General features: G+C 38.8%; 1 protein-coding gene across 1 annotated transcript; it reads left to right on the forward strand.

The window, feature by feature from the left end:
- The first annotated feature begins 4,660 nt into the window (after window positions 1-4,660).
- UBE2U (ubiquitin conjugating enzyme E2 U) lies at window positions 4,661-82,521 on the forward strand. Its single transcript, XM_064279956.1, has 11 exons — window positions 4,661-4,799; window positions 6,874-6,955; window positions 8,118-8,210; window positions 16,702-16,796; window positions 25,621-25,741; window positions 30,175-30,223; window positions 30,333-30,339; window positions 37,565-37,697; window positions 46,302-46,383; window positions 69,305-69,399; window positions 82,337-82,521. Exons 1-11 carry the CDS (start codon window positions 4,734-4,736, stop codon window positions 82,519-82,521), a joined length of 1,008 nt encoding a protein of 335 aa, XP_064136026.1. The 5' UTR covers window positions 4,661-4,733.
- Window positions 82,522-144,179: the final 61,658 nt, after the last annotated feature.

Genomic DNA, 144,179 nt, shown 5'->3' on the forward strand with positions numbered 1-144,179 from the left:
TCATAGTTGCGCTTAAAAAAAAAAAAAAAATTTTTTTTTTTTTTTTTTAATGCAGTATCTCTCAACACTGGTGTTCTCAGGTGGGAAATGAAATGAAAGGAGTTTGGATTCTTCAAGGACACTTCAGTTCACGTGAAGTAGCCAAGCTGGCACTGCATTCCTTCATCATAGACATCCCTGGGATCTTGTCCTAACATAATGCTGAGGATTACATTGTAGAATTTTATTTATGGGGGGTTGGGCACCAGCCTGTCACAGAAAACAAATTGGGTTCAATTGGTTTCCTTTAAGTCAGGGCTTCAAACTAGTTCATTTTGGTTCATTCAAATGAACTGGTTTGAAGCCCTTCTTTAAGCATTAAGCTCCAAGAACAAGTAAACAGCTCCTACACAAAGGTATTTACCCAAACCCAGCCTGAAAAGGTCCCTGATGCCCAAGTCAGGATGACCAGTAGTCCTGGTTTGTGAGGAACTCTCTCATTTCTAGCACTGAATGAAGTGCTGTGTTCCAGGAAACCCCTCAGTCCCAGCCAAGCTGGGGCCGTCGGTCACTGTAGCCCAAGTAAAGATGTTGTAGTAAAAGTCAGCATCTATTGATTCTGAATTACTCTCTGTTAGGTGAACACAAATATAAACATAACTAGTGATTAAGTGGCCCCCAAAGCTAAGATACTCTACAGGGAGAGACCTATTTACTTTGTAATTAATATAATTCTTAAATTTGGGGCAAGCCTAAAACTTCAATTTTTAAGGGGAACCAAGCATTTCTTTGTGCTGAGCCTTTTGTAAGCTAAACTAAAAATGTTTAAATGAGAAATTTCAGGAATTCAAGTCAGCGAACTGTGCTGCCCACCTCTTTCTTCCTGTTTGATCTTTGAAGATTAGCATTGAGTATTTTTCATGACATTTATATTGAGGAAGGAATATAAGATTATTAAAAGCAGAGAAACTCAATATTGGGAATGCACATCAAAAGGTCTTCAAGACAAAGAAGGGATCATATGATTTGAAACCAGAGTTACTAGAAGCATGTGTGCTGCACTTCGTTTTCTAGTTAACAGCATAACACACGTCAAAATATGATTTAAAACACTTCTCACAGCTGAGCTGACATTTGGCGATCCTCAGCCTTCTTTTGCTCTTGAGGACGGGGGTTCAAATCCAAAAGAGGTTAACACTTTGTACTGGTACATATTCCTGGTGGATGAGGAAAACAGTCTTTTAGCTTAAGTAAAATGAAAACATCTGTTCAAGTCCTGAGGGAAAGGATTATTTTTTAGAAGAGGGGGAGGGGATGCCTGGTTGTTAAAGCTGCAGAAGCCTCAGTAATGTTTCCGATGTTCAATAATTGCACCGTCAGTTGCCATACTCACCTAGGATGATGAAAATTTGTCCATGAGCATTGGTTCGGTCTCCATTTTTCAGAATGCCATACCCACACATATCCCATTGCCCTGTCTAAAACCATATATTACTGTCTATTAACTGGTTCCTAAGTTCTTTTCACCCTAAACCAAGGTAAACCGAGCTCAGTCAAGTGAAAGACTTTTTGCCACATAACTTATCTCCATCAGTAGTTGCGTGCTCTGTATAAGAAGTTGTATTATCTACAGCTGTGTAACAAAATACCACAAAGTGAACATCTTACAACAATATCCACTTATTAGCCCAGGGCTCTATAGATCAGATTTGGCTGTGTTTTCTGCACAGAGTCTTACAAGGTGTTGGCTGGGCTACATTCTGATCTGGATGGAGCTCCAGGTCCTCTTCCAATCTCTTGTGGTTGTAGCAGGATTCAGTTCCTTATAGCTGTAGAACAAGGCCCCCATTCTCTTGTTGGCTTTTGGCCAGCAGCCACTCTCAGCTTATAGAGGCTCTCCACCTTCCTTGACAAATGGCCCCTTCTCTGTGCCTCAGTTTCCCTCAGTTTCAAAGCTAACAAAAATGAATCTCCCACTTATACTTCAAATCACTGACTTCGGGAAAAGGCCAATCCCTTTTAAGACTGACTGGATTAGACCAGGCCCATCCAGGATAATCTCTTTCTTAAAGTCAGCTGTGCCTTACAACATAACCTAATCACAGAAGGAAAATCCATCAAATTCAAAATCCTAAGACCTATGCAGGGGGTGGGGATCTTGAAGGCCATCTTAGAATTCTGCCTACCATAAGAAGTACAGCACAACATTTTTGTTTTCAAACCTCTATGCCTATTTTTAAAACCTGTTGCCTTCCAGTGGCTTCCAACTCATAGCAACCCTATAGGACAGAGTAGAACCGCACCACAGGTTTTCCAAAGAGTAGCTGGTGGATTAGAACTGCCAACCTTTTGGTTAGCAGCCCATCTCTTAACCACTGTGCCATCAGGGCTCCTGGATGACCCTTGACAAGATGGATTGACACAGTGGCTGCAAAGTGGACTCAAGCATAACAATGATTGTGAGGATGACACAGGACTGGGCAGTGTTTTGTTCTGTTGTACATAGGGTTGCTATGAGTTGGAACGGACTCAACAGCACCTAACAAGAACAAAAGTTGGTTAGGCAGGTAAGGAAGAAGAGGAAGAAAATCCAGTAGAGAACATGGCTTGGGTCTAGGCAAGATGGTACATACAGGAAAAAGATAAGCAGTTCAATACTGCTGGTACCTGAAGTGTGAAGCAGAGTGGGGATCAATAAACAAAGGGATAGAAAGGAACAATATTATGGAAGATTTTGCATTGCCATGTTAAGAAGCGTGGATTCAACTCTGTTGTTGTTGTGTGCTGTCTAGTCAATTCTGACTCACAGTGTCCCTGTAGGACAGAGTAGAACTCCCCATAGGGTTTCCTAAGCTGTAAATCCTTAAGGGAGTAGATTGCCCAGGTCTTTCTCCCATGGAGCCACTGGGTGGCTTTGAACCACCAACCTTTCAGTTAGCAGCTGAGCATTTAACCGTTGTGCCACCAGGGATCCTTAGTCAACTCTGGAGTGGGTGGTTTTTTTTTTTTTTTAAGCTTCCTACATCACAGTAAATGCTATGGCCCCTCTTCTCAAAAAAAAAAAAAAAAAAAAGCCCGTACGCACATACATAGACATATGGGAGTGTATTTATACAGTTTGTGTTCCAGGCAAGAGATGACAAAGTTGTGAACTTGGGCATTGGCAATAAGGCTTGAGAAGACGCAATAAAAGTGGCATTCATGGTGAGTGAATGATGGTGAGTCATGAGTAAGAAAAGCAGTCAGAGCTAACTTTGAGTTTCCGGTTTGAGAAACGGTAAAATTCTGCCACAGAAGCCAGGTTGGAGGGAAAGGTAATCAGCCTGTTTTCTGACATCTTGAGTTCCAACTGTCTTAGGAAGAGCTGGGTGATAACCAGGCAATTGGTTATACTAAAGTCCTGATGAGAGGTCAGGGCTGATAATAGAGATTTTTTGGATCATGTACGAATCTAACAATTACATTTTCATTTCACTAAAGTACTACATAAGAAGCCCTGGTGGCGCAGCATTTAAGTGCTCCTCTGCTAAGCAAAATGTTGACTGTTCCAGTCCACCCAGCGTCTCTGCGGGAAAAGATTACCAGAAAAATGGAAAAGATTATAGCGTAGAAAACCCTATCGGGCAGCTCTACTCTGTCACATGGGGTCGCTATGAATCCACGGCACCTAACAACAACAACAGTCCAGTTTTAGGGAATTCCATAAGGAGTCGTGGAGTGAAAAGATGAGTGAAAACCTGCGGCAGGGGGCACAGGGGAGGAGGAAGGAATGCTGTAATTTCCAAGTAAAAGGAACCAGTCTGAGCAAAAGCTCTGGGACAAGAGATGGGAATCAGAGATTTTAAGCTGTTCACTCTTTTAGAGCACTATTCCAGGGTAACTGTAGGATTCAAGGACATCATGAAGTATGTGAACGTACTTTGCACTGTAATTCGCCATTTAAATGAAGATACTGTTATTAGTGAGCGAAGTCCTGCACCTGTTAGTCACTTAGTATCTGATAGTCCCTAATAGTCAAAGGAGAGGGACCTTGGGTGAAGGCGCAGCTTCTGTGACTCGTACACTGGGTCCTGGATCTCCAACCCTCTACACAAAAACACGCAAGTAGCGTAAAAACCTGGAGTCAAAATCGTAGGGCTGGGTGGGGGCGGTGTCTCCTTGACAACGGATCTCATTGGCCTTTCAAAATGAAACCGTTGGCGGATTGGCTGGAGACGTAGCCAGAGGCCTGCCCCCTGTCGCTGACTTGATGACAGGCTGACAAACTCCCGCCTCTTTCTCTCCGCTTTCCCACAGGGGCCTGTTGCTCGGCAACCGATTTGCTTCCTCCTGCTAAACAGAGACAAGCTTACACCTGTGAAGCGAAGACACTGTTCTCTGACCGCCTCACTCGTAACACTTTTCACGCCCACCTCTCTATTCACGCACCAACGCTCCACACACGAGGTTGTCCCAGTTGCTCATCCAAGTTTCCTGTGGCTGGCACTGCGGTGACAAGCCGGGGACGAGAAAGTGCCCAAGTTTTCCTTCTTGGCACTTTCCAAGTTCTCTCTTTAGAGAAGTTCTAAGAGTAAAGAAACTGTTAACGCCCAAACTTAGAAGCACCTTATCTTGGGAGACACGCCATTTGGGGGCTCTAGAAAGCAAGTAATTTAAGTCAATTAACTGTGGGAGGGTGACCCGTAACTTCAGACACCTGCCCCAAAGTAAACCTGAGTTTTGGGGACAAGTTCCAGACCCTGTACCGCTTTATCATGCACTGCAGAGCTTACCTCTTGCTTGAAAGAGACTTCCAGGAGTTGATGGAGAACAATTATAAGGTGAGTACTGAGGACATGGAGGGAAAGGGTAATAACTTCTGAAAAGCAGTTTTACTGGTTTTTAGCCCATAAGGCATAATTTAGTTAATCCAAATTTGCCACTACAGTATTGTTATTCAATGAATATATTTCACTATAATAATCGATTTCATAATAACAATAATTTCATATTATATTATACATATATAATTCTAGTATATAAATTATATTTAATAATGTTATTTCATCATAATAATAACAGTTACCAATATGGAGCACATTGCACTGGGTAATTTATGTGGACATATCCAAACCAAAACCCACTGCCGTTGAGTCATTCCAAGTCACAGCGACCCCGCAGGACAGCGTAGAGTTTATCCGTAGGGTTTCCAAGGCTATGAATCATTACAGAAGCAGACCGCACAATTTTCTCCCGCAGAGCAGCTGGAGGGTTTGAACCGTCGAACTTTCGATTAGCAGTCCTGCACTTTAACCACTGCGCCGCCAGGGCCCTGTGTGAAAATAAGCCTGGAATATCAGTGTTTGCCAGGTAGTAAGTGACTAGTGAAGCCCTGGTGGCTCAGTGGTTAAAGAGCTCAGACTGTTAACCAAAAGATCGCAGTTTGAATTCACTAGCCGGCTCCTTGGAAACCCTCCGGGGCAATTCTACTGTGTCCTGTAGGGTCGTTATGAGTCGGAATCTACTCGACGACACCGGGCTTGTTTTTTTGTTTGTTTCTTTGCTTAGTAGGTGCAGGATTTGCACTCACTAATTAAAAAAAAAAATACTATAAAATAAGTAGTGTTTTAACTACCAGAAACCTAAGCCTCAAAAAAGTTCAGTAAAGACTTGGCCCCAGGATTCTATTTCGGGGTTTTCTGGCTTTAAAACCCTTAATCTTGATTAACAGTACGAAAGGCAACACTGTATGCCTCTAATGCCACCGATGGCTTTACTGACATGTCTGCGTGCCGCAGGCTGATTTATCACGTGAAGTACGAAGGAAAAAAAAAAAAAGGAAAGGAAGGTGGAGGAGAGGGTGTGTTTAAGGGAAAGATTAGAAGAAAGCAGTACATAGGAGGGTATAGAGTGCTACCAACAGTTGTTTTTAGGTGTAGTTCAGTGGCATTGTTCTGTTTCCAACCTTCCCATAAAACATTGCCTTCACTGGAGACTTTGTTGTTATGTGCTCTCCAGTGTGTTCTGACTCATAGCGATCTTACAGTACGGAGTAGAACTGCCCCCACAGGGTTTCCAAGGAGTGGTTGGTGGATTCAAACTGCTGACGTTTTGGTTAACAGCCAAGCTCTTAACCACTGAGCCAACACTGGAGACATTAGGAACAGTTACAGAGTCCAACAACAAGCATCCCAGAGACATATGAACCTACCATTTGATATTGTTTCTGCTCAGTCTGAACTTTCTGATTCTCTGGTGAAAGAGAGTTCCATGAAGGCTGAAGTGATATGTAAATATAGATAATGTTGATAATAGAGATAAAAGGTTTATCCAGACTAGCACCCAGCACACTTAATAATTATGTGGTTGCTCAGAAATATTTTTTGATACTCCTCAGCATGATCATAATATTTCTATGAAATATTTTCTTGTCCCTCTCATTGGGACAATACATCAAATGTAGGAAAAATTTATTTTTATATATACGTGTAATTTCCATTTGTGTTTTTTTAAATGGGAATTTTCTTGCTTCATGCCTTCCATATAGCATTCATATAGCTTTAAAAAATGTTCAAAGAAACATGAGCTTTCCAACTCTTCTCTTCTAATTTGAATCTTAAAATGACTGTAAACTTACACAAACACTGTATAAGCCACATGCCCCAATCTTGACTTCTAATCCACTTGTGATTTCCATGTTTATAATTTATTTTTCATTTATTGATATATGAAAGCCACCTTAACTTCTGTGTAATAAGGAAATATATAATACCTCCCCAGATCAAAAATACATAAATCAATCAGGAAAAGAAAATTTAGAACTTTTGGAATTCAATGTAACCTAGTATCTGATTTTCAAAACATCAATAAATACATCATCTTTTTCTATCTGCTTTTTTTTTTTTTTAATTAAAGGGTATTATTGCCTTTCCTGTAAGTGAAGATATGATGCAATGGGAAGCCGAAATTGAAGGTCTACAATATTCAGTTTGGCATGGTTTGTGGTTTCAAAACAAATTTACTTTTTAGAAAGTCATTGTGCCACTATTAGCATATCTTCTTTATATGCATAATAAAGTTGCGTTGTTTTTATATGTATAAGATTGCATTATATAAATTATATAAATTCTCTGGAATTCTAACACATTATCTTTTCACTATATGCTTTTTTATTTTTTGTCATTCGTAAACATTGATGGAAATTTGGGGTTAGAATTTTCCTTTCTGCCAAATCTTAATATTACTACATTTTTAAGAAGTAGGCAAAATAAAACATATCAAATGAGACTAGCTTTTAATAATCTTCCATGAAATCAGAGAATAGCTATTAAAATTCCTATCAGTTTCAAAATCTTACTGTTCCCCCCAAAATTTCCATAAATCAAACTTTCAAATATACTGGGCCACTATAAACTTTTAATCTAAAATTGATTTCTTGAGTGAGGTAGGGTAGACAGACCATAAGCTGATAATTACAATACATGCTATTACAGAGTATGAACAGAATGTAATAGTGTATAGAGTCTGGAATGGCTTCTCAAAGAGGTTACATTTGAGTTGAGTCCTGGAGAATGAGTAAGATTTTGCCAGGTTCCAAAGGAGGGGAAGGAAATTCAGGCCAAGTAAAGACATATGACAGCATGGCAAAAGGCTTACAGACAAGACAGGTACAGCAGGTTTTGGACATGATAAGTTCAGTCAATATGAGATACACAATGGAAGGAGTATCAGAGGGACCGAGTATCAGAGGGTCTGAGGTAGTGGGTGGAAGGGACTGGTGGGAAATAGGTTGAAAATGTAGTAGGATTAGATTGTGAAGAGTCTCTTATATGGTGCAGAGTGGTCTATGCACCGTTTTTAAAAATCAACCAAACAGACTCATAGCTGCCCAAAGGACAGTGCAGAACTGCGTCACAGGGTTTCCTAGGAGCGGCTGGTGGGTTTGAACTGCTGACCTTTAGGTTAGCAGCCGTAGCTCTTAACCACTAGTCACCAGGGCTTCTAAAAGTCAATAAAGGTCTTTAAATAGGAAAGAGTGTGATTCAGTTTACTTAAAAATAAAACTCTAAGGACAGTGGGGAGGCTATGGGAAGAGGCTATATAGTGTTAATCAAGTATAACATGACACTTTAGTAAAAATGTTTATTTCTATATTATAGGATTATTTTTCCAACTGTCAATAAATTTTACATTGGAATACAATTTGGTCCCCCCAGATGTCAAATTTAGAACAATTCCTTTTCATCCAAATGGTAAGCATCCAATGAAAATCATTAGTGCCTGCATCCCTATTATTCTTGTTATTTATTAATGTTTACTAGCCGTGTTCCTTTTTAACAGCTTTGTTATGATTATAAAAGTAAGCATGATCGTTGTGGAAAATATGAGAAGTCAGAAGACATTAACAATCACCAAGTCTTTTCCTGCATTATTAAACATTCTTCAAAAGGTCATCTTTAATGACTGAATGATAAATGTAACCATTTCCCTATTTTTCAATATTTATGTTGGATCCAATCTTTCATTACTATAAAAATGATGCATTGGGCAAATCTTTTACAAAAAAGTTAATTTGCTACTTCAAGTTATGTACAAAGTGAATTCCTGATGGATCAAAACCCCCCAAATTTTAAATTCTTTTAAAAAAGAAGAAAATCCGATAGACTTTCTTATGAGCTTGTGAGGAGGGCCTAAGTACTATAAAACCCAGACACCATGAGAAAAGCATGACATGTAAAACTACATAAACTTTCTTTTTTTTATTGTAAAAATATAGATAACACATTTGCCAACTCAACATTTTTCACTTAAACAATCCAGAGAGATCGATTTCATCGATCCATGTACTATCATCACCAATATCCTTAGCCAAATTTTCCATCACCATAAATAAAAACTCAGCACTTCCTAAACAATAATTTCCCCCTATTATCCCTCCCTCCCACTCCTGGTAACCACTACTAAGCTCCGATCTCCATAAACTTGGTACATCATATTAGTGAGATCATACAATATGGGTCCTTGTGTGATTGACTTATTTTACTCAGTGTAATATTTTCAGGGTTCATCCATGTATCGGGGTTTCATTTCTTTTTATGGTAGAGTACTATTCCATTGTATGTATATACCACATTTTGTTAATCTGTTGATAGGTATTTGGGTTTCTACCTTTTTGCTATTGTGAATAGTGCTGCAATGAATACTGGGGTACATGTATCTGCTGGTGTCGCTGCTTTCAAATCTCTTGGGTATATACCTAATTGTGGAATTGCTGGGTCATATGGTAGCTTTATGTTTAGCTTCTTGAGGAACTGCCAAACTCTTTTCCACAATGGCTGTATCATTTGCATTCCCACCAGCAAGGGATGAGGATTCCAATTTCTCTATATCCTCACCAACATTTGTTCTTTTCTTTTCCTTTTTTTTAAAATCATAGCCATCCTAGTGGAAGTAAAGTGATATCATTGTAGTTTCGATTTGCATCTCCCTAGTGGCTAACAACATTGAACATCTTTTCATGTACTTGTTGGCCATTTGTATATCCTCTTTAGTGAAATGTCTGTTTAGATCTTTTGCCCATTTTTTAAATTGGGTGTTTGTCATTTCCTTGTTTAGTTGTATGAGCTCTTTTTATATTCTAGATATAAATGCTTATCAGATAGATAGTTCCCAAAATTTTATCCCAGTCTCTAGGTTGTCTCTTCACTTTGTAAAAAAAGTTCTTTGATGTACAGAAGTTTCAAATTTTGATGAGATCATATATATCTGTTTTGTCTTTTGTTGCTTGTGCTTTCAGTATCATATCTAAGAATCCATTGTTGAGACTAAGTCCCGAAGCATTACCCCCCAGCCAAAGGCATGGTAAACAAAAATAAAAGACATTGACTTTCACAAACTGAGGGAAAATATTTGCAATGCACAAAACAGAGCACCTATAACATATAAATAGCACTTGTGAATGAATAAGAAAAAGGACATAAGGTAATAGAAAAATGGATAAAAGCTATAAACAAACATTTGATAGAAGAAACATATATAAAAATAAGTGTAAAAAGATATTCAAGCTCACTACTAAGACAATAAATGCAAAGTAAAACAAAAAATGCTGTTACTCATCATTTATGTTTACAAAATGTTAAAGGATAATAACTACCATTTCAGTAGAGGTGGGCAGACATGGGTCCTCTGACATAATGAAGACCTTAGTATAACTTTCTTGGGAAGTTTCCAATCAGATTTAAAAGGAATATAGCCCTAAATCCCCGTAATACCATGTTCATAAAGCTGTTCTGTAGACTAACACAAGCGTGCAAGAATAGGATATATGTAAAGATATTTATTTCTAAGAGCAATGTTGGAAATAGAGAAAAATGGGAATAACCTCAGTGTTCATTAATGTAATAATTTATAAGTACAATATCCTAGAGCCATGTGTAATTGTTATAACCAGAATAAGGAAAATTTATGAGGGCTAGACTTTTGTTCATTGCTACATCTCTAGAATCTTTATTGCCTGGCAGTGCTCAAGTATTTTTTGAATAGATATGTATATATGGAAATATGTTCACAGCTTGCTGTTAAATGAAAAAAGCACTTGAATAGACCAAACCATGAATTACTTTGAAGAGTGGCATTAGTAGGCAGGAAAATATTCATATTTTGTTTTATGTAATTCTAATTTTTTCCCAAACACATTATTACTTTTGTCATTAAAGTACATTTTAAAAGGATAAAATGAAATTTATAATAAAAATTTTGTTTTCTATATGTGCCATTATTTGCATGAAATAGATATTTAGGAGTGGAATTACTGGATTGCACTGGGTTTTACTTATCCCCCAGTCCTCACCCTTCCCGTTTCTGTAAGAGTAGAGGGAACTTGCCCTGTTTACACAAAACCTGTTGCCTTTGACTCATAGCGACCCTATGAGTAGAACTCCCTCATAGGGTTTCCAAGGCTGTAATCTTTAGGGAAGCAGACTACCACATTTTCCTCTCACAGAGTGGCTGGTGGGTTGAACCACCAACCTTCTGGTTAGCAGCTGAGTGCTTAACCACTGTGCCACCAGGGCTCCTTTCCCCTCTTTGTTATTGTTGTTGTTAGGTACCGTCAAGTTGGTTCTGACTCATAGCTACCCTATGTACAACAGAAAGAAACACTGCTGGGTCCTGCACCATCCTCACAATTGTTACGATTGAGCCCATTGTTGCAGCCACTGTGTCAATCCATCTCCTTGAGAGTCTTCCTCTTTTTCAATGACCCTCTACTTTACTAAGTGTGATGTCCTTCTCCAGGGACTAATCCCTCCTGATAACATGTCCAAAGTATGTGAGATGTAGTCTCTCCACCCTGGTTTCTAATGAGCATTCTGGCTGCACTTCTTCGAAGACAGATCTTTAGGGAAGCAGACTACCACACTTTTCTCTCATATAGTGGCTGGTGGGTTGAACCCCCAACCTTTCCTGGGGTATCCCCTTGTTCTGTTTGAATGACTGCCTCTTGATCTATGTATAGGTTCCTCATGAACACAATTAACACATGTCCTGGGATTCCCATTCTTTGCAATGTTATCCATAATTTGTTATGATCCACACAGTCAAATGCCTTTGTTTAGTCAATAAACACAGGTAAACATCCTTCTGGTATTCTCTGCTTTTAGCCAGGATCCATCTGACATCAGCAATGGAAACCCTGGTTCTACGTCCTCTTCTGAATTCTGCTTGAATTTCTGGCAGTTCCCTGTTGATATACTGCTGCAGTGGCTTTTGAATGATCTTCAGCAAAATTTTGCTTGTATGTGATGTTAATGATATTGTTGGATAATTTTTGCATTCAGTTCGTTCACCTTTCTTGGGAATAAGCATCTCTTCCTGTCGGTTGGCCAGGTAGCTGTCTTCCAAATTTCTTAGCATAGATGAGTGAGCATTTCCAGTGCTGCAACTGTTTGTTGAAACATCTCAATTGTTACTCCACCAATTCCTGGAGCCTTGTTTTTCACCAGTGCCTTTGATGCAGCTCGGACTAGTCCTTCAGTACCATTGGTTTCTGATCATATGCTACCTCCTGAAATGGTTGAATCTCAACCAATTCTTTTTGGTATAGCGATGCTGTGTATTCTTTCCATCTTCTTCTGATGCTTGCTGCATCATTTAATATTTTCCTCATAGAATCCTTCACTATTGCAACTCGAGGCTTGAATTTTTTTCTTCAGCTCTTCTAGCTTAAGAAAGGCTGAGTGTGTTCTTCCCTTTTGGTTTTCTTTCTCTAGGGCTTTGCACATGTCTTTATAATATTTTACTTTGTCTTCTCTAGCTGCCCTTTGAAATCTTCTGTTCTGCTCTTTTACTTCATCATTTCCTTCTTTTGCTTCAGCTACTCGATGTTCAAGAACAAGTTTCAGAGTCTCTTCTCACATCCATTTTGGTCTTTTCTTTGCTTCCTGTCTTTTTAATGTAAGTTGCTATGAGTCGAAATCGACTTGATGGCAACATGTTTAGTCATGGGTAAGTCATAGTTTCCCTCTTTAGGAGGGAAAAATATGGAAAAACTTGTGATTGCTTTTATCTGCCTCACACACTCCTCCCTGAGAGGTGACTTATATGCTCAGGGAGATAGGGGAGGGAATTAAGCTCGGAATTCAGCACATTCTCAACACACTTTCTTTCCAAACCACCTGACCTTAAAATAGGTGGCTGAAGTCTCTGTTGCTTGGAAGGAAATTTAGGAATCAGGCCTTCAGCTTGGGAGTTAAGATCAAATCAGTTCAACTTTTGTGGCGCTCGATTGAAATGTGTTCTCCACATCAATTTTACATACCACAAAGCTGATGTTTTTACTTCCATCTTTCAACACTTTGGTCTATTAAATTATATATGAACTTGGGAGAGACAGAAAGGGTGTTATTTATTAGCCCTTAAACTCCAAAAGATAGTTATGTGTAGTTCTAAGTCTAAGGATACATAAAGCCAAATTGCCTTTTGGTGATGTTATTTACACCCCCGCCAGAATGTATAAATAAAGTACTCATTCTAATACTACAATTCTGGGCATTGAAACTTTGGGGAAATTTTTATCAATTAAAAAAAAAGCATGCTATTATTCTTACAAGCACTTCTTTGAGGGGAAGATACATGTGATATGATCACAGAGGAACCAAGCAATAGAAGCTGAAAAGCTGGAAAGAGACAAGGATCTTCCCCCACAGCTGACAGAGAGAACCTTCCTTCCCTATAGCCAGCACCCTGAATTCAGATTTGTAGTCTCCTGAACTGCAAGAAAATAAACTCCTATTTGTTAAAACTGGCCACTTGTAGTATTTCTGTTGTAGCAGCACTAGATAACTAAGACAGTCTAGTCCTTTGAGATTTCTTTAGCTCTCTTTAGCTTTAATGATCCTTCACCAAAATCAAATAGTCATTTTAGTTTTATTTTCCATATTTAATTCCCTTCCCCCCCCCCCCTTTTTTTCAAATACTGAATTAGTTCATTAACTCTGTTAGGGAATAGGCCAAGCTTCTTCATATTCTTTCGATCTAATATAATAGACCAGGGCTAGCACAGAAGTTCTGCCATCCTCAACATGTGGCTTCCATTTCTGGGTCTAAGGCATTTACTCTGTTTGTCACCATTTTCAGCCCTGTGATAAGGGGAAGAAAAAGAGTGAGACAGGCAAAACAGCTTCCTTAAGAAACCATGATCCAGAAGTTGTACACTTCACTTCTGCTTGTATTCCATTATTAAAACTTAGTTGTATGGCCACATCTAGCTAGAGGGGAGACTGGGAAAAACAGTCAGGGTAACCATGTGTTCAACCATGGAGGGCAAGAAGGAGGTGGTGTTTCTTATTACAGAGGAAGAAAGAGAGTAGATACTGGAAGATAATGAGTAGTTTGTGTAATGCTTTTTTGTACCATTTATTGATAATCATTTTTTTCACCACTGATTCATAATTTTGCTTTTAACATATAACAATTTTAATACATACAAGGATTTGTTTTTAAATTCTTTTATTGTATTTTTCTGTCTGTCTTATCTTGTGGCCCACCAATATTTATTATATTATTGTCATTTTACAATGTATCAATGAGTGAGAACAATACATATTCTGTTAAAAATAAAAGCAAGGAGATTTATTGAGGTTCAAGATAGGTCGAACCAGGGACACGTCTTATCTTATGAAATAAAACCAAATATTCCAAAATGGTGGCATCACAGAGGCATATTTATGGGGTAAAATACTACATTCTGATTGGAAGTTGCAAGATTAGATAAGTAGGAGGTGGGACAGTTCAAAGAGAGGACTTTACAGTGGTTGATTGGAGACACAAACATGGGCTCAATACAATGATTGGTTGCAAACATGAATGTGGGCTATTTGGATTGATTAGTTTAAATACATGGCTAAGGGAGGTTTTACAGGGTGGTCACAAGGTAATTATCTTAAAATATTTCCTGAGGGCTGCTGGGGGGTTTCCTGATAAGGGTATTGTGTCATTACCCTCAGGACCATTCTTTCCATAATTTCACCACAGAGAAAAAACATTTCCTTTGTTATATACTTAAGTTCATCTAAGAGTTTGATGGTTGCAGGGGAAATCCTTTCTTATATACTTAAGTCTGACTAAGGGTTTGAAGGTCGCAGGGGAAATAAGCAAAAGCTAAGATGGAGTAGAGGCTTAGTCCTTGGCAAGCCATTTTGATACGAGTTAAAAAAGCCAAAAAACCAAATCCAGTGCCTTAGAGTCGATTCCGACTCATAGCGATGAGTTAGGCGCCTCAATTTTGGAACTCTCACACAAATGCCATGTAATATAGTAAACCAAAGACCTCTCTTTTTTGCTTCTCTTTTTCAAAAATGTCATCTCAGTTCTTGCCTTTTTATTGCAAGGGTTTTCTATTGGAGTTTAAGTGTTTTTATTATTCATTTATAAAATTATTTATACATTAATAATATTGCTAATAATAGCTATCTTTTTTGAGGATTCACTATATGCTAGGCACATTCATATATTTTATTTTATTGATTCTTTACAGTGAACTATATGCTAGGTACTTATCATATCTCCATTTCACATATCATGAAACTGAGACCTGGAGAGGTAAAGTTAATTGTTGTTGATAGGTGCCATCGAGTTGGTTCTGATTCAGTGACCCTATGCACAACAGAACGAAATACTGCCCAGTCCTGCGCCATCCTTACAATTGTTGTTATGCTTGAGCTCATTGTTGCAGCCACTGTGTCAATCCACCTCATTGGGGGTCTCCCTTTTTTCTGTTGACCCTATACTTTGCCAAGCATGATGTCCTTCTCCCGGAACTGATCCCTCCTGACAACATGTCCAAAGTTTGTAAGATGTGGTATCGCCATCCTTGCTTCTGAGGAGCATTCTGGTTGCACTTCTTCCAAGACAGATTTGTTTGTTCTTTTGGCAGCCTATGGTATATTCAATATTCTTTGCCAACACCGCAATTCAAAGGTGTCAATTCTTCTTCCGTCTTTCTTATTCATTGTTCAGCTTTCACATGCATATGATGTGATTAAAAATACCATGGCTTGGGTCAGGTGCACCTTAGTCTTCACGATGACACCTTTGCTTTTCAACACTTTCAAGAGGTCCTTTGCAGCAGATTTACCCAATGCAATGCGTCATTTGATTTCTTGACTGCTGCTTCCATGGCTGTTGATTGTGGATCCAAGTAAAATGAAATCTTTGACAACTTCCATCTTTTCTCCATTTATCATGATGTTGCTTATTGGCCCAGTTGTGAGGATTTTTGTTTTCTTTATGTTGAGGTGCAATCCATACTGAAGGCTGTGGTCTTTGATCTTCATTAGTAAGTGTTTCAAGTCCTCTCCACTTTCAGCAACCAAGATTGTGTCATCTGCATCATGCAGGTTGTTAATGAGTCTTCCTCCAATCCTGATGCCCCATTATTCTTCATATAGTCCAGCTTCTTGGATTTTTTGCTCAGCATACAGATCGAATAGGTATGGTGAAAGGATGGCCTTGGTGACAGAAACAATGCCGGAGATTGAATGATAGAATTTTGCAAGACCAATGACTTCTTCAATGCAAATACCTCCTCTCACCAACATAAACAGCAACTATATACATCTGGTGAGGCCAGATGTGCCACACAGGAATCAAATTGACTACATCTGTGGAAAGCGACTATGGAAAAGCTCAATATCATCAGTCAGAAGAAGGCCAGGGGCTGACTATGGAACAGACCATCAATTGCTCATATGCAAGTTCAAGCTGAAACTGAAGAGAATCAGAGCAAGTCCAGAAGAGCCAAAATACAACCTTCAGTATATCCCACCTGAATTTAGAGACCATCTCAAGAATAGATTTGACTCATTGAACACTAGTGACTGAAGACCAGATGAGTTGTGGAATGACATCTAGGACATCATACATGAAGGAAGGAAGAGGTCATTGAAAAGACAGGAAGGAAAGAAAAAAAGACCAAGATAGGTGTCAAAGGAGAGTCTGAAACTTGCTCACGAATGTCAAGCAGCTAAAGCAAAAGGAAGAAGTTAATTGCTCACCATCAATTGGTGGGGGAGCTAGGGTTCAAATCTGTGTGTATTTGACACCAGTGTCCATGCTCTTATTTGTTGTAAATAATTTTTCTGGCTTGTCATTTGCTTTCTAATTTTGCATATGATTGCTTGATGTTCATAAGTTTTAAATCATACTGATATGTATCAATATTAATATTTTATTTTAATACAGTAGACAGATATACTGGTCGGCCCTGTATAGATTTTTTGGATGACCCTAATCAGTGGGATACAAGCTATAAATTGAGCAGCATCTTACTTACCCTCCAGGTAAGAACAGATTAATATAATGTTCTCATTAATACTTTTAGTTACTCCAATTACTCGAACTATAAGGAATACAATGCACAAACATATGTAAATGTTTAAATGATTAGAGAAAGCTTATTTAAATTAGTAACTTTCTACATCAAGGCTATGAAATAGAACTGGAATTTTAAGGACAATCATTTGAAAGTGAAATTTATAGTTAAGGTTCTTAACAACTGGAGAATACATATTTTATAAAAGAAGAAAATAATTGTCTAGATAGTTTTAATTCTAGAAATATAGTCCTGGGTTTTCTTTTGGCTCCTAACTCTACTGCTTAATACTGAAAAGTTCTTTTAGATCTTTCTTCAATCATGGACTATGTCTTCCTCAAAGAGGTGAAAAGTGACAACTCAAAATATTTGGCTTCATTCTTTATTTTCGACAGTATTAGCTTATAAATTTTCACATCAAACCCAGTGAGCAATTAAACCAACGACTTCTTCTCCTCTCAAGTAGATGACTGTTTCCAGAACGGCTCCTTTACTCACTGGGTCAGCCGCCCTCTGAGGTATGCCTCATTGTTGTTATTCCTGACCCTCAAAGAGCCTCCTTTCTCATCTGATACTAGAATAAATTATTTCAGTGGCACTCACTTTGGCAAATAACACCCAGCTCGGTGATATTCTATCCATTGACCTATTTATTGATAATATCCAAAGATAAAATATTAAATTTAATTACCTGGAATAGTTTGAGAATAAAGTATTCTGGCTTAATTGAATTTTATCAACCACCGAAAATGATACAAAATTCCATTTCTTATTTTTGAAAATAAACTAATACTAATTTTCTGGTTAGTCATCTGAGCATACTGAATAAAATTTAATCTTCTTTAAGGATTTAACATTTATTCATATATTGAGCAAATATATATTGAGCATCTACCTGTGACAGGTCTTGTTCAGGGAAGGAGGTATTTGAACAAAGACTTAAAGGACGTAAATGTGATATGTAGATGGGTCATACTCTTGTCTCTTCTACATAAACTAGGGTCTGCCACAAGAATAGTGTCTTAGATTGGGTTCTCTAAAGAAGCAAAACCAGCAAAGCATATATATATACACCAAATCCGTTGCTGTCGAGTCGATTCCAACTAAACTGCCCCATAGAGTTTCCAAGGAGCACCTGGTAGATTCGAACTGCAGATCTTTTGGTTAGCAGCCATAGCACTTAATCACTACACCACCAGGGTTTCCAAATATATGTATAGAGAGAGATTTATATCAAGGAAATGGCTCACATGGTTGTAGAGGCTGGAAAATCCCAAGTCCATGAGCGAGGCTGGAGGCTTCTCCTGACTCAAGTAGCTGCAGTTGTTGGCAAACCCAAGATCAGCAGGTCAGACAGCAGAGCTCTGGCTCATAGGCTGTGGAGACGGATGAATCCCAGGATTGGCAGGCAAGACGGCAGGTAAGATGCTAGCACAAGTTCCAAGAACCAGAGGTCAGAGGTACAGAAGTCAGCTTCAGGATCCAGAGCAAGCAAAAGCCCATAAGCCTTGCCAGAGAGTCTACCTATGTTGGAAGTGGGCCACACCCCAAGGAAACTCTTTTTCAACTCATTGGCTACTCACAGCAGATTCCATCATGGAGGTGATCACATTAGATCTTATCATGGAGGTGATTACGTCATTATACGACTGCCGCACTACATTATAACTGCCACTGAGAATCATGGCCCAGCCAAGTTGACACCCAACCTTAATGATTACGAATAGTAAAACTGAATTTTCCCAAAATGTAGTGAGTGAGGGCAAGCCAGTATGAGCTGGTGAAAATTTTGAATTGCAGAATAATTTTTAAAAAGGTATCTTTGGGTGTCTGAGATTAAATTGCTTTGCTTCACATCCTGGTTCTGCCACTTAGTATCTTTGGACCCGTGGATAAGTGTCTTCACTTTGCATGCCTCAACTTCTTCATCTATAAAATTGGGCTATTACTAGTAGCTACCTTATATGACTGTTCTGAGGATTGAATGAATTAATGCATGTAAAGTAAGTAGAATGAACTCAATAAAAGCTAGTTAATATTGGGTCATTATTGCTTTTAAATAGTAATGTAAAGTGAGAACAAAGTGTTGCCAAATAGATCCTGTAGGCCCAGTAGATGGCATAGTTGTTTTATTTTTCAAGTAAACTTATAAAACAAATATGCCTACATTATGGAAGATTTTTAAGATAACGGAAAAGAAAAGAAAAACCAGTAAACATAAAAAAAAAAACCCCTAGCCCTGCTGTTACTGACATTTCCTTCTGATCTTTTCTTTTGTGTTTCTGTATAAAATCCTCCAGTGATTTCCTCATTGTCTACAGGATTAAGTGCAAATTCCTCAGCATGACATATGATAACCTGCCTCTCCTCACACCTGGGCTTCAAACTCTGGGTAACACACCATGCAACCCATTCCTATTTATATCCTCATGGGTTTTTTTTTTTTTTTTTTTTTTGATCACACTGTTTGGTTTAGTTAAAGTCTAAAAGCGTTTGTAAATTCTAGACTCTAAAGTTACAAAGTGCTCAGTCCAGTGCCCTGTCTGACTAGTAACCCATTTTCTCCTTCCCTCCTCCTCAGTCTGTCTGGCAAGCAGCTGCTTACGTTGTAAGAGTCTGGTCAAATAAGCCCTCCTCCGGAACGTCTTTCCTGATTTCCTAAGTAGAATTGATGGCTTTTTGAGGGGTGGGCGGGGTTCAGGGTTCCCTTTGCCACCTATCCAATGGGACCCTAAGCAGTCTTCTACCAGAGCACTTTAATACTGTAATAAGGAGCCCTGGTGGTGCAACTGTTCAATGCTCAGCTGCTAACAGAAAGGTTGGCAGTTCAAACCCACCTATCGGCTCCACAAGAGAAAGATCTGGCAATCTACTACCATAAAGATTACAGCAAAAAAAAAATTCCTACGGGGCTGTTCTACTGTGTCATATAGGGTCACTATGAGTTGAAATCAACTTGAAAACACCTGACAACAGTACTGTAATGTATATATTGTTTTCTCATCAGTCTTCCCCCATTGGACTCCAAGCTCCCCAAGGTCAGGGAAGAGACCTAATTCATCTTGGTTTTTTGCTTTTTTTTTTTTTTTTAACTTTTTTCGTGCTTAGGTGAAAGTTTACAGAGCAGATTAGTTTTCCATTCAATAAATTTATATAGTAATTGTTTCATGACATTGATTGTAATACCAGCAAAGTGCCAGCACTCTCCCCGTTTCCACCCCAGGTTCCCAGTGTCCACTGGTCTGGTTTTCCTACCCCTTCCTGCTTTCTTGTCCTTGATTTTGGGCAGGTGTTGCCCATTTGGTCTCATATACTCGATTGTTCTAAGGAGCCTGTTCTTCTCTAGTGTTGTTTTATAGACCTGTCTAACATTTGGCTGAAACGTGAACTTCAGGAGTGGTTTCAGTTCTGAGTTAAAAGGGTGTTTAGGGGCCATAGTCTCAGGGGCTCCTCCAGTTTCTGTCAGACCAGTAGGTCTGGTCTTTTTTGTGAATTTGAATTTTGTTCTACATTTTTCTCCTGCTCTGCCCAGGACCCTCTATTGTGAGCCTGGTCAGAGCTGTCGGTGGTGGTAGCAGGGCACCATCTAGTTCTTCTGGCCTCAGGCTAGTGAGGCTGTGGTTCATGTGGGCCATCAGTCCTGTGAGCTAATTGCTTCCATGTGTTTTTGTTTTCTTTATTCACCTTTGCTCTGGACCAGATGAGACCAACAGTTATATTTTATACCATCTCTGACAAGCTTTTAAGATCACAGAAGCTACTCACCAAAGTAGGATGTAGAAACTTTTCTTTATGAACTGTGTTAGGCCAATTGACCTAGATGTCCCCCGAGACCATGTCTAGCCCTCAGCCCCAGCAACTCTGTCCCTTGAGGTGTTTGTTTGTATCTAGGAAGCTTCTATGACTGTGCCCCATGTGTGCTCTACTTTGTGTGTGTGTGTGTGTATATATATACATGAATATCCATACTGCACATACAAATATGTATGTAAAAATATCCACAGCTAAACCTATATATCTACATGAACACTCACTCCTACACTCCCTCCTACCCTTATTCAGTATACGTATCTACCTATGTATCTGCTTGTAAATTATTATTTGTTTTTACTGTTGTCATAGGGTTATATATATTTTAGTATTTACTGTGGTTGCCTTTTTTTTTTCATTCCTCTCAGTGTCTTCCTTTGCCTTGGTCAAGTTGTGCTCACTTCCCCTATATTGTGTATTGCCTTTCCCTTCACCAAAGTTTATACTTGTCTACTACCTAGTTAGTGATTTCCGCCCGCTCCCTGGTAACCATCGAAGATTGATTCTTTCTGTGGGTAAGCCTTTTCTTGACTTTTTATAACAGTGGTCTCCTACAATATTTGTCCTTTTGTGATTGCCTTATTTCACTCAGCATAATGTCCTGCAGATTCATCCATGTCGTAAGATGTTTTGCGGATTTGTGTTGCATAGTATTCCATTGTGTGTATATACAATAGTTTGTTTATCCATTCATCAGTTGATGGGCACTTGGGTTGTTTCCGTCTTTTTGCTATTGTGAATAATGCTGCAGTGAACATGGGTGTGCACATGGGTATTCATTTGACAGCTCTTATTTCTCTAGGATATATTTGTAGGAGTGGGATTGCTGGATCATATGGTATTTCTAGTTCTAGCTTTTTAAGGAAGTGCTATATCATTTTCCATAGTGGTGGTACCATTTGATATCCATACCAGCAGTGTATAAATTTTCCAATTCCCCACAACCTCACCAGCATTTATTGTTTTTATTTTTATTTTTTTTGATCAGGGCCATTCTTGCAGGGGTGAAATGGTATCTCATCATAGTTTTGATTTGCATCTCTCTAACAGCTAATGATTGTAAGCATATTTTCATCTGTTTTTTGGGCCACCTGAACGTCCTCTTTGGTGAAGTGTCTGTTCACATCCTTTGCCCATTTTATGATTGGATTGTTTGTCTTTTTGTTGTTGAAGTTTTCTATATATTTTAGAGATTAAACATTATCAGCTATGTCGTTGCCAAAGATTATTTCCGGCTCTATAGGTTCGCTTTTTACTCTCTCAGTCTTTTGATAAGCATAAGCGTTTAATTTTTAGGAGGTCTCAGTTATCTAGTTTATCTTCTGGAGTTTGTGTATTTTTAGTTATGCTTAATACTCTATTTACGACATCGATTAGGGCTCCTAGTGTTATCCTGTGTTTTCTTTCATCATCTTTAGAGTTTTAGGTTTTGGATTTAGGTCTTTGATCCATTTTGAGTTTCCATTTGTGTATGGTGTGAGGTATGGATCCTATTTAATCTTTCTGGAAATAGACGTCCAATTTTACCAGCACCAATTGTTGAAGAGACTTTCTCTTCCTCCATTTAATGGAGTTCAACCCTTTGTTGAAGATCAGGTGTCCATAGGAGGATGAATTTACTTCTGCGTTCTCAGATCTCTTCCATTGATTTATGTGTCTATGATTGTACCAGTGCCAGGCTGTTTGGACTACCATGGCTGTATAGTAGGTTCTGAGATCAGGGAGTGTGAGGCCTCCTACTTTGTTCTTCTTTTTTGATAATGCGTTACTTATCAGGGGTTCTTTCCTTTCTATATAAAATTGATGATTATTTTTTTCCATCTTGTTAAAGAATGTTGTTGGAATTTGGGTTGGGATTGCATTATATCTATTGATTACTTTGGGTAATATTGACATTTTCATAATGTTTAGTTTTCCTACCCATGAGTATGGTATGTTTTTCCACTTATGAAGTTTTCTTGGCTTCTTGCAGGAGTGTTTTATAGTTTTCTTTGTATAAGTGTTTTATGTTCCTAGTTAGAGTTATTCCTAAATATTTTATTTTTGGGGGGGAGCTATTGTAAATGGTATCCCTTTCCTGATTTCCTTTTCAGAGTTCTCTTTGTTAGTGTAGTGGAATCCAACTGATTTTTGTATGTTAATCTTGTACCCTGCTGCTTTGCTGAATCCTTTTATTAGTCCCAATAGCTTTCTTGTGGAATCGCTGGGATTTTCTGTGTATAGGATCATACCATCTGCAAATAGGGATAGTTTTACTTCTTCCTTACTGATTTAGATGCCCTTTATTTCCCTTTCTTGTCTTATTGCTCTAGCTAGGACTTCCAGTACAATTCTGAATTATAGCGGTGGTAAAGGGGATCCTTGTCTGGTTCCCATTCTCAAGGGGAATGTTTTCACTCTCTCTCCACTGAGAATAACGTTGGCTATTGGTTTTCGGCAGTGGGTGGGTGGGATTGGTTTTGTATATATGCCTTTACTTATGTTGAAGAATTTCCCTTCTATTCCTATTTTGGTGAGAGTTTTTTTAATCAGGAATGGGTGTTGAACTTTATCAAATGCCTTTTCTGCATCAATTGAGATGATCATGTGATTCTTTTCCTTTGTTTTATTTATGTGGTGGATTATATGGATTGATTTTCTAATACTGAACCATACCTGGGATTAATCCCACTTGGTCATGGTGTATTATTTTTTTGATATGTTGCTTCTAATTCATCTTTGACTTCCCAGTATCTACCCAGGGTAGTGCTGGCATTTAGTAGGTACTGCGATCCATAAGGTCACAAGGAGTCAAAACTGACTCATCAGTAGCTAACAATAAAAAATCAAATGAATAAATGAATGAACCTAAACTTTTACATTGTTGCAATTATGGTATGTATGTATATAGCCTGCTTCTTTTTCACTTTGTATTTTATCTCAAATAATTTTCATGTTGCTACAACCAATACATTAATGGAAATTTGATAGCCCTTTGAAGGTCAATGCTGTCTAATAGAACTTTCTGTATTGATAAAAGTATTTGATATCTGCATCGTCCAATACAATAGTCATTAGCTACATGTTGCTACTGATCACTTGAAATGTGGCTAGTGCAACTGATAACTGAGTTTTTAATTTTATTTAATTTTAAGTAATTTAAATCACCACATATGACTAGTGTCTACTGCAATGGACAGTGCAGGTATAGACCATAATTACTGACTATTCATTCCCTTTTGAAGAACAGTTGAGACACGTTTATAATTATTACATTATTATTCTACTGAGTGGTACTTGAAATGATGTTTTTAAATTTTTTAAAGTCAAATACATTAATCATCTCTACCTAAATTTTTTATAATTTAAATTTTTTGGAAAACGTTTACTTCCATATATGCAAAGGTAAATATCAACTCAACACTCATTCATAGAATGAACTCCAAATTCATGGGGTTTTATTTAATTGGATATTATAAAATTTACCTACTGGTGTAGTTGTTTACTGATGTTTCAAATTGTTATACTTATCCCTTAGAAAGGTTTTTATTTCATAGATAATTTAAAAGTTGGACTTATATATACCATTTTAGCAGGGTGTCTGACTTATATGCTTTATATTACCAGTTCTTAAAAATCATTAAGTACAATTAATGACTTTCGAGCACATTATATGAATAAGTCTTAGGCACAATGGTTAATGAGAAGATTATTGGATAAACTTTACCAGATGCGCTTCTCTGGGTAAGATTATCTCTCCACTTACTCTTAAAGATAAATTCCATGTACTTCCCACCCACTTTGAAAGGTATAGCACAATCCACACCAAATCCTTATTTACACAATTATAATATTCTTGGAAATATAGCCCAGTGTGTCTTCCAAACAGGAAAACAGAAGAAAACTCTGTTTCTTTTAAAATATTCATTGTCAAACATTTGCTTTTATTAATTTGTCATCATTTACATGACTCTTAAGCCACAATTGTTAACTTTGACCTGTATCTACATTTCAGTCTTTTGGTGGTTATTATTTTATTATGTCATTTACATGTTCAAAATACTGAATTATTGGATAGATAATCACAATTTAGATAGTATTAATTTTGAAGTGTCAGAGAAACAGGGTCACGTGTTAGCATAACTATTAAATTTTAGTTACTACTGGTCATCTACTTTTACAGCTGCAGATACTGTAGTAGGTAGAATTCTAAAGGTGTCCTCCCAAGATTCCTGTGCCTCACTTCACAGTTCTTCAAATCAAACACTAATCTAGGTATGTGCTGAAAAGACTTTGCAGAGGAATTAAGGTTACTAATCAAATGACCTTAAAATAGGGAGATTATCTGGATTATCCACCTGGACCCAAAGTCACTACATAATCACATCAGCCCTCAAAAGCAGAGAAGGAAGGTAGAAGAGTCAAACCAAGAAATAAAGTGGAAGATCCAGAAGGATATGGTGATGGGAAGTCAGAGGTTCCACACATGGGAAGGATTCATCATGCCACTGTTGGCTCTGGATGTAGGGAGACATATCCAAGGACTGGAGAGAGATGACTAAGAGCTAAGAATGTCTCCCAGTTGACAGCCAGCACAGAAGCGAGGACCTCAGTTTTACAGTTGCAAGAAAGTGAATTCAGCCAACACCAGAATGAGCTTGGAAGCCAATTCTTCCCAGAGCCTTCTGATAGGATCCCAGATAACCAACACCTTCATTTCAGTCTTGAAAAACCTGAAGCATATAAACCAGCCCAAGTATCCCAAGGTTCTCACCTACAGAAATGTGAGATAGTAAATTTGTGTTGTTTTAAGCTGCTAAATTTGTGGTAGTTTGTTACAACAGGGATAGAAAATTATTACTGATACCAAATTAATCATTTGACAATCTGGAGGAATATTAAAATGTGCCCAAGTCTCAGTACGTGCATTTATTTAACTACAATCTTTTTGCTTCGAGAAAAAGTTTATTTAAAAACTATATGTTGTATATGTTTTCCTATAGGTTATGCTTTCTAATCCGGTACTAGAAAATCCGGTGAACTTGGAAGCAGCCCGAATGCTGATGGCTGATGAATCTCTGTACCAAATAACAGTTCTAAAGCTTTTCAACCAGCCATTACAATGTAAGAAGTGCCTACTTGTTATTTGGCAATTATTAATTATACTCTTATAGCAAATAAGTGATCTAGCAAATAACTGTTTTATAAGGAAATGTGAATATTTTCTATATCCATTTTCAGCAATGAAATGGTACTAAGATTTCTCCTACTCTCTTTGTCAACACAGTCAGTGTGATCTTTTTTTTTTTTTTTAAAGATCATCAGAAACTTAAGCATAGTATCTTTAAATGGTGATCATAGGGATGGATGATGCCAATTGGAGCTAGTCTACCCATCACAAAGATACAACATCTAATTTTAACTCTTTGATCTATAATGGATATTTCTCAAGCTTCACTTGGAGTACCTCAGATCTTACTGATCTTAGCAAAATATTCAGCTTTTTTTTCTGGAGAGCTTCCGCCCCAGGTATTCCTTCTAAAGGTCCAGTAGAAATGGAGCCTGTCAATTTTTCTGCTCTGCTGAGCCCTTTGGTTTGCTCATTGTTCATCCTGCCTGTTTACTGCTAACTCCATTGCCCCATGCTCTTCCCATTTAGCAGAACAATGCTGTTGGCTCCTTCTATCTAGAGAGGTTTCCCACAGCTCAGAGCTGGGCCTCTAGTGGCACAGTTCTTTCATTTATATCCTGCCTTTTCCTTCCAGTAGTGCACAGTCCCCTTGCTTAGTACCTGGTATCATTACCTCCCCAGTCACCAGGCCTTGCTAATCAGACTCTGCCAAACTGGTGTCTCATGATGTTTTTCTCTCAGATATCCATTGTCTTTTTTTTCTAGTCCATTAGACAGGTCTGTACAATAGTGACCAAGTTTAAGTGCTCTTCCACAGGGCTTCTGGGTCTGATGAAAATCAAGGGGATGTTAACCAAGCATCCTTTTTGGTATCTCTGAACATGCTGTGGTTGTTGCAGAGTTCATCTAACATTCTGTGACAATTTTGAAGCTGGTTTGTACATAGAAGGAGTGGCACCACTTCACGCTGACCCTCTGTCTGACCTACCAAAATATTGTAGCATACCTGAAGTACTCACGATTCACTATGGTATCCCTTGCACCTATAAGAGTACTGGCACTCGGTAAATATTGGTGAAATTACTGACTGAATGAATGAATGATGCACATCACTCAACTTTTTATTGAGCGCGTAGCACTATTGTTACAAAGAATTAATCTATGTAATAAAGCCATGTCCATGAAAGTGAAAAAGACTTGCAACACTTACTGATGAAGATTAAAGACTACAGCCTTCAGTATGGATTACACCTCAACATAAAGAAAACAAAAATCCTCACAACTGGACCAATAAGCAACATCACAATAAACAGAGAAAACTTTGACCTTGTCAAGGATTTCATTTTACTTGGACCCATAATCAACGTCCATGGAAGTAATAGTCAAGAAATCAAAAGATGCATTGCATTGGACAAATTGGCTGCAAAAGACCTCTTGAAAGTGTTAAAAAGCAAAGATGTCACTTAGAGGACTAAGGTGCACCTGACCCAAGCCATGGTGTTTTCAATTGCCCTATTGGAATGTGAAAACTGGACAAAGAATAAGGAAGACCAAAGAACTGATGCCTTTGAGTTATGATGTTGGTGAAGAATACTGAATATACATACCATGGACTGCCAGAAGAACAAACAAATCTGCCTTGGAAGAAGTATAGTTAGAATGCTCCTTGGAAGCAAGGATGGTGAGACTTCATCTCACATACTTTGGACATGTTATCAGGAAGGACCCGTCCCTGGAGTAGTAAAGTTGAGGATCAGCAAAAAAGAAGAGGACCCTCAGCAAGATGGATTGACACAGTGGCTGCAAAAATGGGCTCAAGCATAACGACGATTGTGAGGATGGCGCGAGACCGGGCAGTGTTTCGTTCTGTTGTACTTAGGGTGGCTATCAGTCAGAACCAACTTGATGGCACCTAACAACAACATGTCCATTTTCAGCTGAACAGTAATTTTAAAGCTGGTTTTAAGGAATTTTTTACAGTAACTGATTCTGTGCAATAGATTTTGTTTTTGCCAACCTTGGAAGCCCATCCCTTACATCCCTGAGTGCTGCCCCCCAGGAGCAAGAACCACTTTCACCATATTTGGCTGTTTCTTCTGGAATTTACACTATATTCTAAGCTTATCTATACTAATATTTCTTGGGTGTTCAGTTTTAGAAATTATTTGTAGACTCCTTACAAAACGTAAAGATTTCGTTCTTATGCTGCCATTCCCACCTATTCTTCCTCTCTCTTATCCTCCTGATATAGTTACATCACAGTGCTTGGTTACTTTATTATGACTATACAAATATTCTTCACAGGTGAGCCATGTATGATTGTTTCTTGTACAAATGTCCTAATTTTTCATTTCCTTGTCTCTTATAGCTCTACCCCCAATCGTCTCCTAAACTTGCTGACAAAGCTATAAAATGACTCCCCCAGGGTGGTCAAACACATCCATCCCCCTCTCCCCCACCTCCCCTTTGGAGATTTCTTTCCTGTGGTGCTCCATCCTTCTCTTTTAGTTCTGAATTGGCAGTCGTCTAGACCTGCACCATGGGTATCCTGGGACTACCCTTTAGCCTGCATCCTGGGTTGGCACTCCTGTTTGATCCTTCATTTTCCTCTTTGTTCATTTGTTCCTTCATTTTATTGTAGCACATCTTTTAGGAGCTTCTTTAAGAAAGGGTGCATGGGAGCTAAATCTTCAATGACTTTGTGTGTCTAAAAATATATTTATTCTACTCTCATATGTTCATAGTTTGTTTAATATTGAATTTTAGTTTGGAAATAATTATCTTTCAGAATTTTAAAGATTCTTTCTTACCTTCTAGGTTCTAGTGTTGCTCTTGAGATGTGTGATTTCATTCAAATGTCCAGTTCTTCATGTGTGATTTATTTGTACTTTCTAGAAGCTTTTAGAATCTTCTGTTTCCAGAGATTTGAAATTTCATGATGATGTTTGTCTTTTGTTTTTGTTCTCCTCACTCATCGTGTAGGGCACTTTAATCCTTTAGTTCTAGGAAATTTTCTTATATGATTTTTTTTTTTCTTCCTCCTCCATTTTTCCTGTTCTCTCTTCTAGATCTCTTGTGATTTGGTTGTTGGACCTGATCCTCTAATTTTAAAAAATCTATTCTCTCCTATTATACAGCTCTTTGTCTTTTGTTCTATTTTCTGAGAGATTTCCAGAAAAATATGTTTCTATTTCGCATTTTTCCCCTTGCTTATTTGTTTGGTTGCTGTCTTTCATGATGTTGGCCTTGCTCAAATATTTGGCGACCTTTGGCTGTCCATTTATATGAGGGACCTATGATGAATGATACGTTAAATAGATTGGAAGTTCTGTAGACTGTTTTGCTTCATTATAGGGTTATTTAGCAAGGACCTGGCCATTTTCATTAATTAAGCCTAACTATTTCTCTTGAGGAAATCCTGGTGGCATAGTAGTTATGTGCTACGGCTGCTAACCAGAAGATCAGCAGTTCAAGTCCACCAGGCACTTCTTGGAAACTCTATGGGGCAGTTCTACTCTGTCCTAAAGGGTCCCTATGAGTCGGAATCAACTCGAGGGCAGTGGGTTTATTTCTTTTGAAGGAACCCTGTTGACACAGTGGTTAAGCACTTGTCTGCCAACTGAAATGTCGGTGGTTTGAACCCACCAGCCACTTAACGGGAGAAAGATGTGGCAGTCTGCTTCTGTAAAGATTACATACAGCCTTATAAACCCTATGGGGCAGTTCTACTCTGCCTAAACGGTTGCTGTGAGTCAGAATTGACTTGATGGCAAGGGGTTATTTATTTTTTTGAGATCAATTGTCCAATCTTGTGCCTGGCAAGAGGTAGCCACTAGCTGCTTATAATCTGGAACCTGAGTAGGGAGAAAGAACCAGGAATCTTACGTGTTCAATATGACTTATTTGATTTATCCCCCATTTCGGTCTCTTACCATACTCCTGGTCTGATTTGTGCCTAGTGTTCTCTAGTCCTAAACCTCTTTGGCTCAGTTTCTCTAGAGATTAAATATCCTCCCCTCTGCCTGGGTAGGGAAGGGGTGGTCACTGCATTGCAGAAGATGAGGCTGTAAGTCTGTGGGGGTCTGTGCCATACCCCTGCTTTCAAAGGTATTTGGTACCTCCAACATTAGAATATTTTCTGAAGTTCTGAAGTGCAAATCAACTCACTTCCTATTGACTTTACCTCATCATGCAATGAAGTTTCAAATTTCTATAACCTGCTAAGACAAGTACCATTTGACAACCATTTTCCATCCTGGAAAAAAAAAAAAGAATTAACATCTTTATTTTTTTGCTCTACTTGAGGTTTTACACCTCATTTTTATACTTTTATTACCATTTTGTTGAAGCTTTGGAAAGAGGGCACATAAAACCACATATTCAATTTTCCATGTTAACTAGAATCTCTTCGTATTTTCCTTTACAGTGGGAAATGGCAGCTCTGTGTCATCTGAAGAGCCACAGGAATTTGTCAAGTAAGTTTTTCTTTACACAATTCTACATAGATTTGTTTAGTAAAGGGTCATTATTCAAACTGCTGATATTTTCTATCTATAATTGAATTTTTTTTTTAACCTGTGAAAGGAAGAAGGTATGTTTTTCTTACAATAATTTTTTAAAGAGTTGTCTTTAGTAAAAATGTGGAAAATGATCAGTTCTTTCTAAACTATCAAATTAAAATTGAATGTAACTCTATTAACCTGCCCATTTTTATTTTTGAAATCGTAAAAAATGTGCTACCAACATAAGCACAAACTATTATCGATTACAAAAATCCAAGTAATTAAGGAGCACAAACGATTATACCCAAAACAAAACCAAATCCACTGCCATCCAGTCGATTCTGACTCATAGTGACCCTATAGGACAGAGTAGAACTGCCCAACAGAGTTTCCAAGGAGTGCATTGGTGGATTCAAACCGCCGACCTCTTGGTTAGCAGCCGTAACACTTAACCACTACGCCACCAGGGTTTCCCAAACGATGATAGATTACAAAAATCCAAGTAATTAAGGAGAAGATAAGATTATAGAGGAAAATAGTGAGAATTAGGGCTAAAGCTGTTGCACCATTTGGGAGACAACCTGACAATGTGACAATTCAGCCATGAACACCTGTGCAATGTACAGGCCCATACTCTTACATATGGTCCTGTACCGTTTTGTTTCTTAAGCATTTCACCAGCCAACAGGATACAGAAAACCATCAACTAACTAGCGTTGAAGTAATGCTTCAGCTCAGGTTTCCCTTTCTTCACAAAAGATGAATAAAATTAGGTAATGTAAGTGGCTTCTGTTTGTGAGTTAGTACAGTAGTTTGGCATGCGGTAGTGGGAATTGTTGTTAGAGGCCATCAAGTCTATTTAGACTCATAGTGATCCCAAGGACAGAGTAGAACTTCTGCACATGATTTTCTAGGCTATAATCCTCACAGGAGCAGACTGCTAGGTCTTTCTCTTGCAGAGCTACTTTGTTGCTGTCGTTGTGTGCCATCAACTTGATTCTGACTCATAGCAACCCTATAGGACAGAATAGAACTGCCCCATAGGGTTTCCAAGGAGCCACTGGTGGATTTGAACTGCCAATCTTTTGGTTGGCAGCCTGAGCTTTTAACCATTTCACTAGCAGGGCTCTGCGGAGCCACTAGGTGGGTTCAAATAGTCAACATTGCATTTAACAGTCGAGCACTTTACTGTTGCACATCAGAACTCCTTATAAAGCATCATATGCAATAAGATGTGAGGGGGTACAGTGGTAAGTAAGAAAGACACATTCTCTTGCGTTTAATGAGAAAGCGTAAGATAGAATATAAGCACAAAAGTTAGTAAATAAGGAAAATATCAAAAAGTATTATATAGAGAATTAACTATGGTAATGTTGGATAGCTGGCTGGCTACCTAGGTGATTAAAAAAGATTTCTCTGAAGAGGTGTTGTTTAAGCTGGGATATAAATTATAAGGAATCGTCCATGCAAGGTTTAGGAGAGGAGCATTCGAAACAGAGGGAATAACTAATGCGAAGACCCTGAATTGGATATAAGCATGGTGTGTTAGAGGACCAGAAAAAGACCTGGGTAGTCGGAACACAACAGAGGGAAAGCCAATCAGGGTGGATGATGAAGGAAGAGAAGTAGGAAGAGGCCACTTAGAACTTCATAAACCTGGGAAGGAATTTGTATATTATTATACTTGCAACGGGAATTGGAATATAATCCGATTTACATTTAATAAGCACTACTTTAGCTGCTGTGCAAGGAATATATTGTAAGGAATATAAAAGAAGGAGAATTAGTAAGATATTTCAGTAGATTAGGGGAGAGATGATGGTGGTTTGGACTAGGATTAGAGGCATAGATATGGAAAGGGATAAAAGTGGTTAAAGTAAATAAATTCAAAATATGGTTTGAAGAAGCCTTAAGTGATCAGATGTGGTATGTGAGAGAAAGTAGAATCAAGGATAATCACAAAATTTTAGTTTGAGCTGGCAAGCAGTGCTATTATTTATTGAGATGGAGGAGATTAGTAGAGACACAGGTTTTAGGGTATAAAGAAAGAGTTTTGTGTAGGTAAATGCTGAGTTTGAAATGCCTGATTTTGTTGTCATTGTTGTTAGGTGACATCGAGTTGGTTCCAACTCATAGCAACCCTGTGTACAACAGTACAAATCACTCCTTGCTCTGGCGCCATCTTCACAGCATTGTTATGCTTGAGCACATTGTTGCAGCTACTGTGTCAATCTATCTCATTGTGGGTCTTCCTCTTTTACACTGACCCTCCACTTTACCTACCATAATGTCCTCCTCCAGGGACTGATCCCTTCTGATAACACGTGATAACTGTGTAGATCATAACAAATTATGGATAACATTGCGAAGAATGGGAATTCCAGAGCACTTAATTGTGCTCATGAGGAACCTGTACATAGACAAAGAGGCAGTCCTTAGAAGAGAACAATGGGATATTGCGTGGTTTAAAGTCAGGAAAGGTATATATTAGGGTTGTATCCTTTCACCACACTTATTCAGCCTTTTATCACACTTATTCAGCCTTTTATCACACTTATTCAGCCTGTACACAGAGCAAATAATCTGAGAAGCTGGACTATATGAAGAACTGGTAGCAGGATTGAAGACAGACCCATTAACAACCTGCGATATGCAGACAACACAACCTTTCTTGCTGAAAGTGAAGAGGACTTGAAGCACTTACTAATGAAGATCAAAGACCACAGCCTTCAGTACGGGTTGCACCTCAACATAAAGAAAACAAAAATCCTCACAACTGGACCAATAAGCAACATTGTGGTAAATGGAAAAAAGATTGAAGTTGTGAAGGATTTCATTTTACTCAGATCCACAATCAATGTGCATGGAAGCAGCAGTCGAGAAATCAAATGTTGCATTGCATTGGGTAAATCTGCAGCAAAAGACCTTTTTAAGGTGTTGAATAGCAAAGATGTCACTTTAAAGACTAAGGTGTGCCTGACCCAAGCCATGGTGTTTTCAATGGCCTTGTGTGCATGCAAAAGCTGGACAGTGAATAAGGAAGACTGAAGAAGAATTGATGCCTTTTAGTTATGGTGTTGAAGAATATTGAATCTACCATGGACTGCGAGAAAAATGAACAATCTGTCTTGGAAGAAGTACAGCCAGAATATTCCTTAGAAGCTAGGGAGATGAGACTTTGCCTTATGTACTTTGGACATGTTATCAAGAGGGACCATTCCCTGGAGAAGGACATCATGCTTGGTAAAGTAGAGGGTCAGTGAAAAAGAGGAAGACCCTCTATGAAATGGATTGACACAGTGGCTACAACAGTGGGCTCAAGCATAACAATGATTGTGAGGCTGATGCAGGACCAGGCACCCTTAGCTCTTAACCACTACACCACTGGAGTTTCCAAAATGTATATAGAAATGTAAAAGATCTAGCATAATCATGGTAATATTGAAGAACAAAGTTAGAAAACTTACACTCCCAGATATTAAGACACACTAGACAACTACAGTAAGCTTCACTCTGATTAGATAATTTTAGGTCCCTAAACTAATCACCATGGTCAGACAGCCCTGAACTGATCAGGCCCCTGACTTAGAACTAGGTACGGGAACAATCTTATTCAGACCACATGGCTTCTACATAATAGGGGAAGAATGGAATTGCTACTGGGGAGGCAACCACAATTTCCATTTATAACAACCTTTTATAGAGAAGATAACATTTTTACTGGAACTGAATCTTGATGAGTAAGACTTTGACAGACACAGAAAAGAGTTTCTAGATAAAACTGGTTGTGCAGATACAGAAATTTAATACTACGTTATGATCAGGAATGGCAGGAAGTCCTGTGTAATGGAGCCTGTAGATGTGGGGATGAATAATGAAGAAAAGGCTGGAAATGGGCAGATGGTGAAGAGTCTTGGATCCTATTTGAAAGTGTTTAGACTTCATCCCATTGAATTAGATAGCCAAAAGAGGTTTTTAAAAAGAAGCTCGATAACCTGGAATAGGGAGAGACTGAGTATAGGAAAACAGAAAACTGTTAGCATTTGCAGGAGACAAATCATGAGGTACTAACCTAAGGCAATGGAGATCAGCTGACACTGACTAGGTGCTAAACTTCCTGTTTGATTTTTCATGCATTAGTCCACTGAAAGCTCACAACAACTGCATGAGAAAATCTTAATTTTATAGATGAGAAAACAAGCATGAAAAGTTAGATAACTTGTCCTGGCTCACACAGCTAATAAGTAGTGGTACTAGAGTGTGTTTTCACCCAGGCCCGCTGATTCCGGAGTCTGTACTCTTAGCCATGACGCTACACAACTAGATCATGGCGGAAAGGAAGATTCCATTCAGAGATTCAGGCTTTGCTTACGGCTGGATGTTGTTACTTCCATGAAATGACACTCCTCTGAATCTCTTTTACCCTTAGTGATTCTTTGTGTTTCTTTCACTGGCTCCTCTTCACTGTGAATTGGATTCTGCTCTTTCTTTTCTAAACACTCCTTTGGAGTTTTTTCCTAATGGTGGCATCTATCAGCTTTTATGTTGCTTTTACCCCAATCTCTTATTTTCAGTCTCAATTTTTTTTATCATACTCCTAAAGGCCTTTTCCACTTTCCTACCCTAATCATCACCTAAAAACCATGTCTGAAATCAAACTCATCTTCTATATCAGTTTCACCTGATACTTCCTATTAAGAGCAAAAATTCTTCCATGCTTTAGAATATTTGACCTTTGAACTTCTTAACATTTCATACCCTATCAAGCAATCCATTCTGTCAATTCTTTAGCATTGTCTCTTAGATTCATCTCCTCCCCTTTGTAACCTTTGCTCCCACCCTAGCATTTTTTTTTTAGCATTAGCTCTCAGTATCTCCTGGTCCCCCACACAGAATCTCCCTTATATTATCTACCTGTGTACTAATGCCAGAGTAAGCTCTTGTCCAGACACTGATTTCATAATTTCTTTGCTTTTATTCAAGAACTTCTGTTGGCTCTCAATGACCTAATGAATCAAGTCTACTGAATCAACTCTAACCTGTCCTCTGCCTAAATTTGATGGCCCTGCACTGCCTGATTTCACATGCTTTATCAAATTCCCTCTCCTCTAAATTTGGAACTCTCCATTCTGGTCAATTGTCATGTTGCTATCATCCCTTCCCCCAGTAGCCTCTACGTACATTCCCATCTAAGCTATTGCTAATACTGCTTCCCTGGCCTAGAATGCTCCTTCTTTTTTTTCAAGTCCCATATCCCAAGTGACTCTTTCTAATGGCTTCAAGACACAGTCACATCTCCATCCTTCAACTTCTTTTGTGCTTATTACCACTGCAAAAGAAATAACTGTAATTGTATTCTCCAAATGTCTGTGCTACATGTTGTGCACCTTATTATGTTAATATCTAAAGCAGTTCTATTTACTAGTCCAGTTATATATCTTATTTTCCCAACAGGATACTAAGCTCTGTTCAGTTTAAAATTATGTCTTCTACTTTTTTATATTCATAATGCCAATGATAATAGTCAATAAATTTCTATTATTGGTTGAAACTATAAACACATGTGCTTTTTTTTTATACTGTATGTATATATTCCTGTAGGCTTAGTAGTGTATTTGAATAATAGTAAAATGTAGTTACTATTCTTTCATTTTAAGGAGCTGTTTCCTTTGTAGAATTGAAAATACAAATATTCACAAATGTTTAAGACATTCAGCTTTGTATATCCAAACTATACTACAGTTATACCTTTTAGGGTAATATTTTTAATTATTCTGGGGGAAAAAAGAAAATCCCTGAAGGCTAACAGTTTGAAATTGAACAGGACACCCTTGGGAAGGGAGAGGGTCATGGGTCGTCCTCAAACAGACAAAAAACAATGGAGACGATTGTGCCTGAAGATGGTGTATTTTTTTTCACTAGACAGTGTGTTGACAGTTTCCTTCCTCTTGGGTCATTGTTGTCTGCTAAATGATCTGTGACAGCAAATTGATCACAAGCTTTTTCATGCAGGAGATATAATGCAGCCTTTCATTTTGTTACCTCCGTCACCAAATGCTGAAACATTTTGTTGGCAAATTAATGTTAGTTTAGTATATCATTTAGTAGTCTAAAGCACTGCGTGAAGCTCTGGAAGCAATAATAGTAATGATTAATTTATCTTCACCAAGTTTCAGATTTCTATTTAAGTGTGATTGCAAAAGTAATAAAAGGTTTGAAAAATATTAGTTTTAAAATTAGGTGTCAGTAGTTGTGGTTTAAATAAATGAATGCATTAACACATTTCCATATTGCCCCCATTAACTTGAAAATTGAGTCAAATATGTACTTTAAGTTCCTAGAATTTACCTATAAAAATTAAAGCTAATTTACTTGTTCTAAGTGAAAAGTTGCTTCTTTCTCCAAAGAGCTGGGAATTTAGATTGGAAAATAGACATTAGGCCTTTAACATTTTGATTCTAGACATCTATTTAAGCCAGTTAATTGATGATTTCACATGTCTGAAAAATACCCCAAAGTAATGTTTTGTTTATGGAGTGCTGAGAATCTCTAAAAAAAAATTGTAGGTACAGAGTTTCTGTTTCAGGTGATGAAAAGTTTAGAACTAGGTAGTGGTGATAGTTGCCCAATATTGTGAATATAAAAAATACTATTCAATTGTACACTTAAGAATAGTTAAAATGGAAAATTTTATTTTATATATATATATATACCCAGAATAATTTTTTTTTTTGTTTGTAGGAAAAAAAACTTGGAAAGACAGTTATTTGACTCCTTTTTAGTTCCTGTTTAATACCTTATAACAATCTTTACTATCCCATTAGGACATAGTAATATTTAGCACAAGGAAGGAAAAGTGTAGGCAGGAATATTAGAAAAGTATTGTTTTTCCCCACTTTGAAAGTGACCATATTCTGTGTAAAATTAAACCAATCTCAATTCTGATGCTTTTATTCTCTCCTTATGGTAAAAAGTAAATACAGGTGATTTTACTAAAATTTGGAATAAAAGTTTAAGAAAATTTTTTATTTTAGAATGAGAAAACTTAGACAATTCTTTTCCTAAAGATCTTTTTTATTAATGTGAGTCATGGAAGACAATTTAAACCTATATGTTTCATAATATACACATGGGTACACATGTACATTTACTATTGAAAAATGATTTGGACCGATGTTCTTTTATGTGATTTGATTTTCTAGTGTTGAAATGAATATGTCAGATATACTATAAAATTTGCAAATTGGTCTAACGTCTTATGACAAGATATTGCTCTCTGAACAGTCCACTCTGATAAGATAATTTTAAAAAGAGAATTTGCAAACTACTCATTGTCTGATTTTAATTTATATTTCCAGATCAGTTAAAGATGTTTCATTTAACGATTACTATGAGACATGGTCTGTGATAGCCACATCGAATACCACAGAATATTACAGAACTCCAGGTAAGGTGATCCAGCCTCATCCTACGTCCTTCTGGTATATACTTATCTCTTAATTATTCTCAGCTTGTCTTTCTTTCAAAGACTAATTGACACACATTTCCAGTGTGAGGGTGATAAACGTTTCTTTTGGCTCTGTACTTTTATTCATTCAACAAGTATTCATTTAGATCCTTTTTTGTATAGAATCCTGGACTGAAGTCTGATTAAAAGCCAAAAGGAAAGATAGGAATAAAAGATGAAGTTCTCAATCTTATGAAGTTAATTTTACTCCCTTCACCCTAGAAACAAGCCTTCACTGCAGGAGAAAACCTTTTTCATTCTAAGCCCAGTTATCCTCTAAGCTAGGGAAAGTAGATAGAAAGCAAGAAAGCATATGAGCCTAGCTAAAACAAACAAACAAAAGTAGATTCCGACTGATAGCAACCCTAAAGGACTGAGTAGAACTGCCCCATAGGGTTCCCAGGGAGTGCCTGGTGAATTTGAACTGCCAATCTTTTGGTTAGCAGCCATATATCTTTGCCACTATGCTGCCAGGATTTCCATGATCCTAGCTAGAGCGGCTCAATTTTATCTAAGAGGAGAAAAACATGTGTTATCATCATACCAACACCCATTGCTATCGAGTCATTCTAATTAATGCTGACCCCATGTGTTAGAGAGTAGAACTGCTCCTTAGGGTTTTCTTGGCTGTAATCTTTGTGGAAGCAGTTCTTCAGGGCTTTGTTCCACGGAGCTAGTGGGTAGGTTCGAGCACAAATCGCTTGTGCCACTCTGGGGAGACGTTTTACCATCAAACATTAGGAGCTAAAAAGACAAAATGAGACATCTGGATAATTTCCTGGTCCTATTTAATCAGATCTTCAGAGTACGATTTCATTATGTGGATTGAAGTGGGCTCCCCAGTCCACACGTGCCTACTGAAATGTGACTTTGCCTCAGCCATCTGCTAAAATGGTGCATTCTAAAGTTACCAGTGACTTCCTAATTCCCAGATTTTAGTCCCTATCTGACTTGAACTTTCATCAGTTACACCTTTCTTAACTTAGAAGACACCTTATGCCCATGGTTCCTCTCCTACTGTCCTGAGCGCTTCTTTGCCATTTTCCTTAGCAATTCCTTCTTCATTTCATCCTCTCTATGCACTATCTCTGGAGGACCTTATCCACGGCCATGGTTTTCATTATCCTACATTCCAGTGATCCTTTAAGCCACATCTCTAGCCAGACCTCTCTTCTGAATTGCACACGCATGTTTACAACTGTGCATTGGACGTCTCAGCAACACATGTTACAGACATCTCATACTTAAGATGCCCCAAAGTGAATTCATGATCTTCCCCCTGAAAACTGCCCTTGCTCCTTTATTACCTCTCTTGGTTAGTGGTAGATTACCATTCTTGGAGTGACTTGCCCAAGCCAGAATCATAGAAGTGACCCTACACTTCTTTATCTCCCTTATTAAATCTTGTCGAATTTATCTGCTGCATCTCCGTGAATGCTTCTCCCCCACGCCATTCCTGTGGCCATGGTCTTCATCTGAGGCTCCTTTGTATCTCATCACATCATTGGGACAGTCTCCTAGTTGGTTCCAAGAAAACAAAATATCAGACAAAAAATAGTATCTAGTTTTATTAAGGCACAAATCAAGGCAAAAAGTGGTAGGAACTTAACAAGTATGTACAGACGTATACAGGAGCCCTGGCAGCACAGTGGTTAAGAGCTCAGCTGCTAACTGAAAGGTCAGTGGTTTGAATCTATCAGTCCTTCCTCAGGAGAAAGATGTGGCAGCTTGCTTCCATAAAGATTACAGCCTTGAAAATCCTATGAGGCAGTTCTGTTGTTGTTAGATGCCGTCGAGTTGGTTCCAACTCTTAGCGACCCTATGCACAACAGAACGAAACACTTCCCTGTCCTGCGCCATCCTTACAATCGTTGGTATGCTTGAGCTCATTGTTGCAGCCACTGTGTCAATCCACCTCGTTGAGGGTCTTCCTCTTTTCTGCTGACCCTGTACTCTGCCAAGCATGATGTCCTTCTCCAGGGACTGATTCCTCCTGACAACATGTTCAAAGTACGTAAGACGTGGTCTCGCCATCCTTGCCTCTAAGGAGCATTCTGGCCGCACTTCTTCCAAGACAGATTTGTTCATTCTTTTGGCAGTCCATGGTATATTCAATATTCTTCACCAACACCACAATTCAAAGGCGTCAATTCTTCTTTGGCCTTCCTTATTCATTGTCCAGCTTTCATACCCGTATGATGTGATTGAAAATACCATGGCTTGGGTCAGGTGCACCTTAGTCCTCAGGGTGACATCTTTGCTCTTCAACACTTCCAAGAGGTCCTTTGAAGCAGATTTGCCCAATGCAATGTGTCATTTGATTTCTTGACTGCTGCTTCCATGGCTGTTGATTGTGGATCCAAGTAAAATGAAATCCTTGACAACTTCAATCTTTTCTCTGTTTATCATGATGTTTCTCATTGGTCCAGTTGTGAGCATTTTTGTTTTCTTTATCCATACGGAAGGCTGTGGTCTTTGATCTTCATTAGTAAGTGCTTCAAGTCCTCTTCACTTTCAGCAAGCAAGGTTGTGTCATCTGCATAACACAGGTTGTTAATGAGTCTTCCTCCAATCCTGATGCCCCGTTCTTCTTCATATAGTCCAGCTTCTCGGATTATTTGCTCAGCATACAGATTAAATAGGTATGGTGAGAGAATACAACCCTGACACACATCTTTTTTGACTTTAAACCAATCAGTATTCCCTTGTTCTGTCTGAACAACTGCCTCTTGATCTATGTAAAGGTTCCTCATGAGCACAATTAAGTGTTCTGGAATTCCCATTCTTCGCAGTGTTATCCATAGTTTGTTATGATCCACACAGTCGAATGCCTTTGCATAGTCAATAAAACACAGGTAAAAATCCTTCTGGTATGCTCTGCTTTCAACCAGGATCCATCTGACATCAGCAATGATATCCCTGGTTCCACATCCTCTTCTGAAACCTGCCTGAATTTCTGGCAGTTCCCTGTTGATATACTGCTGTAGCCATTTTTGAATGATCTTCAGCAGAATTTTGCTTGCGTGTGTTATTAATGATATTGTTCTATAATTTCCACATTCGGTTGGATCACCTTTCTTGGGAATAGGCATAAATATGGATCTCTTCCAGTCAGTTGGCCAGGAAACTGTCTTCCATATTTCTTGGCATAGACGAGTGAGCACCTCCAGCACTGCATCTGTTTGTTGAAACATCTCAATTGATATTCCATCTAATCCTGGAGCCTTGTTTTTCGCCAGTGCCTTCAGAGCAGCTTGGACTTCTTCCTTCAGTACCATTGGTTCCTGATCATATGCCACCTCTTGAAATGGTTGAATATCAATTACTTCTTTTTGGTATAATGACTCTGTGTATTCCTTCCATCTTCTTTTGATGCTTCCTGTGTCGTTTAATATTTTCCCATAGAATCCTTCACTATTGCAACTCGAGGTTTGAATTGTTTCTTCAGTTCTTTCAGCTTGAGAAACTCCGAGTGTGTTCTTCCCTTTTGGTTTTCCATCTCCAGCTCTTTGCACATGTCATTATAATACTTTACTTTGTCTTCTCGAGAGGCCCTTTGAAATCTTCTGTTCAGTTCTTTTACTTCATCAATTCTTCCTTTTGCTTTAGCTGCTCAACCCTCAAGAGCAAGTTTCAGAGTCTCCTCTGACATCCATCTTGGTCTTTTCTTTTTTTCCTGTCTTTTCAATGACCTCTTGCTTTCTTCATGGATGATGTCCTTGATGTCATTCCACAACTCATCTGGTCTGCGGTCACTAGTGTTCAATGCGTCAAATCTATTTTTGAAATTGGTCTCTAAATTCAGGCGGGATATACTCAAGGTCATATTTTGGCTCTCGTGGACTTACTCTGATTTTCTTCAGTTTCAGCTTGAACTGGCATATGAGCAATTGATGGTCTGTTCCACAGTTGGCCCCTGGCCTTGTTCTGACGGATGATATTGAGCTTTCCCATCATCTCTTTCCACAGATGTAGTCAATTTGATTTTTGTGTGTTCCATCTAGCGAGTCCATGTGTACAGTCACCGTTTATGTAGGTGAAAGAAGGTATTTGCAATGAAGAAGTCATTGGTCTTGCAAAATTCTATCATTCAATTTCCGGCATTGTTTCTATTGCCAAGGCCATATTTTCCAACTACTGATCCTTCTTCTTTGTTTCCAACTTTCTCATTCCAATCGCCAGTAATTATCAATGCATCTTAATTGCATGTTCGATCAATTTCAGACTGCAGCAGCTGATAAAAATCTTCCATTTCTTCATCTTTGGCCCTAGCAGTTGATGCGTAAATTTGAATAATAGTCGTATTAACTGGTGTTCCTTGTAGGCATATGGATATTATCCTATCACTGACAGCATCGTACTTCAGGATAGATCTTGAAACGTTCTTTTTGACGATGAATGCAACACCATTCCTCTTCGAGTTGTCATTCCCAGTATAGTAGACTATATGATTGTCTGATTCAAAATGGCCAATTGCAGTCCATTTCAGCTCACTAATGCCTAGGATATCGATGTTTATGGGTTCCATTTCATTTTTGACGCTTTCCAATTTTCATAGATTCATACTTTGTACATTCCAGGTTTCGATTATTGATGGATGTTTGCAGCTGTTTCTTCTCATGTTGACTCATGCCACATCAGCAAATGAAGGTCCCAAAAGCTTTAACCCCATCCACGTTATTAAGGTTGACTCTACTTTGAGGAGGCAGCTCTTCCCCAGTCATCTTTTGAGTGCCTTTCAACCTGGGGGGCTCACTTTCCAGCACTATATCAGACAATGTTCTGCTGCTATTCATAAGGTTTTCACTGGCTAATGCTTTTCAGAAGTAGACTGCTGGGTCCTTCTTCCTAGTCTTTCTTAGTCTGGAAGCTTAGCTGAAACCTGTGCTCCTTGGGTGACCCTGCTGGTATCTGAATACTGGTGGCATAGCTTCCAGCATCACAGCAACACACAAGCGCCCACAGTATGACAAACTGACAGACATGTAGGGGGAAGCAGTTCTACTCTGTCCTATATGGTAGCTTTGAGTTACAATCAACTGGATGGCAATGAATTTATATATATATAGAGAGAGAGAGACATAAAGCATATTTTTACTTGAGATCAATAACTTCTAAGAAATCACATGTTCTTAACCAAAAAAAAAAAACCCACTGCTGTCGAGTCAATTCCGACTCAGAGCGACCCTATAGGGCAGAGTAGAACTGCCCCATAGAGTTTCCAAGGAGCGCCTGCTGGATTCAAACTGCTGACCTTTTGGTTAGCAACCTTAGCACTTAACCACTATGGCACCAGGTTTTCCCACATGTTCTTACAAGGCGTTAATTGTTTATTTTGCAATCACCCATTGCCTTCTCCCTTACTCATACATTAGCGGTTAGGAAAAGTTGTTTAAGCTCTTTAACACCTCTATTGATATAAAAAAAAATTTTTTTTGATACCAGGATATATGAGTGTTTGCTTCATTCCAAAGATGTGTAACTGGGTGCTGCTGTGAATTCAGTACACATGTCTTGAGCACCTACTATGTAGAGCTCAAATGAGTTCCAAGAGGTGATGACCCTTAATGCACATGGTGCTGAAAGACATTAGCACACTCTAGGGAGAAACTCAGTGTCAAAATACTTCAACCAAAAAACAAACAGATAGTTATAGGATGGTACTTAAAAAATAACAATAATAAAAGCATATGCCAAAGCATAAAGCAAGTTGGGAAGGAATGTCTTACAGTAAAGAACAATTAAGTTCTTCCTCAGTTCCTTCCTCAAAAGAGTTCGACCCCAAAATATTTAATTTTGTGTTGTTTCTACATCGCTCACTAGCCTAGTTTATAGTTCATCCCTCCCTTTGAAGGCGGTAGCTGGTAATGGTTATCTCTAGCCCAGAAGGATTTCTGAGACTTTGATTCTAGCACTTGGTGCCAGATTTCACAATCACCCTGCCTCTTCTTCCCTGAGGGAATTGTTATAAGAATGTTTTAAGAGTTTTCTTCCAATAATAACCAGCACTTAATTTAAAAAAATTAAATGTAAACCTTACATGTGCTGTTGGCCATTTTGTCTTTGGATAGTTCAGCTGGATGAGATCCAGTGCTATCTTTTTTAACAACCTAATTTCCTGGCAATAATAAAGATGAAGCCTTTGGATTATAGAATGTTTCTTCAAAAACTCAGAAATAAGAGAAACCTCTAATAACTTCATTTTCTACAGTTATATTCTTATCACTGAAAATATTATTAAACTCTTGCACATATTTTAAAGAGCTCTATCTTTTATGAGTAGCTATATTTTGATTTTTGGTATGAACTCTTGTCCGTATCTTTGTGCCTACAAATCTATACATAGCCGTTGGTGCTATAATAATAGTAAGTTTATTCTGGTACAATGCAATTTACAGAATGTGCTCACATATACTTTTAAACCTTCCCAATCTATCATCCTTTTATTCATTTATTCAACCAACACTTATTAAGTACCTAATACATGTCATGAATGGAGCCCTGGCGGTGCAGTGGTTAAGAGTTTGGCTGCCAACCAAAAAAGGTCAGCTGTTTGAATCTACCAGTAGCTTCTTGGAAACCCTATGGAGCAATTCTACTCTGTCCTATAGGGTCACTAAGAGTCAGAATCAACTTGATGGCAACAGGTTTGGTTTTGGTTTGGTTTATATTCATAAATACTGGTGTATCAGCTTTATGAGCTAGATATTATTATTATTTTACAGATAAGAAAACCAAGACCAAGAAAAGTTAAGTAATTTATCCAGTTTCACACATGTGAGAGAGCATATCATGTACTGGTAAATTCTGGAGTCAGACTGACTGAGTTGAATCCTGGCTCTGCTATTTACTAGCTGTATGACCTTGGATTTATTTCTCAATCTCTCTTTATCTAGTGTCCTCATCTGTCAAATGAGGATAAGCACAGTACATACCTCACAAGGCTGAAGCATTTACAACAGTGCTTGGTACATAGCTTGTGTCCAACAAACGTGGCTACTATGAATTAGTAGTTCAGGTAGGCACTGGCTGGAGAACTTGAACTCTGATCCTCTGACTCCATATTTGTTGCTCTTAGCATCACACTACACTGCCTCCACAATATGAAATGAAATTATCTCTCTATAGCATGAGGTTCAAATTCAAACTCTGAAGTATATGCAGCATATTTTTAGTAATTATTAATTCATAATGGATGTAATCATAGGCAATCATCTGGGAAAATATACTGATGATCCATGATTCTCTGTCCATCACTATAGAATAAAAGGTTTGGCAGAGAACAAACCAATACATATGGTTGTGGGCAACAGCGCCTTAATGACAGAATATGATCCCCATAAGGAAATGTTTATGTTTGAGGAAAATAATTCCTTCAGACCAGTGTACTCTGTAATACTGAGGAGAGGCTTCCTGTTGTTTGTTTGCTGTCATCAAGACAGACCAAACAGCCTGAAGCATCATGGGGATGCTTGCTTTTACCGTAGGAGACTTTCATTCTTTGAGTCTTTAAGCCAGCAACGAGGGCAAGTGCCTCCAAAATGCCTTTGGAGGCAAAAGGCTGTACCATCTAATTCTAATGCAACGGTTCTCAATCTTGGCCGCTCCTTAGAACCACCTGAGGAGCTTGCAATAGTTCCAGCGTGAAGGGCACACCCCAGGCCAATTACATCAGAATATCTGGGGCTGGGACCAGGCAGCAGTAGTTTTTAAAGCTCCCCAGGTGATTACAATATGCAGCCAAGGTTTAGAACCACTGCTTTAGTGGGAAGAGCGTGATGTCAGAAATTACAAACTCCGTAGTCCGGTACTCGTTTTGCCATGTGCAGTTACGTAAATTTAGGCTAGTCACTTAACTCTTTGCGTTTCAATTTACATTCTGCCTTGCTTTAAGTCATTCTATGGTTAGGATGAGATAGTATATGAGAAAATAAAACATGATAAGGCAAGTTGGGACTATTACATTTCTTTGGATGCTACAGTCCCAGTAGTGGAAAAAAAAAATTTTTTTTTTCTTTTCAGATAAATCTATGCAGCGTTGGATAAAAAGTGTGTCAGGACAAAAACTGCGTGGAGGCAGTGCCCAGTAATTCTCAGAACAGGGGAAGAAGGACTATACTATGGAGGCAATAGAGGATACTTTTCTATTAGAGATTACAAAACTGACACAAAGTCAAGACATGTTTTTTATTGTTAGTTGTCTTAGGGTCAGCTCCAACTCATGGCAACCTCATGTATAACAGAAAAAAAAATAAAAAATAACACTGCTTAGTCCTGTGCCTTCTTCGTATGTTTGAGTCTGTTAATATATAAATAAATGTCATCATGAGAAAATTTCCAAGTCACAATCTACCTATTTTAAATAATATTCAGTATTACAAAGTTCTGATATCAGAAAGATGTTTGGGAAGTGAGCAGTGGTAATACGATTTGACCTACATAGTGTATGTTATTGCCACATATTAAGAAGTGAATTATTTTCAACTTTGAACTTTTATTAACAAATGTACGCATAGCTCATCTTTTTTAATACTCTGATTTCAGTGCTTCAAGATCCAGATTTCATAGGAAGGTATTATCAATGGAAGAAAACTGATCTAAAGCAGGCTAAAGAATGGAGATTAAAGTAAGTAACTTGAAGTGTCTAGAATCCTATTAACTTGAAGTGTCTATTATTCCATTTCTTCTAACTGAACTGTAAGAGAAAAGAAAATCCTTTGGAAATAGTATTTTATCCTCTTTTCTAAGCATAGGAACAAGAGTAAGAAACATTTCTCCCTTTCATATGAACCCAGGTGGGAAATATCTTTGCTACCTATTGGCTGCCAGGGATGGAGATATAGGACATGAGCCACCGTGAAAGAATTCCACAATACTCTTCTCATTAGTTCTCTTGCTCCTACCCTCATTATCCTTGTCAACATGTACCTTGAAAATAAAAAAACAAACAATTTGCATATCGCCAACTCATTTTTTATCCTTCTTATAGCTCCAAATAGTTTTTCCTCTTCCACACACTTCTCAGTAAGGAACCAAAAATATTAAACCTAATGAGGAAGTATTTAGTAAAATACAAAAGTCAATCATTACGATATCTTTCGAAATCACTGACTCTTAGACTAGATTAAAGAAGAAATCTTAATCTCCTCTTCCATCTCCTGACTACTGAAGGTGTCTTTTCTGCTTTGTCACGCTAGAGTGAAGATTCTCTCTCATTTCTGTGGTACTACTTTGAAGCAGTCATTTATTCTGGTGTGCTTTTTTGGAAGTATCGTATCTTTACACAAATAACGCGTGTCTTCTATGTTTGTTCGCCAACCATGCCCTCCTGCTGAGAGATATTTTCACAAGCACCACTATGAAGCACCACTATGCCATTTTTTTTACATGTTGCTGTAAAAAAAATTAGCATATCACTCTTTTGAAAATACTTCATGGGGGGTGGTGCACTTGGCAAATAAACATAGAAGGAATCCATTATTTGCAAAAAATACAGTAGTCAATGAATTGCTGTTGTTGTTAGTTGCCATCTAGCCAATTCCAGCTCATGGGAACCCCATGTATGCAGAATAGAGCTGCTCCATAGGATTTTCAAGGCTGTGATCTTTCAGAAGCAGGTCATTAGGCCCGTCTTCTGAGGCACCTCTGGGTGGGTTTGAACTGCCAACCTTTTGGCTAGTAGTCAAGCACTTGCCCATTTGCAGCACGCAAGGACTCCTAGTCAATGAAGGCACTACCTTAAATCTAGGGGAATTAAAGATCCTATTTTTATTTATCTGTTTTTTTTTTTTTTTTTTTTTTTTAGCTCTTCAACACTATTAGCAATGTGAACCCTTTACTAGGTAGAAATATAGATTAATAAAAAATAATGCACTGGATTTTGAATTTGGAATTCCTGAGTGGTACGAACAGTTAATGTACTTTGCTGATAACCAAAAGGTTAGAGGTTCGAGTCCACTCAAAAGTGCCTTAGAAAAAAACCCTGGTTATCTAAAAAAAAAAAATTTTTTTTTTTTTTTTTTAAATCTACTTCCTAAAAATCAGCCACTGAAAATCCTCTGGAGCACACACAGTCCTACTCCGACACATTTGGGGTCACCGTGAGTCAGAATCAACTCCACAGCAACTTTTTTTTCTTTTAATTTGTGTATAAAATCAAGATTCTTAAAATATACTTCCTACCTTTAAACAAACATCATAGTTCATATTGTTTTGTTCAACTGGACTCTCTTTTTTCAATTTATTTCTGCAACAACTTTCCTTCAAGCCAATGTAGGGAAACGCTTTTGCATCAGATACTTTTCTGCCTTCAGAATAAATTATAGGCAGTAGAAAAGTTTTTATTAAGCAGAATTTGAAGGAGTACAAGTATGGTTTTTTTGACGGCACGTTTCAGGTTTCTTTTATTAGAGTTGGAGAAACCTACTTTGAATCTAAGGTTAATTTTGCTTTGACATGACTTCCTTTTTTATTTCCTTTAAAAGAACTGCTTTGTTTTATGTGTGTGATCATTGATTCATTATGTATTGCCAGCATCCCACAGAAACCCAAAATTTAGAAAAAGTAGAACCATGTCATTTTCAACTTATCCATTTACTTCTACATACGGCTGAAATAATTGTGAACTGTTTGAGTGCTAGGACATTTTTCCAAATACATTATTTTGAAGTTATAGGTCAAATTATCATGTACATGGTGACCCTGTCAGAATAAAACTCTCACACCTTATGCCATCTGGTGGTTGATGAAAATATATTTAGATCAGATGATATTTGCTTCTTTTAAATTTTGGAGTTCTCAGTCAAAAAACAGTTTGTAGTAACCTAGGTAAATAGACTTTTAAAAAGATGTATTTATCTGCATTTTATTGGAGCACAAATATTTGAGTATGCAAATCAGCACAGGTATAATAAAAGGCTCGAGAATGGTGAAATTCAACTTCTTTTCATATCATTATTAGAAATCTTACATTCATCAGAATACTGAGGTATTATAAAGTGGGCAGTTCAGAAAGACTCAAGTAGAAAATGTTTGGGGATCTATACAAGTGAGTAACTGATCTGTATGTGCATAAGTCAATAACAAAAAGATGTATGGAAGGCTCTCCCCCAGGTGGAAACCCTGGCGGTATAGTGGTTAAGAGTTTGGCTGCTAACCAAAAGGTTGGCAGTTCAAATTCACCAGGCGCTCCTTGGAAACCCTGTGGGGCAGTTCTACTCTGTCCTATAGGGTCGCTATGGGTCAGAATCAACTCTATGTTTCTGTGCATGTAATATCATTGCACATCTTTCTGTTTTCGAATATTTGAAAATGCTTTCCATACACTGAAATTTCCTATTTATAAAACAAAAACAAAAAAACAGAAGAGGCAAATTGAGAACCTTTCTTCTGCTAGAAAAAGAGACCTACCTCTCCAGCTTCCTATTTCTTTTCCTACTGTTCTCCCCTCCCCTCATCTATCAATACCCAATTCTCAAGCAATGCTAATTTGTTTTTTCTCACCATTCTTTGGGGACATAAGATCTCTTCGCCATTTTGTGCCTTCTGCCTAAAATATCTTTCTCAGCAGGGTCTTTGCTGGTGGTCTAGAGTTAGGATTTGGCCTGAGTTAGAAGAAAGGATGTGGAGTGTTTAAACCCAAGGGTCCTGGAGCCAGGCTGCCTGGATTTGAATCCTGGCTCTGCCAGTTGCCAGCTCGGTGACCTTAGGCAAGTTATCTGACTTCTTTTTGCTTCAGTTCTTTATCTGTTAAATGGGAGTAAAAATTTTATCTACCTCCTAAGGAGACTGTAGTAAAACCTGGTGGCATAGCAGTTAACTATGACTGCTAACCAAAAGGTTGGCAGTTCAAATCCACGAGGCCCTCCTTGGAAACCCTATGGGGCAGTTCTACCCTGTCCTATAGGGTTGCTATGAGTCAGAATCGACTCGGCGGCAATGGGTTTGTTTTGGTTTTAACGAGATTGTAAGGACTAAGTAAATTAATATGTGTGAAGTGCTTCAAACAGTATCTGGCACAGAATAAGTACTCATAAAAAAAAAAAAAACTCATAAAGGTTAGATATTATTCACGCTTTCCCTACTGTGGCCCCAGTTTAACTCCCAGATGGAAAAGTCTTTTTTTGGAGGCAGCATGGGGAAAGAGCATGGGTTTTAAAGTCAGGCAGATCTTGGAGAAATTCCTACACGATCTGAGTTTGTTTCCTTATCCTTTAAATGGAGATAATATTATGTACATTGCAAAGTTGTTGTGAAGCTTGAATGAGATCATATATAAAATAATCGTACAGTGCTGACAAATGGAGGTTCAGTAAATATTAATTCCTGAGGAGTCAGGAGACAAAAGCCCATGCCCCCCGGCTTTTCAGAGAAAAATAGTCTCTGTAAAAAGATGTAAACAGTGTAAAATTTTCTCCGGTTAAGAAATAAACAACACCTATCATGCTCATGGAGCCCTGGTGGCACAGTGGTAATTGTTAGGCTGCTAACCAAAAGGTCGGCAGTTCAAATCCACCAGCCGCTCCGTGGAAACCCTTTGGGCCAATTCTCTGTCCTGTAGGGTCGCTGTGAGTTGGAATTGACTTTACGGCAACAGGTTTGGTTTGGTTATCACGCTCATAAGTTTGGCTGTTCGAAACTACCAATGGCTCCGAGAGAAAAAGATGCCTCAGTCTGCTTCTGTAGAGATTTAGAACCTTGGAATCCCTATGGGGTCGCTATGAGTCGTAATCGACTCAACAGCAGTGTTTTCTTTTATTTATTTATTTATTTAAAACCATGCTCACATTTATTTTAGTCCTGTTATGTCTATGATACTTTTCCCTTCTCCACTCTCCCTTCATCATCGCTGGCCAAGTGTTTCACAGGATGGCATGATCCAGCCCAAATGTTGGCTTTGTGAAACTGTCCCTGACACACAGGTATTCTGAGTTACTTCATCCTCTCCTTCCATAGCACTACGTTCAGATCTCTTTTCAGCATGCGTGGTGTGGAGGTCTATATTCATGGAGAGTTACCCCGGCAGGGACATGATCGTAACTTCATGTTCTCTGTGTTTAACATGATGCCTGGGAAACAGCAGGGACTCAGTAAATGTGTGTTGAATGATGCATACTTGTTTCCCCATTTAAGATAAATATTAAATGCGAAGGCAGTTAATTTTAGAAAAAAATAAAATTTAGGCACTCATTTCTATTAAGGTCCATTCTAATACCGGGATTATGATTCTATTTGGGGAGTTCTAAGGGTTTTAAGGGTATAGTCACAGATCAGTGATTGAAAACAGAGCATATAAATGATTGTCATACATATTTTATGCAAATGATGAAGAGTTTTACACATGTCTTCAGTTAGTATTAATAGAAACCCATTGTCATAAGCAACTCATAAATATTCATTAATTGATATTTCGTTTGGTTTTCATTTCTAAGGCCTTTTTTTCTTTCCTATGGCTGTCCCTGTCTTTTGGCCATTCACGCAAATGCTTTGTTTCTACCAAGACATGGGAAAGACTATGAATCTAGAATCTAATCAGTAGTTTGTGTTTATTTTCTCCAAAGAAAGAGTGAAAGATATATTAGAAAGCAGTGAAGCTGTTTTTTTTTTTTTAATGCTCTTGCTTGTGTACATATGAAACTATTTTTTATGTCATACTCTAAAGCTAATGATTATTTACATGGCAATGGAAAAATCTATGCCAGTAGTCAAACCTTTGGCAGCCAGCAAGTTATTTAAATAAAAGTTATGAATTCTGGAGTTTTGTATTCTATATAGCTTTAAAATGAAACAAACCAAGCCTGTTGCCATTGAGTCCAATGCAGAGTGCCTCTATAGGACAGAGTGGAAGCCTCGTGGATTCAAATTGCTGACCTTTTGGTTAGCAGCCATAGCACTTAACCACTATGGCACTAGGGTTTCCAAGGAATATTGCCGAGGGGAACAGGAACTAATGTGAGTAAGCACCTACTGTGTGCCAAAATTCCTCCTTCATTTCCTAATGTAATGCTCAATACCCCACAGAGTTAACAGTTGTGCCTCTAAGGGGTGAAAACCAACCTTAACATCCATCAGCATCCCTCAGGCCACAACAAATCAACTACATTTGAAGCTAAACCACTTTGCTTGCTATGCAGATATGGCTTCAAGATAAAGTCTGTAGCCTCTCTTTTCACCTGGATTGAAATCTTAAGACCTTCCTCTAATAGAATTCTGAAACAGTGGGTATAGACATTACCCCCATTTCACAAATGAGAGAAACCAAGAGAGATTAACCAACTTGCCAAATGTTATGCATAAATGCAAATTGTATTTAGAAATTAAAACTAAATTATTTCCCCTTTGCCTACTAATATGTACTTATTAAAAGCTTAAATTTTCAAGTAAATGTCAAAGTATTACCTACTAAATCATAAGTACAAATCGAGTCTGCCTTTCCTGGAAAAGTTCCTTTTTTTTTTGAGGGGGAGGGGACCAACCTGAAATTCTAATATTAAACTGTTAGTTCCGTTCTCCTTCTATATTAAAAAATTAGCATATATGCTCTGCTAACATTATCAATTACAAATATAATACTTTCTTATATTTATAAAACACACTCTGGGTTCAGTTGTTCTGTTTTAAATTTAAGGAGTTAGTATATATTATTTCTAAGTTCCTTTAGTGTCTAATTTTGTGATTATGATTACATGTTTTAACTCAAAACTATATAAGTAACTTTCTTGTACCATATGTTCCAACTCAGAGTGACCTTATGTACAACAGGATGAAAAACTGCCCTGTCCTGTACCATCCTCATAATCGTTGTTATGCTTGAGCTCATTGTTGCAGCCACTGTGTCACTCTATCTCATTGAGGGTCTTCCTCTTTTTCGCTGATGCTGTCTTTACTAAGCACGATGCCCTTCTGCAGGGACTAGTCCCTCCTGATAACGCGTCCATTATGTGAGACAAAGTCTTACACATAACTAGTTTTTTTTCCTTTTTTCAAGATATATGGAAAACATTCATGCTGAGTCTGTTAATTTAATGTATGTTTGCGCTATCCTTTCAGGGTTATTAAACACTGTTTTTATAAGCTTACATAATTATATGTTTAATGCAGTTTTCCTGGAGAAATTCTAGTCTTTTTATTCCCCAAAGTAAACCTTGAGTGCCATCTTGTGGTTAAAGGAGACTAAGCATTAGAATGGACATTGGAATTATCCTTTTTAAAATATAAAATCAAACACCAAACCCATTGCTGTCTGAGTTGATTCCAACTCATAGTAACCCTGTAGGACAGAGTAGAACTACCCATAGGAATTTGAACTGCCGAACTTTTGGTTAGCATCCAAGTTCTTAACCACTGTGCCACCAGGGCTCCTTTAAAATATATACTACATTATATATACCCATTGCTGCCGAGTCAATTCCAACTCATAGTGACCCTATAGGACAGAGTAGAACTGCCCCATAGAGTTTCCAAGGAGTGAGTGCCTGGTGGATTTGAACTGCTGACCTCTTGGTTAGCAGCCGTAGCTCTTAACTACTACGCCACCAGGGTTTCCACTTTAAAATACAGCCATGTGAAAAATAAACACAAAGGGAAACATCCTTTTTTAAAAATATCTGCCAAACAACTTAGTTTTAGAGAGAGGGAGCTCAGTACTTCAAGGAGTATTTAAATAGCTTTAACCCTTCTTACTTCAAGCTTATATCTGACATTGTGTAGCAATTTATAGTGCCGCCAAAATTATAGATGAATTTAATAATAAAAAAGCATTAGGGTTTTTGTTTTATTTTTAATTTAATGATGATGGTATTTTATAGTTATTTATTTTGCATTTCTTTAATTAGTGATGCTTAACATTTTTCCTTTTAAATTCATGTTGTCAGATAAAGGTAAATAATTGAATAAAAAAGGAAAAACAATATTTACATGCTTCTTTGAAGACAGGTTTATCAGTGGGGCAGAAAAGGTATAAATCAAGTCATTTTGCTTTCTAAAGTCATATTTGCCTTTAGAAAAATAAGATTATAGTTTTTTTGTTATTTTTAAATTCACACAAGGCTCATGCAGGGTTGGAAATAGTTTGTGTTCCAACTAGCTAGAGTGGCAAGACTTCATAATTCAAGGGACATTGGATAGAGACTTCAGAAAGGCCATATCTTAGGAGTGAGACTATTTATCCCTAAACTAAAGGGTGATCTGGGCCCACCATAACAAAGATTAAAAAACAAGCTTTGAAAACATCAAACTGATCCATAAGATACTAAATTGCATACCAAAATAAAGGGTAATCTTATTTAAGAAATACAACAAAATTGAGCATCCAACATGATAAAATTCAAGTGTTCACCATCTCATAAAAAATCATCAAACAACCAGGAACATATGATCCATGACTAGGAAAAAAAAAATCCATCAATAGAAACAGGCCCATACGTTACAGAAATGATGGAATTAGTAAATATGGGCCTTAATGCAATTATTATAGTGTGGCTAATTGCCTCCATGAACAGCTGCCACGAGACCAGAAGAACTGGATGGTGCCTGGCTACCATTACTGAACATTTTTATCAAAGACTCCATAGAAGAATCGTGATCAAAAGGGGGGAAATGAGAATAGAATTTCAAATTCTCACGGACTAGAGATTTTCTGGAGCCATGGAGGGTAGATGAACCCCTGAAACTATTGCTCTGAGATAATCTTTGAAACTTGAACTAAAAATATCCCCTGAAGTCTTCTTAAAACTGAACAGTAGTTTAGCTTAACTACTCAAAAACGGTCTGCCTTAAGCATTAGATAGCTCTTTTAAGAACTATCTATATGGGGTCAAATTGACAACAGCAACTTGGAAGATTGGATGAGAAACTTACAGGGCAGTAAGTGTATATTAATGAAGGATGAACAACTCAGAAAAGGAGAGTAAGAATAGTTGCCCAATTCAAAGAATGTAATCAATGTCGCTAAATTGTACATGAGAAATTATTGAATTGGTGTGTGTTTTGCTGTATGTATTCTCAACAACAATAAAATAAATAAAATCTAAAGAAAAAAGTTTTTGCTAGTTGCCATTGAGTTGGCTCTGACTCGTAGTGATCCTATGTACAATAGAATTAAATGCTGCCCAGTCCTGTGCCATCCTCACACTCGTTGTTATGCTTAGCCCATTGTTGCAGCTACTGTATCAATCCATCCCATTGAGGGTCTTCCTCTTTTTCACTGACCCTCTACTTTACCAAGTATGATGTCCTTCTGTAGGGACTGGTACCTCCTGTTAAAATGTCCAAAGTAAGTGAGACATAGTCTCACCATCCTTGCTTCTAAGGAGCATTCTGGCTGTACTTTCTCCAAGACAGGCTTGTTTGTTCTTTTGGCAGTGCATGGTATATTCCACATTTTTCGCTTACACCGTAATCGAAGGTGTTAATTCTTCTTCAGTCTTCCTTATTCATTGTCCAGCTTTTGCATGCATATGAGGCAAATGAAAATACCACGGCTTGGGTCAGGTGCACCTTTTTAATACTTTAAAGAGGTCTTTTGAAGCAGATATGCCCAATGCAATGAGTCATTTGAGTTCTTGACTGACTGCTGCTTCCATGGCAATTGATTGTGGATCTAAGAAAAATGAAATCCTTGACAACTTCAATCTTTTCTCTGTTTATCATGATGTTGCTTATTGGTTCAGCTATGAGGAATTTTGTTTTCTTTTTGTTGAGATGTAATCCACGCTGATCTTCATCAGTAAGTGCTTCAGGTCCAAAGACTTTTTTTTTAAATAAAAGCTATTTTTTATAAAGAAAAAAAAGCTATCGTAAAAACCATATATAGAATACAAAGAAAAACATAAATATGATGGAGGGAAAAATGGAAAGTATACAAAAGGCCAGTGGAACTTCTAGAGATAAAAATATATCCAAAAAAATTTAAATGTACACTGTATGGGGACAACAGAAAATTAGACACTGTAGAAGAAATGACACATGACCTGGAAATGTGGCAATACAAACGACTGAAAATTATGCACAGAGGAAAAAAAAAAGACTGAAAAGGGAAAAATATGAAAACTGCCTCAGTGAGCTGTGGGATAATATCAAGTGGTCTCGGATACAAGTAATTGGAGTTTCAGAAAAAAGTGACAGAAAAAACATTTGAAGAAATAATGATAGCTGAAAAATCTCAAATTTGATGAAAACTATAAACTCACAGATCAAGAAGCTCAATGAATGACAAGAAAAAGAAATATTAAAAACCACACTAAGGCATACCATTCAATTGAAGCAGCCCTGATGGTGCAGTGGTTAAAGCAATTGACTGCTAACTGAAAGGGCAGTGGGTCAAAACCAGCAGCAGTTGCACGGGAGAAAGACGTGGCAGTCTGCTTCTGTGAAGATTTGTAGCCTTGGAAACCTTATAGGGTCACTATGAGTTAGAATCAACTCAATAGCAGTAGGTTTCAAGGCATACCAGAATCAAATTGTTGGAACTCAGTGATAAAGAGGAAAAAAATCTTAAAAGTAGCAAAGGGAAAAAGCAAACAAACAAACAAAAAAGCATTGCATGTAAACGATAGAAGATAAAGAAAACCGATAATTTCATGTCAGAAAACATGCAAGCCAGAAGATAATGAAATATCTTAAAAGTGAGTAGAAGAAAAAAATTTGTCAACCTAGAATTCTACACCCAGTGAAATTACCTCTCCAAAATGCAGGTAAAATAAGGGCCTTTTTAACAAATGGTGCTGGCATAACTGAATGTCCATCTGTAAAAAAAATGAAACAGGACCCATACCTCACGCCATACACAAAAAAACTAACTCAGAATGGATCAAAGACCTAAATATAAAATCTAAAACGATAATGACCATGGAAAAAAAAAAAAGAAAGAGACAATGCTAGGGGCCCTAATACATGGCATAAATATAATATAAACTATAACTAACAATGAACAAACACCAGGAAATAAACCTGATAACTGGGAACTCCTAAAAATTAAACACTTATGCTCATCAAAAGATTTCACAAAACAGTAAAAAGAGAACCTATAGACTGGGAAAATTTTTTGGCTATGACATATCCAACAAAGGCCTAATCTCTGAAATCTACAAAATACTTCAGCACCTCAACAACAAAAAGACAAATAATCCAATTAAAAAATGGACAAAGGATATGAATAGACACTTCACCAAAGAAGACATTCAGGTGGCTAACAGACACATGAGGAAATGCTCATGATCATTAGCCATTAGAGAAAAGCAAATCAAAACTACAACGAGATATAATCTTACCCTGACAATACTGGTACTAATTAATAAATAAATAAATGTTGGAGAGGTTGTAGGGAGATTGGAACTCTAGGTGGGAATGTAAAATGGTACAACCTCCATGGAAAATGATATGGCGCCTACTTAAAAAAGCTAGAAATAGAAATACCATACAATCCAGCAATCCCACTCCTAGGAACATATCCTAGAGAAATAAGAGCCATCACACAAATAGACATATGCACACCCATGTTTGCAGCATTAGTCAAAATAGTGAAAAGATGGAAACAACCTAAATGCCCATCAACCAATAAATGGATAAACAAATTATGGTACATACACAAATGAAATACTACAAAACAATAAAGAACAACCATGAATCTGTGAAACATCTCACAACATGGATAAATCTGGAGGGCGTTATGCTGAGTGAAGTAAGTCAATCACAAAAAGAAAAATATTATATGAGACCACTATTATAAAAACTCAAGAAAAGGTTTACACACAGGGGGAAAAAAAAAACCTTTGATGGGTACAAGGGAGGAGAGGCATGGGGAGGGAAAATTACTAACTAGATAGTAGAGAAGTGTCAACTTTGGTGAAGGGAAAGACAACACACAATATAGGGGAAGTCAGCACAACTTGACTAAAACAAAGTCATAGAAGCTTCCTAGACACATCCAGATACCTTGAGGGTCTGAGTTACTGGAGCTGAGGGCTGAGGACCATGGTATCAGGAGACATCTAGGTCAACTGGCAAAGCATAGTTCATAAAGAAAATTTTCTACATCCTACTTTGGTGAGTAGTGTCTTGGGCCTTAAAACCTTGTGAATGGACATCTAAAGTGCATCTATTGGTCCCATCCTGTCGAGAGCAAAAAAGAATGAAGAAAACCAAAGACACAAGGAAAATATTAGTCCAAAAGACTAAATGGCCCCATGAACCACAGCCTCCATCAGCCTGAGTCCAGAAGAACTAGGTGGTGCCCAGCTTCTACCACCAACCACTCTGACCTGGATCACAACAGAGGGTCCTGGACAGAGTGGAAGGAAAATGTAGAATGAAATTCAAATTCACAACAAAAGACCAGATTTACTGGTCTGACAGAGTCAGGAGAAACCGTTCCCTGAGACTATGGCTCCCAGATACATTGCCAACTCAGAACTGAAGCCACTTCCAAAGCCCACTTTTCAGCCAAAGATTAGACAAGACTATAAAACAAACAGTAACACATGTGAGGAACGTGCTTCTTAGTTCAATCAAGTGTACAAAACCAAATGGGCCATTCCTGCCCAAATGCAAGAGGGCAGGAAGGGACAGGAAAACTGCATGAATAGACACACAGGGAACCCGAGGTGAAAAGGGGAGAATGCTGACACATTGCAGGGATTGCAACCAATGTCACAAAACAATTTGTGTATAAATTTTTATTGAGAAACTGATTTGCTCTGTAAACTTTCACCTAAATCACAATACAATTTTTTAAAACTGAACGTAAGATAAAGATTTTTTTCAGAACAACAAAAGCTGAGAGAATTTATCGCCTGCAGATCTGCACTACAGTAAATGTTGGAGGAAGCTTTTTGGCAGAAAGAACATTGTATTAATGGAAATTTGGATCTACACAAAAGTTATGGTTTACATGTGGGTAGATTTAAAAGACTTATTTTCTTATTTTTAATCTATTTAAAAATAAATGACAGAAAAAGAAAAAAAAAGATAGTTGACTGTTTAAAATAAAAATACATTGTGGGGTTTATAACATATGTAAAATTACAACGTATGACAACAGTAGCTCAAAAGATGGGACAGTGGAATGGAAATCTAGTGTTGTAAGGTTTTTACGTTATACAGGAAATTTTATAATATTATTTGAAGGTAGATTATTATAAGTTAATGATATTTGTTGTAAACCCCAGAACAACCACTTAAAAAAAAAAAAGTAGCGATAATAAACCAATAAAACCAAAACCCAGTGCCATCGAGTCGATTCCTACTCCTAGCGACCCTATAGACAAAGTAGAACTGCCCCATAGAGTTTCCAAGGAGTGCCTGGTGGATTCCAACTGCCGACCCTTTGATTAGCAGCTGTAGCACTTAACCGCTACGCCACCAGGGAATAGTAGTGACAAAATGAAATATTAAAAACAAATACAAAAGAAGGCAGGTAAAGAGGTAAAAAGGCACGAAGTACAGACAAGACAAAGAGAAAACAGAGATATGATAGATTTAAGCCTAACCATATGATAATTATATTAAATACAAATAATCTAAGCACTCCCTTTAAATGGCAGAGATTGTCAGATTATATTAAATTAAAAAGTAAGATCCAACTACATCCTGTCTCCAAGAAACCCACCTTAAATATACTATCACAGATAGGCTAAAAGGCAAAGATGGAAAAACTATACCATGAAAACACTAATCAAAAGTAAGATGGAATGGCTATATTAATGTCAGGCAACACAGACTACAGAAAAGGAATATTACCAAGGATAAAGAGGAACATTTATCTACAGTAAACGCATAAATTCATCAAGATGACATAAAAATTCTAAATATTTATGTAACTATTAACAGAACTTCAAAAATACATGAAAAAAGAAAAACAACTGGAAGAAGCAATAGACAAATCAAATAATATAATTTATTTTTTCAAGCCCCTACTGCACCAGTGATAGAACAGGTAGATCGAAAAAAATTAGTAAATATATAGAGGATTTGAACAACAGCATAACAGACTTGAGCTAATTGACATTTATAAAACACTCGAACCAAAACCAGAAAAACACTAATTCTTTTCTACTGCAAATGAAACATTCACCAAAATAGATAGTACACTGGGTCATAAAACAAGTCCCAATAAATTTTAAAAGACTGGCATCATACAAAATATGTTCTTTGAAAACAGATTTGAACTATAAGTCAATAATAAAAGGGTATATGGAAGCCTGTCCCCCATATAGTTGGAAATTAAACAAAACATTTCTAAGTTAACCAGTAAGTCAAAGAAGAAATCACAGGGAAAATTAGAAAATATCTTGAACTGAATGTAAAGAAAAAAAAAACCACAACATCGTGAGATGTGGGATATAGCAAAAGCATTGGATATGGGGAAATGTTTAATATTGAATGCCTGTATTAGAAAAGAAGAAAGGTCTCATATTAATGATCTGAGCTTCTATATAAGAAAAAGAACAAATTAAACCCAAAGTAAGCAGGAAGAAAGAGAAGAAAACATAAGAAATCAATGAAATCGAAAACATAAAAATAAAGAAAAATCAATGCTACCTAAAGCTATTTTTTTCAAATGAGCAATAAAACTGATAAACTTCCAGCAAGACTGATCATGAAAAAACAAAAAGACAGAAGACCCAAATTACCAAGAGGAGATATCACTACAGATCTCATAAATATTAAAAGGATTTAAAAGGAAAATATTGTGAACCATTTTGTACCAATAAATTTAACCACGTAGATGAAATAAACAAATTTCTTGGAAGACGCTATCTACCAAGGCTAATTTAAAAAGAAATGGATAACTTGAATAATTTTATATCTAATAAATAAATTAAATTTTATAGTTAAAACACTCCACACAAAGACAACTGTAAGCCTAAATGGCTTCAGTGATGAATTTTTCCAAACATTTAAGGAAAAAATAATACCAGTCGTTCACAAACTCTTTCAGAAAACAGAAGAGGTGGAAGCACTTCTCAGTTCATGTTTTGAAGTCATCATTACCTCAATAAAAAAACCAAAGATTGTTGTTGTTGTTATGTGCCGTCAAATCGGTTCTGACTCACAGCGACCCTATGCACAACACAACAAAACACTGCCTAGTCCTGCGCCATCCTTACAATCCTCGTTATGCTTGACCTTGTTGCAGCCGCTGTGTCAATCCACCTCATTGAGGGTCTTCCTCTTTTCCGCTGACCCTGTACTCTGCCAAGCATGATGTCCTTCTTCAGGGACTGATCTCTCCTGACAACATGTGCAAAGTATGTAAGACGCAGTCTCGGCATCCTTGCTTCTAAAGGTGCATTCTGGTTGTACTTCTTCCAAGACAGATTTGTTCGTTCTTTTGGCAGTCCATGGTATATTCAATAATTTTCACCAAGACCACAATTCAAAGGCGTCAATTCTTTTTTGGTCTTCCTTATTCACTGTCCAGCTTTCACATGCATATGATGAGATTGAAAATACCATGGCTTGGGTCAGGCGCACCTTAGTCTTCAAGGTGATGTCTTTTCTCTTCAACACTTTCAAGAGGTCCTTTGCAGCAGATTTACCCAATGCAATGCGTCTTTTGATTTCTTGACTAGCTGCTTCCATGGCTGTTGATTGTGGATCTGAGTAAAATGAAATCCTTGACAACTTCAATCTTTTCTCCATTTATCATGATGTTGCTCATTGGTCCAGTTGTGAGCATTTTTGTTTTCTTTATGTTGAAGCGCAATCCATACTGAAGGTTGTGGTCTTTGATCTTCATTAGTAAGTGCTTCAAGTCCTTTTCACTTTGAGCAAGCAAGATTGTGTCATCTGCATAACGCAGGTTGTTAATGAGTCTTCCTCCGATCCTGACGCCCCCTTCTTCTTCATATAGTCCAGCTTCTCGTATTATTTGCTCAGCATACAGACTGAATAGGTATGGTGAAAGAATCCAACCCTGACTCAAACCTTTCCTGACTTTAAACCAATCAGTATCTCCTTATTCTGTCCAAACAACTGCCTCTTGATCTATGTAAAGGTTGCTCATGAGCACAATTAAGTGTTCTGGAATTTCCGTTCTTCCCAATGTTATCCATAATTTGTTATGATCCATACAGTCGAATGCCTTTGCATAGTCAATAAAACACAGGTAAACATCCTTCTGGTATTCTCTGCTTTCAGCCAGGATCCATCTGACATCAGAAATGATATCCCTGGTTCCACATCCTCTTCTGAAACTGGCCTGAATTTCTGGCAGTTCCCTATCAATATAGTGCTGCATCTGTTTGTTGAAACATCTCAATTGATATTCCATCAATTCTTGGAGCCTTGTTTTTCGCCAGTGCCTTCAGAGCACCTTGGACTTCTTTCTTCAGTACCATTGGTTCCTGATCATATGCCACGTTTTGAAATGGTTGAACATTGACTAATTCTTTTTGGTATAATGGCTCTGTGTTCCTTCCATCTTCTTTTGATGCTTCCTGCATCGTTTAATATTTTCCCCATAGAATTCTTCACTATTGCAACCTCGAGACTTGAATTTTTTCTTCAGTTCTTTCAGCTTGAGAAATGCCAAGCGTGTTCTTCCCTTTTGGTTTTCTATCTCCAGTCCTTTGCACATGTCATTACAATACATTACTTTGTCTTCTCGAGAGGCCCTTTGAAATCTTCTGTTCAGTTCTTTTACTTCATCAATTCTTCCTTTTGCTTTATCTGCTTGACGTTCGAAAGCAAGTTTCAGAGTCTCCTCTGACATCCATCTTGGTCTTTTCTTTCTTTCCTTTTCAGTGACCTCTTGCTTTCTTCATGTATGATGTCCTTGATGTCACTGCACAACTCGTCTGGCCTTCGGTCACTAGTGTTCAATGCGTCAAATCTATTCTTCAGATGGTTTCTAAATTCAGGTGGGATATACTCAAGGTCATATTTTGGCTTTTGTGGACTTGCTCTGATTTTCTTCAGTTTCAGCTTGAAATTGTATATGAGCAATTGGTGGTCTGTTCCATAGTCAGCCCCTGGCCTTGTTCTGACTGATGATATTGAGCTTTTCCATCGTCTCTTTCCACAGATGTAGTCAATTTGATTTCTGTGTGTTCCATCTGGTGAGGTCCATGTGTATAAAAAAAAATAGTCACCATTTATGTTGGTGAAAGAAGGTATTTGCAATGAAGAAGTCGTTATGTCTTGCAAAATTCTATCATTCGATCTCCGGCATTGTTTCTATCACCAAGGCCATATTTTCCAACTACTAATCCTTCTTCTTTGTTTCCAACTTTCTCATTCCAATTGCCAGTAATTATCAATGCATCTTGATTGTATGTTTGATCAATTTCAGACTGCAGCAGCTGATAAAAATCTTCTATTTCTTTATCTTTGACCCTAGTGGTTGGTGTGTAAATTTGAATAATAGTCGTATTAACTGGTCTTCCTTGTAGGCGTATGGATATTATCCTATCACTGACGGCGTTGCACTTCAGGATAGATCTTGAAATGTTCTTTTTAACGATGAATGCAACACCATTCCTCTTCAAGTTGTCATTCCCAGTGTAGTAGAAAGTATGATTGTCCAATTCAAAATGGCCACTACCAGTCCATTTTGGCTCACTAATGCCTAGGATATCAATGTTTATGGGTTCCATTTCATTTTTGATGATTTCCAATTTTCCTAGATTCATAGTTCATACCTTCCAGGTTCTGATTATTAATGGATGTTTGTAGCTGTTTCTTCTCATGTTGAGTCGTGGCACATCAGCAACTGAAGGTCCTGAAAGCTTTCCTCCATCCACGTCATTAAGGTCGACTCTACTTTGAGGAAACAGGTCTTCCCCAGTCATCTTTTGAGTGCCTTCGAACCTGGGGGGCTCGTCTTCCAGCACTATATCAGACAATGTTCCGCTGCTATTCATAAGGTTTTCACTGGCTAATGCTTTTCAGAAGTAGACTGACGGGTCCTTCTTCCTAGTCTGTCTGAGTTTGGAAGCTTAGCTGAAACCTGTCCTCCATGGATGACCCCGCTGGTATCTGAATACCAGTGGCATATGTTCCAACATCACAGCAACACACAAGCCTCCACAGTTTGACAAACTGACAGACACATACAAGAAAACTACAGATCAATATCCCTCATAAACAGAGAGGTAAAAATCCTTCACAAAATTTTACCAAATTGAATCCCACTATAGATAGTGGGGTGTGTGTGTGTATGTATGTGTGTGTGATAGTTCATCATGACTGACTGGGTTTATACCAGGAATGTAACATTGGTTTAGCATCCAAAAAATCAAACAATGTAATTCACTGTATTAATAGAATAAGAAAGTAAAATCATATGATTATGTCAATAGGTCAAGAAAGAGCATATGAAAAAATTAACATCGATTCCTGATTTTAAAAAACCCTTAGTAAATTAGAAATAGGAACAAACTTCTTCAACTTGATAAAACACATTTGTGAAAAAAGCCACAACATCATATATAATGGTGAAAGACTGAATGTTTTCCTTCTAATACCAGGAAAAGACAAGGATGTCTGTTCCCACAACTGCCATGCAACATTTTATTGGAGATTCTAGCCAGTACAGTAAAACCAGATAGCAAAATTAAAAGAACATAGATTTAAAAGGAAGAAGCAAAATTATTTTGGCACAAATGACATGATAGTCTATATAGGTGTCTTGAAGAGTCCACACACACACACACACACACAAAAAAAAATAAGATTGTAAGATACAAAGTCAATATGAAAAAAATGTATTTCTGTATACCAACAACCAACAATTAGAAATTGAAATTATAAAAAATTCACAGTAACATAAAAAAACGGAATGCTGAGGTATAAATATAACAAAATATATGCAAAATCTGTACACCGAAAACTACAAGCCACTGAGATAAAGAAGACCTAAATAAATGAAAAGATATACATTTTTGAATACGATTTGAAGACTCAATATCGATAAAATGGCATTTTTCCCAGATCGAGCTATAGATCCAACACAGTCCTAATCAAAATTCCAACAAGCTATTTTAAAGAAATTGACAACTTAATACTCATATTTACATGGGAACGGGAAGGAATTAGAATAACCAAAACGATTTCAAAAAAAAAGAAAGTTGAAAGGCTTATACTATCTGACTTCAAGGCTTCCTATAAAGCTGAGTAATCATGACTGTGTATTGGCATAAGGATAGACATAAAGGTCAATGAAACAGAATAGAGAACTCAGAAAAAAACCTCCACATATGTGCTTAATTAACTTTTGACAATGGTAAGTCAGTGAGTAAATGATAGTTATTTCATCAAATGGTTCTGGAAATACAGGATAACAGTATGAAAAAAAAAAAAAGCATTACCTCCCACCATAGAAAAAATTTAGTTCAAAATGAATCGTATACTTATGCATAAGAGCTGGAATTATAAAACTTTCAGAAGAAAACATAGGAAGAAATCTTCACCATCATGGAGTAGAAAAAGATGTCCTAGGTAGGACCAGGAAAAAAAAAAAAAAACCACACATTCAAAAAATTGATACATTAAACTTTATCAAAAAAATAAAGCTTGTGCTCTTTGAAAGACAACATAAAGGAGTGTAAAGGCAAGCCAGAAACTGGGAGAATGTGTTTGAAACACATATATCTGACAAAGGACTTGTATTAGAATACAGCAAGAACTCTTACAACTAAATAATAGGGAAAATAACCTGATTAAACATGGGCAAAATGTTTGAAAGAATACTTCACAAAATAAAAAGCCAAAAACTCATTGCTATTGAGTCAATTCCGACTCATAGTGACCCTATGGGACACAGTAGAACTGCTTCATAGGGTTTCCAAGAAGTGGCTGGTGGATGCAAACTGCCTACCTTTTTGGTTAGCAGCCGAACTCTTAAGCGCTGTGCCACCAGGGCCCCAAATAAGATAGCTAAATAGCCACTAAGTATCAAAAAAGATGCTTAACATCATTACTTATCAATGAAATCCAGATTAAAACCACAATAAGATACTACTAGACACCCACTGCAACAGATAAAGTATAAAAGACCGACAATACCAAGTACTTGTTAAAATGTCGAACTAGAATTCTCATAAATTGCTTGTGGTAGTGTAAGATAGTTCACCTACTTTGGAAAACAGTTCTGCATTTTGTTATAAAACTAAATAAACACTATATGACCCAGAAATTCCACTCCTGTGTATTTATCCAAGCAAAATTATAACATGTCCATGCAAAATTGTTTGCTAATGTTCTTAGCAGCCTTAATCATAATGGCCCTAAACTAGAAACAACCCAAATAGTTATCAACAGTGAATGAGTAAACTAGTTGCTGTATATTCATGCAATGGAATACTACTCAGCAGTATAAAAGAGCCAAACATTTATACATATGAAAACATTATAATGCAAAATACAACATAGGTAATGCTCCAGGATTCTGTTAATTTGGAATTCTAGAATAGGCAAAACTAATTCTTAGTGGCAGAAAACAGTTCCTTGACTGAAAAGGAGCATAAGGGGACTTTTTGGAGTAATGAAAATGTTCTACATCTTGATTGAGTGGTGTTTACATAGGTATAAGGAGCTGTGGTGGCGCAAGGGTTAACATGCTTAGCTGCTAACCAAAAGGTTGGAGGTTCGAACCCACCAGCCACTCTGGGGGAGAAAGATGTGGCAGTCTGTTTCCGTAAAGATTTATAGCTTTGGAAACCCTATGGGGCAGTTTTACTCTGTCCTGTAGGGTCGCTATAAGTTGGAATCGACTCGACAGCAACAGGTTTGGTTTTTGTTTATAGTGGGTTGAATAGTGTATCCAACCAAATTCATGTCCATCCAGAACTCAGAATGTAACCTTATTTGGAAATGGAGTCTTTGCAGATGTAACTAGTTAAAACAAGATCATACTGGATTAGAATGGACCCTAATCCAATGACTGGCGTCCTTATAAAAAAGAGGGTAAGACACACAGGAAAGATCATGCGAGGACCAAAGCAGAGATGGCAGTGATGCAGCTAGGAGCCTAGAAACACCAAGGATTGCCAGGACCCACCAGAAGCAAGGAAGAATTCTTCCCTAAAGCCTTCAGAGGGAGCATGGCCCTGTTGACACCTTGATTTCAGAATTCGAGCCTCCAGAAGTGTGACAGAATAAATGTCTGTTGTCTTAACCCACCAAGTTTGTAAGAATTTATTACAGCAGCCCTTGGAAACTAACATTTCAGAGGGTGGCTCGAGAAGACAAAGTGAGGTATTATAATGAAATGTGTAAAAAAACTGGAGAGAGAAAACGAAAAGGGAAGAATACATACAGCATTTCTCAAGCTGAAAGAACTGAAGAAAAAACTCAAGCCTCAAATTGCAATATTGAAGGGTTCTACAGGGAAAATACTAAACGATGCAGGAAGCATCAAAAGAAGATGGAAGAAATACATAGAGTCACTGTACCAAAAAGAATCAGTCGACATTCAACCATTTCAGGGGGTAACATATGATCAAGAATGGGTGGCATTGAAGGAAGAGGTCCAAGGATGCACTGAAAGCATTGGCAAAAAACAAGGTTCCAGGAATTGATGGAATACCAACTGAGATGTTGCAACAAATGGTTGCAGTACTTGAAGTGCTGACTTATCTATGCCAAGAAATTTGGAAAACAGCTAACTGACCAACTGACTGGAAGAGATCCATATTTGTACCCATTCCAAAAAAAGATGATCCAACAAAATGCAGAAATTATCGAACAATATCATTAATATCATACACAAGTAAAATTGTTTAGAAGATCGTTCAAAAGCAGTTGCAGCAGTTCATTGAGAGGGCACTGTCAGAAATTCAAGCCAGATTCAGAAGAGACTGGAACAAGGGGTATCGTTGCTGTTGTCAGATGGATCCTGGCTGAAAGCAGAGAATACCAGAAGGATGTTTACCTGTGTTTTATTGACTATGCAAAGGCATTCGACTGTGTGGATCATAACAAATTATGGATAATATTGGGAAGAATGGGAATTCCAGAACACTTAATTGTGCTCATGAGCAACCTTTACATAGATCAAGAGGCAGTTGTTTGGACAGAATAAGGAGATACTGATTGGTTTAAAGTCAGGAAAGGTTTGAGTCAGGGTTGGATTCTTTCACCATACCTATTCAGTCTGTATGCTGAGCAAATGATCTGAGAAGCTGCACTATATGAAGAAGAACGAGGCATCAGGATTGGTGGAAGACTCATTAACAATCTGCAATATGGACCCTAAGTCTAATGACTGGCGTCCTTATAAAAAGAGGGTAAGACACAACCTTTCTTGCTGAAAGTGAAGCATTTACTGATGAAGATCAAAGACCACAGTCTTCAGTATGGATTACACCTCAACATAAAGAAAACAAAAATCTTCACAACTGGACCAATAAGCAACATCATGATAAACGGAGAAGATATTGAAGTTGTTGAGGATTTCATTTTTACTTGGATTCACAATCAACCCTCGTGGACGTAGTAGTCAAGAAATCAAAGGATGCTGCCGACTGCTCTGACAGGGATCATGTTAGACGGTCCCAGACAGAGCTGGAGAAAAACGTAGAACAAAATTCTAACTAAAAAAAAAACCAAAAAGCCCAGTCTTACTGGTCTGACAGAGACTGGGGAAACTCTGCGAGTACGGCTCCCGGACATCCTTCCAGCTCAGCAAGGAAGTCACTCCTGAGGTTCATCCCTTGGCCAAAGATTAGACAGGCCTATATTTTAAGTATATTAGAAATAAAAAACATAAATAAGACGATACACTGTATTGGGCAAATCTGCTGCCAAAGATCTCTTTCAAGTGTTAAAAAGCAAAGATGTCACTTGAAGGACTAAGCTGCACCTGACCCAAGCCATGGTGTTTTCAATTACTTCATATACATGTGACAGCTGGACAATGAGTAAGGAAGGCCAAAGAAGAACTGATGCCTTTGAATTATAGTGTTGGCAAAGAATGTGGAATATACCATGGACTGCCAGAAGAACGAACAAATCTGTCTTGAAAGAAGTATAGCCAGGGTGTTCATTAGAAGCAAGGGTGGTGAGACTTCGTGTCACATACTTTGGACATGTTAACATGAGGGACCAGTCCCTGGAGAAGGACTTCATGCTTGTAGAGTAAAGGGTCAGCAAAAAAGAGGAAGACCCTCAAGGGGATGGATCGACCCAGTGGCTGCAACAATGGGCTCAAGCATAACAATGATTGTGAGGATGGCTCAGGACCAGGCAGTGTTTTGTTCTGTTGTATATAGGGTCGCTATGAGTTGGAACGGACTTGATGGTACCTAACAACAACAACAGGAAACTAATACATTTTGCTATACAGATGATGTTTATTGCCCTTGAAATATTAACCTTATCTCTTAGTTTTTTGCTTTTCTAAAAACTGTTTTGTTGGAAAGCAGATATTGAAATGCTTTCACTTTATCATTGAATTAGTCAACACTCAGAATGGTAACATGTTCAAAACCTATTGTTCTACTTTTCTGTTCCATTGGATTTGTTTAGTTTAGTTTTCTCAGTAATAAAGAGCACTCCCCAAAATTTATTTGGGAAATTAGTTGATTTATATTTTTCACTCTTTCTAGGTATGTTGCTACCCTATCTCAGCTTACTAGAGAAAATAAAACTCCTCAGAAATCCAAATACCCAACCACAAGAATTCATGTTGGCCCAACTCCAGGTAAATGAGTTGTCTGTTTTATTTCATTTTTAGAACAAAAATATTAGCCCTTTATAATAAGTTTAAATTTTATTCAAGTAAGTTGGAATATGTGAAGCCAAGTTTTTGTGTCTCTTTTAAGGATACTCAACTCACTCTGGCTAACAACAAACTCAGTAAATTACATGTACTGGAATTGGAGCTTTGAAAAATTTTAAGTATATTTTCAAGTTTATTACAGTTTAATAGGTTAATATACAATATGAAATTTTAAGGTTATGTTTCAAAATGAATAAATGCAGCTGCCCAAAATAAGCTAAATACTAATAACTGCCACCCTACCCCCCCCCAAAATCCACTGCTGTCACCTCAATTCCAACTCATAGTGACCATATAGGACAGAGTAGAACTGCCCCACAGGGTTTTCAAGGCTATACATTTTTATGCAAGCAGACTGCCGCATCTTTCTCTCGTGGAGTGGCTAGTGGGTTCCAACTACCAACCTTTCAGTTAGTAGCCAAGCAGTTAACCACTGTGCCACCTAAAACTCATTGTAGATTCAGAGATGGCTAAAAAGAAAGGAATAAAGTTAGTTGAGTTACTTTTTGTCTTCTTTTGAAATGAACGTTTTTCAAAGAAACGGTGTTGGTTGTTGGGATAGGTTGAGGGCAGGTCTTAAGGAGGAGAGGGAGTTGGTAACTTATAATGGAAATCAGTTAGTACCCAGGGTAGGAGCATAGCATTTAGGGTCAGAGATCTTGGGTTTAGATCCCTGCTCTACGTAATTGTGGGAAAGTCACTTCACCTCTGAGCTTTAACGTCTTCATCCTCAGCTAGTACTGGGTTTCACAGAAGATGTTCAGTAAGTATTCCTTTCTACTATCCTACCCTGGAAACCCTGGTGGCGTAGTGGTTAAGTGCTATGGCTGCTAACCAAAGGGTCGGCAGTTCAAATCCACCAGGCGCTCCTTGGAAACCCTATGAGGCAGTTCTACTCTGTCCTATAGGGTCACTATGAGTCGGAATTGACTCGACAGCATTGGGTCTCTCTCTCTATGCTACCCTATCTCACAGGATACTGGTGACAGGAAGACTCCATACACATGGAAATTCTTTGTAAACTGGAAAGCACTGTAAAGTATTACTGTTTTTCTTGTCACCACTCCTTTAAATACAACAGCATATGAGTGCAAGGCACAGTCAATAACCTTCATCTCAGTGGTTCTCCAAGGGCCCTGCTTCTATGTATCTAGCTTATTTTCCCTAACTCAATACATACTTCAGTTCCTCCTGCTTGTTTTGGTGTACTACTCAGATTTCCTACTCTAAATGGTCAACCTCAGTCTTCTCCATTTAACTCTGTTGCCTCAGATTTCAGGGCACCTGCTAGGACTGGTAAAAAATGTTGCCTTCTTCAGCCTTTCTACTTGCTCTGATTTCCCTATTCCTCTCTGAGGTCTGGAAACCCTGGTGGCATAGTGGTTAAGTGCTACGGCTGCTAACCAAAGGGTCAGCAGTTCAAATCTGCCAGGCACTCCTTGGAAACTCTATGGGGCAGTTCTACTCTGCCCTATAGGGTCGCTATGAGTCGGAATCGACTGGACAGCAATGGGTTTGGTTTTGGGTTTCTCTGAGGTCTCTATCTTCTAACATCCCCACCATCTTCACCTGTGGAAGGGATCATTTGATTAAGTTGAGGATTATAGCAATCACTGTCCGTGCTTTTTCAAACGGCTTCTACAGTTCAAATCTGTTCCTGTTTTTACCATGCCTAAAATCCTTTATTTCCCATCTCCTTCAGGATAAAATCTAGACTTTGTAAACGGCAAAGTCCTTAATGCTCTAATACCTGTCTGTCTTTACAGTGACATCTCTTACTACTCTGCAATTCACACCCCAAACTCCACAGTGAGTGTGGGTCATTACTATTTATTCCCTGCCTCATTTCAAAAAGGTTTGCAAGGTACATTGTGTTTTCTCATACCCTTACCCAAACACTCTAGGAAACTTCTCTTCCTTCTCTAGAAAACTTTCCCTGGTAGGTTACCACAGCACTTCTATCATGGCCATATCATGCTGTATTAGTTTTCTGTTGCTATGGAACAGATTACCACAAACACAGTGGCTTAAAACAACACACATTTATTGTCTCACAGTTCCTGTGGTTCTGGAGTCTGGGCAAAGCGTAGATCAATCCTCTGCTTAGAGTTTCATAGGCTGCAATCAGGGTATCAACTGGGTTGCATTCTTATCTGGAGGCTTGACTAGGGAAGAGACTACTTCCAAGCTCACTCAGATTGCTGACAGAATTCGTTTCCTTGTGACCGTGGAACTGAGAGTCCCAGCTTCTTGCTGGCAGTTGACTAGAGGCTGGTAGAGGCTGCTTGCAGTTCCTAGAGGCTGTCTGCTGTTCCTTGACACGTGGGCTTTCCCAACATGGCCTCCTACTTCATCCAGCTAGCAAGGAGAGTCTCTAGGGCGAGTCTGATATAAAGACGGAGTCTTATATAATATATAATCATGGAAGTAAGGTCCTATCGCCTTTGTCATATTGGTTCGAAGCCAGCCTCAGATCCCACCCATACTCAAGAGAGGGAATTACACAAAGGCAGGGCTCATAATGGGCCGTCTTAGAGTCTGTCCACTACATGTGCTATATTATGGATGTCTCTCTACTGTTAGTCTTCTTCAAAGAGTGAGCTCCCTAAAGGAATGGATTGCTTGCCTGTCAGTCTACCAAAATCAGCACAGTACTTGGCACATAGTAGCCATCCAGCACTCATGAACTAATGAGTGAATGAATGGTAAGAAAAAGTAGCATTATTGTTCTTTTAACAGTCCTGTGATTTTAAAGAAGGAGAATAAACCCACAGCGAGTGGGCAAAAGTGAGAAGGTGAGCTGGAAGAGAGAATATTTTAAAGAATGTCCAGAAACTGATTGGATTTCTAGTGCTGAGCGTTGTCCTATTTGAAAATAGGGCAAACTATTCTTTATGTCTAATCTGAAAGAGACTGTACCTAAGAAGTTGTGGTAAACTATTGTTCAGAATATTCACTCCCTATCCTGTTGTCTCTTTATGGGTAAAATACATTTCCTTGCCTTTTGACTTTGGGTTTTGCCATATGACTTGTTTTACTTAGTGGAATATTGTTGTTGTTGTTGGGTGCCATCGAGTCGGTTCCGACTCGTAGTGACACTATGCACAACAGAACGAAACACTGCCCGGTCCTGAGCCATTCTTACAATCGTTGTTATGCTTGAGCTCATTGTTGCAGCCACTGCGTCAATCCACCTCGTTGAGGGTCTTCCTCTTTTCTGCTGACCCTGTACTGTGCCAAGCATGATGTACTTCTCCAGGGACTGATCCCTCCTGACAACATGTCCAAATTATGTAAGACGCAGTCTCGCCATCCTTGCTCCTAAGAAGCATTCTGGTTGTACTTCTTCTAAGACAGATTTGTTCATTCTTTTGGCTGTCCATGGTATATTCAATATTCTTCTCCAACACCACAATTCAAAGGCTTCAGTTCTTTTTTGGTCTTCCTTATTCTCTGTCCAGCTTCTACATGCATATGATGAGATTGAAAATACCATGGCTTGGGTCAGGCGCACCTTAGTCTTCAAGGTGACATCTTTGCTCTTCAACACTTTCAAGAGGTCCTTTGCAGCAGATTTACCCAATGCAATGCATTGTTTGATTTCTTGACTGCTGCTTCCATGGCTGTTGATTGTGGATCCAAGTAAAATGAAATCCTTGACAACTTCAATCTTTTCTCCATTTATCATGATGTTGCTCATTGGTCCAGTTGTGAGCATTTTTGTTTTCTTTATGTTGAGGTACAAACCATACTGAAGGCTGTGGTCTTTGATTTTTATTAGTAAGTGCTTCAAGTCCTTTTCACTTTTGGCAAGCAAGGTTGTGTCATCTGCGTAATGCAGGTTGTTAATGAGTCTTCCTGCAATCCTGATGCCCCATTCTTCTTCATATAGTCCAGCTTCTCGTATTATTTGCTCAGCATACAGGTTGAATAGGTATGGTGAAAGAATACAACCCTGACGCACGCCTTTTCTGACTTTAAACCAATCAGTATCCCTTTGTTCTGTCCAAACAACTGCCTCTTGATCTACTGGTGTGATGTGTTTAGAGTTTGAAAATGGTTTGTGTGACTTTGCTTATTCTTTTTTGGTTCTGCTGTCATCACAAGCATATGCCTGGGATAGCCCTCTAGTTACAGAGGAAGATGAGAGAAACAGAGCAGAGCTTCCCCAGCCTAGCTTCCCAGCCATCCCCAGCCCACATAAGCCAGCCCACAGCTGACCTGCAGACATGTGACCTGAACAAATGTCACTGAGATTTTTTGGTGATTTATTATGTACCAATAGGAAACTTACACAAAATATCAAAAGGAAGTATGCCTCACCAAGTATGGATTTGTCTTCTCTTGTTCAGAGAGGGTTATAGCTTGCCAATGAGAAAAACTCACATGAGATTTAGGAGGTTGTCTTAGGCTGGATTCTCTAGAGAAGCAAAACCAGTAAAGCATATAAATATGTAGATAGATTTCTATCAAGGAAATGGATCATGAGGTTATAGAGTCTAGAACATCCCAAGTCTGTGGGTCAGGCTGGAGGCTTCTCCTGATTCACATAGTCATCAGGGTTGGTGAACCCAAGACTGGGAACTCAGACCACAGGTAAGCTGCTAGGTCTCCCAAGAACCAGAGGTCAGATGAACAGGAGCAGCTTCGGGATCCAGAGCGAGCAAAAGCCCACGAGCCTTGCCAGAAAGTCCACCTATATTGGATGTAGGCCACACCCCTGAGGAAACTCCCTTTCAACTGATTGGCTACTCACAGCAGATTCTATCATGGAGGTGATCACATTATATCAGATCTCATCATGGAAGTGATCACATCATCATATGACTGCCAAACTACATCGTAACTGTCAAACAACTGAGAATCAGGGCCCAGCCAAGCTGACACACAACCTTAACTATCATAGAGGTGGAAGCGAAAAAGTGGCCTTGGAGAAGCTGCATGTGTCAAGCATGGTGGCTTTCTCAGGCATGGAGACTTCCTCAGATGCAGCAGTTTCATATATCTCTTCACAAACTCTCATTTCACAGACGTGGTGGCTTTACCCATATCTCCATGAACTCATAATTTGTGTTCCCTCTAGATGTGTGCAGTTCCTTGAACTTCCCCATGAACTCTAGGTTTTCCCACTCATGTCAATACATCATACTAAAGTAGATGGTGACTGTTTTGCCAGTTCTCCAGCTGTACCATTCCAGAACTTTACTCCCCCAGGCCCTCCCACAACCGTATAAGTCCTAATTACTACATTAAACCCCTACTCTTGCATTACTTGTACTGGCTCTGTGTTTCTAACTGAACCTAGGCTAGTATAGGAGTGAATGGAAATAAACAATTTTGCAATCATCAGAGACCACCAATCAGATTTTAACATCTTCACATAATTAAATTATTTTAAGATTAAAAAAATAAAATTTAAGTGGGAGAATAACCAGGATCCATCCTGAGAAGAGCTTGTTGTTGTTTGCTAGGTACCATTGAGCCTGTTCTGACTCATAGCAGCTCTATGTACGGCAGAATGAAACATTGCTTGGTCTTGCCCCATCCTCATAATTGTTGTTAACTTGATTTTTTTTGAGCCTATGGTTGCAGCCGTTGTGTCAATCCATCTTGTTGAGGGTCTTCCTCTTTTTCAGTGACCCTGTACTCTACCAAGCATGATGTCCTTCTCCAGAGACTGATCCTTCCTGATAATATGTCGAAGGTATGTGAGATGAAGTCTCGCCATCCTGGCTTATAAGGAGCATCCTGGCTGTGCTCCTTCCAGGACAGATTTGTTCCATCTTCTGGCAGTCCATAGTATATTCAATATTCTTCACCAACACCATAACTCAAAGGCATCAATTCTTCAGTCTTCCTTATTCATTGTCCAGCTTTCACATGCATATGAGGTGATTGAAAATACCATGGCTTGAGTCAGGCAAAACTTAGTCCTTAAAGTGACATCTTTGCTTTTTAATACTTTAAAGAGATCTTTTGCAGCAAATTTGCATAATGCACTATGTCATTTGATTTCTCCACTGCTGCTTCCATGGGTGTTGATTGTGAATCCAAGTAAAAATGAAATCCTTTACAACTTCAGTGTTTTCTCAGTTTATCATGAGGTTGCTTATTGGTCCAGTTGTAAGGATTTTTGTTTTCCTTATGTTGAGGTGTAAACCATACTTAAAGCTGTGGTCTTTTATCTTCATCAGTAAGTGCTTCAAGTCCTCTTCACTTTCAGCAAGCAAGGTTGTGTCATCTACGTATCGCAGGTTGTTAATGAGTCTTCCATCAATCCTGATACCTCATTCTTTTTCATATAGTCCAGCTTCTCAGATTATTTGCTCAGCATACAGACTGAATAAGTATGGTGAAAGCATACAACTCTGCAGCACACCTTTCCTGATTTTAAACCATGCAGTATCCCCCTTGTTCTGTTCCAACGATGACTGCCTCTTGATCTAAGTACAGGTTCCTCATGAGCACAATTAAGTGTTCTGGAATTCCCATTCTTCACAATGTTATCCATAATTTGTTATTATCTACACAGTCGAATGCCTTTGCATAGTCAATAAAACACAGGTAAACATCTTGCTGGTATTCTCTGCTTTCAGCCAGGATCCATCTGGTATCAGCAATCATATCCCTCATTCTATGTCCTCTTCTGAATCCTCTTGAATTTCTGGCAGCTGCCTGTAGATGTACTGCTGAAACTGCTTTTGAATGATCTTCAGCGAAATTTTGCTTGTTATCTTAGTTATCTAGTGCTATTATAACAGAAATACCACATGCGGATGGCTTTAACAAAGAGAAATTTATTCTCTCACAGTCTAGTAGGTTATAAGCCCAAATTCAGGGTGTCAGCTCCAGGGGAAGGCTTTCTCTGTCAGCTCTGGAGGAAGATACCTTGTCATCAATATTCCCCTAGTCGAGGAGCTTCTGAGGCACAGGGACCACAGGTTCAAAGGACACCTTCTGCTCCCAGTCCTGCTTTCTTGATGGTATGAGGTCCCCAACTCTCTGCTTGCTTCCCTCTCCTTTTGTCTATTAAGAGATAAAATGTGGTGCAGGCCACACCCCAGGAAACTCCCTTTACGTTGGCCCAGGGAAGTGACCTGAGCAAGGGTGGTGTTACAATCCCACCCTAATCCTTTTGACATAAAATTATAATCACAAAATGGAGGACAACCATACAATACTGGGAATCATGGCCTAACCAAGTTGATACACATATTTTGGGGGGACATAATTCAATCCATGACACTTGCATATGATATTAATGTTATTGGTCAATAATTTTGACATTCTGTTGGATCATTTTTCCTTGGAATGGGTACAAATATGGATCTCTTCCAGTTGGTTGGCCAGCTAGCTGTCTTCCAAATTTCTTGATATAGATGAGTCAGCACTTCCACTACTGCATCCATTTGTTGAAATATCTCAGTTGGTATCCTGTCAATTCCTGGAGCCTTCTTTTTCACCAAGGCTTTCAGTGCAGCTTGGACCTCTTCCTTCAGTACCATCAGTTCTTGATCACATGCTACCTCCTGAAATGGTTGAATGTTGACCAATTCTTTTTGGTACAGTGACTCTGTGTATTTCTTCCATCTTCTTTTGATGCTTCCTGTGTCATTTAGTATTTTCCCTGTAGAATCCTTTAATATTGCAACTTGAGACTTGAATTTTTTCTTCAGTTCTTTCAGCTTGAGAAATGCCAAGCATATTTCTTTCTTTTTGGTTTTCTAACTCCAGGTCTTTGCACATTTCATTGTAATGCTTTACTTTGTTTTCTTGAGCAGCCCTTTGAAATCTTCTGTTCAACTCTTTTACTTCATTATTTCTTCCTTTCTCTTTAGCTACTCTTTGTAAGAGCAAGTTTCAGAGTCTCTTCTGACATCCATTTTGGTCTTTACTTTCTTTCCTGTCCTTTTAGTATCCTCTTGCTTCCTTCATGTATGATGTCTTTGATGTCATTTCTCAACTCCTTTGGTCTTTGATCATTAGCATTCAGTGCATCAAATCTATTCTTGATATGGTCTCTAAATTCAGGTGGGATATACTCAAGGTCGTACTTTGGAGTGACTTCATTACTGAGCTAAAAGAGTGTCCAGGGGCCATATTTTCAGGGTTTCTCCGTTCTCTGTCAGCCTAGTCTTTTTTTGTGAGTTAGAATTTTGTTCTACATTTTCTCCAGCCCTGTCTGGGACCCTCTGTTGTGATCCCTCTCAAAGCAGTCAGTGGTGGTAGCCTGGCACCATCTAGTTGTGCTAGACTCAGGGTGGTGGAGGCTGTGGTAGTTGTGGTCCATTAGTCCTTCGAACAAATCTTCCCTTGTGTCTTTGGTTTTCTTCATTTTCCCTTGCTCCAGATGGGGTGAGACCAGTGGAGTATCTTAGATGGCCACTCACATGCTTTTAAGACCCCAGATGCTATTCACCAAAGTAAAATGTAGAACATTTTCTTTGTAAACTGTGTTATACCAGTTAAGCTAGATGTTCCCCGAGACATTGGTTCCCACAGCCTTCAGCCCAGTAATTTGGTCCCTCAGGGAGATTGGATGCGTCTGTGGAGCTTCCATGACCTTGCCTTGGACAAGTTGTGCTGGCTTCCCCAATATTGTGTACTGTCTTACCCTTCACCAATCTCAATGTGGTTTTGATTTGCATCTCCCAAAGGAGGCCTGGGGAGCCCTGGTGGTGCAGTGGTTAAGAGCTACAGCCACTAAACAAATGTTGGCAGTGTGAATCCACCAGCTTCTCCTTGGAAACCCTGTGGGAAAGTTGTACTCTGTCCTATAAGATTGCTATGAGTCTAAGCTGACTCGAGGGTAATGGGTTTTTTAAGGAGCCCTAGTGGTGCAATGGAGCCCTCGGCTGCTAATCAAAAGGTCAGCAGTTCAAATCCACCAGCTGCTCCTTGGAAACCCTATGGGGCAGTTCTACTATGTCTTATACAGTAATTGTGAGTCAGAATTGACTTGATGGCAACAGTTTGGTGGTTTGGTGGTACAATAGTTAAGTGCTTGGCTACTAACCAAAATATTGATGATCTGAACCCACCCAGTGATACCGTGGGAAAAAAGATCTAACGATCTGCTCCTATAAAGATTACAGACTAGGAAATCTTATGGGGTAGTCCTACTCTGTCATATAGGGTCATTATGAGTTGAAGTCAACTCGATGGCAAACAACAACAGTTGATAATAATGTTGAGCATCTTTTCATATGCTTGTTGGGCATTGGTATTTCTTCTTTATAAAATCTTTTGCCCATTTTTTAAATTGGGTTGTTTGCCTTTTTGCTGTTAAGTTGTAGGAGTTCTTTATATATTTTGGAAATTAAACCCTTATCTGATACATGGTTTCCAAAAATTTTGTCCTAGTCTGTAGGTTGTCTCTTCACTTTGTGGTTAAAGTTCTTTGTTCAACAAAAGTAGTTGAAACTGATGAAGTTTAATTTATTTATCCTTTTCTTTTGTTGCTAGTGCTTTCGGTGTTGTATCTAATAACCCATTTTTAAAAATTAGATCCCAAAACAATACCTGTACGTTTTATTCTAGGAGTTTTATGGTTTTGTTGCTGTTGTTAGGCACTGTTGAGTTGGTTCCAACTCATAGAGACCCTATGTACAACAGAATGAAATATTGCCTAGTCCTGTGCCATCCTTATAATCACTGCTATGTTTGAGCTCATTGCTGCAGCCACTGTGTCAATCCATCTCATTGAGGGTCTTCCTTTTCACTGACCCTCTACTTTACCAAACATGATGTTCTTCTCCAGGGACTGGTCCCTCCTGATAACATGTCCAAAGTACATGAGACAAAGTCTTGCCATTCTCACTTCTAAGGAGCATTCTGGCTGCACTTCTTCCAAGACAGATTTGTTTGTTCTTCTGGCATTCCATGGTATATTCAATATTCTTTGCCAACATCATAATTCAAGTGTATCAATTCTTCTTCAGTATTCCTTATTCATTATCCAGCCTTCACATGCATGTGAGACTATTGAAAATACCACAGCTTGGGTCAGGTGCACCTTAGTCCTTAAAGTGAAATCCTTGCTTTTTTTAATGCTTGCAAGAGGCCTTTTGCAGCAGATTTGCCCAGTGCAATATGTCATTTGATTTCTTGACTGCTTCTTCTATGGGCATCGATTGTGCATCCAAGCAAAACAAAATCCTTGACAACTTCAATATTTTGTCTGTTTATCATGATGTTGCTTATTGGTCCAGTTGTGAGGGTTTTGGTTTTTTTATGGTGAGGCATAATCCATACTGAAGGCTGTAGCATTTGATCTTCATCAGTAACTGCTTCAAGTCCTCTTCCCTTTCAGCAAGCAAGGTTGTATCATTTTCATATTGCAGGTTGTTAATGAGACTTCCACCAAACCTTATGCCACATTCTTCTTCATATAGTTTAGCTTCTTGGAGTATTTGGTCAGCATACAAATGGAATAAGTATGGTGAAAGGATACAACCCTGTCGCATACCTTTCCTGATTTTAAACAGTATCACCTGGTTCTGTTCGAAGGCCTGGCTCTTGGTCTAAGTACAGGTTCCTCAGGAGCACAATTAAATGTTCTGGAATTCCCATTCTTTGCAATGTTATCCATAATTTGTCATGATCCACAGAGTCAAATGCCTTTGCATAGTCAATAAAACACAGCTAACATCTTTCTGAAATTCTCTACTTTCAGCCAAGATCCACCTGACATCAGCAATGATATCCCTGGTTCTATGTCCTCTTCTGAATCTGACTTGAATATCTGGCAGTTCCTATCGATGTACTGCTGCAACTGTTTTTTGAATTATCTTCACCAACATTTTACTACTGTGTGATATTATTGTTTGATAATTTCCACATTTTTTCACCTTTCTTTGGAATGGACACAAATATGGATCTCTTCCAGTCAATTGGCTAGGTAGCTGTCTTCCAAATTTCTTGGTATAGAATAGTGAGCGCTTCCAACGTTCCATCCGTTTGTCAAAACATCTCAATTGATATTCCACTGATTCCTGGAGCCTTGTTTTTTGCCAATGCCCTCAATGCAGCGTGGACTTCTTCCTTCACTACCATCTGTTCTTGATCATATTTTACTTCCTGAAATGGTTGAACATTGGCTAATTCTTTTTGGTACAGTCATTCTGTGAATTCCTTCCATCTTCCTTTGATGCTTCCTGGGTTGTTCAATATTTTACCCATAAAATCCTTCAATATCGCAACTAGAGGCTTAAATTTTTTCTTCAGTTTTTTTTTTTTAGCATGAGAAATGCTAAGCATGTTCTTCTCTTTTGGTTTTTTATCTCCAGGTCTTTGCATATTTCATTATAATACTTTGTCTTCCTGAGCTGCCCTTTGAAATCTTCTGTTCCGCTCTTCATCATTTCTTCCATTTGCTTTAGTTACTCTTCATTCAAGAGCAACTTTCAGAGTTTCTTCTGACATCCATTTTGCTGTTTTATTTCCTTCCTGTCCTTTTAATGACCTTTTGCTTTCTTCATGTATCATGTCCTTGATGTCATCCCACAACTCATTGGTCTTCAGTCATTAGTGTTCAATGCGTCGAATCTCTTCTTGAGGTGGTCTATAAATTGCATGCCAAAGATAAAATGAAGATTTTTACCAACTTTTGCAGTCTGAAATTGATCAAACATGCAGTCAAGATGCAGTGACAATTACTGGTGATTGAAATGCTAAAGTTGGAAACAAAGAAGGGTCAGTAATTGGAAAATATGGCCTTGGTTATGGAAATGATGTCAGAGATAGCATGATAGAACTTTGCAAGACCAATAAATTATTCATTTTATGGTTTTAGTTCTTTCATATTTAAGTCCTTGATCCATTTTGAGTGAATTTTTGTGTTTGACGTCAGATATGAGCCCAGCTTTGTTCCTTTGCATGTGGATATCCAGTTGTACCAGCACCACTTATTAAAGAGGCTATTCTTTCCCCACTGCATGACTTAACACCCTTGTCAAAAATCAATTGACCATAGATGCATGGGTTTATTTCTGGATTCTCAATTGTATTCCAATTGTCTATGTGGCTAATATTATACCAGTACTAAATTGTTTTGATTACCATAGCCTTACAGTATATTTTGAAATTGGGAAGTGTGAGTCCTGCTTTGTTCTTCTTCTTCAAGATTGCTTTGGCTATACAGGGCTCCTTACAGTTCCATGGGATTAAATCTTATTATTTGCTAGGTATCTCTGGGCAAGTTACTGCAGGTCACTTAGTCTCAATTTCCTCATCTGTAGAATAAGGTTAATAATACTTGCCCATCAGGAAGCTTTTCTCTAAGTTAAATAATGTCATACACATAGAATGCTTAGCACAGCACCTGGCCCATCCTAAATGCTGAAGTGACAAGTCTGATAACCTTTAGTGCTGTTCCCTCCATCAAAAGCACTTGTAACTCCCTTCTTTGCTCTTCTCTGTTTAGTAAATTGCTCCTCATGTTTCAAAGTCCAAGTCTGTTTTTATTTTTTCTAGGAAGTTCTCCTGTTATTTCCCAGAGATAGTGATTCCCTCCTTAAGCTCATATAGCACTTTCTCCTCTATTAGCTCACCAACACCTTTTCCTTTCATATACACTGTATTTCTGTTACACTTGACAGGGACTCAGTATGTTGAATGAATGAACTAACAAAACATAAAAAGACTGAGCAAAATGGAAAGAATGATTCATGATGAATAAAGTTAATTGCAAAATGTGAAATTTAGAAAGTTTGAAAAAGTAGCTTGTTTTCATTCAGGTGATCTTAGAGCATTATGCAACAAATGCACTTTACAAACCCCCAAAACCATGAGTGCTTCTCTTTTTCCCATTTTTCCTCCATGTCTATTAAATTTCTGTTTTTCATATTTCACACCATAGATAAAGCTTCTCCTGAGTCACAAATGGAAACAGATATTGTTGCAAAGATTTTTGAGGAAGTGAAGGTATGGGAGGGTGAACTATCACCACCAGAGTATGAACGCTCCGATATGTCATGGGAAGAAGAAGTGGAAGATCTTGTCTCCTGGGCCAACACTCTCAATACAAATACTTTAGAGGATTAAACCTAACACTCTAGATTTAAAAAAAATAAACAGCATCAATCACAATCGGCTTCATGGATTGACTTTGAGAATTTGGGTTCCATTCAACTCGGTCTCATCTTTTCACTGCAAGTACAGATTAGAAATATAACTTCAAGTCACTGAATATTGTTGTTCTGATTTTTTTTTTTTTTCTTACCTCTACTTCTTTGTTCGGAAGTAAGCTAGCAAAGCTAGTGGTATTCTCTGTTGTATTATAGTCAGTGGCATTATATGCCCACTGTTGTTAGGCAACTGGATAGGAGTTTTGGCAGGCAGAATGTGGGTCAGGAAAAGGCTGGGATAGAATGGGACCACTTTGGAGCTTCAGAGGCTTGACATTATCCAAGTAAGGGGACCTATACATTTTTCAACACCTGCCCAGTTTCTTTTCTTATGCCCTGTATGCTCAGGGGATGAGAGGTGACCGTTTTAATACTGTCCCTCTACTGTTTTCTCCCAAAGTACATGCTGTGTTTTCGCTTAGATCTTGATCGACTCTTCCCTTAGTTTCTGATATCTTCACTTTCTCCCTTTCCATTTGCTGTGTTGCCTCAGCCTGTAAGTATGCTCAGCTTTCTCCTATAATACGCCTCTACCTTTGACCTGGCATCTCCATCCCTTTAACACTAGCTCGCTTGTATTTTCTTAGTCAGACTTCTTAATAGTAGTCTACTGTTTGCTCTCTTTATTTCTTTAATTTACTTTACATTTGCACTTACTGCACAATAAAATCTCTCTTTGGCTCATGCTGTTGTTGTTAGCTACCATCGAGTCAGCCCTTGACTCATGGTGATCCTATGCACAATGGAATAAAACACTGCCTGGGGATCGGACCATTGTGATCCATAGGGTTTGCGTTAGCTGATTTTTAGAAATAGATTGCCAGGTCTTTCTTCCTAGTGTATTTAGTCTGGAAGCTCTGCTGACACCTATTCAGCATCATAGCAACATGCAAACCTCCACTGAGGGATGGGTGGTAGCTGTAGGTGAGGTATATTGGCCGGGAATCAAACTGGGGTCTTCCGCACAGAAGGCAAGAGTTCTACCACTGAACCTCCGTTGTACTTCATCTTCTGCCCATACCATGCCACTAAAATTTGCTATTATCACCAAAATTTCCATACTGGCAAAAATTTGATAGATTCCTTATCTTACTGGACCTCTAGACTATATTTGATATTACTAACCACTCTTTTCTTTTTGAAATGTTTTTGTCTTGCCTTCGGAGACACTTGTTTTGAGGCTTACCCATCTACACACACAACCTCTCCCCACGAACACCATACGTACATGTATGTCTGTCCTTAGATCTAGTTATAAATATGTCTCTCCCCCATCATTTCTAGAGAAGTTTATTGTCGTTCCTATGAAATAAAGGAAAAGCTCTGTTACAGGTACTCTACTCTCTTGGTACTGCCCTGGCTAGCGGGATGTTTCCAAGCTTGCCCATGACAGTAAAGACAACAGGGGCCGCAACTGATTAGAGTGCCTGATACTTCCGTTCTTTGTCCCAACCGGAACTACAAAATTCTGAGATTTCACAGATTTCCTCCTCTTTTTGTCAGTGTCACAGCACAGCCATGAGCCAATTATATGAGGCCCACCTGACTTGATAATTAAGAGAGTTATTTTTACACCCAATGAAAATAGCCATTCTGAATGGCCCATCTAATACCTCAGTGAAACTATAGACTGTCTTATTTTGTTAGTGCTACTGTAACAGAAATACCACAAGTGGGTGGCTTTACCAAACAGAAATATGTTTTCTCATAATTTAGGAAGCTGGAAGTCTGAATTCAGGGTGTTGGCTCTAGGTGAAGGCTCTCCTTGCCTACTCTGGGTAAAATCCTTGTCTCAGTTTCGCTAACATTCTTGGTGTTCCTTGGAGATCTTCATCTATTTTTACTTGGCATTTATTTTTACTTCTTGCTTCTGTGCCTAATCTGCTCCTTTTATATCTCAAAAGTGATTGGCTTAAGACACACCCTACAGTGATATCATCTGATTAACATAACACAGAAAAACCTATTTCTAAACAGAATTACAACCACAGGTATAGGGGTTAGAATTTACAACACATATTTTGGGGGCACACAATCCATAACAGTAGTTGAGAGATGTTTGGTTGATGGTCATATTAGCTGACACCAGGCTTCTGACTCCTCTCTGGCTGCATTATAAGAGGACAGACATGTGGTCTGTAAACAGATAAACAGCAGTTGCTAAGAAAGTAAACCCAAAGAGATCATGAGAGTCAACCAAAAGTACTTCTTTGACGTTAAAAAAAAAAAAAAACCTGTTGCCATAGAGCAGATCCTGACTCATAGTGACCCTATAGAACAGAGTAGAACTGCCCCATAGGGTTTCCAAAACTAATCTTTATGGAAGCAGATTGCCACATCTTTCTCCTGCTGAGCGGCTGGTGGGTTCGAACCACCAAAGTTCTGGTTATCAACTGAGCAGTTAACCACTGTGCCACCGGGGCTCTTTCTCTACTTGATATTACCCCCAGGGTTGCTATGAGTCAGAGTATGAGTACTTGATATTAGTTACCACATATTAGATTTTATCTTTTCTAAAATAAATAAATAAATAAATAAATTTTTTTTTATTAAGTTTACAAAATCTCTTTCTGGACAAAGAAATTGCACTTGTTGCTTACTTTTCCTGTAGCCTTAAGACCTGGGTGTGGAGGGAGGCCTGTGGGAGAAGAGTAGGGTAAAGAACAAGTCTTTGGAAAAAGACAATCAGTAGTACAGGGTAGTTTATTTAATTACCTTCCCTATATCTCTGGTCATTCATTCTGGGCCTCCAACAGGCATTTTCCTTCTATCCCCAGCCCTTGGTAAAATTTTCTTTTGGGCTCCAGCCCAAGGCTCTTCTCTCTATTTTTCATGTAGCAATTTTGCTACTATCAGAGTTTTAACCCCCACCTATATTCTTACTCTGACCTTTTTTCTACCTTCCTAAAAAGGCATCTTTACTTCTGTGTCTCCAAGCTTATGAAACTCAACAAGTCCCAGCCTAAACTCATTTCTTCTCTTCTTCCCAACCCCACCAGACCACCTTCCTCTTCTTATGTTACTTCTTTTAGTTAATGGAAACATCTCAAGATACTAACTTGGGGTCACTGTGGACTTCTCACTTTCACTTATAACCAGCTAATCACCAAGACTTGCAATATTATCTTTTAATGTTTTAAATCCATCTTCTTATCCCTGTCCTTACCATCACTTTCCATTTAATCTGTAGATGGGATTATACTTATCTGACTAATCTATCTGCCTCCAGTATTATCTCCTCCACAATATCTCCAGAGTGACCTGAAAGGCAAATTTGAATATACCACTCATTTTCCTAAAACCCTTCAGAAACTCTTTGCCTAATAGATAACATCCAAATCATAATGCCCTCCATGAGTTTGCCCTCACCTGTCCTCTCTGAACTCATCCACCACTACTCCCCACCCTGTGCCTAATATTACCAAACACCTTATAGTTTTCCACATATACCATGCTCTTTCCTGATTCCCTGCCTTAGCTTATACCATTTCCTTTGCCTAGACTGCCTTTTCCCTTCTTCATTTGGCTAACTCCTATTTATGCTCTAAAACTCAATTCGGCTATCATCTTTACAAAGCCCTCTCTGCACTCCACATACCCTACCCCAGATTTCACAGTATTACGTAGATAGATAGATAATTTTATGTGTCAACTTGGCTAGCCTAATGCTGCCCAGTTGTTTGATAATACACTGGTCTATGACGGTATTTACATAAAATTAAAATTTAAACCCGTTAACCCTAAGTAAAGGAGACTACCTTCCATAATGTTGGTGGGTCTCATCCAATCAGCTGAAGGCCTTAAGAGCAAAAACTGCGGTTTCCCAGGGGAGAAGGACTTTGTCTCAAGACTATAACATAGCTATCTTGCCAGAGTTTCCAGCCATCACCTAGCCTATGGATTTTGGACTTGCCAACTCCCACAGCCCTATAAGCCAATTCTTTAAAATAATTCCTTCTCCTCTCTCTCTCTCTCTGTTGTTGTGGTTGTTATGGCTGTTATAGGTAGAATTATGTCCCTCCAAAATGTGTTGTAAATCCTAACCTGTGTTTATAATCCCATTTTGGAATGAGTTTTCTTTGTTATGTTAACGAGACAGTATTAGTGTAGGGTATGTCCCAAGTCAATCTCTTTTGAGATAAAAAAAAAAGAGATTAAATAAGCAAGTGAAAGAAGCAGAGATGAGGGAAGACAGATACTAAGCCACATGAAGATCAACCAAGCTCAGAAGAGACAAGGACTTTCCTCCAGAGCTAGCAGAGAGAGAAAGCTGAGTAATGCTTCAAAACAAAACAAAAAAAACCACAGCCATTGAGTCAATTCTGACTCAATGCTCTACTGTATGGATATACCACAATGTATTTATCCATTCACCTGTTGAAGGATATTTGAGTTGCTTTCAGTTTGGGGCTATTACAAATATAAAAGTTGCTGAGGTGATCCACAACGAGCCATGTCCTTGTATAATCCCCTTCCCTTGAGTGTGGACAGAACCCATGACTTACTTCTAGCGACTAGAATATGGCAAGGGGATGTGATAGTCACTCCTGTGATTGTATTAGGTTATATAAGACTCCATCATAGTAGACTAGAGAGATTCTCCTGCTGACTTTGAAGAAGTAAACTGCCTTGTGGTGAGAGGACCATGTTGTGAGGCAAGAAACTGTGGGTGGGCTGTAGAAGCTAAGAGCAGTCCCCGACTGTCAACCAGCAAAAAACCCAGGACCCTTGGTTTTATGACCACAAGAAATTGAATTCTGCTGACAACCATGTGAGCTTGAAAAGGGCCTGAACTCCAGAAAGGAATGCAACCCAACTGACACCTTGATTTCAGCCTTGTGAGACCCTGAGCACCCTGTTAGTCCATGCCCAGACTCCTGACCCATGGAAACTGACATCATAAATGTGTGTTCTTTTAAGTCACTAAATTTGTGTCATTTGTTACACAGCAATAGAAAATTAATACATTTCCAGATAAACAGAAATTAAGGGAATTTGTAAAAACAAAACCAAACTTACAAGAAATATTTAAGGGAGTCCTTTGGTTAGAGAACCAACAACATCAGACAGCAATTGGGACACAGGGCAGCATCAGCCAGATACCAAGCTAGGTGAAAAACTCTCGGTAATAAAGCTAAAAGACTTAAAATAGGGAAACAGAGATGTCAATCTGTAAATGATACCAACATTAAAATGATAAAAGGGGCACCAATGTCACAAAACAATATGTGTACTAATAGTTTAAAGAGAAGCTGGTTTGTTCCATAAACCTTCATCTAAAGTACAACAATAAAAAATAGTAAAATAATAAAAAAAAAACCTAGAACTTACAGGGATGTCCTCCACTGTTATTCCTGTTCAATCTGGTACTAGAGAACCTAGGTAGAAGAGTATGATAAGAAAAAATAATAAAAGGAATAAGGATTGAAAAGAAAGAGAATAATCATCATAACTGCAGGCAATATAATCATCTATACTGAAAAAACTATTAGAATTAATAAAAGAATTGAACCAGTTTGTTGCATATCGATGTACCTATAGACCAATAATCATCAATTTAATAAATGTAATTTTTTAAAAGAACAGTATATTCACAATAACTAAAAATAACTCTAAGATACCTAGGAAGAATTCTAACAAAATATGTTAAAGTCTTTACAGAAGTTAATTATAAACATTTACTTAAAGGCAGTAAAGAAGACCTAAATAAATGACGAACTATAACAGGTTCACAAAGGAGATGAAGAATATTTTTAAAGATATTAATTTTCCTCAATCTATAAATTGTAAATAATTGCAAAAGATATATTAATGTGATTTTTTTTTTTTTTTGGGTTGGGGGAGCAGGATTTGACAAGCTGATCTTAAGAGTCAAGAATAACCAAGACAAAGGGAGGTACATATACTATCAAACACCAAGACATAGAGTTATAATAAAACTGTGGAACTTTGGTGTCAAGTTAGACAAGTAGGTCAATAGAACACAAATATTACAAGAATTTGTATGACAGAGGAAGTATTAAAAATCATTGAGGACAGGATGGACTATTCATGAATAGTGCTAAAACAACTGGCTACCCTTGTACAAAAAGATGAAATTAGATCCCTACATTTCACTATTCATAAAAATAATTTCCAGTTGGATGACAGTATTAAGTATAAGAAGCAATTCATTAAAACTATTACAGAAAAATATAAGGAACTACCCTTATGAGCAGGGTCGGCAAGGAATTATTTAGGCAACATACTGAAATTATGAAGGAATGAAGAAAAATAGATGTTACTCTGTGTAATAAAAGATGATATAAACACAGTTTAGGAGAAGATATTTGAAACAAATATAACCACAAAAGATTTATATTTACACCTCCTAAAATTCAATTGTAATAATGGATGTGAGAAAGACAAGCAATACAATGAGAAAAATGGGCAAAAGAAATGAACAGGCAATCCTCAGAAGATAAAAATCCCATGGCCAATAAAACTATGAAAGGATGCTCAATCTCCCTAGTAATCAGGGAAATGCAGATCAAAACAATGAGACACCATTTCATCCTGACCTAATTGGCAAAATTTTAGAGTCTGGTATACATTCTTTTCCAATGCACATGGAATATTCTCCAGAATAGACCACATTTTAGGCCACAAAGCAACTCTCCATAAAATCCAAAACATCAAAATAATATAAAGCATTCTGTCTGATCACAAAGCCATAAAAGTAGACATTGAAAACAGGAAGAGCAAGGGAAAAAATCAAATACATGGAAATTGAATAACACCTTGCTTAAAAACAACCAGGTTATAGAAGAAATCAAAGAGGGAATGGAAAATTTCTAGAGTCAAATGAGAATGAAAATATGTTATACCAAAACCTTTGAGACACAGCAAAGGCAGTGCTTAGAGGTCTATTTATAGCAATAAAAGTACTCAAAAAAAAAAGAATGGGCCAACATCTAAATGTTAGCCCTACAACTTAAACAGAGAACAGCAAAAGAAGCCCACAGCCACCAGAAGAGAGGAAACAATAAAAATTACAGCAGAAATAAGTGAAATACCCAACCCAGTGCCATCTAGAGAATAGAAAAACAACAGAAAGAATCAACAAGACAAAAAGTTGGCTCTTTGAAAAGATCAACAAATCTTTGGCCAAACTGGCTACAGAAAAACAGTACAGAAAGCACATAACCCAAATAATAAATGAGATGGAGGACATCATAACAGACACAACTGAAATAAAAAGGATCCTAACAGAATGTTGTTGTTGTTGTTGTTAGGTGTGGTCGAGTCGGTTCCGACTCATAGCGACCCTATGCACAACAGAACGGAACACTGCCGGGTCCTGCACCATCCTTACAATCGTTGTTATGCTTGAGCTCATCGTTGCAGCCACTGTGTCAATCCACCTTGTTGAGGGTCTTCCTCTTTTCTGCTGACCCTGTACTCTGCCAAGCATGATGTCCTTCTCCAGGGACTGATTCCTCCTGACAACATGTCCAAAGTACTTAAGACGTGGTCTCGCCATCCTTGCCTCTAAGGAGCATTCTGGCCGCACTTCTTCCAAGACAGATTTGTTCGTTCTTTTGGCAGTCCACTGTATATTCAATATTCTTCACCAACGCCACAATTTAAAGGTGTCAATTCTTCTTTGGCCTTCCTTATTCATTGTCCAGCTTTCACACCCATATGATATGATTGAAAATACCATGGCTTGGGTCAGGTGCACCTTAGTCCTCAGGGTGACATCTTTGCTCTTCAACACTTTCAAGAGGTCCTTTGAAGCAGATTTGCCCAATGCAATACGTCTTTTGATTTCTTGACTGCTGCTTCCGTGGCTGTTGATTGTGGATCCAAGTAAAATGAAATCCTTGACAACTTCAATCTTTTTTCCCTTTATCATGATGTTGCTCATTGGTCCAGTTGTGAGCATTTTTATTTTCTTTATGTTGAGGCGCAATCCATACTGAAGGCTGAAGCATTACATAGATAAAGAGGCAGCTGTTCGGACAGAACAAGGGGGTACTGATTGGTTTAAAGTCAGGAAAGGTGTGTGTCAGGGTTGTATTCTTTCACCATACCTAACAGAATGCTATGAAAAAATATACTTCAACAAATTTGAGAACCTAGGGAAAATGGACAAATTTCTAGAAACACACTACCTACCGAAACTAACACAAACAGATAGAAAATTTGAACAGACCCATAACAAGAGAATACATTTAAGAGGTTAAAAGAAATAAAAAGCCCTAGCCCAGATGGCTTCACTGGAGAGTTCTACCAAATATTCAGAGAAGAGCTCACATCGGTACTACTCAAACTATTTCAGAGCGTAGAAAAGGAAGGAATACTCCCAAATTCATTCTATGAAGCTAGCCCAACCCTGATACCAAAGCCAGGCAAAGACATCACAAAAAAAAGAAAATTACAGACCAACATCTCTCATGAATACAGATGAAAAAATTCTAGCCAACAGAATTCAGCATCATATAAAAAATAATAATAATACACCACAACCAAGTGGTATTCATACCAGGTATGCAAGGATGGTTCAACATTAAAAAATTAATCCATGTAATCCACCACATAAATAAAACCAAAGAATCACATGATCATCTCAATTGACACAGAAGTGGCATTTCATAAAGTTCAACACCCATTCCTGATAAAAACTCTCAATAAAACAGGAATAGAAGGGAAGTTCCTCAACATAATAAAGGGCATCTATGGTGGCGTAGTGGTTAGGAGCTACAGCTGCTAACCAAAAGGTCAGCAGTTCTAATCCTCCAGGGCTCCTTGGAAACCCTATAGGGCAGTTCTGTTCTGTCTTCTAGGGTCACTATGAGTTGGAATTGACTCAACGGCAGGGGGGTTGGTTTGGTAAAAAACATGAAACCAATGGTCAACATCATTCTCAATGGAGAGAGGCTGAAAGCATTCCTCCTGAGAATGGGAACAAGACAAAAATGTCCTTTATCACCACTCCTATTTAACGTAGTGCTGGAAATCCTAGCTAGAACAATAACAAAAAGACAAATAATCCAATTAAAAAACGGGCAAAGGATAGAACCAGACAATTCAGGTGGCTAACAGACACATGAAGAGATGCTTGTAATCCTTAGTCATTACTGTTGCCGTCGAGTTGATTCATAGTGACCCTATGGGATAAAGTAGAACTGCCCTGTTAGGGTTTCCAGGGAGCAGTTGGTGGATTTAAACTGTCAACGTTTTGGTTAGGAGCCTGAACTCTTAACCACTGTGCCACCAGGGCTCCCATTAGCCGTTACAGAAATGCAAATCAAAACTACAATGAGATACCATCTAACCACGACATTACTGGCACTAATTAAAAAAAAAACAGAAAATAACAAATTTTGGAGAGGTTGTAGGAAGTTTGGAAGCTTTGCACACTGCTGGTAGGAACATAAAATGGTAAACCACTATGGAAAACGATATGGAACCTCTTCAAAAAGCTGGAAATAGAAATACCATATGATCCAGCAATTCCACTCCTAGGAATATATCCTAGAGAAAAAAGAGCCATCACACAAACAGACATATGCACACTCATGTTCATTGCAGTATTATTCACAATAGCGAAAAGATCAAGTGCCCATCAATAGGTGAATGAATAAACAAACTATGATACCTACACACAGTGGAATACTATGCAACAATGAAGAACAATGATGGATTCACAAAATATCTCACAACACGGTTGAATTTGGAGGGCATTATGTTGAGTGAAATAAGCCAATCATAAAAGGACAAATGTCGTTGAAACCACTATTCTAAAAACCCAAGAGAACATTGCCAAAAAAACCAAAAAATCCGTTGCCAATTAGTCGGTTGCAAGTCACAGCAACCCTATGGGACAGAGTAAAACTGCCCCATAGGGTTTCTGAGGAGCAGCTGGTGGATTCAAACTGCCATCCTTTTGGTTAGCAGCTGATCTCTTAATCACTGCCTGCACCAGGCTCCAAGAAAAGGTTTACACACAGAAGAAACAATCTTTGATGATTCCCAGGGAAGATGTGGGGAGGCGAAATCACTAGATAGTAGATAAATGCTAACTTTGGTGAAGGGAAAGACAACAAACAACACAGGGGAAGTCAGCACAACCTGATAAAGGCAAAGTCATAGAGCTTCCTAAGACACATTCAAACACCTTGACGGACTGAGTTAAGGGACTGAAGGCTGGGGATCATGGTCTCAGGGGACATCTAGGTCAACTGGCATAACATAGTTCATAAAGAAAATGTTCTACATCCTGCTTTGGTGAGTAGCATCTGGGATCTTAAAAACTTGTTAGTGACCATCTAAGATACATCTATTGGTCCCATGCCATTTGGAGCAAAGGAAAATGAAAAAAAAGAAAAAAAAAAAAAAAACCCAAAGGCACAAGAAAAGTATTAGTCCGAATGATTATTGGATCACATGAACCACAACCTCACCAGCCTGACCCCAGAAGAACTAGATGGGGTCCGGCTACCAGCACTGACCGCTCTGACAGGGATCACAGTAGAGGGTCCAGAGAAGAAGAAGAATGTAGAACAAAATTCAGTTCACATAAAAGGACCAGACTTACTGGTCTGACAGAGACAGGAGGAACCTCCTACACCATGGCCCCCACATACCCTGCTAATTCAGAACTGAAGCTACTCCCGAAGGCCACCTTTCAACCAAAGATCAGACAGGCCTATAAAACAAACAATAACACATGTGAGGAATGTGCTTCTTAGATCAGTCAAGTATATGAGACCAAATGGGCAATACCTGCCCAAAAGCAAAGACGGGAAGGGACAGGAAAACTGGATAAATGGGTACAGAGATCTCAGGGTAAACAGGGAAAGGGGGATAATGCTGACATATTGTGGAAATTGCAACTAAAGTCACAAAAAATTTGTCTATAAATTTTTGAATGAGAAACCAATTTGCACTATAAACTTTCCCCTAAAACACAATAAAGTTAAAACAAAAAGACTAAGGTAATCACTTAAAACAGAATATCGACATAATGAATATTCAGTATATGTTAATTACATTGCTAAATGCTATTTCCCCACAATAAATCCAAAGCAAAGAGGAGAAAATGTTGATCATTTTAACATTCCCTATCATATCATACAACATTTTCATTAACAGGCTGTAATTATGTTCATAGTTGCTATTTTTAGGTACGAATAGAAAAAATATATTGAAATAGATGAAGGCAGAAATAAAAGTTTTTTTTTAATTCCAGTTGAGAATATTTTCTACAATTTAATCCAGGAGAGGTAGCAATGGCATGGTGGTTAGAAGCTCACATTGAAGAGCCAAGCTGCCAGGGGTAGCCAGATGCTGTGTAACCTTAGGCAAGTTACTTAACCTTTCTGTGCCTTGATTTCGTTATGAGTGAATGATGAATACTAGCACTTAGGTTTCTATGGCTGTTGTGAAGACTAAATGAATCAATACATTACTATTTGTGAAGCGCCCACGGTGCCGCCTGACCATAGTAAGCACTATATATTACTGATAAAATAAAAACAAATTTCTCTTCCTTCCAGTAATTGATCCCACGCAGAAGGAAAAAAGTTCAGTTTGAGAAGGCTTGAACCGAAGCCCAGAAATCTCCAGGTTTATTAAACCCCCTCAGGTGATTCTGATGAAGATGATCAGTACATGTCACTTAAAGACACAATATAATTCAGGCTTTATTTAAACTATTAATTAACATGGTGTGACAAGTCGTACCATTCAGTAATGGCAAGAAGTCTCATTGTGCAGTGAAGGTCCATGTCTGAGTGCCTAGCCTCATTTGGAGACAATGTGTCTAAAGCTGTCATGTGTGAACATGAGACCTCGGGCCCCTAGTGATAGGCCCAGGGTCATCCAGGGCAGAAAGGAGGAGAAAGGAAGCAGGAAGTTTCACTTCTTTAAATTTCCTATAATCTTTGAATTTATGTCATTATAACCTTAGGCCTGAAATGTGTTTTGTTTTATTGTTTAAACTCCTCTTTCCCTCCAGATGGCACCAGTTAGCTGCTGTTTAAGTACCCAAGGCTTAAATTAAGGTGCACTGACATTTTCCCCTAGAAGTTAGGCAGAAGTCTTGTTATGGCTTTAAAGGCTTTTATGGCACATGAGGATTTTTAAGAGCAGGAATACTTTGCTGACCCTCCCCAGAAAGATGTTTACTCAGTACTAGGAAAGGTTTACTAAGAGGAAAACAACCCAGAGCTTGCAAATTATGCACGTAGATAAATAAAATCATGGAACCAACCTGGAGAAATCAGTCCTCACCACTGCCTTCAGGCAGGACCACACAGAAACCATGCTGTTGCCAAAGAGAAGCCTGGCTTTTGTGTAATGACTTGCAGACATCAGGGCATCCAGTGTGAGCTGCTCCACCTCATACCTGAGGGGGAAGGGATTCTCTAGGGATTGGCAGAAAGAAGGTGCCAGGGTCTGTCTGCCCACCTATACAGCCTTTACCTCCTTACCTACAGGCCACTGGTGTCCCCAAAAAGTCAATGGGGTCGATGGACATCTCTGTTATCTGGCAGTTAACAAAAGGGCGTAGAGATTCAGAATTTAATATTCATGTTTTTTTTTCCTTTTCTTGGAGACCCATAATTTAAATCAATGCCTCCAGACAGTGATATCCCAAACCTTACCTAAATATTCAATTCCAATACTTAACCACCTTCCAGGAGGGAGTTCTTTTTGATTAATCTGATTCCCAGACGCAAAAACATAAACCCATTTGATTTGGGGTTTTCATCATAAAAGATGGAGAACACTTGGCTCTCATTTTCTGAACAATATCCTTTAATAGATCTGAAGGCTGATTTTATGTGTTCCATACGCCTCTACTATCTGACCAACTACCCCCAGCCCCTGTTAGCTTTTCTTTGTGGCCTGAGTGTCCAGACCTTCTCCCTGGCTCTGCATATCTCACTCCTGAGTTCTAGAAACCAGACTGGAATTCAAATGAAAAGTGATCACTCAAACGACCGAGGATAATTCTATTTACAAGTCGAAATCTGTTGTAACAAATACAATTACAACATTCAACCTGCTTGCCTGAGGTTTTTTTGCATGTCTCAACAACTGGCTTGTGTTAACAATGCTGTGCTGATAGGGAAAAATGTTTTCTGCAGAGGAGAAAATCATATATGATACATCACAAGCTCACAAGTTGCTGCCCATTTTGAATTCAAACTACATAGCTAAGATTGTTTCGGTTAAGTGTATGCATGATAATTAAGTTAAATATTTTTAAAATAAATCATAGTCTATTTCACTGCTGCCGTGCCATCGAGTCGATTCCAACTCATAGCAACCCTGTAGGAGAGAGTAGAACTGCTCCATAGAGTTTCCAAGGAGTGCCTGCTGGTTTTGAACTGTGAACCTTTTGGTTGGCAGCCATAGCACTTAACCACTATGCCAACAGGGTTTCCCAAGAAAGGTGACCCAACTGAATGTGGAAACTATAGAACAATATCATTAATACCACATGCAAGCAAAATTCTGCTGAAGATCATTCAAAAACGGCTGCAGCAGTATATCAACAGGGAACTGCCAGAAATTCAGGCCAGTTTCAGAAGAGGACGTGACACCAGGGATATCATTGCTAAAGTCAGATGAATCCTGGCTGAGAGCAGAGAATACCAGAAGGATGTTTACTGGTGTTTTATTGACTATGCAAAGGCATTCGACTATGTGAATCATAACAAACTATGGATAACATTGCGAAGAATGGGAATTCCAGAAAATTATGCTCATGGGGAGCCTTTACATAGATCAAGAGGCAGTTGTTTGGACAGAATAAGGGGATACTGATTGGTTTAAAGTCAGGAAAGGTGTGCGTCAGGGTTGTATCCTTTCACCATACCTATTCAATCTGTATGCTTAGCAAATAATCTGAGAAGCTGGACTATATGAAGAAGAATGGGGCATCAGGATTGCAGGAAGACTCATTAACAATCTGCGTTATGCAGATGACACAACCTTGCTTGCTCAAAGTGAAAAGGACTTGAAGCACTTACTAATGAAGATCAAAGACCACAGCCTTCAGTATGGATTACACCTCGACATAAAGAAAACAAAAATCCTCACAACTGGACCAATGAGCAACATCATGATAAATGGAGAAAAGATTGAAGTTGTCATGGATTTCATTTTACTTGGATCCACAATCAACAGCCATAGAAACAGCAGTGAAGAAATCAAATGATGCATTGCATTGGGTAAATCTGCTGCAAAGGACCTCTTGAAAGTGTTGAAGAGCAAAGATGTCACCTTGAAGACTAAGGTGCGCCTGACCCAAGGGTATTTTCAATCACATCATATGCATGTGAAAGCTGGACAATGAATAAGGAAGACTGAAGAAGAATTGATGCCTTTGAATTGTGGTGTTGGCAAAGAATATTGAATATTCCATGCACTGCCAAAAGAATGAACAAATCTGTCTTGGAAGAAGTACAACCAGAATGAATGCTCCTTAGAAGCAAGGATGGTGAGACTGCATCTTATGTACTTTGGACATGTTGTCAGAAGGGATGAGTCCATGGAGAAGGACATCATGCTTGGCAGAGTACAGGGTCAGCGGAAAAGAGGAAGACACTCAACGAGGTGGATTGACACAGTGGCTGCAACAATGAGCTCAAGCATAACAATAATTGTAAGGATGGCTCAGGACTGGGCAGTGTTTCATTCTGTTGTGCATAGGGTTGCTATGAGTTGGAACCGACCCGACGGCACCTAACAACAATAACATTTCAGTGCTGAGGGGTATTAACAAGGGAATGATAATATTCAAATTATCATCACCTTGAAACCTCATATGATGTGTCCACTGGAAGTAAACTTTTCCCCACATTTAGATGCAAATAACAGAAGACCTACCAGAGAATTAGAAAGGTAGGGATTCATTTTTTCTCGTACAAGAAGCTCTGAGGTGGGTAGTTGCCAGCATTGGTCCAGCTAGCTATGCCATGTTGCCATTAAAGACCAGGCTTTTCTCATCTTTCCGTTCTATCATGTTTAGGGTATTGGCTTTTGCTGTTGTGCCTTTCACTTCATGATTACAAGATGGTTGCTAAAGCGCCAGACATCACCTCTGTGTTAAAGATAGGAAGAGGAGGAGAAGATAGTAGAGGACTGATGCCAGCTGCTAATTCTTCGTCAGGACAAAGGGCTACCTCAAGATGATTCAGTGTCTTCGATGTTAGAAACCAAAACTGCTAGAAAATCGGTTATATTGATAATATAAATTATCCATGAGTTCATTCATTTCAGTTTCACTGAGTTATTCCGTGATATCCTTGCCAGATTTAAAATGCATTAATAAGTGATAATGGAGAGAATGAATGATGATAAATAAGTTAATTAATTAAGCAAGAAAGTAGGTAAATACATATATTGATTGCACTTCCAAAATGTTCAACTTACTTCAAAAGGGATGGGAGACAGAGAATAGAGACTAGAGGAATTTTAAACATTTACATCTTGGTTAAGTGACTAAACATCCTGGGCAGCCCAGGACAGGGGCCTTTAACTTGTTCCATGAAACCACCAGATATAAAAGGAGTCCTAAGGCAGGGTTCTCCTGAAGTAATTTCTTCACAGTGATAAAATAATTTAGAACCAAGAGATTGTGGGATGATTAGGCCAGTACTGTATTTCAGAATTTATGGGCTTCAATGATGTAGATAGTCCACTGACGCTTCATAAACTGCTGGGTAACCCGTGATACAATGTGCTTCAATCAGATCACTCCAGAACACAGGTTTGCGGAAGTCAGGGATGGTCAGGCCCAGGGCAGTCCAGAAAGAGATGTATTAACATCCCCATCCGGTATAAGTGGCAGGTCTAGAATTCAAGAGACCTAGTCGGGAAACCCTGGTGGCATAGTGGTTAAGTGCTACAGCTGCTAACCGAAGAGTCAGCAGTTTGAATCCGCCAGGCGCTCCTTGGAAACTCTGTGGGGCAGTTCTACCTTGTCCTGTAGGGTCGCTATGAGTCGGAATCGACTCGAGGGCACTGGGTTTGGCTTTTTTTGTTTTTTAGTCAGCATGTAGGTAGAACAAGGAACTCTTTGATCAAGAGCAATATTTAGTTAATTATCAAAGAGCAGCAAACTACAGTGTCCTGGAGCTGGGGATGGGGGGGGTTGCGGGGGAGCAGGATTTAGCATTTAGCATTTAGCATTTAGCCATGCGAGGCGCTTCTTGGGAACTTTATGGGGCAGTTCTACTCGGTCCTATAGGGTCGCTATGAGTCAGAATCTACTCGACGGCAGTGGGTTTTTTTGGTTTTATTTAGCCATGTGAGAAAAGCTCTGAGTTGCCGAGCTGATTTCACTCTATAAATAAGAACATTCTGAGACTTAATTGTCTAATCCCTCCAACTTTGGGCCCTCGGTCGATTGCCTCATTGATAAAATAAGTGTCCAATGCCATTGCTTCATATTTTAAAAAATCCAATTGTAGAAGAGAGAATCAGAAAAGTTTAAGAATTTGGCCAAAAATGAAAAGAGAACTGGTATCGAAGGAAATCTGAAGAACATTCTCAGACTCTCGAGATAACTAAATGAAGGTAAACTTTTACTTAACTTACAAAAAAGCATGCTATCTTGTTTGGGCGAGAGCATCTAAATCTTATCCCATCTCAGCCTGGCAAAAAGTAAAAACAAAAAAATAATAAAAAAACAGAACAGAAAACCAAAGCGAATTCCATTAAGATGAAAGATTTGGGAATAAAAAAACAATCTGAATTTCGTCAAGAACTTGAAAAGCTTAGATTCAAGTAGACACTGTCTTCCGTATTCGATTTGTTTTCTAATTAAAAAAAAAAAAGATTATGTGAATTAAAATATATGAATTTCTACATTAAAAGCAACTCATGATTTTCCCCAAACTTATTAGATTATTTTGCTCCAAAGTCATAAATACAATCTTTCTGTGGACTTGGGTTATCTATTTTGGGGTACAAGTGGTACCCCCATAATATCCAGGCTAGCATTTGTAAACGTGGTAGCTGATTTGTTGATCACAGAAGGAAGGGCTCAAGTAGTGTATCACAGTTGACTTTTGATGGGTAGCAAACTGCCCCAATATGCCAGGGCTTAAAACAACAACCATTTATTTAGTTCACAATTCTTTGTGTCAATTTGGGTTGGGCTCTGCTTCTTAGTTATCCTCATAGCACTTGGGCTCACCCATGTGTCTGTAGTCAGCTTCAGGCTTAGCTGAAGTCTGGCTCATCTAGAGAGTCTCAGCTGGGACAGTCTCTTTGCTCTAATTAAACTTTCATCCTTCAACAGACTAGTGCAGGCATGTTCGCAGGGTGACTGGGCAGGTTTCCAAAATGACAGCACAAGTGTTCAATGTCTCTTGAGATCTGGGTTCAGAAGTGGCACACCATTGCTTCTGCTAAATTGTATTAGCCAAAGCAGGTCACAAATCCAATTCAGATTTGAAGGGAGGGCAAATTGACCCCAAGTCTGGATGGGAGGAGCTGTAAAGCCACATTGCAAAGGGCATAAAGAGTTATGGCCATTTTTGCAATCTACCAAAGAAAGGGTAGATGAATCAATATAAATCCCTACAACTGGAAAAAAAAAAAAAAAAGTCTTCATTTGTTCATTCATGTGCCAGGCGTCGAACTAGGTGCTAGGGGTTGTTGTTAGCTGCTGTCAAGTCGGCTCCCAATTCATGGTGACCACATGTACAATGGTACGAAATACTGCCCGGTCCTGTGCCATCTCCATGATTGTTTGTAGATCAGATCCTTGTGATCCATAGGGTTTTCATTGGCTGACTTTTGGAGGTAGATTGCCAGGCCTTATTTCCTAGTCTCAGTCTGAAAGCTCTGTTAAAATCTGTTCAGCATCATAGCAACACACAAATCTCCACTGACAGACAGGTGAGTGGTGACTGTGCATGAAATCATTGGACAAGACTCAGACTTGGGTCTCCCACATACAAGGTGAGAATTCTACCACTGAACCACCATTGCCCCTATAGGCACTGGGGATAGTGCAGGAATTACCCCGATAGTAGATAATTACACTATACCATGTAAAGTATGAAAGAATATGCTTGTTCCAGGTACTTGGAAGCACCTTGCCCCAGGTTTTATGTAAGAGCAAATTCTTTGTTATTTAGTAAAAAGTAAACCTTTCCATGTTATAATATAGATTTATTTTTAAAAAATCCATCAGAATAACCAGATCTGGAGATTTGCATTCATTTCTTCTACCTCTAGAATTTATGTCCCATTAAGACTGAGATTTTGTCTGTTTTCTCACTGCTGTATCCCCCGTACCTTAGATATTGTCTGACATGTGGTAGGCACTAAATGAATATTTGAGTGTTGGAAAAATTAAAATGCTTTGGCAATGCAACTAGGTGGACAGAAAGCCAGAAGAAAGCAGGTGACAATGATGCTCTCGTGGTTGGAACAAAATCATTTTGGGTATTGTCCTTGTTATACACAGATACCACTGTTCTTTTTATTGCTTATTTAAGCTTTTCTGTTGTTAGTTTTTAATAAGAGGAAGTGTAGCAGTGTAGATATGCCCATCTGGTGCATTGATCACCATTCCCAGCTGTTGTTTGAAGTAGGGTAGGATCAAGGTGGAGATAGAGGGATAGCCTCATAGTTTTTTACTTTGAGTCGGTGCGTTGCAAATGAAAGGAATATGGTGGTCGTAGCAGAAGCAGAAGACACTCGGTTTTAATTTTTCAGAGGTTAAAAGTCTAGGTCTTACTTTCCCCACTGCTGACCAATGGCACTGACTTTTGATGGGGAGGAGAACATTGCATACAATTAGCTGGTGACCAGTGGAGAACAGTGGAGGCATTGGTTTCTCATTCTTTTCACTCATTCAACCTCTCATTTATACATATATTCACTCATTCAACAAATATTTATTGAGTTAGGTGCTGGGAATAATAGTAAACTGTGCCCTCATGAGCTTATAATTTAAAGGGGAGTGCAATAAATAAACAGAAATGGTGTGATGGGCAAATTTCAAACTGGATTGGGTGTTATAAGGATCCCTAACCCGGGCTTAGAGGCACAGGAAAAGCTTCCCAGAGGAAGTAACATCTAAGCTGAGCTCTGAAAAGTAAGTGGATTGAGCTAGGCAATGAGAATTGAGGAAGAGTACATGGTCAGAGGCAACAGCTTATTTCATGACCTGTAGATGGCAGGTGACAGACACAACACCTGAGAAGATCTGAAGGTAGTTCAATATAACAGGACTGTAGAGTTGATAGGGAAGAGCGGAGACAAATGAGGTGAGAAAAAGAGGCAGAGGCCAGATTATGCACAATACAGGAGCCCAGGGGAAAAGGAATGGTGGTGAGACAGAGAGAAGACAGAAAGACCTGGATGGATTCAAGGAATATCCAGGAGGCCAATTGACAAGACCTGGTGATAGATTAGAGAAGAGAGGGTAAAGGTTTCTGGTTGGCATCTGATGGATAGTGGGGCCATTTACTGAGATGGGAAATTAAGAGATTTGGAATGGGATGGGATTTTGCTAATAAATTGAGATTCCCACGGACTCTCTGGCTTTTTTTTTTCTTCTTCTTCGTCTTCTTTTGAGGGCCAAAATTAACATCCATTTTAATTTGATCTCAAAAGAATAAAACTGGGTTGAGGGGGTCAGCAAGACCCAGGTTCAAATCTGCACTCCACCCATACACCTGCTGGGTGTGTAACCTTAGGCAAATTTCTTAGCATCTCTGAGCCTCACCTCTCTCATCATAAAATGGAGAAAATTAGTACATATTTCATGGAATTGATGTCGGAGTTAAAGAATGTATATAAAGTGTTTCACAGAGTGTCTGAAAATGGTAGAAAGAGAAAGCAACAGAATTAGGCCCAAAGGCTATTCAGAAAACTCAAGAAGGGTCACAGTTAGGCAGCTTGGCGAAGAAGAGAAAAGTGGGATCTGAGGAAATGTAGTGGGTTCACACCCCTAGACTTTTGCCCAAATCTTCACCAAGACACTCCATTCCCATGAGAGGCCGACTAGGAGTTTGCTCCCCACCCTGGAAGAACATTATGAGCTATTTCTCTCTGTCCCTAATTGCTCCTGCAGTATCTTTCTTTTATCTGTTCCTTCCCAAATTACCAGCACCGTATTTGATGTTAATGTTCTCAAATGTATGTATTAAAAACTTCTTTCCTTCAACAACAAAAAGCTGGGCTTAAGAGCATGGCTTTGGAGCCAAACTTCCTGACTCACGTTTGAGCATCTCCAAACATTGACACTGGCAAGTGACTTATCCTCTCTATGCTCTGGTTTCCTAATCTGTGAGGTGAAGATAAGAGTAGTAACTACCTCAGAGAGTTTTTGTGAGGATTAAATGAGTTAATAATTTTAAAGTGCCTAGAACAATTGCTAGTTCAAGTAAGTGTTAGGCATTATTACAGAGTGTCTTAAACTGGGTTCTCTAGAGAAGCAAAACCAGTGAAGCGTATAGATACAAAGAGAGAGAGTGAAAGAGACTTATCTCAAGGAAATAGCTTGCATAGTTGTAGAGTCTTGCACGTCCCAAGTTCGTGGGTCAGGTACCAGGCTAGAGGCTTTTCCTGACTCACATAGCTGCAGGGGCTGACGCACCCAAGATCAGCAAGTCAGGCAGCAGGCTGCTGGCTCACAGGCTGTGGAAGCTGACGAATCCAAAGATCCCCAGGCAATACAGCAGGCCACTGGGTCAAGTTCCAAGAACTGGAGGTCAGATAATGATGATCTGGATACAGGATCCAGAGCAAGCAAGTGAGCTTTGCCAGAATGTCCATATATATATGGATGCAGGCCATGCCCTCGAGGAAACCTCCCTTACAACTAATTGGCTGATCACATCAGATCACATCATGGAAGATGACTACATCATTACATAACTGCCAAACTACATCTTTACATAACTGTGAAACCACTGATAATCATTGCCCAGCCAAGTTGACACACAACCTAACCATCACACAGAGTAATAGAGGAAATGCTAAGGACCCAACCTATTGCCTCCTTAGGCCCTTGTGCATTGAACTGAAGCAATATCCAAACCAATGGCTAATTAGAGAAGTGCAGTTGTCCTGGGTACTCCCTGCTGGGGTGTGAGGGGATAACAGTGGCAATACTTGTCAGTTTTTGGGTGTTGTTTCATTCAAGTTCACAAATTCATGGGGTAGGTATTATTCTCATTGCAGAGGTGGGGTGAGGCTCAGACAAGTTAAGGAACTCTGCTGGGATTAGAACCCAGGACTCCATAAAGTTCTTAACATTTTATTCTGCTGGAAAAAATGTGCAACTGAACCAGAAAGAAACTGAAATATATATGGCCAGAATTCCAGAATCCACAAGTGGCACTCTCTGGAAAATCTGGGTATATCCATGATTGGAAACTGTAATCTGGTGTCCTGGTTGTAATCGCATGAAGGTTCTCTTCCATGTATGACAGCTGCCTCTCCTGGCCTCTCCAGGGCCCCCAGCCTGGCCTGAGCTGTGGCTGGAAGATCACATCTGCCTGTCTCCTTCTCTTCCATACCAGGTGACCTGGCAGGCTAACAGCTTAACAGTTGGGGCATTTGAAGAGGCCTGATTTTAATAAATTTCTATTTCCTGTAGAAAACCGGTTTTTTCAGTGGCTTTGTAACTCAACCATTCTTGATCACATCAAGACGAAACCTGGCAGCCAGCTTGGCAGCTTGTGTGCAAATTGTATACAATGGCAGATTGTTTAGCCTTTATTGCAATTCAAAGCGACTTGAGAGAAAGGGAGGGAGGAAAAGAAAAGGAAAAAGTGAAAGAAAAGAAATAAATCCAAACCTCATATTATACTATTACATAATACACTGAGGTCTCATTCTCTTTATGGAAAATACAGACTCAATCTCAATCTCTCTCTTTCTTCCTCTCTCTCCCTCTCTCATGCAGATACACATACACATATACGTATCAGCTGCAGAACAAGCAAATAATAAATTTCCAAGTTGAAGTCTTTTTTTCCCCCCTGTCTTTTTCTTCTTTACCAACACATCTCACATTCAAGGATAGTCGCAGGAGTGAAAACCAAGGCCTGGGGAAAAATAGCGTGTTTAAAGCATATTAGAGATGAAGAAGAGAAAAAAATAAGAGTGGGTCCAAGTGAGAGGATTAGGAGATGAAAAAAATCAAGTCAGTAGCAATAAGAACCAGAATCTTAAAATTACAGGGTTAAGGGAGGATGTGAACTTCAGAAATGGCATGGGTTGAATGATCAGGAAGTGTACGATTTCAGTCCTATGTTCTCAGAAAATGTGTTACATGATAAGCTATGTTTTGGGCCCCCCCTTTCCCAGCTTCAAAGTCCCTGGGTGGTTCAAATGGTTAACATGCTCAGCTGCTAACTAAACTGTTGGCAGTTTGAGCCTACCCAAAAGCACCTTGGAAGAAAGTCCTGGTGTTCTACTTCTGAAAAACCAGTCACTGAAAACCCTGTGGAGCACAGTTCTACTCTGACACACATGAGGTCTCCATGGGTCAGGACTGACTCTACTGCAACTGGTTCCCAACTTCATCAAACGTCTCCGGCCTTTTCTACGCCCTTCTGTAGTCAGAGTGCCTCATGGGAGTCCCTGTCCTCAAACGCAAGACAGACTATCCCCTCTCTTCTCCCATTTATCAAAACTAACTAAAGCCATGCTGTACTCTCATGACCTTCTTCAGAGATAACTGTGTCAACTAGTTGGATGTTAATAATCCCCCACCCCATGTTATGTTCACGTTGTTATGGAGGTAAGAAAATGTATGGCTGCCATATTAGAAATTTAGGCAACTGAGCAGACCTGTTAGGAAGATATTTTCTAGAAGAACAGTCCTTGTGTGTCCTATCAGTCAGATCACAGGTAGAGCCATGATTTATTTACAGTAGAACTTTCATTGTTGGGTATATGTCTTTACCAAGGGCAAGGGCATTTGTTGATTAGCAACCAGAGGATACTTTAAAGGTGATGCAGGGCTTATGTCAATGTTCCAAAAAATCAGGACTTAAGTTAGTGATCTGAATAAACCAGAATGGACAGATTCAAGGAATGCAGGATTCCAATGAAGGTGAGTACTGAAGTCATGAACTGTGTTTTCCAGCATATGTATATAGAGAGCTAGGCAGGCAAATGAAAAGAAGTAAGTGAATTAAACTCTAAGAGTAAGCTTGGATACATGGTAGGATGAAAAGCTAGTTCAGTGGGATGGAGAAGGGAATAGAACTTTTAATTCAAAAGAACATTTTTCCTATTGAACACCCATTGTATCTTTGGCATTGTGTTGGGTTCAAAATTATAAGACAAGGTACATGCCATCAATATTTCAGTTTCTTTTGGGGTGGGAGTGGGAGGGTTGCAGATCACCGTGCATACACACGAATCATTTAGAAATGGGTTTTTAACTGATGTAAGGGTGTGGAAGGGAAACCTAAGATTCGTCTAAGAACCTTTCAGAACATACCCCAGATTCATGAATCAGGATCTCTGAGAGGGGCAGAAATAAAAAGGGGCTTGCCTGATTTGAAAAGCATCCCAGGAGATTTAGATGTGCACCCCTGAATAATAGCCATTGAATTAGTCCAGCATTCCCCAAAGAATCACCCAAAGAGCTTAGAAACTGTAGAATTGCTGGCCACACCCTGTTTCCAAAGTTGCTGATTCAGCAGGTCAGGCAAAGGGCACAGAAATGTGTACTTTTAAAAATTGCCTCTAGTGATTCTTAGAAATGGCTAAGTTTGAAGAATACTAAATTAAATAATACTCATTTACTCAAGAAATGTTCATTGAGCACCTTCCATATGCCAGTCATTGCGCCAAATATGGGGAAAACAGAGGAATTTGTCCCTCTGGTCTGAAGAATCCTGGGTGGCACAAACGGTTAAGCATTCAACTACTAACCAAAACGGTGGCAGGTAATCCCACCCAGATGTGTCTCAGAAGAAAGACCTGGCAATTTGCTTCCAAAAGTTCACAGCCTTGAAAACCCTATGGCATACGGTTCTACTCTGACACACATGGGGTCACGATGAGTCAGAATTGATTTGACGGCAACTGGCAGTGGTGGCGGTGGCCTGAAGAAGCCCAACATCTAGCAGAGAATAAAAACACATGGTGGATGCAATTAAGTAAGGGCTAAGCTACTGACAGAATGAACGGAGGTTTTCATGTGGGCTGTGGTCAAGGGGCTGTGTGGACTGTGGTCAAGGAAGAGTCCCTAGGTGGTGCTAACCATTAGCATGCTTGGCTGCTAACAAAATGGTTGGAGAGTCAAGTCCACTCAGAGGTGCCTCAGAACAAAGGCCTGGTGATCTACTTCTGAAAAATCAGCCATTGAAAACCCCGTGGAGCACAGTACTACTCTGACACACATGGGGTCGCCATGAGTTGGAGTTAACTTGACTTGAAGGCAACTGGTTTTTTACTGGTGGTCAAGGGAGACTTTGAAAGTGGTTGTAGCCAAACAGGGCTTTGAAGGATTTGTCTCTGTGGAAAGGAAGGAAAGAGAGGTCATCATGGGCTTGAGGTAGGCCAGAACATGGCAGGTTCTGAAAGAGCAAGAAGGCAGAGTTAGCATGAAAGGATTGGGCAGTCATTGTGTCCCGTGGCAGTGCTGCTGCAGAGCGGTGGAGAACGCGGGCTCCGGGGCTACGCTGCCTGGGTTTGACTCCCAGATCTCCCTCTGTCTGCTGAATAAATAGGAGGTATTATTTAACCCTTAGTCATCTTATTTGTGTAATGGAAATAGTCACAGATCTCCTAGGTTGCTGTTAGGCTTGAATGAGTTAATATACTGCCTGGCATTTTATAAGTACTCAATAAATGTTAGAATTATGATTGTATTTTACAGTGTCTACTGCTTACAGAATGCTTTCACAAGCATTGATTTATTTATCCTCACTGTTAATCCCATTTACAAAAGAGAAAATTGAAGGTATTAGAGATCAAGAAATCCAAACAAGATAACAGAGGCTTAAACCTGAACCCAGATCTCTTAATACCACATAATCTGTTCTTTCTCTTTTTAGCCAAAATAAGGTGATCAGATAACAGTGGAAGCCTTGAGTGCCAGTTTAAAAAAAAAAAAAAAAAAGCTAGCCTTAATTCTGCATATATTAGGACGCATTTAAGCAGAGGATGGACATGGTGAAATTAGTGTTGTAGAGACTTGAATACGTTGGATTAGATGGAGCATGGAACTAGCGATGGCAGCGGGAGGGAACACTTCCAAAACTATCTGGGGGTAAGCAGAGTCTTAGCACAGTAAGCTTCATGAGTGGAAGAGAAGCAGGGGGACAGGGACCGAGAAGACAAGGCAATGCACCCTAACAAGCAATGACGACCAATACCCAACATTCTTAGAAGGGGACAGTCCAATATTATAGCTGTCGTTTTCACTTCGAATTGCTAGGATCAAAAGCTGGGAGTATCAGATTCTGTGTCTCTCATTCATTCTCCATGGTTGAGCATCCTTACTGCAACTTTACATAGAGTTTTATATTTGCCAGGCGCTGCAGTCATTATTATCCATTGTTTCTCCCATCGAGAGTCCAGCACTTAACTCTAAAGTCTGTATCAGGATGCCTTTGGGACATGACTGTGGAGAAAGCTTTTCAGAATCCTAAACCGTAAATATCTTCCAAGTAAAAGCATTGATTGGGAAGCCTAGATGGATAAAATTAACTGCTACAATCTTAAAAACGTCTGGTGCACATCCTGGGTAAAAAGGGAAAGAAGCTTTATGGAGTCTATTAATGTCAATATTAAATGACTTGAAACAGCATTATGCTAACTTCCTCTCCAAGATCTCATCTATTCAGTTATCTGCTATGCTTTAGCGTGGCTCAGTGTCAAAGAAACTTCCCCATTTTACAGCCAGGTGGGAGTCATATGCTGCCTGCTTCCTTGTCAAGTAGCAGTTTTGATTTCTAGAAAGATTAAATCCGTTGTTAAAGGTCATGTATCTAGTAAGTTGCAGAGCCAACATTCAAACCAAATCTTCATATCACTCTCCATTGCTCTTTTGGACTTTCTCAGAAAAGTGACATTTAAAAATAATTTTAAATAGTTTATGATGGGAAAACTCAAATAGTACAGAAGGGCTTAGATCACAGAGTGAAGTCACCTTACCACTCCCCTAAGTGATAATCACTGTTCCAGTTGGATGACATTCTACCAGATATATTCTATGCGTGTGTATCCATGTGTATAAGCACGTATGTTGTTAGATGCAGTCGAGTCAGCTCCAACTCATAGTGACCCCACGTACAACAGGATGAAACACTGCCCAGTCCTGCATCATTCCCACAATGAAGGTCTTCCTCCTTTTTGATGACCCTCTACTTTACCAAGCATTGTGTCCCTTTCCTGGGACTGGTCCCTCCTGGTAACATGCCCAAGGTACATGAGGCGAAGTCTCACCATCCTTGCTTCTAAGGAACATTCTGGTTGCACTTCTTCCAAGACAGATTTGTTCATTCTTCGGCAGTTCATGGTATATTCAATATTCTTGGCCAACACCACAATCCAAAAGCATCAATTCTTCAGTCTTCCTTATTCCTTGTCCAGCTTTCACATGCTATGAGGTGATTGAAAACACCATGGCTTGGGTCAGGCTCCCCTTAGTCCTCATGGTGATATCTTTGCTTTTTAATACTTTAAAGAGGTCTTTCGCAGCAGATTCACCCAATACAATATGTCATTTGATTTCTTGACTGCTGCTTCCATGGGCATTAATTGTGGATCCAAGTAAAACGAAATCTTTGACAACTTCAATATTTTCTCCATTTATCCTCATGTTGCTTATTGGTCCAGGTATGAGGATTTTTGTTTTATGTTGAGATGTAATCCATACTGAAGGCTTTGATCTTCATCAGTAAGTGCTTCAAGTCCTCTTCTCACAGCAAGGCTGTGTCATCTGTATATCGCAGGTTGTTCGTAAGTCTTCTAATCTTTATGCCACGTTCTTCTACATATAGTCCAGTTTGTCGGATTATTTGCTCAGCATACAGATTGAATAAGTATGGTGAAAGGATACAACTACACCTGTTTTCTTAGTGAAGCAGGTCACAAGGCTATCAGCTAAAAGGGAGAAGGAAAAAGGAAAAGACACAAACTAACATCATTTAAAGAGAACTCACTAATGCCCTATCCTTTCATATCTTATATGAAAAGCAAATTAATAGCATGGAACGAGCAAAGGACTTGGAGCTCAAGTTCTCTTCTTATTTGCCATATGAGCTTGTGCCAGTCAGCAACTCTGAACCACAACTTCCTCATCTTTAAAATAGGTTTAATAATCTTCACCCATTCCATGGACTTTTTGTGGGATTCAAATGAACAATAGCATATATAAAAGCCCTTTGGGAACCAAAATAGCACAATTTAAATGAAAATTTTGATTATATTTCTTAGCATGTAGCATCTCTATCATAGCAGTTCTCATAGGATCCCATATACCAATGTTACTTGGGTATGTATTTGTCTACTACACTGTAAGATTCTAGAAGCATTTCTTCATTTGATGTCCTAATAATGCGTTGCATCTTGTTTTGCACTAACTGTCTAGAGGCTCAAATAGTATTTATTGAATTGACGTGATGTTGGTGGTCACATAGACTCCTTTTTGTTAAATCTTATAATCTGTATATTGGAGAAAACACTTAGCTCATAGAAGGATGTTATCAGTCTTAGTACATAGAAAAGTACTCAGATCTTCTCAGGAGAAACAAGTCTTATGCATTTGTTTACTTGATTTTCTGTTTAGACTTTATTCTCTCCCTCCTTTCAAAAAATATGTGAGGCATCTTGTACCATTAAACAACATATTAAAGGACAATTAGCATCAAAACAAAATTAAATCCATTAAAATGAAGAGAAGAATTCAAAGAAGAGAGAAATATTACCAAGCACCTGGAATGGGTTAGTCACTGCATTTAAGGCAATTAGTGTTGAAAGCATCAAGATTTCCCCTTCCTTTGTGTTATTTCATCCTTAGTGTATAGTAGAGTTCAGAGAGGGAAAGCCATTTTTTCATCTCACATGTCAGCATCTTGGATTTGTATTTGCTCTAAGTGTTCACCTATATGATCTCCCTATTTCACAGTGACTGTGTAGAAAGTATTTGGGGGAATTTCCTTTCCCTGGCCCTGAAAGTGTCATCTCCTTTGCTACTGAGCTGCACTCAATGCTATTGTGTTTTTAAATTGCAGTACATTAATTGTTACACCACTGCAGAAATTCTTCTGGAAAACAATATTACAGCCTCATTAAAACCACATTAGTTTATCAAGATTTACAGTGAGAGGACGAGGAACTGAATTATTGAGTAACTTCTTATTAACACAAAAGAAGTCTGTCACACTAAATTATATACTGTAGTTTAAGGCGTCAATTACAGACTTCAGAGACTGAGTATATAAAGATGCTCTCCAGTCCAAATGCCCCACCACTCAAGGATAGTCATAGCTTCTCTGAATGTATTGTCAGCAGGAAGAGGATGAGCTTATTAGTTAGGCTTCTTCACAAAGTATTTATACATAAACAGGACTGCAAACTGCAGAAAATTGTTACAAGACACAAATAATGTGGGTAGAGCCTGGTGCATTTGTATGGAAAGAAACCAGTGAGGTTTCAGCCTGCTTACCATTATTAAGAATCAAGTTCCTATTGACACAAATGGAAAATCCTGGGAAGGGAATGAAGCCAACAGCTATGGAGCAGCTACTATCTGCCAGTACAGTATATGCATCTCATTTAGTCTTCAAAGCTACTTTCTTAGCAACCTGTTTTTAGAGATGAAGAAATGGAGGCTCAGAGAAGTTAAAGAATTTGCCCAAGTTAGTTAGGGAGAGAGTTGAGATTCAATCCCTTCTCTGTCTGCTACAAAGAACATCTATTTTTACTTACCATACAGTTTTTATACTGAAATATCTCAATTAACCATCAGTTTTGGAGGGGAAGTGAGTGTACTAGGTAACTAGATTTTTCCTTGTAGATGCAGTGATTTTAAAATGGGAATATTTCTAAAATGTGTTGTTTTTCTACTTTAATAAATAGACTATCCTGAACATAGCTTAGCCTTTTTTGGACACAGAGGACCATTATATAATAACTTGATTATGCTGTGGATTGACTGGCATTTACATGCCCTCTTCCCAGTAGCTTGTGAGCCATTTTTGACCATGAGGACAAGAGCAACATATTAAAGAAGGTCAAATGACAAGATAGAAAAATCCCAGAAGAATTCACAGAGCATCAAAAAAAAAAAAAAAATTGCTTCTAAGTTTACCGGAAAAAAAAAAAAAAAAAAAGACTCTATCAGGGGTAGGGGTTGTCAAACTTTTTCTGTAAAGGATCAAATGGTAAATAACTTTAGGCTTTGCTGGCTGTAAAATCTTGGTAGCAACTACTAACTCTGCTGCTGTAGTACAAAAGTAGATCTAGAAAATGCATAATGAATAGGTGTAGTTCTATCCCAATAAAACTTTATTTACAAAAAACAGGTGATGGGCCACATTTGGCCCCATGGCTGTAGTTCACTGATGACTGATTTATATAATTGAAAGCATGTTATTTTAGGTCTGTCAGAGCAGCTGAACTTGTATTCTCAGTTCTTAAAGGCTAGTCCAGACTTATTAAATCTGTTTTTCTTACCATCTGGTTGCTATCTTGCCATTTTTCTTTTTTTCTCACGAAAGTAGAAAATAGAAATTTCAGTTGCATGAGCTCCTGGTTGGGGTAATATGACCATCTTTCCATAAAATTATTCATTGAATCAAAGATCAAACTAGCTGTCCTTTCACTCAAAAGAATCATCATCTTCGCAGTCTTTATCAGTTTTTTTTTTTCATTTGGCAGAACTTAAGCATTACTTTTTTTTTTTTTTTTCGGTATCAGAACCCCCCATACCACCTTGTCAGCTTCAACACATTTTATTTTATTTATTCCACAAATATTTCCAAGCACACATATGTCAGGCACTGGGTTCTCTTTCCTTCCCTATTCCTCTGTAAAGTGAAAAGTTTTATTTTCCTGGATTAAAGTTTACTTTTTGTGAATTTGGGGGGATTGTAAAGCCATGAGAGCCATTTTTGGAACTATAGCAAAAATAGGCTTCCCATCTTAATTTTCATTTATTTTAAACTCTTTGGTTATATCCAAGTTAATTCTGGTAACCTGAGAATCTAAGACTTTTATGTGTATAAGTGAGGTTTTATTGTAAAACAGGCCTAATTCATAGCTTTATGAGAACACGTGAGTCATATAAGGATCTTCCTATGCTTAAAATTAAATTAGCTGTTGCTATGATGGAATAACTTTTAGCAGAATGGCCAGATAACTATAAAAGCTGGATAAAATATTTTAAAAAATCTATATGAAGGCAGCCAAAACATTAGGGATCAAAATCCTAGCGAGAAAAAAAATATCGTTGACTTGAGCCTGACAATCTGATCATGACTTTCTCCTCTGGAGCATTTGCCTAATCCAAAACAGAATGAGACGAGAGGCTGAGAAGATGGCCCGAGGATAATGAAAGGAGAAGACAATAGAGCTTTCAGAAATTTCATGAGACTAGAGAGACAAAAGTTGGTTTTATATGTGCTACAGCCACTAACATGACTTGAAGGGCAAAACCCAAAGAGAAGAGAAGCTCAGGGAACTAAGACTAATGCTTTTCTCCAGTATTCCCTCAAAAAGTTTTGTTGCTTCTTAAGTTGGATCAAGTTTGAGGCTAAGAAGATGAGAAGAAAGTGACTGGAAATCTGAGATAAGCTTTATACAGTTTTTTTGGTGCCAGGGAGAAAAAATGGATTTCAAGACCGGCAAAGGAGGAAGCGTCTGGTAAACACCCTGCTTTAGAAATAGGGACAAACAAGAGGGAGATCAAGCCATATAAATTCTGTGACTGAGTTTTATAAAGACTGTACCCCAATATCAAGTCAACTCATTCCCTTATTAGACTGAGACAATCTTCTTCCATTCTAGCTGCCTGCCAGAGGTTAGGGTAAATCTTCCCTAGAGAAAGATAATATCATCCAGAGCCTCAACTGTGTTTCTTAAGCAATTTCTATCATTTAATTTTTAAAAATATTAACAGGCAACCAATAATATCAGATACCAGCACAACACAAGGTCACAGAACAGAACATCCTGATATCAACTCAAATAGGGAAATCACAAAAACAAGTTAAGATTAATTAAAAAAAAAAAATGCTCAAAACAGGGAATCATTGAAGTCAAAATGTAAAAGATCACAATAATCAAAAAGAGGAACTAAATACAGGTGGCATAGAACTGCCATATGGAGAGGAAAACAAGGCCATATAGGACAATACAAGTTAGGTTTTCACTTAGAAAAATAAGGGTAAATATTAAGGTAACCACAAAGAGGTATAACAACTCCATAACTCAAAATAAAAACCAAGAAAAACGTAACGACTCAGCAAACATAAAGTCAAATGCTATGAAAATGAGGAACACACAATTTACAACAAAAAAGTCTCAGCACAAAAAAGTAAGTGGAAAAATGAAATTGTCAACAACACACATAAAAAGGCATCAAAATGACAACACTAAACACATACTTATCTATAATTACGCTGAATGTAAATGGACTAAATGCACCAATAAAGAGACAGAGAGTCTCAGACTGGATAAAGAAACACGATCCGTCTATATGCTGCCTACAAGAGACACACCTTGGACTTAGAGACACAAACAAACTAAAACTCAAAGGATGGAAAAAAATATTATCAAGCAAACAATAAGCAAAAAAGAAGAGGAGAAGCAATATTAATTTCTGACAAAATAGACTTTAAACTTAAATCCACCACAAAGGATAAAGAAGGACACTACATAATGATAAAAGGGACAATTGATCAGGAAGATGTAACCATATTAAATATTTATGCACCCAATGACAGGGCTGCAAGATACATAAATCAAATTTTAACAGAACTGAAAAGTGAGATAGACACCTCCACAATTATAGCAGGAGACTTCAACACACCACTTTCGGAGACGGACAGGGCATCCAGTAAGAAGCTCAAAAGAGACACGGAAGACCTAATTACAACAATCAACCAACTTGACCTCATTGACTTATACAGAACTCTCCACCCAACTGCTGCAAAGTATACTTTTTTTTCTAGCGCACAAGGAACATTCTCTAGAATAGACCACATATTAGGTCATAAAACAGACCTTTGCAGAATCCAAAACATTGAAATATTACAAAGCATCTTCTCAGACCACAAGGCCATAAAAGTGGAAATCAATAACAGAAAAATTAGGGAAAAGAAATCAAATACTTGGAAACTGAACAATACCCTTCTGAAAAAAGACTGGGTTATAGAAGACATTAAGGAGGGAATAAGGAAATTCATAGAATGCAACGAGATTGAAAATACTTCCTATCAAAACCTCTGAGCCACACAGCAAAAGCAGTGCTCAGAGGCCGATTTATATCGATAAATGCACATATACAAAAAGAAGAAAGAGCCAAAATCAGAGAACTGTCCCTACAACTTGAACAAATAGAAAGTGAGCAACAAAAGAATCCATCAGGCACCAGAAGAAAACAAATAATAAAAATTAGATCTGAACTAAATGAGTTAGAGAACAGAAAAACAATTGAAAGAATTAACAAAGCCAAAAGCTGGTTCTTTGAAAAAATTAACAAAATTGATAAACCATTGGCCAGACTGACTAAAGAAATACAGGAAAGGAAACAAATAACCCGAATAAGAAACGAGATGGGCCGCATCACAACAGACCCAACTGAAATTAAAAGAATCATATCAGATTATTACGAAAAATTGTACTTTAACAAATTTGCAAACCTAGAAGAAATGGCTGAATTCCTGGAAAAACACTACCTACCTAAACTAACACAATCAGAAGTAGAACAACTAAATAGACTCATAACAAAAAAAGAGATTGAAATGGTAATCAAAAAACTCCCAACAAAAAAAAAAGCCCTGGCCCAGATGGCTTTACTGCAGAGTTCTACCAAACTCTCAGAGAAGAGTTAACACCACTACTACTAAAGGTATTTCAAAGCATAGAAAATGACGGAATACTACCTAACTCATTCTATGAAGCCACCATTTTCCTGATACCAAAACCAGATAAAGACATTACAAAAAAGAAAATTACAGACCTATACCCCTCATGAACATAGATGCAAAAATCCTCAACAAAATTCTAGCCAATAGAATTCAATAACATGTCAAAAAATTAATCCACCATGACCAAGTGGGATTTATACCAGGTATGCAAGGCTGGTTTAATATTAGAAAAACCATTAATGTAATCCACCATATAAATAAAACAAAAGACAAAAACCACATGATCTTATCAATTGATGCAGAAAAGGCATTTGACAAAGTCCAACACCCATTTATGATAAAAACTCTCACCAAAATAGGAATTGAAGGAAAATTCCTCAACATAATAAAGGCATCTATACAAAGCCAACAGCCAACATCACTCTAAATGGAGAGAGCCTGAAAGCATTTCCCTTAAGAACGGGAACCAGACAAGGATGTCCTTTATCACCGCTCTTATTCAACATTGTGCTAGAGGTCCTAGCCAGAGCAATTAGGCTAGACAAAGAAATAAAGTGCATCCGGATTGGCAAGGAGGAAGTAAAATTATCTCTATTTGCAGATGACATGATCTTATACACAGAAAACCCTAAGGAATCCTCCAGAAAACTACTGAAACTAATAGAAGAGTTTGGCCGAGTCTCAGGTTATAAGATAAACATACAAAAATCACTTGGATTCCTCTACATCAACAAAAAGAACATCGAAGAGGAAATAACCAAATCAATACCATTCACAGTAGCCACCAAGAAGATAAAATACTTAGGAATAAATCTTACCAGAGATGTAAAAGACCTATACAAAGAAAACTACAAAGTACTACTACAAGAAACTAAAAAGGACCTACTTAAGTGGAAAAACATACCTTGCTCATGGATAGGAAGACTTAACATAGTAAAAATGTCTATTCTACCAAAAGCCATCTATACATACAATGCACTTCCAATCCAAATTCCAATGTCATTTTTTAATGTGATAGAGAAACAAATCACCAACTTCATATGGAAGGGAAAGAAGCCTCGGATAAGCGAAGCATTACTGAAAAAGAAGAAAGTGGGAGGCCTCACTCTACCTGATTTCAGAACCTATTATACAGCCACAGTAGTCAAAACAGCCTGGTACTGGTACAACAGCAGACACATAGACCAATGGAACAGAATTGAGAACCCAGATATAAATCCAACCACATATGAGCAGCTGGTATTTGACAAAGGCCCAGTGTCAGCTAACTGGGGAAAAGATAGTCTTTTTAACAAATGGTGCTGGCATAACTGGATATCCATTTGCAAAAAAATAAAACAGGACCCATACCTCACACCATGCACAAAAACTAACTCCAAGTGGATCAAAGATCTAAACATAAACTCTAAAATGATAAAGATCGTGGAAGAAAAAATAGGGACAACCCTAGGATCCCTAATACAAGGCATAAACAGAATACAAAACGTTACCAAAAATGATGAAGAGAAACCAGGTAACTGGGAGCTCCTAAAAATCAAACACCTATGCTCATCTAAGGACTTCACCAAAAGAGTAAAAAGACCACCTACAGACTGGGAAAGAATTTTCAGCTATGACATCTCTGACCAGCGCCTGATCTCTAAAATCTATATGATTCTGTCAAAACTCAACCACAAAAAGACAAACAACCCAATCAAGAAGTGGGCAAAGGATATGAACACACACTTCACTAAAGAAGATATTCAGGCAGCTAACAGATACATGAGAAAATGCTCTCGATCATTAGCCATTAGAGAAATGCAAATTAAAACTACGGTGAGATTCCATCTCACTCCAACAAGGCTGGCATTAATCCAAAAAACACAAAATAATAAATGTTGGAGAGGCTGCGGAGAGATTGGAACTCTCATACACTGCTGGTGGGAATGGAAAATGGTACAACCACTTTGGAAATCTATCTGGCGTTTTCTTAAACAGTTAGAAATAGAACTACCATACAACCCAGAAATCCCAGTCCTCGGAATATACCCTAGAGAAATAAGAGCCTTCACACAAACAGATATATGCACACCTATGTTTATTGCAGCTCTGTTTACAATAGCAAAAAGCTGGAAGCAACCAAGGTGTCCATCAACGGATGAATGGTTAAATAAATTGTGGTATATTCACACAATGGAATATTACGCATCAATAAAGAACAGTGACGAATCTGTGAAACATTTCATAACATGGAGGAACCTGGAAGGCATTATGCTGAGTGAAATTAGTCAGAGGCAAAAGGACAAATATTGTATAAGACCACTATTATAAGATCTTGAGAAATAGTATAAACTGAGAAGAACACATACTTCTGTGGTTACGAGGCGGGGAGGGAGGGAGGGTGGGAGAAGGTTATTTACTGATTAGTTAGTAGATAAGAACTACTTTAGGTGAAGGGAAGGACAATACTCAATATATGGAAGGTCAGCTCAACTGGACTGGACCAAAAGCAAAGAAGTTTCCAGGATAAACTGAATGCTTCAAAGGTCAGCGGAGCAAGGGCGGGGTTTTGGGGACCATGGTTTAAGGGGACTTCTAAGTCAATTGGCAAAATAATTCTATTGTGAAAACATTCTGCATCCCACTTTGAAATGTGGCATCTGGGGTCTTAAATGCTAACAAGTGGCCATCTAAGATGCATCAATTGGTCTCAACCCACCTGGATCAAAGGAGAATGAAGAACACCAAGGTCACACGATAACTAAGAGCCCAAGAGACAGAAAGGGCTACATGAACCAGAGACCTACATCATCCTGAGACCAGAAGAACTAGATGGTGCCCGGCCACAACCGATGACTGCCCTGACAGGGAACACAACAGAGAACCCCTGAGGGAGCAGGAGATCAGTGGGATGCAGACCCCAAATTCTCACAAAAAGACCATACTTAATGGTTTGACTGAGACTAGAGGAATCCCAGCGGTCATGGTCCCCAAACCTTCTGTTGGCCCAGGACAGGAACCATTCCCGAAGACAACTCATCAGACATGAAAGGGACCGGACAGTGGGTAGGAGAGAGATGTTGATGAAGAGTGAGCTATTTGTGTCAGGTTGACACTTGAGACTGTGTTGGCATCTCCTGTCTGGAGGGGGGTTGGGAGGATAGAGAGAGTTGGAAGCTGGCAAAATTGTCACGAAAGGAGAGACTGAAAGGGCTGACTCATTAGGGGGAGAGCAAGTGGGAGTATGGAGTAAGGTGTATATAAACTTATATGTGACCATTTGACTTGATTTGTAAATGTTCACTTGAAGCTCAATAAAAGTTAATAAAAAAAAATTAACAGGCATACTAAGAAATAGAACAAGGAGAAAAAGAGGATAATAGAAACAGACCCATATGCAACACAGACATTAGCATTATTAGACACGGATTTTAAACTAATTATTATGTTCCAAGAAATTGGTGACAAGATGGAGAATTTCTCAAAGAACTTGATTCCATTTTTTAAAAAAACCGAATGAGTTTTCCAGTACAAATAAATACAATAACTGAAATTAGAAACTCAATGTATGTGTTTAAAAGTAGACAGAACTAAAGAAGGTTTGGTGACTTGGAAAAAAGGATCAATAAAAAATTTCAAACTGAAGCATGGAGAGTGACAAGAATGGAAAATACAGAAAATAGCTTAAGAGATTTATGGCATATGGTAAAAATGTTAACATACATGAAATTAGACTAATTGAAGGGGAGGAAACAGAATCTTTGAATAGATAATGGCTGAGAAATTTCCAAAATTGACAATATGTGAAGCCACAAATTCAAGAAACCCTACAAATCCCAAGAAAAATACATTGAAAGAAAATCACACATATGCACATGATTATAAAACTTCTAAAAACCAAGGAAAAATAGCAAATCTATGCTAGTTAATGTATGTGTCAATTTGGCTAGGCTACAATTCTCAGTGGTTTAGTAGACACTATGTAATCACCTTCCGTTGTGTGATCTGACTTGATCAGCCAATCAGTTGAAAGGGGAGTTTCCTTGGGGGTAAGGCTGGCCTCCAGCATATAAATGGATGTTCTGCAAAGATTACTCCCTTTCTTGTCCCTGCACTGTTCTCATTACCTGATCTCTGGTTCTGGCCTGCCACCTGACTTGCTGCCTGACCTGCAGGTTTTGGGTTTGTCCGCCCCTGCAGCCACGTGAGCCAGCAGACATTTACAACAGAGCCTGTAGCCTGACCCACAGGTTTGGAACTTGTCAGCCTCAACAATTGCATGAATCAGTTCCTCACAATTGCATGAGCCATTTCCTTGAAGTAAATATCTTTCTATATATTTATATATGCTTTGCTGCTTTTGCTCCTCTAGAGAACCTAGACTAAGATACTGCCAGAGAAAAAAGATACATAATTCTCAAAGAAGCAACAATAAACCTGACAGCTGATTTCTCAACAGAAACAATAGAAATCAGAAGACAATAGAACAATATCTTTAGAGGAGTCCTGGGGGTGCTGTGGTTAAAGTGCTCAGATGCTAACTAAAGATTGGCAATTGGCACCCAACAAACACTCCACAGGAGAAAAATGTGGCACTCTGCTTCTGTAAAGATTTAGAGTGTGGGGAAAAAATAGCTGCCCACCTAGATTCCTATATCCAATGAAAAATACCTTCAAAACTGAAGATGAGTTCTATATTTTGTTCTGGGTGATGGTTACATTTTATATGTGTGTAAAATTTTATCAAACTATATAATTATGATTTATGTAATTTACTGTATGTTATACTTCAATGAAATGATAAAAATAACAAGTATCAGCAAAATAAAGATGTTTTCAGACAGACAAAAACAAAGACAATTTGTCAGCAGTAGGCACATTTTCCACCACTCATCTGTCAGTTTGTTGTTCTGTGGTGGCTTACATGTTGCTATAATGCTAGAAGCTATGCCACCGGTATTTGAAATATAAGCAGGGTCACCCATGGGGGACTGGATTCAGCAGAGCTTCCAGACTGAGACAGACTAGGAAGAAGGACCTGGCAATCTACTTCTTAAAAAATTGGCCAATGGAAACCTTAATGAATAGCAGTGGAACATTGTCCGATATCATGATGGAAGATTAGCACCTAAGGTTAGAAGGCATTCAAAATACTACTGGGGAAGAGCTGCCTCCTCAAAATAGAATTGACCTTAATGATGTGGATGGAGTCAAGCTTTTGGAACTTCACTTTCTGATGTGACACAACTCAAAATGAGAAGAAACACTTGTAAACATCCATCAATAATCAGAACATGGAATGTACAAAGTATGAATCTAAAAAAATCGGAAGTTGTCAAAAATAAAATGGAACACATAAAGATGGTTATCCTTGGCACTAGTGAGCTGCAATGGACTGGTTTAGGCCATTTTGAGTCAAACAATCATATGATCTACTATGCTGGGAATGATAAATGGAAGAGGAATGGCATTACTTTCATCATCAAAAACAACATCTCAAAATCCATTCTGTGCTACAAAGCTGGCAGTGATAGGATAATATCCATATGCCTACAAGGAAGACAAGTTAATATGACTACTATTCAAATTTATGCACCAGCCGCTAATGCCAAAGATAAAGAAACTGAAGATTTTTACCAACTTCTGCAGTCTGAAATCGATAAAACATGCAATCAATATGCATTGATAATTACTGGAGATTGGAACGTGAAAGTGGGAAACAAAGAAGAAGGATCAGTAGTTTGAAAATATGGCCTTGGTGTTAGAAACAATGTCTGAAATCACATGATAGAATTTTGCAAGACCAACAACTTATTCATTGCCAATACCTTTTTCAACAACATAAACAGTGACTATGTACGTAGACCTCACCAGATGGAATACACAGGAATCAAATTAACTGCGTCTTCAGAAACAGAAAATGGAGAAGCTCAATATCAACAGTCAGAATGAGTCCAGGGGCTGACTGTAGAATGGACCATCAATTGTTCATATACAAGTTCAAGTTGAAGCTGAAGGAAATTAAAACAAGTCCACAAGTGCCAAAGTATGACCTTGAGTATATCCCACCTATATTTAGAGACCATCTCAAGAATAGATTTGATGCACTGAACACTAATGACTGAAGACCAGATTAGTTGTGGGATGACATCAAGGACATCATACATGAAGAAAGCAAGAGGTCATTAAAAAGACAGGAAAGAAAGAAAAAAACAAAATGGATGTCAGAAGAGATTGTGAAACTTGCTTTTGTATGTAGAGGAGCTAAAGCAATTGAAGAAATGATGAAGTAAAAGAGCTGAACAAATGGTTTCCAAGGGCAGCTCAAGAAGACAAAGTATTATAATGACATGTGCAAAGAGCTGGAGATAGAAAACCAAATGGAAGAATATGCTCGGCGTTTATAAAGCTAAAAGAAATGAAGAAAACATTCAAGCCTCAAATTGTGCTTTTGAAGGATTCTGTGGGCAAAATATTGAATGATGCAGGAAGCATCAAAAGAAGATGGAAGGAATACACAGTGGCACTGTACCAAAAATAATTTGTTGATGTTCAGCCATTTCAGGAGGTAGCATGTGATCAAGATCCAAGGATATTGATGGAAGAAGTCCAAGCTGCACTGAAGGCATTGAAGAGAAATAAGGCTCCAGGAGTTGATGGAATACCTACTGAGATGTTTCAACAAATGAATGCAATGCTGGAAGCTCTCACTCTTCTATGCCAAGAAATTTGGAAGATAGCTGCCTGGCCAACCAATTGGAAAAGACTCATATTTATGCCCATTCCAAAGAAAAGTGATTCAACAGAATGTGGAAATAATTGAACAATATCATTATATCACATGCAAGTACAATTTTGCTGAAGATCATTCAAAAGGAGATAAAGTAATACATCAACAGGGAACTGCCAGAAATTCAAGCAAGATTCAGGAGAGGACATGTCATTGTTGATGGCAGATGGATCTTGGCTGAAAACAGAGAATACCAGAAAGACGTTTACCTGTGTTTCATTGGCTATGCAAAGACACTGGACTGTGTGGATCATAATAAATTATGGATAACCTTGTGAAGAATGGAAATTTCAGAACACTTAATTGTGCTTATGAGGAACTTGTTCATAGACCAAGAGGCAGTCATTTGAAGAGAACAAGGGGATCCTGTGTGGTTTAAAAACAGGAGGATACTACAGGGTTTAAAATCAGGAAGGATGCGCATCAGGGTTGTATCCTTTCACCATACTTATTCTCTGTGTATGCTGAGCAAATAATCCAAGAAAGTGGACTATACGAAGAAGAATGTGGCATCAGGATTGATGGAAGACACAGGAACAACCTACAATATGCAAATGACACAATCATGCTAGCTGAAAGTGAAGAGGACTTGAAGACTTACTGATGAAGATCAAAGACTGCAGTCTTCAGTATGGATTACACCTCAATATAAAGAAAGCCAAAATCCTCACAGATGGACCAATAAGCAACAGCATGATAAATGGAGAAAAGATTGAAATTGTCAAGCATTTCATTTTACTTGGATCCACAGTCAACGTCCATGGACGAAGAAGTCAAGAAATTAAACAACTTATTGCATTGGACAACTGTGCTGCAAAAGACCTCTTTAAAGTGTTAAAAAGCAAAGATATCACTGTGAGGACTAAGGTGTGCCTGACCCAAGTCAAGGTATTTTCAATTGCCTCACATGCGAGTGAAAGCTGGGAAATGAATAAGGAAGACTGAAGAAGAATTGATGGCTTTGAATTATGGTGTTGGTGAAGAATATTGAGTATACTACGTGTTGCCAGAAGAACGAACATATCTGTCTTGGAAGAAGTACAACCAGAATGCTCCTTGGAGGTGAGCAAGGTTGGAGAGGCTTCATCTTGTGTACTTTGGACATGTTATCAGGGGGGACCAGTCCCCTAAAACACAGGGTCAACAAAAGAGAGGAGATGGATTGACACAGTGGCTACAACAATGGGCTCAAACATAGGAACAATTGTGAGCATGGCACAGTACTGGGCCGTGTTTCATTCCTTTGTACACAGGGCTGCTATGCTTTGGAACCAACTTGAGGGTATCTAACAACAACTAACATGCCACCTATATAATATATGATAGATAAAAAATAATAAATTTAAATAAATATGGTTTTTGAATTGTCAAGAAGCTTCTTTTGATATTCAAAATTTTTTCAGTTTTTCCTAGAATATTCAGTTCAGAGTTCCTGTTTAATCTCACAGGATGTAACCTACAACTGTAAGGCATGCAAGTCCACAAATGCTTATAAACATCTCACTGTTCGTTTAACAAACACTGTTCATTGTTTTTGTAGGAAAGAGAATTTGTTCCCTTAAACTGCAAATCAACTATCCAGTCTTGTGTTAAACCAACCCATTACTATGTAAGTCAGGTAAACTCTTCTGTTATAAAAGACCTTGGAGCCCTTGGGTTACATTTTCTTCTGTGCTTTTTTTTTTTTTTTTACAATTGAGACAGTAATATTTTCCTCTGTAAATCAACAAATTGACATTTAGGTTTATATTTCAGCCTTCTGTGAATTTGATTGCTAGACTATAAATAAACTCCTGGGAGAAAGATAATGCCACTCTGTCACTTGGCATCCAGACAGCCAATGCCTCCTGGTGACACCCTAACCTTGTCTTTGTTCCCTAGTGCTGCTATAACAGAAATACTAAAAGTGGGGGGCTTTTAAAAACAGAAATTTACTTTCTCGCAGTTCAGGAGGCTAGAAGTAGCTCTAGAATAAGGTCCTTCCTTGTTTTTTTCAGCTTTAGAGTCTGCCAGGGATCCTTGCAGATGCATCTGTCTCTGTTGCCTATCTCCCCCTTCTCCAGATTTGTCTAATCTGCTCTTCTTATAACTCAGAAATGATTAGATTTAGAACCCACCCTACTCAGGTATGATCTAATTAGCATAATAAAGAAAACCCTATTTCAAACATGCTTACTTCCACAGGTACAGGGGCTAGGATTCCAACATAGATTTTGGAGGGGCAGGATTTAATCCATAACAAACCTCAAGACAGGACTTAAGTAAAAAATTATGTATGTAAATAAACTATTTCAACTATATAAAAATTTAGGTGTCTGTAAGCAAGTTCTAAAAGACAATAGGGAAAGTAATAATAATAATAGCTAGTAACAATAGTAGCTATTCAATAATATTATTAAGAACATAGTCTGTGCCAAATATCTCACAAGGAGCCTTACACGTGTTATTTTCTAATCTTTGAAACAACGCTAATCAGAAATTGTTACTGTAGATGAGGAAAATGAGGCTTAGAGTGTTGTGTATTGGCTCACTGTCACATAGCTAGCTAGTAAGTGGCAGGCTGGGATTCAAACCCGTGACTATCAGTTCACTGAGGATAGCACGTTAGTATGAAGGGGTTGTGGGAAATTTATTTCTTTTTACCAAAATGTTAAAACTTTTTTTAAAATCATATTTTCAAGGTTAAAATTCAAAAGAAAGGAAAGAAATTCTATTGGATCCCTTGTAAAACTGTCAGTAAGTTTGAGAAGGGAGTAATAGATAAGCCAGCATGAACTGTTCATAGGCTAGCACAGCCTGGCTTACCTAATAACTCACTGTCAGCATTAAAAGCCAGGATGGGGATTCTGAGGTCCTGGAGCTAAGTTAAGTTCAGAGCTGAAATAAGATGTAAAGAGATGGGCCTAGAGCAGGGACCCAGGTCCCATGGGCTTCAGCCCTCTGTCTGGGAGACAGAGATGGGGAAGGAAAAATGAGGCTGCACAGAAATAAAATTGCGGCCTTTGGAAGCATGATCCAGTGAGTCTTGCTTCTGTCCTCCCTTCCATCCTTCTCCAGGCCCCCGTGCACCCCAGGACCATAGACACAGGGTCTGAAATGGGGGCTGCAGCCAGTGTCTCTGGTCTTCAAATATTTTCTCTTGTTTACTTTGTCTTTCATTATTCCACAAATTAAATATTTTTTAATACGATAAATTTCAAACATTGGGCAAAGTAGAAAGAATTTTACAGTTACAGAGAACACCGATTTACCCACCACCTGGATTGTATTATTATTTTACTATACTTGCTTATCATCTATCTATGCATTCCTCTATTTACCCACAGTTGAAAGTCCAGAATGGAGCAGAAGAAAGGTCCATCCTCAGAGAGGACACAGCCTTCATCTGGGCCATCTTGTGATGCAATCTGCCCAGATCACTTGTTTGTCTTGGGGACTTATATCCCCCAGCTCCCCCGCACTGGCTACTCTTAGCCTTTCTTTCTCTTTCCCTCACCATCAACACTAGTTCTAAGCGTTTTCCTTTCTCAGCATCTTCATTCATAAGATACTGGAACCATAAAATCTTAATCAGTGAAAGGTACTTTAAAGGTCAATAAGGTCAAGCTCCTACAATGTAAATGAACTCTTCCCATTGGACACTTTATCCTCTCAAGGATATGTTCATGTGTAGGATGGCTTTTTTAAAAAATATGTTTTCATGTGTTTTTGGTGAAAGTTTGCACATCAAATTAGGTCCCCATTTGACAATTTCTACACAAATTGTTCAATGGCATTAGTTACATTTTTCACAATGTGTCAACATTCTCTTTAATTGTGTTCTGGTTGTTCTGTTTCTAGTACTCTAGTTTCCCTGACCTCCTTATCTTCTCATCTTTGCTTTAGAATAGTTGTTGAATTTTGGTCTCACATAGACGGTTTTTTAATGGAGCTCCATACTCACGGGTAACATCCTTTATTTTGTGTGTCAATCTGTTATTTCTCTAAAAGGTGCCCTCAGGGTATTGTTTTGGTTCAAGGTTTAAAGAGTATCTCAAGGTCATAGTCTCAGGGAGTCCTCTAGTCTCAACTGATCCAGTAAGTCTGGACTTTTTAAGAATTTGAATTCTGTTTCACGTTTTTCTCCCATTCTATCAGGGTCCATTTATTGTGGCCCAGATCAGAATGGTCAATAGGGGTAGCCGGGCACCAATTATTTCTTCTGGCCTCAAGGTAGATGAGGCTGTGGCTCATGTAGGCTCTTTGTCCTATGTGATGACTTTTACAAAAGGACTTTCATGTGTAATCTGGCACACAAAGAAAATGATGACATCTGCACTGCACATCGGGGTAAACCGAGACAATTAGCACACTGGTCCTGGCACTCCCAGACCCTGTCCACTGTAACCGAGTTTGAGAGAATTGATGTTTCAGCATGCCAGTAACGCATTCCGGGCATCGTTGGGAAATTTCTTTACTCTAGAAATTAACAGCCACTCATTAATCATGGTGCTTACAGGAAGTTGCCCAACACCCCTAAGTCTCAATTTTCTCTTCTGAAGAATGGAAATACTGATATTAACTACCTCAGAGAATTACTGTGAAAATAAAATTGGATAATTTGTTGAGCTTTTGCTAACGAACTTAACTTCCCTAATATTATTTAATCTTCTCACCAACCCCTTAAGAAGTTTATTATGCCCATTTTAAAGATGAGAAAACCAAGGACCAAAAATGTTAAAATATCCTTCCTAAGGTCACAAGGTCACACAGTTAATTAAGGGTCAGTGCCAGGACTTGAATCCAGGTTGGTCTGGCTGCAGTGCTCAGCCTTTTAGCCTCTGTACAAGTGGCTCTCAACTGGGGGTGATTTTGCACACCAGCAACATTTGACAATGTCTAGAGATATTTTTTGATTGTCTCAACTGAGATGCTACTGGCGTGTAGTGATACCAACCAGGCATGCTTTTAAACATCCTGCAATGCACACAACAATCCCTCACAACAAAAAATTATCCAGCCCGGATGTTAATATAGGTAGTTGCAACTTACAACAGGGTTCTGTTCCCATGACTCCATCACAAGCAGGTTCTGATATAAGTCGAATACTTCACTTTTTTTAGTTTTCATTATTATTGCCTTTTATTATCAGTATCTTTATAAATCAATACATTGAACATCTGAGAGTGATGAGATCAGCGCCATTTTATGTAGTACATATTACTAATGATAAAATGTACAAAAAAAAAACAGGTGGTGCTAAGTGTGGTTCATCATAACTCAGATAAGTCATAAGTCCGAGACTACCTGTAGTGTCAAGGTTGAGAAACTATGTTCTACTTTGATTCCCTACTATTAGAGGAAAAACAAAAATCCAGAGGTGAAGCGTAGGTTTAGAAGCAGTGACTGTTGTTTTAGGCTAAACCACTGAATTGGGAATCAAGCTTCCATCAGGATAACATTCCAGTGGGGATGCCGACAGTGGGCCCATCCATCAGGAACCGTCCCTGTGAATCAGGCACTGTCCTCTTGCCCGAAAAGCCCCAGTTCTCCTTCGGCAGGCGTCTATGGGCCCAAAGCTGCATTCGTTTCCTTTTTCTACAGCTTCTTTTGTGCCAAAGAGCCTAAACTTCCGTGGCAAATTATTTGAAGAATGGCGTTCCCTCAGCTGCACCCCTGATCTGAAGCTCTGGATGCTAGATAATTAGAGACAAACGAAGAATTCGATAAAGAAGGAACGAGACAAACAAGCCAAGGAGCCAAGGGAAATTTCTGTTGTCACTTTCTTTCAATGTGATCTCCCCAGCAGCTGTTCTTCCCAAAGCTTCAGCAGGAAGATTGTGGCTGGGAAGAGAGGAGTGGCCTCCGGGCATCGCTGGCTGCCTTGGTGCCCAGCCCTGAGCCTAAGGAGGCTTTTGTTCAATTATTGATGTCTCCGGGAAGGATGGCTGCCGATATCCAACTGAAGCCAGAAAACTATCAGGAAGGGAGACAGGCCCCCTGCAGACGAGAAAAGAGGGCCTAGGAAGGTCCATCCGTGCTTATCAGCATGAAAACATATTCAGGAGATGTTAATAAGTGAAAAAGCAAGTTACAGGACAGCTTAAAAGATGCAATCATAAAATTATAGAGTATGTGAGAGAGAGATTTGATAGATGTTCAACAAGTGAATAGTGGTTATTTCTGACTGGCAGGAATTTGAATAATTTTTATTTTCTTTGTGCTTTTCTGAATTTCATTACTAATAGTTGATTATTGTTCTTAAAACCCCAAATGCCAGTTATAACCATGGCAGGATTTGGGAAGAAGAAGATTTGGAGAAGGGGGTGTGTGGAAAAACCAATCACCAGGCTTTCAGACACTGCTGGAGTCTTCATTGCCATTCAGGGGCCAAAGCTGCTGTGCCTGCTGTTCTGGGGCCTTCCCCAGAGACACTCATTAACATGCCCAAGGAACTGACCAGCCCATCATGGCAAGTGGGAAGAAGAAACATTGTTTATCCTGAAAAGAAAGGCCCTGGCTCCTCCTCAACACTAGCAGGCCCAGGACTTTGAAAGCCAGCTGTCTCCTCACAGCAACTCTGTGTTTAAGCAAATGTTCCCTTTGGCTGCTGGCACAACTGTGTGTTCTAAGCCAGGAACATCTCTGTCTTACCTATCTAGTGCTGCTATAGTAGAAATACCACAAGTGGGTGGCTTTAACAAACTGATTTATTCTCTCACATTCTAGGAGGCTAGAAGTCCAAATTCAGGGTCCCAGCTCAGGGGAAGGCTTTCTCTCTCTATCAGCTCTCAGGGGAGGTTCTTATCTTCAATCTTGCCCTGGTCTAGGAGCTTCTCTGTGCAGGGACCCTGGGTCCAAAGGACGTGGTCTATTCCCAGAGCTGCTTTCTTAGTGGCATTAGGTTTCCCATCTCTCTGCTGGCCTGTCTCTTTTATATCTCAAAAGAGATTGACTCAAGACACAACCTAATTTTGTAGATCGAGTCTTGCCTCATTAACATAACTGCCTCTAATCCTACCTCATTAACATCACAGATGTAGGATTTACAACACAGGAAAATCACATCAGGTGACAAATTGGCAGACAATTGCACAATATTGGGAATCATGGCCTAGCCAAGTTGACACACATTTTGGGGGGACACGATTCAATCTACGACAGCCTCCCTCACCAGAAACATAGAGCTGACTGAAAAATGTGCAGACCCCAATCCAATGAATCACAGAATTTCATGGTAGAAAGGACGCATAAGCCATCACCTAGTCTAACTCCTGTTCCTGCTGAAGTTTGAATTCCCTCAATCATGTGGTTGATTGCTGTGGGCTTGTGATACCCAAGTGCCTGGGAATTCCTAATTTAGGGTTCAGATTGTTCTGTTTTTAGACAGTGTTAATGTTAGGAACTCAGAAGAAAGACCTGGCAATCTACTTCTGAAAAATCAGCCATCGAAAACCTGTGTGCACAGTTCTACTGTGACACACATGGGGTTGCCATGAGTCAGAAATGGACTCAACAGCGACTGGTAATGTTGGGAAGTTCTTCATTCTCCTACGCCCAAATCAACCCCCATAACTAACACGCTATGGTCCACACAAAACAATTCTATTTCTTTCTTTCCCGTTTTCAAACTGTTCCGACAGCCTCCATCACCTTGAAATAAAGTTTACATTTTTTTCCTGGGTGTACGAAATCCCTGGAACTTTGGAGTTATATGTACCAGAAATCAATGAGCTCAAACACAAGCAGGAAATGGGGACTATACCATAAGGAAATGGGGGCACTCACAGACGAGAAGAGCAGGAATGCAGGGAGCTGCTGGGACCAAGAACAGAGGAGCCTCGGAATCTATCAATCTCTACTTTCCCCGGCATCTATACTTCCTTTTCTCAGGCTTTCACGGCTACATGGTAGGCAGGATTTGGCCCCCACAGCTCCTGAGTTTACTTCTTCTAGTTGCAAAAGTTCAGCCCAGATGGACCTGGAATCTCTCAGTCCAAACTCTTGGAGGATTATTGGCCCAATCTGGGTCCAATTCAACCAACTGAGACCAGGGGAGAGGGGTCAACTGGGTATATGCATAGCTTCTGAGAGCCTCTGGTTGAAAGAAGAACTTCAGTGGTTGTGTGAACCGTGCAGACACCCCCAAAAGTGCCCACTTCAACACACAAGGCCCTTTATGATCTGAGCCCTACAGATCCAGGGATGAAAGTAAGCATATTTCAAATGTGGGAGGGATAAAAATAATTGTGGCCAGAAGGTGGACTGTGGTAGTTTTTTTTTAAATTGGGCACTATATTTTGTAGCAACTGCCACCAAGAGACAGATTATTTTCTCCACCCCTTGTTGAATCTTAATTTGACCATGTGACTTTCTTTGGCCAATGAATCATTACCAAGCATAACGTGAGTAGATAATTGAAAAGTGCTTGCACATTGAAGGTTGGCTTCTCTTGCTGTTTTTTGGAATGTGGCTCCATATAAAGAAGTCTGGACTAGTCCACTAGATGTTAGAGACACATAAAAAGAGGAGTTTGTGGTTATCCGTGTTGGCAGTAACTAAAAAAATATATATATGTATACATATATACACACATAAAAAAAAATTTTTTTTTTTACACACACATATATATACATACACACATATATGAGCCCTAGTGGTGCAGTGGTTAAGAGCTACAGCTGCAAACCAAAAGGCCACTCCTTGGAAACCCTATGGGGCAGTTCTACTCTGTCCTAGGTCGCTATGAATCGTAATTGATCTGACAACAGTGGGTTTTGGTTTGCTGCCACTTATTAGCAGTACAATCTTGCTTTTTTTTTTTTCCCTGAGCTTCAGTGGCCCCATCTATTAAATGGGGATTAAAAATACCTATCTCAGAATTGTTGGGAGAATTAAATGAAAATGACTATGTAAATTGTTTACTGCCTATCTGACACATTGCAGGGTAATCAATAAGTGACAGAATATTTATTACATTTATTATTAGCATTAGAAGGGGGCACCTCTGAAAGGGGTTGGTTCTCCAGAGGATGCCTCCCCAGGGGTGAAAGCTAAAAGCCTAGATCGGGTCTTATGCAAACACTAGCAAGTCAACCATAAGCAAAGGAGCCTTGGTGGCACAGTGTATAACCGCTCAGCTGCGAACTGAAAAGCCAGCAGTTCGAACCCACCAGCCACTGCACAGGAGAAAGATGTGGCAATCTGCTTCCAAAAAGATTACAGCCTAGAAAACCCTATGGGGCAATTCTACTCTGCCCTATAGGGTCACTATGAGTTGAAATTGACTTGACAGCAACAGGTTTGGGTTTCTTTCTTTTTTTTTTTTTAACGCCAGTAAAAGAAATAAAAGGCATTCCTGGCATTTCAACAACAGAGGGCCACTCATGCAGTTGCCTGAGGCAGCCTGCAAATAGTGCCATGCTGGAAACCTCAGCCGGATTCTCAGACCCCATCCCAGATGGTCTCAGGAGCTGAGCCTAATGCTTCTCATTAAAGACGTAGCCAGGCAACCCTTTATGAGCTTTCCTCTTTTTATTGTGAAATTCCTAGTTCCTCTCCACTCTCCCTGCTTTCCAAATGAAATGTATTTTTGACAAATAAAAGGGGACCATATGTGGTATGCTTTTTAAAAATGCAACATCTTATTGATCATATCAAGACACAAAGTTAAATTTTGGAAGGAGATTGAAATCATTACCACCATACACGGAGATGTGGGTGTTTTGGGAAACACAATGAGATGGATATCCCTGTGGTGGTTAATATTAGGACCAGAAGGATCCTTTCCAACCATGTACTTGGATCCTGGAATTTCAAGCCACAATATTTAAATCTGACTCCTGATTCCACCACTCAGTAGCAATGTGACCTTCAGCTAGCCTAACTTTCCTCAATAATAAAATGGGAGTAACAATAAGACTTAGTGTTAGCAGTTATGATGAGGGTTAAATGAAATCACATGTGTGAAAACTGCTATATACACTGGAAAGCCAATATAAATGTTGTTGTTAGTTGCTGTTGAGCCAGCTCCGACTCACGGTGATCACATGTACAGCAGAATGAAACACTGCCCTGTCCCATGCCACCCTCATGACTGGTGGTGTGTTTGAGCCCATTGAGCCACTGTATACTGAGCGCCATCCTAGGGGGTTCATCTTCCAGCACTGTATCAGACAATAGTCTATTATAATCCACAGGGCTTTCATTGGCTAATTTTCAGAAATAGATCACCAGGCCTTTCTTCCTAGTCTTTCTCTGTCTGGAAGCTCCACTGGTACCTGTCTACCACAGGTGACCCTGCTGGCATTTGAAATACTGGTGGCATAGCTTCCAGAATCATAGCAATATGCAAGCTACCACAGTATGACAAACTGATAGACGGGTGGTAAGTATGAATATTAGATGTCATAATTTTCATTACCACTGAGTCCTTCTAGTAGGCACAGGAGACGTAAAGATGAATGAGGAACTCAGTGTCTGGGGTAGGAGAGACATAACTAATTGTGACATAATGCCAGGAAAGGGTGCATGCCTGATTCGTTCTACACACAAGGTCTCCACGGGTCAGAGCCAACTTGAAGGCAACTAACAACAATGATCCCACCTTCACAGGAAGAAGAAACTGAGGTTTGGAGAAGTGACATAGCCAAATCAATTACACAGCTAATAAGAGGCAGAGCTGTGACAAACAGCACCAATGCAATAATTCCTACCTGGGATTAGGGGTCATAGCCTCTTTGTAGAGGGGTGCTTAGAAGCTAGTCTTAAAATGGAGTTTATATAACAACTGTACTACTTTAAGTTAGAATGTATTACAGATTAATAAAAATAGCAACAACAACAAAAATCTAAAAATGCTTTGATTCACTTTTATAGAAGGCTGAGAAAAGATCGAGTGCCCATATCAAAAAAGGAAGACTCAAAGTGGTAGCTTTGGGGATGCAGCTGAGGAGGCTGTGGTCCCTAGAGAAGTGTGGTCATGAGTTCTGGCTCTCCTGGGGGCGCCACAGTGCTTCTTCAAAACCGCCTGAATCGTGCATGACGTAGCTGCTGTCCCTAAAGAAAAGGACAGAAACAGAGAAGTGAACGAAGTTCTGAGCATACTTCCTGCAGGATCAGGAAAGGGAAACAGTCATAGAGGCAGTTGAAATATTTCATCTGTGATTAATCTCTGGGAGAAAACCCAAATTCCCAAAATAATTAGACCAACTTAATGGGACCAGCAAAGCCCACAGCCTCTGTTCTTCATCTGTTAGTTATAACTGGAGCCACAGAACCCTCCGGGGCTGGAGCTGGGGCTGAAGAAAAGCCTTAACGTTTACATTTTCTGTTTTAATATTGGGTAAAAAAAAAAAAAAAGTATCTCAATCCGTGATCATCATTCAGATGTTAGCATTCAGAGCCTTTAAAGACTCTTAGCACTTGTTTATGTTCCCTGTCATCCAATTTAAACAAAGCCATCAGGAGGGAGGCTGTTGCCAAGGTGGTGGGCATGCCAGCTCCAACCTCAGCATTCTCCCGGGAGCCAGCCAGCCATCCCAACTCTCTGATCTAGCCTTGACCCTGCTTTCCTGCATTTGGGGGCTTTCCACCCCTTTTCAAGACCTTCTCCTGAATTCATGTCTCCCACTCTTACTCTCTCCTCTTCCTCATCCTATGTCTCTTTCTAACAGGGGTAGTCATATGAAAGCAAGTATAGTGAGGCATTTCGTGAACGGTAGTGTGCTATAAGATCCCGGGGTAGTACACAGTTAAGCACTTGGCTACTAACTGAAAGGTTGGCGGTTTGAATCTACCAAGGGGTGCCCTACAAAAAACGCCTGGCTACCTACTTCTAAAGACCACAGCCATTGAAAACCCTAAGAAGTATAGTTCTACTCTGAAACAGATGGGGTCGCCATGAGTCAAAATCAACTGAATGGCAACTGGTTTTGTTTTTTTTTTTTTGGTAATGTGCTACGTTGGTGTCCCTAGCCTTCTGCTAGGTATTTTATGGTTTATTTCATTTAAACTTCATGACAAACCTATGAGGGAGATTCTATTGTTCCCATCCTACAGATGAGAAATTGAGAAATAGGAGAGTTAAATAACTTCCCTGAATTCATAGACCAGATACTCACCCATAGGCTTTTAGAATTCTGAAAACCACAGCCATAAGGACTATGCTGTTGTTTTGTTTCGTTTTGTTTTTTTAATTGAACTTTAGATGAAGGTTTACAGAACAAACTAGTTTCTCATCAAACAGTTCCATGACATTGTTCCATGACATTGGTTAAACAACCCCAGGACATGTCAACACTCTCCCTTCTCAATCCTAGATTCCCTGTTACCAGCTTTCCTGTTCCCTCCTGCCTTCCATTCACTGCCCCAGGGCTGGTGTGCCCCTTTAGTCTTGTTTTGTTCCATGGGTCTGTTTGATCTTTGGCTGAAGGAGTGACCTCATTATTGAGCTGAAAGGGTGTCCAGGAGCCATACTCTCAGGGTATCTCCAGTCTGTCAGGTCAGCAAGTCCAGTCTTTCTTTTTGAGTTAGAATTTTGTTCTACATTTTTCTCCAGCTCTATCCAGTACCCCCTATTGTGATCCCTGTCAGAGCAGTCAGTTGTCCTGGACTCAGTCTGGTGGAGGCCATGGTAGATGTGGTCCATTAGTCCTTTGGACTAATCTTTACTTTGTGTCTTTAGTTTTCTTCATTCTTCCTTGCTCCCAAAGGGGTGAGACCAGTGGAGCATCCTAGATGGGTGCTCACAGGCTTTTAAGACCCCAGACACTACTCACCAAAGGAGAATGTAGAAAATTTTCTTTATAAACTCTGTTATGCCAATTGAGCTAGGATGTTCCCTGATACCATGGTCCCCACAGTCCTCAGCCCAGCAATTCGGTCCCTCAGGGAGTTTGGATTTATCTATGGAGTTACCATGGCCCTGCCTTGTACAGGCTTTGGTGGCTTCCCCAGTACTGTGCACTGTCTTACCCTTCACCAAAGTTACCGCTTATCTATTGTCTATGTTTTTCTACCCCCACCCCTCCCCTCCCTCGTAACCATCAAAGATTTTTTCTTTTTGTATGTAAACCTTTTCACAAGTTTTTACAGTCATGGTCTCATACAATAACTGTCCTTTTGTGACTGACTTATTTCACTTAGTATAATGTCGTCCAGATGCATCCATGTTATGTGATGCTTCACAGATTCACCGTTGTTCTTTAGCATTGTGTAGTACTCCATTGTGTGTATGTACCACAGTTTGTTTATTCATTCATCTGTTTATAGGCATCTAAGTTGGCTCCATCTTTTTCCTATTGTGAACAATGCTGCAATGAGCATGGGTGTACATATATCTGTTCGTGTGACAACTCTTATTTCTCTAGGATATATTCCTAGGAGTGGGATTGGTGGATCATATGGTATTTCTACCTCTGGTTTTTTAAGGAAGGGCCATATTGTTTTCCAAAATGGTTGGATCATTTTGCATTCCCACCAGCAGTGAATATGAGTTCTGATCTCCCTGCAGCCTCTCCAATATTTTTTATTTTCTGTTTTATTGATTCGTGCCAGTAATGCCGGGCTGAGATGGTCTCTCATTGTGGTTTTGATTTGCATTTCTTTGATGGCTAGAGATCATGAGCATTTCCTCATGTGTCTGTTGGCCGCTTGAATGTCTTCTTTGGTGAAGTGTCTGTTCATTTCCTTTGCCCATTTTTAATTGGACTATTTGTCTTTTTGTTGTAGAAGTATTGGATTTTCTTGTAGATTTTAGAGATTAGATCTTTGTCTGATTTGTAATAGCCAAAATTTTTTTCCCGGTCTGTAGTTTCTCTTTTTACTTTTTTGGTGAAGCCCTTTGATGAGCATAAGTGTTTAATTTTTAGAAGATCCCAGTTATCTAGCTTATCCTCTGGAGCTTGTGTGTTGCTCGTTATGATTTCTATCCTGTTAATGCCGTGTATTAGGGCCTCTAGCGTCGATCCTATTTTTTCTTCTATGAACTTCTTAGTTTTTGGCTTTATATTAAGGTCTTTGATCGCTTTTGAGTTAGTTTTTGTATATGGTGTGATGTATGGGTCCTGTTGCATTTTTTTTTAATAATTTTTATTGAGCTTTAAGTGAACGTTTACAAATCAAGTCAGTCTGTCACATATAAGCTTATATACACCTTACTCCATACTCCCACTTACTCTCCCCCTAATGAGTCAGCCCTTCCAGTCTCTCCTTTCCTGACCATTTTGCCAGTTTCTAACCCTCTCTACCCTCCCATCTCCCCTCCAGACAGGAGATGTCAACACGGTCTCAAGTGTCCACCTGATACAAGTAGCTCACTCTTCATCACCATCTCTCTTCAACCCATTGTCCAGTCCCTTCCATGTCTGATGAGTTGTCTTCAGGAATGGTTCCTGTCCTGGGCCAACAGAAGGTTTGGGGACCATGACCACCGGGATTCCTCTAGTCTCAGTCAGACCATTAAGTCTGGTCTTTTTATGAGAATTTGGGGTCTGCATCCCACTGATCTCCTGCTCCCTCAGGGGTTCTCTGTTGTGCTCCCTGTCAGGGCAGTCATCGGTTGTGGCCGGGCACCATCTAGTTCTTCTGGTCTCGGGATGATGTAAGTCTCTGGTTCATGTGGCCCTTTCTGTCTCTTGGGCTTATAGTTGTCGTGTGACCTTGGTGTTCTTCATTCTCCTTTGATCCAGGTGGGTTGAGACCAATTGATGCATCTTAGATGGCCACTTGTTAGCATTTAAGACCCCAGATGCCACATTTCAAAGTGGGATGCAGAATGTTTTCATAATAGTATTATTTTGCCAATTGACTTAGAAGTCCCCTTAAGCCATAGTCCCCAAACCCCTGCCCTTGCTCCGCTGACCTTTGAAGCATTCAGTTTATCCTGGAAACTTCTTTGCTTTTGGTCCAGTCCAGTTGAGCTGACCTTCCGTGTATTGAGTATTGTCCTTCCCTTCACCTAAAGTAGTTCTTATCTACTAACTAATCAGTAAATAACCCTCTCCCACCATCCCTCCCGCCCCCCCTCGTAATCACAAAAGTATGTGTTCTTCTCAGTTTATACTATTTCTCAAGATCTTATAATAGTGGTCTTATACAATATTTGTCCTTTTGCCTCTGATTAATTTCACTCAGCATAATGCCTTCCAGGTTCCTCCATGTTATGAAATGTTTCACAGATTCGTCACTGTTCTTTATCGATGTGCAGTATTCCATTGTGTGAATATACCACAATTTATTTAACCATTCATCCATTGATGGACACCTTGGTTGCTTCCAGCTTTTTGCTATTGTAAACAGAGCTGCAATAAATATGGGTGTGCATATATCTGTTCGTGTGAAGGCTCTTATTTCTCCAGGGTATATTCCGAGGAGTGGGATTTCTGGGTTGTATGGTAGTTCCATTTCTAACTTTTTAAGATAACGCCAGATAGATTTCCAAAGTGGTTGTACCATTTTCCATTCCCACCAGCAGTGTATAAGAGTTCCAATCTCTCCGCAGCCTCTCCAACATTTATTATTTTGTGTTTTTTGGATTAATGCCAGCCTTGTTGGAGTGAGATGGAATCTCATCGTAGTTTTAATTTGCATTTCTCTAATGGCTGATGAGTTAGTTTTTGTACATGGTGTGATGTGTGGGTCCTGTTGCATTTTTTTTGCAGATGGATATCCAGTTTTGCCAGCAGCATTGGTTAAAAAGACTGTCTTTTCCCCATCTGACAGACTTTGGGCCTTTGTCAAATATCAGGTGACCACCGGTGGACGGATTTACATCTGGGCTCTCAATTCTGTTCCATTGGTCAATGTATCTGTCGTTGTACCAGTACCAGGCTGCTTTGACTACTGTAGCTGTATAGTAGGTTCTGAGGTCAGGTAATGCGAGTTCTCCTACTTTATTCTTCTTCTTCAGTAGTGCTTTACTTAACTGTGACCTCTTCCCTTTCCATATAAAGTTAATGATAAGTTTTTCCATTTCTTCAAAGAATGTTGTTGGTATTTGGATTGGGATTGCATTGTATTCGTAAATCACTTTGCGTAGAATTGTCATTTTCACGATGTTGAGTCTACCCATCCATGAACATGGTATGTTTTTCCATTTATGTAGCTCTCCTTTGGTTTCTTGCAGTAGTGTTTTGTAGTTTTCTTTGTATAGGTCTTCTACATCCCTGGTTAGATTTATTGCCAAGTATTTTATTTTTTAGGGGCTATAAAAATGGTATTGTTTTCCTGATTTCCTTTTCATAGTTCTTTTTATTGGTGTATAGGAATCCAACTGATTTTTGTATGTTTATCTTGTATCCTGCAACTCTGCCAAATCTTTCTATTAGCTCCAATAGTTTTCTCAAGGAGTCTTTTGGATTTTCTAAGTATACTATCATATCATCTGCAAATAGGGACAGTTTAACTTCTTCGTTACCAATTTGGATGCCTTTATTTCTGTTTCTTGCCTTAGTGCTCTAGCTAAGACTTCCAACACAGTGTTAAATAGGAGTGGTGATAAAGGGCATCCTTGTCTTGTTCCTGTTCTCAAGGGGAATATTTTCAGCCTCTTTCCATCGAGAATGATGGCCATTGGTTTTACATGGATGCCCTTTATTATGTTGAGAAATTTCCCTTCTATACCTATTTTATTGAGAGTTTTTATCAGGAATGGGTGTTGGACTTTGTAGGCTGCCTTTTCTGCTTTGATTGAGATGATCATGTGATTCTCTCCTTTTATTTATGTAGTGGATTACATTGATTTTCTAATGTTGAAACTTCCTTACATACCTCTATGAATCCTACTTGGTCATGGTGTATTATTTTTTTAATATGATGCTGAATTCTATTGACTAGAATTTTGTTGAGAATTTTCACGTCTATATTCATGAGAGACATCGGCCTGTAATTTTTCTTTTTTTGTGGTGTCTTTGCCTGGTTTTGGTATCAGGGTTATGGTGGCTTCATAGAAGGAATTTGGAAGTCTTGCTTCCTTTTCTATGTTCTGAAATAGTTTGAGTAGTACTGGTGTGAGCTCTTCTCTGAATGTTTGGTAGAGTTCTCCAGTGAAGTCATCTGGGCCAGGGATTTTTTTGGTTGGGAGTTTTTTTTTTTTTTTATTACCTTTTCAATCTCTTCCCTTGTTATGGTTCTGTTCAGATTTCCAACATCATTTTGTTTTAGTTTGGGTAGGTAGTGTGTCTCTAGAAATTTGTCCATTTCCTCTAGGTTTTCAAATTTGTTGGGGTATAGTTTTTCATAATACTGTTACGATCCTTTTTATTTCAGTTGGGTCTGTTGTAATGGCCCATGTCATTTCTTATTTGGGTTATTTCTTATTTGATTTCTCTCCTGTTTTTCTTTTGTCAGTTTGGCCAGTGGTTTGTCAATTTTGTTGATCCTTTCTATTGTTTTTTTACTATTTCATGTATTTCTGCTCTGATCTTTATTATTTCCTTTCTTCTGGTGGCTGTGGACTGCTTTTGCTGTTCTCTTTCTATTTGTTCAAGTTGTGTAACTAATGTTTTGATTTTGCCCCTTTCTTTTTTGATGTGTGCATCTAGTGCTATAAATTGACCTCTGAGGATTGCCTTTGCTGTGTCCCAAAGGTTTTGGCATGATGTGTTTCACTCTCATTTGATTTTAGGAACTTTTTGGTTCCATCTTTGATTTCTTCTATTACCCAGTGGTTTTTAAGCAGGGTGTTATTCAGTTTCCATGTAATTGACTTTTTTTCCCCTTACTCTTCCTATTGTTAATTTCTACTTTGATGGTATTGTGGTCAAAGAAGATAATTTGTATTGTCTCAGTGTTTTGGATTTTGTGGAGGGTTGCTTTGTGGCCTAAGATGTGGTCTATTCTGAAGAACATTCCTTGTGCATTGAAGAAGAATGTGTACTTTGCAGCTGTTGGGTAGAGTGTATTTTTTTTTTTTTTAATGAGGTCAGGTTGGCTGATTGTGCTCTTTAGCTCTTCTGTATCTTGTTGAGTTTCTTTCTAGATGTTCTATCCTTTACTGAAGGTGGTGTGTTGAAGTCTCCTACTATTATTGTGGAACTATCAATTTCTTTTTTCAGTGCTTTTAGAGTTTGTTTTCTTTATTTTGGAGCCCTGTCATTGGGTGCGTAGATGTTTATTATGGTTAAGTCTCCATGATAGATCGTCTCTTTAATCATTATATAGTGCCCTTCTTTGTCTTTTATGGTGGATTTTATTTTAAAGTCTATCTTACCTGAGATTAGTATTGCCGCTCCTGCTCTTTTTTGGTAGTTATTTGCTTGATGTATTTTTTCCATTCTGTAATTTTTAATAAATTTACATCTTTGTTTCTAAGGTGTGTCTTTTGTAGACAGCATGTTGATGGATCCTGTTTTTTTATCCATTCTGTCACTCTGTGTCTTTTTATGGGTGCATTTAGGCTATTTATATTCAGTGTAATTATTGATAGGTGTGAGTTTATTACTGTCATTTTGTAGTGCTTTTTTTTGCGGTGCTAACATTTTCTTTGTTCCTCTTACTTTCCTTGCTGAGTTCCTTTTGTTTGCAGATTTGCTTTTCATTTGTTTTGTTTTTGTAGATCTTGTTTTTATTGAGACTTTATGTTTTTCTTCTTTATTTTGATGAGTAGGTTTGTTAACATTCTTTGTGGTTACATTGAAATTTACCCTTATATTCCTAGGTTTGGACAAGTCTATTATTACTTGGTATCGCCTTGCCTTCCTCTCCATTAGAAAGTTTTATACCTATACTGTTTATTCCCTTTTTTATCATTCTGATGTTGTTGTCATTTACAGATTAACCTTTCTGGTTCCCTGTTACAATTGTTTTTGTTTTGGATAGTCCTTAAGAGTTCATTTCCTATGTTGGTATCTGGCTGGTATATCTTGCATCCTAGATTCAGGCTGTGGTCTGATGTTGTTTGTTCTCAGACTGAAGGGCTCCCTTTAATAACTCTTGTAAGTTTTGTTTGGTTTTTACATATTACCTTAATTTGTGTTTATCTGGAAATGTCCTAATTTCACCACCATATTTGAAAAAAAGCTTTGCACAATATGTTATTCTTGGTTGGCAATTTTTTTCTTTTAAGGTTTTATATATGTCATTCTGTTGCCTTCTTGCCTGCATGGTTTCTGCTGAATAATCAGAGCTTAGTTTTAGTGTTTCTCTTCTGTATGTGACTTTGTTTTTCTTCAGCAGCTCACAGGATTTTTTTCTTTGTGTTTGATTTTAGTGAGTGTGATTATGATATGCTTTGGTGTTTTTCTTTTGGGGTTTATCCTATATGGGGATCGTTGAGCTACTTGGATGGTCAGCTTTTCATCATTCATGATATTAGGGAAGTTTTCTGTCTGCAATTCTTCAATGATCCTCTCTGTGTTTTCCATTTTCTCTCCCTGTTCTGGAACTCCAATCGCTCACAAATTTTTGCTTTTGATTATATCCCACATGATTCTCAGGGTTTCTCCATTTTTCTTCATTCTTTTTCCTCAAAGAGTCGTATCCAAGTGCTTGTCTTCAGTTTCACTGATTCCGTCTTCCATCATTTCAAATATGCTCCCCAGCCCTCCTATAACTCTGTCCATTTCTGAAATCTTGTTGTTTATCTTTTGGATTTCTAATTGTTGTTTTTGTATGACTTCTAGTTGTGAACTTCTTTTGGCATTTTGTTCCTGTATTACTTTCCTGAATTGTTCCATTTTTTGGTCTGTATTTTCCATGAATTTGTCTGCCTTTTCCATAAATTTGTCTATTTTTTCCTCATTTTTGTCTGCTTTTTGCTTCACCTCTTGGTTTCTCTGAATATTAGAGATTTGAATTCCCCATCAGGTAGTTCTAGTGATTTTTCTTCTACTGGAAAGTCATCTGGTGTTTTATTTTGGACACTTACTGGAACCATCCTGTCCTGTTTTTTTTAATATGTTTTGATATTGTCTGCTGTCTTCGGAATGTTCAGTAGTTATTTTCTCCATTTCTTGATTGTAGATTTCTTTGTTTTGTCCTGCTTTTTTGTTTTATTTATGTCTGAGTATGTGCGCTGTGTGTTCTTTGTTGTTTGCTCATCTGTAGTCACAATACTTTTCACCTCCTTGTCCGATGGGCAGGGCCAGTCAATCAGCTATGGTGCAGCAGGACAGGTCCGGCTGAAGGTGAGGGGCTGAGATGGGTTGTTTGTGGCATGAACTAGGGCTGATAAGGTGGGCCAGGAATCATTGCTGGGCAGGTACCAGTAGGCCATGCCTGTGCTGCTTGGGGATGTGATGTTCAGTGCATGGTGCAGGTAGGCAGGAAAGGGGGGAGGCTGTGATTTGTGGAGCTAATAGGGGTATGGGAAAGAGGAGAGAGAAGAGAGAGAAACAGGAGCCAAAAACAAACAAGCAAACAAAGAAAGAAAAAAAAGAGTGCTAAGCGAGCTTGCCATTGGAGTGGACAGATGAGAAACCGAGAAATGGAGAAAAGCAAAAAGGGAAAAAGAAAGAAAAAAAATGGCTAGATAAAAATTTGGGAAAGAAAAGCCCCCAAGACTCCCAGAGTCCCACTGGGGGGGGTGGGTGTTAAGACCAGGGAAGTCGCTCTTGGACTGCACACTATAGCCTGGCTAGAGGGGTATAGATGTCACACAGCACCAGGTTTTCAGGATACAGGAAAAGAAGATGACTGTAGAGAGATGAGAACTGAAAAATGAAGAAAGACAGAAAGGGAATGAGAAAGAAAAGAAATGCCCCCAGGGATCTCACCTATGCAGCTGCACAGACTGGGGGAGTGGCTCCTAAGCCATGCAGTGCAGACCAGCTAGATGGGGCTCCCAAGCTGTGAAAAGAAAAAGAAAATAAACAAACAGAACAAAGCCAAACAAGGCAAAAAAAAAAAAAAAGCCCCAGGGGTCCCAGCATGGTGTTGCGGGCAGGTTGAGTGGTTCCCCAGTTGAGTGTGACTTCACAGCCTTTCAAGAAGGAAAGATGGCACATGGAGCCAGGTGTTCCAGAGAAAGGAGGGAGAAGTAGTAGGTCGCACAGAAGAAACCAAAAGAGACAGAAAGAAAAAATAGCAGCTGAGGTACCCGGCCAGTGTGGGTAGGGCAAGCCCAAACAACCTGAGGCTAAAGCAGTTGCCTCTTGGCCAAGAGGCTGCAGCTGGCAGGAAGCAGAGGAGGCTGAAGAGGGGAGGAAGAAGGCGGGGAGTTAGGAAAGCATATGAATTGTTACCGGTTGCTCTGTCTCCTGATGAGAACTTTGTGAAGCTGCTTTCCCATAGTCCCTGTCCTAGGATCTCCAACATGGGTGGGGCGAATCCAAGTGGACTGAAGCTGCACTTCCTGGCTGGCCGAGCCACCGCAGCCAGCCCGGAAGCTCAGATGTAGAGCAGTGGGGAGAGAATGGAGTGGGGGGGAAAGCTTGTATCACTGGTTACCCCGTGCTCTGCCTCCTACTGGGAGTTCCGCAAAGCTGCTTTCCCATGCTCCCTGTCACGGGATCTCCAACAGGAGTCCAAGATGGCGGATCCATTCTGTGTTAGCTAATAAGGAACTTTGGTAAGTATCTCTCCTCCATCTCAGTGCTCTGTCAGTTTCTTATTCCATTCAGTGCCTTGGCTGAGTTCTTTATCTCTTCATTTGACACTTCAGGTTCCAGTAATGATGTTTGTCTTTGTCTTACTTATCTTTTCAGGTCTTTGCTATAGAGGAACGGTATGGTGCTTCTGTCTATGGCACCATGTTGGCCGGAAGTCTCCTGTTGTTTTCATCATGAATAACAATTGCTG

This window comes from Loxodonta africana, chromosome 3 (genome assembly GCF_030014295.1).
Source record: "Loxodonta africana isolate mLoxAfr1 chromosome 3, mLoxAfr1.hap2, whole genome shotgun sequence".
Taxonomy (NCBI): Eukaryota; Metazoa; Chordata; class Mammalia; order Proboscidea; family Elephantidae; genus Loxodonta; species Loxodonta africana.

What these genes read in the sequence shown, in the direction of transcription:
- UBE2U (XM_064279956.1), top strand. Translation starts at nt 4,734, where the DNA reads ATGCACTGCAGAGCTTACCTCTTGCTTGAAAGAGACTTCCAGGAGTTG. An exon ending in AATTCCTTTTCATCCAAATG is followed by an intron (nt 8,211 to 16,701) that starts GTAAGCATCCAA and finishes TTAATACAGTAG; the next exon opens with ACAGATATACTGGTCGGCCC. An exon ending in AGAATATTACAGAACTCCAG is followed by an intron (nt 37,698 to 46,301) that starts GTAAGGTGATCC and finishes CTCTGATTTCAG; the next exon opens with TGCTTCAAGATCCAGATTTC.